This window comes from Zosterops lateralis (genome assembly GCF_965231275.1).
Source record: "Zosterops lateralis genome assembly, chromosome: 5".
Classification (NCBI taxonomy): domain Eukaryota; kingdom Metazoa; phylum Chordata; class Aves; order Passeriformes; family Zosteropidae; genus Zosterops; species Zosterops lateralis.
The window spans coordinates 18,468,247-18,612,425 of record NC_139766.1 but is presented as its reverse complement, the minus strand read 5'-3'; the positions used below and the strand labels follow the sequence as shown (position 1 = coordinate 18,612,425).

General features: G+C 39.9%; 4 protein-coding genes across 6 annotated transcripts in view; 3 read left to right on the top strand and 1 right to left on the bottom strand.

The window, feature by feature from the left end:
* Nucleotides 1-12,925, top strand: part of LGI2 (leucine rich repeat LGI family member 2) — a gene marked incomplete at its 5' end in the record, with an annotated part of 17,702 nt that extends 4,777 nt beyond the window's left edge. The window contains 5 exons of the mRNA XM_083862264.1: nucleotides 1,698-1,769; nucleotides 2,328-2,399; nucleotides 3,460-3,629; nucleotides 8,352-8,516; nucleotides 10,985-12,925. Of these exons, the coding sequence (XP_083718390.1) occupies nucleotides 1,698-1,769; nucleotides 2,328-2,399; nucleotides 3,460-3,629; nucleotides 8,352-8,516; nucleotides 10,985-11,802 (1,297 nt within the window). The 3' untranslated portion in view covers nucleotides 11,803-12,925. The remainder of the gene's footprint in view (nucleotides 1-1,697; nucleotides 1,770-2,327; nucleotides 2,400-3,459; nucleotides 3,630-8,351; nucleotides 8,517-10,984) is intronic.
* Nucleotides 12,926-42,556: 29,631 nt separating this feature from the next.
* On the top strand, nucleotides 42,557-94,494 carry CCDC149 (coiled-coil domain containing 149). 3 transcript variants are annotated; one of them, XM_083862402.1, is made up of 13 exons: nucleotides 42,557-42,639; nucleotides 50,899-51,060; nucleotides 51,564-51,602; nucleotides 62,441-62,548; nucleotides 67,957-68,073; nucleotides 69,426-69,598; nucleotides 71,059-71,131; nucleotides 72,439-72,523; nucleotides 73,771-73,915; nucleotides 80,750-80,826; nucleotides 85,815-85,922; nucleotides 90,419-90,997; nucleotides 91,625-94,494. In XM_083862402.1, the coding sequence occupies exons 1-12, from the start codon at nucleotides 42,592-42,594 to the stop codon at nucleotides 90,994-90,996; spliced, it is 1,713 nt and encodes a 570-aa protein (XP_083718528.1). In that variant the 5' UTR covers nucleotides 42,557-42,591; the 3' UTR covers nucleotide 90,997; nucleotides 91,625-94,494. The 3 variants fall into 3 exon arrangements, with proteins under 3 accessions (XP_083718528.1, XP_083718527.1, XP_083718529.1); XM_083862401.1 differs by having other exon boundaries at nucleotides 90,416-90,997; XM_083862403.1 differs by lacking the exon at nucleotides 42,557-42,639 and adding an exon at nucleotides 46,828-46,863 and having other exon boundaries at nucleotides 90,416-90,997.
* Nucleotides 94,495-95,190: 696 nt separating this feature from the next.
* On the bottom strand, nucleotides 95,191-96,731 carry SOD3 (superoxide dismutase 3). The gene is made up of 2 exons (XM_083861958.1): nucleotides 96,565-96,731; nucleotides 95,191-96,108 (listed from the first exon to the last, which is right to left on the bottom strand). Exon 2 carries the CDS (start codon nucleotides 96,090-96,092, stop codon nucleotides 95,367-95,369), a length of 726 nt encoding a protein of 241 aa, XP_083718084.1. The 5' UTR covers nucleotides 96,093-96,108; nucleotides 96,565-96,731; the 3' UTR covers nucleotides 95,191-95,366.
* Nucleotides 96,732-136,604: 39,873 nt separating this feature from the next.
* Nucleotides 136,605-144,179, top strand: part of DHX15 (DEAH-box helicase 15) — a 44,560-nt gene continuing 36,985 nt past the window's right edge. The window contains exons 1-2 of the mRNA XM_083860746.1: nucleotides 136,605-136,740; nucleotides 142,514-142,862. Coding sequence (XP_083716872.1) covers nucleotides 136,673-136,740; nucleotides 142,514-142,862 — 417 coding nt within the window. The 5' untranslated portion in view covers nucleotides 136,605-136,672. The remainder of the gene's footprint in view (nucleotides 136,741-142,513; nucleotides 142,863-144,179) is intronic.

Here is a 144,179-nt window from a genome sequence, read left to right as displayed (position 1 = left end):
TTTTTTGGCCATGCAGGCAGTAAAACGAGTACAGCTTCTATAACTCATGTCTCTTCATTACCAGGGATCAGACTTTGTAAAGAAGAAAACCTCACTGACAAACAGGAATGACAAGTGTCTGTGTGTACAAAGCCAAAGTCTCTGGCCGGGGAGCAGCTGGGGAGCACTTACAGCTGGTACCTATATAGAGATAATATATTTCCAGCTGTGTCCTGCTACACTTGCAAAACTCATAATGGCATTCAGTGCACCCTTAAACTGACCCTGTGTACAGAGTCTGGGTAAGGCAGGCCTGAAAAAGACAGGAGCTTTGCTGGTGAACAGACTGGAATTCCAGAGTAGTATCTCTTGGAGGCTAGGCTTGGTGATTCAAGAATCTGGCAAATTCTTAAGTTCCAGCTTGTTGCAGTGTGGCCTTGCTTATTTGCATAGACCACTGAGCTGGTGCTGTGCAGGGATGCCAGCTGCCAGTGAGGGTGTCACGAGGCAGGGTGGTGCTCTGCTCTTGTGGGTTGAATTTGTGGCTCCACACAGCCCTGAAAGGGCTGACCTACCTCTGACATCTCCCACACAGACACAAGACTTTCTCATCTGCACCCTTTGCCTGCAGACAGGGTCCTAGTCACTTCATGAAGGACTTTTCCTACACCTAAACTGCAGAACCAAGAGCACTTGTCATCTCTTGCATTCCCATCTTCATTCTCTTCAGAAGAGACCTTGTCTCCTAGCATTTTCCCTCTAACTCCTCTGGAGGGCAAACAGAGCTGCTTAGGAATAAGGGAGGCACTTTCATCTCATATGCCTTTTATAAAGTCAGCATACAGTTGTCTTCATCCAGGTTTAGCTGTTTCAGGCAATATCTTGATGGCCACCTGGCTGCAATCACTTTGCAGGGATGATGGCGTATTTCGGGATGCGTCCTCAAGTGCTCAGGGGTCAAGATGCTCAAATATCAGCTCTTTCTTTAAATGCTGATGTGCAGTCAGGAGGAACAGTGTGCTGCTGAAATCGATATGTGCCTGTCATTATTCCCCAGTGCACGGGGCTGTGACTTGGGTGCAGCTGGCACCCTGCAGAGGAGATGTCCCAGCTGAACACAGCTGAACTGTGGCAGCCAGAACTAAACCAAGGCAGTGGTCTTGCTGTCTGTGCAGATGTCAAATGTGCACAGTTCCAGTCAGGGCTGTGTGGGCACGGAGGTGGCACTGTGTGAGTGTGCAGCCAGGGGACCTCCCCATCACAGCAGGTCTGCAGCCTGGGCAGCCCTGGCACCGCTGTGCTGCCTGCTGGTTTGAAAGAGCTGGTGATTTGTGAGAGGGGAAGGTAGGAGTTTAGCTTTAAAGTCTGCCTCAGGAGGCTCTCCTATGCAGGTCTCTTGCCTCACATAACACATCCTGAGTGGATTACCAAGAGTGGAATAAGGTTTTTTTTTCCTTGATCACTTTGTTCCATTTCTGCTGGACATTTGTGTCATGTGCCATCCCTTGTGCTTCCAGGTACTTGCATTGTTCCTTGCAGTCTGCCTAAGGAAAGGGGAAAAGGGAACACGAGCCGCTCCACTGAGGCTTCCTTCCTTTCAGTCTCAAGGACCTGCCCAGAAATATGCTGCATCTGGCAACCATAGCTTAAAGCACTGTGATGCTAATAATAATGTTACTTAAAGTATTTTAAAATACTTTTTTTTTTTTTTTGCCTAGATTTATTGAAGGAAACAAAATTGAAACCATTTCAAGAAATGCATTTCGTGGCCTTCGTGACCTGACTCACCTGTAAGTTATTTAACACCTGAGAGTATTTTCTACTTGAACAAAAGTCTCCTGAGAGAGCACTGGTTTTCCTGCTACACAGAAAACTTGTCTTCCCTCTGTGTCAGCTTCCTCCTGCTGTCAACAACATGCCTTCCATAAATTAAGAACCAGCCTCAGAGCAATTCTTGCCTAGGCAGCACTGGCACACATTGGGCAGCCTGTGTGCAGGCACAGCTGGGTCTGGGATGCCACTGGTACCCCCAGTGCTGTGCTGGTACCACCACCACACTGCCCACTCATGATTAACATTCCTGCTTCTTTCCAGTGTGCACAGTGGTTGCTCTTTGGGTTACCTTTGCATCTGGGAAAAATAAAAGCTTTAAATATTTTACTTTTATGTGAACTTCAAGCAATCTCCATTCTTGAATGAGAATAATTAATGCCTGTTCCTGGTAACTTCTAACAGTGCCAGTGGCTGGACAGTACTGGATAATTAATAACCTGTAAGTGAGCTCACGCTTGGTGAGAATTGCAAGATAAGAGATAGCAATGATATTAAGCTCTAACTTTCTTTTCTAGTTCTTTGGCCAATAACCATCTCAAAGCTCTGCCAAGAGATGTCTTCAATGATTTAGATTCTTTAATTGAACTGTAAGTAATGAGAATCTTTCTACTGCTTCTGTCATTCTTGCTCTCAGTTTTAGGTTCTGGGTGTGTGGTGATGTATCTGGTATCTACACAGAAAAAAAAAAGTGTATTTTTTTTTGTTCTAGCTTTTTTTCATTTTATAATTGTTTGCTTGATAGACTTTTATAAACTAACTGCTATTTCTTAAATCACTGTTGCTTCTTGTGATGCTGTGCATAGCTTGTGTTATTGTACTTCTTTCTGATGTCTCATGCAAATTGTGCTTTAGTGAAAGGGAGACAATGAATTTTAAAACCACAGTTTCTCTGAACATATTTTCCTATTATTATTGCATATTCCCTGAGATTATTTTAGTACAAGGGATTAGGTAAAAAAAATAATTAAAAGCTTCTTTTCCTTGTTTCTGTGCAGTTGTAGCACATTGCTGACATTCTGTCAGTATCTCCCTGTGTAACTAGGTTTCCCCTATTTTTTGGCCTGGTTCTTCCAAACAGCAAAGTAAAATCATAAGTCACAGAAATTGCCAAAGGATCAAAGAACAAGTACACTGTTGAAATTGCACATACGTTAGCAGGAAGAAGTTAAATTGACTCTACATCAGCAGTGACTCAAAAAATACAAGCCTTACATCTGTTTTTTATGTCTGCAAAGCTGCTCTATCAACCAGCAGTACTGAACAGTTTAGTGAAGGAGGAGTTGTCTGTGTCAGTGGTAAATGGTGCAAAGGAGGCTTGCAGCAGACAACCTGAATGTCAGGATGTATTACATTACAGTCCTCATCCTAGGAAAACTTAAAAAATAACCTAACACATGAATAAGGTGCTCCATTACTATGATTAGATGTGACCATAGACTGCAACGGTTTTCCAAAAAATCTCAGGGAAAGAGAGCTCATAATAAAATAGTCCAAATAAAACTTAAGAAACTTCTCTGTTTTCAGTTCAGAGCAATTCAAGGATACTCAGATATTTTGAAATTCAGCATGCCAAGGTGATGACAGTTCTGTAGTACTCATATTGCTATCAACCTTTTCAAATATGTTTATTTCTGTGTGTTTTTTTAGAGATTTAAGGGGAAATAAATTTGAGTGTGACTGCAAAGCCAAGTGGTTGTTTTTGTGGTTAAAGATGACAAATTCCACTGTTTCTGATGTCCTGTGTATTGGTCCAGCAGAATATCAGGATAAGAAGTTAAATGATGTGACAAGTTTTGATTATGAATGCACCACTACAGGTATTCAGAATGTATATTTCTAAGCACACTACAAATGGTTAAATATCAGAAGTTTGGATAATACCCTTTTGCTTCTATGAGCATGACCTGGGGGGAGGAAAGGGTTACATACAAAGCACTTCCAAGCACTAGAACAAGTACAAAATGGGAAAATTACATTTAGAAGCCAAAGTAAGCACTTTTTATTTGGATTAAATGATAATGGGGGAAGAGCTCTGCCTATTCATATTCCAAAAGACTTGATTATGACTCAATTTGTGGCTTGATTTTCATCACAGAATGCTTTCTATTATCTGGAATAAAGCCATATAGTAATGGCAGATGAGTTTCCAAAAATCTCTGTATTTCAGAGAAAGCAATGAAAACAAGTTCAAAAATGTGGCTATAGCTGTTATCTTTATTTGCTAAATCATTATTTATTAGCATCAAAGATGGTGGTAATAATACCAGAAGTTCTCCATGGAACTCCATTAAGTTGAAGAGAAAAGTCCAATAATATTCTGACTACTGTCTTGTCTAGGATCTTGATTTTTTTATTTTTTAAGATAATGTAAAGCATGCTGAAAGGAGCAAAGAGAAATTTGCATGTGGTTATGCTTACATTTTATGCCCAAACTGCCACAGTTACCCATCTTTAAATGTAGTCACATCATATAACTGAAAATATCAGCTGTGGGTATTGTTTTTCATCTTTTTTGAATAGGATGTCAGCACTCTGCCTTTTTTCTAGACAGTAATATCAAAGGTGTGCAAGTTCTCATCTGTCATCAAGTCAGTCATTATTATTAAAAGACAAGAGAAAAGGTGATTACTAGTAATGTAAAATGAAATTTCAGGAAAAGGTATGAAAGGTGCTTTGATGGCAATATGTGAAGGAAAAGAGAATGAACTCAGAATTCAAAATTATGTCAGAAGAGCAGCAGAGGTAAAGTGCAAAAATCTGCTGCATAAAAGGATGTCAAACACAGGGGAGCAATGAAGTTTAGAACAGCACTGAAGTTACATTTCTACGTCTGCCAAATCACCGAGACACAGGAATGCAAAGTAAAAGCAGGCTTTGTTTCATTGCAATCTGCTTTAAGCAATTGTGTAGCATTAACAGTGCACAAGAGAAAGCCTTACCTGGTCCTCAAACCTATCCTGACCTACCAGCCCTCAGTCACCTTTTTATACCTAGACACTGTAAAGTTGCTCCAGGCAAAATTCACCTTTAACGTTGTCCCTTGGTCTGCTGTAAATGAAATTACACCAAGCATAAATCTAATTTCATGTGCTGCAGAGTTTTTGGGGACGGAAGGCATTCCATGGGGCAAGGATTGCCCAGCTGAATATTTGTTCAAATGCCCTCAGAGAAGCACTCTGACAGCACAGCATGTAGCTGTCATACTCTGTATGACCTTGGTGGTCTGTGGTGTCAGGCCACTGCTGCTTTCTTCTTCTCTGCCACTGCCTCCCTCAGATCCAAAGCGAGTGTAAATATGCCCCATATTCCTTCCTTGAGGATTGATCAGTCACAGGCTTAGAATACATACTGTATTCTAGGTAAAGCAATATACCCCATAGGTGTATTCTCTTTCCCAGTCAGTGGTGGGCAGGGCTCTGCAAGCCTCTTTCATTCATGTTAGTCTTTAGTACAGTATTTCCCTCCTTTGTCAGGTGAGATCAGACTTTCCATCATTTCTGGTCTCCAATACTCTGTGTCAAGCATGAATGGATGCAGGATGTGGTAACAAAGCAGTTTGCTTGGTAAAATGTGTGTCTCATTGGCCCAGTCAGGTCATTGCATCAGCTGGATTGCTACAATGGTAACAGGAGAGATGGAAAGAGGTGCTGTCAAATTTAAAATAAAAAGGCAAAGAACAAAATGGGCCTGTTGCTTCTTCACAGAGAAAGTGATTGACGGTATTGATGACCTGCATTTTAACTCTTTTTTGTGATAGCATCTGTCTTTTTCATTTCTCAATGCTTGCAACATGGAAACAGGTTAAGCCACTTCATTTCTTGTCTGTCTTCCTCAACAGTGTGTGAGGGGGCTGTGCTGTGGCTCTGAGCACCACAGGGGAACATGTAGCTCACTTTCAGGAGACTGGAAAACAGGCCTCGGGCTCCCACAGCCACTGGAAACAGGCCATGTGCATGCCTGGGACCTGCTTTGCCCAGAACGGCAGGCAGGGATCATCTCACTGAGCTTTGGAAGCTTGTTTTCCCCTTTCTTTACCTAGCTGGGATTGTCTTCTGGAGGTGGTCTTCTCTTTCCCTGCTGTCTGGAAGAGAGGTAGTTTGCAAATTAATAGGTACTGCTCCATTCTTGCTTCTGTGCTGGAGATGTCCTGTAGTGGGAGAAGGGACAGGATGGTTAACACTCCCTGCTGGCACACCCAGGTCCTGGGTAGCCTCACCTGGAGGAGAAGTATCCATTGCAGAAGGGATGTCAGGAGAGTGGGACTGAATTGCAGGATACAATTTTGGAGGAGCTGCCCAAACAAACCATCACTCACATTTTTCCGTAGTGTCCTCCAATGTTCCCTGCCCTCTCCTCCTCTCCTGTGCTGCTGGGATCAGCCCGAGCAAGGGCTGCCAAGAAAATCAGCCCAATAAAAGTGTTGGGTGCCTCACCCGTGACACCACAATGCCGGTTCAGCCACAGAGGGAGCACAGGTGGAATAAGTGACTGCAGGACAGGGGGACACCCCCACTCTCAGCCACAGAAAACAGCCTGAGAACCACATGTCTTGAGATGGGGAGAGCAAAACTGTGTATGGGGTGGGAGGGAGAGAGGGACAGCTCATGTAGCCAGCAGCAAAGGGGGGAAGCGTGGGCTGTGCCCTCTGCCCTCTCCCATTCAGGGGATCCAGCTTAAAAGAGAAAGATATTGGAAAAGGGCTCCTCTCCCAATCCTGTATTTACTGTATTAGCTTTTTCTAGCATTTACAGCAAGATATGTAAAAATACATCAAGGCCCCAAGGCCTAAATTTTTTGCAACCCTGATGTGGCAGCAACTTTCACTGTGAAACCCTGGTATTACAGTCTGGTATTCCCAGCTGGTGCTAAAGCCAACATTTATTGCATTGTACTGATTACAAATGATTTCCTTACCCATTTTCATTTACAGACTGGTTTGCTTCAATTCACAGATTACCCCAAAGTGTTTCACAACTGTTCAGATTTCAAGAGATGTCTTATCAGGATTAGTTTTTGGGATTTTTTCCTCAAGATTAAAGAAAAAAATAAATTATTTTCTGTGACTGTATCTGCTATTGCTCCATCCTTTAGCTACATTTTATAACTAGTCAGTCACTTTTACTTTTGGCATACTTTGGTGTCAGTTTTCCCCAGCCCTTTAATTTCCCAGTGAGAATGAAGATAACTTTCTTGTTTGCCTACCAGCATTTATAAACCAAGCCCAAGCTCTATATATAATAGTCCCTCGAAGAATGAAGACTGTCATTTCTTTCACAGCTGTGGAATCTGCTCTGTTTGTTTAATGGTAGTCATCTATCTTTATTCTCCACAAGTGTAACTCCTCAAGGGCAAGGCTTTCAAGCGTGCAGAAACAGAGGGTTCTTCATTCAGAAGCAATTATTTCATAATGCACCAAAATAAGGGACTCGAGTGAGGACTTAATTACCATTTCACCAAAATCCCTGGATGCTCAGGCCCTTCCAGCATTGGAGTGCCTGGTGAAGGCGTGTAGCAAATGGAGCTTAAAACGGAGCATTGTGTGGTTCTGCACAGAAATGCCATCATAGGGAAGATGCCTTTCCTTTTCTACATATCTATATCCATACATTACTTCAGTGCAGGCCTCCTACCACATTTTAGACCTGAGTGCTTTGTCAGCTCTGGGACACCGTGGTTTTTTTCCTGGTAATAGAGATCCTGCACAGCTGTTTGGTCAAATGTCAAATTCAGATCCAAGTCTCCTCACTTTGCCCCAGACTGGCTCTGTGGTGACTGCTGACATACCCCAGAGTGAATTTTCAAATTAAGTCTACAAAGGCACTTAATTTTTGAGAAAAAAAAAGTCTTTAATTCTGGAGTTACGCTCCTAATCTTTACAGGTTGCTCCAATTTCTCAGTCTTATTGTCTAGGATAGGTTTTCCATTGGATAGTAATTTTCAGGTTGGTTGTATTTTATGCCTAAACTATATTTTAATGCCCCATAAAACATTATGTTAACTGAGTTTTTGATTACACCATTTTGTCTGTGGTCTAGGCAAAATGGGGTTATCCCCAGGCAAACTTCAGATATCATTTCACTTTCTGCCTGGTTTAGCATAACACAAATTGCTAGTGATTAAATTTGCATGACTTAAGAAGTTATTGGACTTCAGCTGGTAGTTGCTGTCTCTCAGCTTGAATGTGATTCTATCAAGGCCATTTCACTTGATGGGAAAGCAACTTCCAGCTGTGGGGAAAGAGACTTCTCTCTCTATTTCACTGATAGTAGCCAGCCTAGCTGGAAAATCTGAATTATTTCACTATTTACATATTTGATCTCCTCAATAAATACATTTCCAGAGGACAGTTCATGATACCTAAAGCAGGAGACGCTTTCCCTGTTGCTGCATGCCTAACATGAGCACTGATATTTCCATGATAAGTAATACAAAATCCAGAATATTTCACTCATTTTTCAGTGTACATCATTCTAATCAGTGACCACTTACTCTGTTTCCAGCAAGGATGTATCCTAACTGTAGTAAATGTATGTTTCTAGATTTTGTTGTCCACCAGATTTTGCCCTACCAGTCTGTTTCGGTGGATACGTTCAACTCCAAGAATGATGTGTTTGTGGCTATTGCACAGCCCAGCATGGAGAACTGCATGGTGCTGGAGTGGGATCACATTGAAATGAATTTCAGGAGTTACGACAATATCACAGGTATATGAACACTGAGATTTCAGTCACTGATGAACTGCTGGCATTTCACAAGGATAAGATCTGTAGATGGGACAAGACTGTTGGGTTTTGTCCTGAATCTCTTTTGAATTTGACTGATTGAAGTGAGTGATGTTTGGACATGAGTGACTCCATGGAGTAATGCATCTTGTTAATACATGCACATTTAACCTTATTGTAGCACACAAACCAGGCCTTTTTTGTCCAATCTTGTAAATTTTTCTGAAGGTGCAAACACTTGCCATGAATGTCACACCATGGTCCAGCTTAGCACTCACTGCCTGAATCACATGGCAGGTTAGAGCAGAAGCCGAAGGAGCACTTGATCTTGCTTAAGTGCCTGCAAAACAGAATGTAAAAATAATCTATTGCATGTAGGAGGAAACAGGTCAGAAGGATGCTTTTAGGGTGAGCTGACCAGGAGCCCAGTTGAAAATGACAGAAATATTTAAGCTGTGATTGTCACCTCAAGAGATGTGCTGCAAAGTGTCAGCACTTACTTTCTATTTACAAACATGCTCAATTAACATCTTGGCCAGATTACTGATCAAACAAAAAGCCTGTGTGGATGCCAGGTGATGTTCTAATGCTGATTTTCTAACAACTGTTCTGTCCCTAACCAACACTTGTGGTGCTCAGTCACACCATGACAGCAGACAGAGTCTTCAAAACTGTTATGTGCTGTCTGATTTCCCAGATACTCCAAGCCTGAGGTTTTGAAGTCTCAGGAGCTAAATTATCCATAGAGCACTTTTCCCTCCTGTTCCTTGTCTGTGATCAATTATATTTTATGTTATATTTTGGAAGACATAGAGCACGCTGTGTCCTCCTCTGGTGTGGAATTCTACAAAGGCAGCAAGCTGTGTGTGTCACTGACAAAAGTTTACAAGAAGTTACCCTGTCAGGAAATTTTGGGAATGAAAAACATTGCTTTTTTAGGTTTCATTGTGTTTTGGTAGATTAGGGTAAAGTATGTACCAGAGATGTAAACTGAGAAGTCAACAGCCCAGAGAGAGCTAGCTGAGCCCTAGAAAAACTTAAAATTAAAAAGATAGCTGCTTTCCAGGTGTATTTCACCTTCCTCTGAATGACTTGATTAGGAGACATTTCTGCCAGGGACTTATGTCCTAGCTCCACACTGAGAGTTTGTTCCTGGAAGGTCTGAGCTTGAGCTCTGGACTCTGAAATGTACGCGAGGCTGAGATTATTGCCAGGGCACACAGGGACATAAAAAGCCTCCTGCAGAGCTTAAAGGATGTTTTGTAGAGCTCTGAAGCCAGCTCCACAGAGAATTTCACCACTTACCATTTGCTTAGCATTTGGATATCTAAATTTAGCTCTTTACAACATGGGCTTATGGAGCTGAGCTAGTTGCCAAGGTTGCCTTTACAGTGAACACGTGGAGAAAAGCATTGCTGTCCTTTGCAGAAGGAGACAGGTGAAAGCTCTTCTAAAGTTTGTGTTTTGACTAAGATGAGAAGGAGCCTGGATGACCAGCTGGACCATGCATGCCTGTACTGCAGATACCTTGCTGTGCTTGAGATGAAGGTACTCCCAGCTCTCCTGTACTGGGAGGGTGGCAGATCACCTCAGGACAGCTCTGAAAGCCATGGGTGGGGGCCAGCAGAGGAGCCAGGGTGAATCTCCTGTAATGACTGGGGGACTTGTGCAGCTATAGTTCTGCTTAAACTGTGTGCTCCACAGAGAAATTCCTCTCTGCTTCCAACAACACCTATCATAATAGTCTTGTTGTTACTTTTTTGATGTGGTTCTTGTTTACTGTAACTTGACATTCTCAAAACAGATCATAGCCTGATTGGATCTATCTAGCAACTGCAATATTCCTAAATATTTCTAGTTTAACAAAATCTCAAGAAAACCTAACACAAACAACAGAGTTAGATTTATCTTTTTTTATCCTGCTGTCAGGTGATATATCCACAAGATGCACCAATATTTCTATGTACAGTAGCAAAAAGCTGACTCTAACCCTTCTGGAGCAAGAAAAATATACCATATTTCATTCTTCTAGTTAAGATGGAACGATAGACATTACAAGAATAAGAGAATTTCAGATATCTGATGAGTGGCAAGATAAAAACTGTTGTCATTTTTAAATAATAAAATTTAACCTAAATAATTTTTTTTCATACTAGGGACCATGTGTCTGAACAAACAGAGAAATAAAAAGTATTTTGCATAAAAAGGAATTAGCATTTTATGGTACATCATACTTGCAAACATTGCAGGGTTGGACAAGTAATCTCTGAAGTTATTGGGAAGCAAAAAGCTTGAAAAGATGCTCTGATGGCAGGTAGCAGAAGACAAAATTATGAGATGGTGCAGGTTGAAAAAAAGGGGAGGGGTGGTTTGGTAATGTCTGTGGTGTAAAAGGTGGCTTGTACTGTGCTAATACATGTGTTGTTTTGTTTTCTTTCTTTGGGCAATAGGTCAGTCTATAGTGGGATGTAAAGCCATTCTTGTTGGTGACCAAGTCTTTGTGGTGGTGGCACAGCTCTTTGGTGGCTCACACATTTACAAGTTTGATGAAAGCTGGACGAAGTTTGTCAAATTCCAGGATATTGAAGTATCTCGCATTTCCAAGCCAAATGATATAGAGCTTTTTGAGATAGACAGTGAAATGTTTTTTGTCATAGCAGATAGCTCTAAAGCAGGTTTGTCAACAGTGTATAAGTGGAATAACAAAGGATTTTATTCATATCAGTCTCTTCATGAATGGTTCAGGGACACTGATGCTGAGTTTCTCGATATAGATGGGAAATCATATTTAATCCTCTCTAGCCGTTCCCAGGTGCCCATTATACTCCAGTGGAACAAAGCCTCCAAAAAATTTGTCCCACACAGTGAAATCCCCAACATGGAAGATGTCTTGGCTGTGAAGAGTTTCAGGATGCAAGATGACCTTTACATCACACTCACGAGATTCATTGGTGACTCCAGAGTTATGAAATGGAATAGCAAACAGTTTGTGGAGATACAGGCTCTTCCATCCCGAGGAGCCATGACACTGCAGCCTTTCTCCTTTAAGAACAATTATTACCTAGCCTTGGGAAGTGACTATACTTTCTCCCAGATTTATCAGTGGGATGGTGAAAAGAAGATATTCAGATTATTTAAAGAAATCTACGTGCAAGCACCACGGTCTTTCACAGCTGTGTCAACAGATCGAAGAGATTTTTTCTTTGCCTCTAGCTTTAAAGGAAACACTCAAATATTTGAACATATCATCATTGACTTGAGTTTATGAAAAGCTGCTGGAGTGAAATTTATGTAGAATGACATTTATATACAAACAAAACAAAAAGAGACCTTTCCGAAAACAGGGTGCACCTATGGAGTATGATGACATTTTCTGAACTTTTCAAACTTGCATATTAATCAGGGACTGCATTTACTTGGTTACTGCATGACATGTCCAATTTATCCTTTTTCAAAGAGACTTTGCAATCTGCAGTCATTCAAAGAGGAGTGCAGTGCATTAGAATTAATGTTGACATCTAAGAGAATGATCTAAATTTTATCCAGAAAACTACCTAGAGTTGGACATCTCATAAAGTGAAGAGTAAGCCATACAAAACATAAAAAAATATCTTGACTCCTAAACTAATGTTTTAGTAGTGTAAGTTTTAATATTAAAGCCAGTTCTTCATGGTTACTGATGAATTGTAAAAACAAACAGGAACGTTCCAGAATACACTGAGCTCTCTCTTCAAAATCTTTCTTTCTGGTTCACAGTGAATCCAAGACATCATTATCATTCATTGCAGACTGAAGGGAGAGTCAAAATCTATTGCCATTTTTCTTCCATTATTCACTTGTTTTCAGCAACAAATTGTGCATAAGAAGTAGCCCAGCCCACAGTAAATGGATAGCCAGGAGGAGTGTGTCTCTTCGGGACTGCGAGATCTTAAAAAGTTAACATAGACAGAAAATACCAGAGGTCTGCATGATGCCATGAACAAACCAACTACAAATCCTACCCACTCTGTGTTTTAATAGGTATCTCAGAAATCCATTCCACTTTGCCCTAATTCATACTTTTCCTGATGATTCCCAGTAGATTCTGGGTCTTTAACATGTTATTCTGTTGTGAACTCATTCCAGAAAGCAGAGCTTAGGGTTTGCCTGAAACACACATTGATGCACTCCGTGTTGTAGTTTCTCTGTACTCAATTAGGTGATTCATTGTCTAGTGTTCCCCCCCTCAGCACAGCTCATTAGCAATAAATTCAGGTTTGGGACATCAAAGTTGTATTTGGGAAATCCTCCTTCTGGCTAAAGTCTAACTGTGACTTCAGTATCACAAAGTCATCTGAAACCACACTGTTGGAGCTGTTTCAGACTACAGCTAATACTGCCTCCAAGAAGAATTTCCACTGGGTAAGTCCGGGCTTTTGCCAGGTTGCCAATCCATTGAAGGTTAATGTGGACAGACTGCACTTCATTGGTGTTTTGGGTGGTTATACAGCCCAAGGCATTCAGTCATTCTAAATAGGGCAATCTCGGCACACAGAGCCCCTCTCAGGATAGCAACAAGGGACTGTTTTCTTGGAAAGGCTCTTTGCCACCCTTACCCAACAAAATTGTGTATCAGAGCTCTTGTTTGTTCACTTACACAACACGTTTCTTTAAGTTTCCATACCACTTAGTCTGCTAGGTTGTTTGTGAACCATGGCCTATGATCACTGAGACATTCTCATAGGCTTTCTGATATCCAGGGTGTGAAGTGTGCTGCAGAAGAGGATTATGTGTAAGGACTCCCGTGAGGAGTTGTAACCTACCAGTGACCTGGGATATCACACTCCTCCCCAACTTTTGCCTCTCTGCTATGAAATGAAATTATTACTGGCCTGCCAGAGACATAAGTCATTCAGATTTTCAATTATGTGTTAGGGGTTTTTTTTCCTACGGAGTTGTTCAACCTGGTTTTGCTTTTAATTACACTGGCAACCTGGCCCATCCCACCCTCTGAAATGCAGAGTGCTGTCCTCCAAATCCCAGCGTGGTGTCAGTCCCAGTGGTTCAATCCAGACCAGTAGATACAAACCAATGCTCTGCAATGGGGTTTAGCAACACCTCTCCTAGGATTAAACTAACAAATCTGACAAAACAAAGAGATTCATGTCTGCCGGTGAATGCAACTTCTTACTACATTACCAGTTTTTTAAAGTGGATATGGCTGGCAAGCAACATTTATTTAGCCTATGTTGTGGGAAAGCATTTTGTATTGCTTTTCTGTCAAGCATGCAAGTTTCACTGAACTTAGGTATTCTGATGAGAGTGGCATTTCTCAGTGCACCAGCACTTTCTTTTAGGGCTCAACTGTGAGTTCCAGTCACTGAGGAAGGGGCATCAGTCAGAGTGAAAAGCTGGTTTATAGAAATTGGATCCTTCAAGGGAAGCAAGGGGATGCTGGAAAAAGGCTTGTGTATTGAATACCAGGAGATTGTACTGTTTCAAGAGCCAGGGGGATTTTGAGACTTGGCTATCAAGTTGGATTAAATTAAAATGGTCTCTGCAGAGACAGGCTTAATAAAGAGGATAAAGTGATCCACAGGAGTCTAGCTCATTCACATGGGACCAGAAGAAGAGAGTGAGGGAAATGAATTCTGCAGGCAGGCTGTTGCTTCTGCTGAGTAGCTGTGTTGGTTGGTCAGAAAGCCCAGCTCAGCATCCCCTCCCAGCTTCAGGAAGAGCCTGGAGTCAGACACTGGCCTGCCTGTTCTGCTGAGTTCATGCACAGGAGGTCAAAGCAGCTAAGAGGGAAGACAAAAAGCATCAGTTGAATTAAGAAAAGGATATTGTACTTTTCACAGGATTAAACAATGGCAAGATCTCGAAAAGAGCCTTATTGTGCTCTTTCTGCTCCCAAGGAAAAGCTTCAGGATGTAGGCATAAAAACAGAAATCACTAATCATTGAAAATATTTTCTGCCTTTCCAAATGCAACCACGGGTTTATCTCCATTGTCTATATTCTGTAATAGAAATTGTTTTGAATAGTAAATAAAATATGCATATCCATAACTCATTTAAATGTTTTGACCATCAGGACAGTGAAAAAGGATAACAGAACATGCCACTGATAAATTTTAATGTATTCTAAAATACATACATCTATGTAAAGATTATTAGTTTATATAAGCATTGATTTAATATGCACTAGCTACAGCAGGAGCATTTTAAGGTTGTTTATACATTGAGCTTTTTTTAGTAAAGAAGAGCTGATGCAATCTATGCTACTGACATGTGTATGTACTCTTTCAGTAAATGAATAAAATGTAGTTAATGTGACTAATAGTGGTGCGTCACACGTGTTAAAATATCCACGTTGTGAGAATCCACACTGCCACAGGAATGGACAAGGTGGGCAAACGGGTCCCTGTCTATTTATGATTGGGTTTGGCTTTTGACAAGATGGAGAAAGCCATGCTCAGATTACTTTTCTGCCGGATTAGATGTTTCTTCTGTGCTTGAGGTAGTTGGGACCTCCAAGGTTTTGCTGTTTCCTGATTTTCCCCTTCACTCTTTCCTTACACCCCATCTAGTGTTAGCAAGTAAGTAACGCAGCTATTGCTGTGAGGTTCGTTCATGAGCTGTTCTTTCTTAACACAAAGTAAAGAGATCTTGATTTTCAAAATAATTTAAACAAATGCTTATGATTCTTAAGTGGATTTCTTACATGCTGAGTAAATAGGAACCAAGCCCTAAAATTATTTCCAAGACTTTCAGATCTTTGCTCTGGGGTCTCTTAAAATTTGTTAAATTTGACTGAATCATTGACATTTACTCTGAAATTGAAAAAAATAACTCAGCAGTGAATACACTTTACTTAAAACAATCCTTGAGTGTTGTCCATTGATCCAGCTAGTCACTAAGACAGGGGATAATTCTTTTGTTTCCTCTTAGTTCTTCAGAAATAGCACAACTCTCTGTAATTAATTATAGGCTTGTGCAATCAAAGACATGTCTGACATACCATAATGGGATACAATTGCTGGGATCATTGCTTTCCTTCTGGGTATTCCACCTTTTTATGAGTCAGCAGCCCTTGTGGTGTGGTTCACTGAAACTCCATCATAGCTCAAACATTAGTTGCAAATCAGCACTGTTTCCCCACCTACCTACCCCTGCTTTCTCTCCCTTGCTGGATGAACATTTTTTTTCACCCATTACCACATTCTTCAGATCTTTTCTGGAAAGTATCTATTACTCCTTGAAAGTCATAGCAAGATGCTAAAAGAAGAGCATTCCTGAAGAGCAATGTAGGATGGTCACTCCTCTACAAATTTCTAGAGGAAGACAGAGCAGGGAGGTTTTGAAAGGTCAAGCTAAAGGCAGATGAGCAAGAACAGCTGTAAGAGACCCACTCAATCACTCAGTGCCACTCACTCTTGGCCCACAGAGATGAGCTACTACCACTGCTCTGTCTTAGCAGCACTGCTCACAGCCAGGAATTACTGAGATTTCTTTTTCACTCCCTACCTCAGTAGCAATGGAGCTGAGCTGCTAACACTGGTTGGGTTTCTGGTTTTTACTTCCTAGCAAGGCAGGCGCTTGACAACTCTTGCATTCCTCATACAGTCAGCCTCCTTTATGAGAAACTGCAGGCTTGACGATCTAATGGACTTCAAAACTGACCTTCAGAATCAACAAAACCAGCTGGCCACACAATGTTAGATCCCCCACAAAATAAGAGACTGATACTGTGAAAGCAGTTAAAATAGCAACCACAAAAACCTAATCTATCCCACAGTACCTATTCCCCCATGAGCCATTGCCATTCTTGCCCCAGAATTGTATGATGAGGAGTCTAACACGCCCACCCTTAGCAAGGACATCTTCAACTACATTCAAGTTGCTGAGAGCCCTGTCCAACCTGACCTTGAATGTTTCCAAGCATGGGGCATCCATCATATATCTCCAGGAAACCTGTTCCAGTGTTATACCACTCTTATCTTAAAAAATTTCTTCATCTACTCTGAATTTATTATCTGAACTCTTTGAACTGAACTCTTTTAGTTTAAGACAATTACTCCTTGTCCTTTTGCTACAGGCCCTACCAAAAAATCTGTCCCATCTGTCTTATAGGCCTCCTTTAAGTACTGAAAGGACACAGTGAGGTCTCCCCAGAGCCTCCTCCAGGCTGAGCAACACCAACTCTCTCCCTGTCTTCTTAGGAGGTGTGCTCCAGCCCTCTGACCATTTTTGTGGCCCTCCTTTGGATTTGCTCCAGCAGGCCAATGTCTTTCCTGTCCTAGGAACAGCACAGCTGGTAGGGTCTCACTGGAGCAGAGTGGAGGCTGGGAATCCCCTCCCTCAGCCTGCTGGCCACATTACTTTTGATGCAGCCCAGGACACAGTTTGCTTTCTGGGCTTCAAGCACACACTGTTGGCTCATGTCCAGCTTTTCAACCTCCAGTGACCCCAAGTCTTTCTCTGTGGGGCTGATCTCAATCCCTTCATCCCCCAGCCTGTATTGATTCTGGGTGCAGCTGCAGCATCTTGCACTTAGTCCTGAACCATATGGGATTTCCTTGAGCCTGTGTCTTGAGCTCGTCCAGGTCCCTCTGCATAACATTCCGTCCTTCAGTTTTGTCAACAGCACGACTCAGCTTGGTGTTGTTGGCAAATTTATCAAGGGTGCAGTTGATTGCTTTGCCTATGTCATTAATGAAGATACTAAACTGTACTTGCCCCAATATAGACTCCTGAGGGACACCACTTCTCACTGATCTCCATCCAGACGTTGTGCCATTGTCCACAACCCTCTGAATGTGATCATACAACATTCTTCATCCACCAGACTGTCTACTCATCAAATCCATTTCCCTCCTATTTAGAGAGAAGGATGTAGTGGAGAAGCATGTCAAAGCCTTTGCAGAATCCAGATAGAATGGCATCTGTAGCTCTTCCTTTGTCCATTGACACAATCACTCCATCAGAGAAGGCCACTAGGTTGGTCACGGAAAGACTGGATGAGAAATTTCTATAGGTGTCTCCTTATTCCAGTTTTGCCATGTCAGTGAAGTAGCCTATGCAGAATCTGGTGGAAAGCAAGGAAAGCAGGTGCCAAAAGTTTAATATAAGTAATATTGAAGTAGAGATTAGAAAACTAGAGATGGTGAGGCTGTAGACAAATGTTTAGTTACATCGAGGGAAACAAATCACATTTTCTAAGCACAGAGATAAATCAGTGTGAGATCAGGGAATCTGAGAGAATAAAAAATATCTTTCTAAATAAAGGAAAGGAATAGGAGTGACAGCATATGAAGCGTGAGTTTACTTGCCATGTTGAGAAAGTTATAAGTGCCTTTCCAAGGTCACTCAGAGAATGCAATCCACATCATTTTCCTTTCAAGAGTCACCCTAGTTTATGCTTAATTAAACTATGCAAGCTCTGCACACTCTAGAAAATGCCCTTTTTATTACATTGTAGGCAATTTGCATTTCTGAAGGGCATTTGGGAACCATGACATCACCAGAATGAAGGGCTTCTGGTAGCATTCCTCCCATTTTTATTCATTTGTAATTGTTGACTTCTATTCCAAAGTTCATTTCTATTTCCTGCTTGGACATTAGCACTGGATTGTACAAGAATGCTCATTTTCCAACTTCAGTGGCTGTTTCAGTTCTTCTGACTCAGCAGCCCCTTGGGGCTGACTCATCCTCCAGTTGCAGGTGTGCCCTGACAGTTAATTCTTCATTTTAGTCCCATGAATAAAAGGCTAAGGGATCAAGAAAATACTGAGCACCCAAAGCTGATGGGGTCAATGTGGATGGAGCCTGTTCTGGCACATGGATGGAGAGAGCTGCATGTATATTAATCTCTCTTCTGTTTCTTTCTTTTTGGTCTTACCAGTATGGAAAAAAGTTTTTCCAGAGTTTTACAGAAAACAATGAGGACAGGATGGTATAGGTTTACTTGGAATGCTTCTGAGAGCAAGCTAGAAACAGGCAGAGGAAACAGAAGTTAAATCAGCAACCCTGGTTAATGGCATCTGCCTACTATTTGTTTGGAAACTCTGAAGCCCAGGGGTCTCCTTGGATCCCCATCTTCTCCTGGTTCCTGCTGACAGCATTTTCTGACTCTGCTTTGTGTCATTAGCATCTGGGGAGAAAACTGCAGGCCTTTCATTTCAGAGGAAGGCTCATTACAATTATCTGTGCCTCTGTCACCTCAGGATCTGATTATGGTGCTTGGGTTGCACCTTGCAATCGTTACAATTAAGACTTAATGAAGTGAGTAACTACAGAGTCCTGCAGTTACTCCCCACAAACTTACTGCAGCTACCTCTTCCTAAGGAATATCTACCACCCAATTTTTATGATTTGTAATATTTGGAGTTTGTCCTATAAGCCCCCACACAGCTGGGACTGTGAAAGCCTATCCAGCTCTCCTTCTCTGTCACAAAAACAGATTGGATGAGCTTGGAGCATATTGCTGGCTGAAGATGGGTGCAGGTAGAATAAAAAAAAAAAAAAAACAACAAACAACAACATTCCACTGTTTTTTGAGCTGGAAAATTATAAAGAAATCCTGGATGACAACTGTGTGGGAAGGACTGTGCTCACATCCATGCTGAATTCCAGTCCCACCCCATACGATAGAGCAGGTACAGGGGTGCAGGCAGCTAGTGTGCCTGAGCCAAACCACTGCAGCATTGCAGGAGACACATGGCTCTCACATGGTTTGTTTCAATGTGCATGAAGGATGTACCTTACCTAAGCCAGGAGAATAAAGTGAAATACAGAACAAACTGACACTTTAATACCTTTCTGCTATCCTTGGCTTAAAACAGAATGTACGTATGTGCAGGTACACTTGCCAATCCTGTGCTGCCTTGCTAGTAACAAATAGTGATTGGTCCCTTTGCTTTTCTCAGACATGGTTGAAGACAGATTTAGGGGTAAAATGAAAGGTAATAGAGAGTTTATCTTCTTTCAATTTTCTTTCTTTGTCTCTGTTTTCATAATTGCTGGGAGATTATTATGTCTGAATCATCAGACTTGAAGAACCATATGCCATTTCCCTTTAAATGACAGCTGAGACGCTTATCTTTATTGTTGTAGGGTGTCTAGTAGCAACATCTGCAGGTCAGCTAAGGACAATATGTCTTTTGATATTTCTGACAGACTATCAATGAGGGCCAGCTGGAGCCAATCATGGCCCTTTGGTGTGGTGGGCAGAGGAGAACAAAGAGGTTCTTGTAGCTTGGCACCAGTTACTTGCTGATGTGCTAACAGCTGTAGGGGTAGAGGGGGTGAGAATTACCTTTTGAATTTGGGAGTTTATGAAGATGCCGAAACCTCAAGGCTGCCAAATGGAGCTGTATATGTCTTTGTCATCTGGCCATAGGCACTGGGCCTTTTCAGGAAGATTCAGTTCAGTGAGCACTGAGAGGGAAGGATCCATTTGCAATACGTGGACTGTAGAGAGAGCTATGCAAATAAAGAAGAGCTCTCTGCAGTGAGAAATGCTGCACGTTTGCTGCAGTCATCAGTAGAGGCACACTAGATTCCTAAGGAAAAAATGCAGGAATGTTCATATTTTCAGCTGCTATTCAATTCCTTATGGGTGCTGTCTTTAGTGTTTGCTTTACTAAGACTCCTCTCCAGGTTTTAGTTAGTGAACTGAATATTAATTTTGTCTTCTACCTTTGTTGTCCATGTTGGTCAGACCTGTGATAGGAAGGACCATCAGAGACAAGGCATTGTATAGATTGAATCAATTCCATGTCATTTACAGCACCAAAGTGTTCCTAAGTATAGACCTAGCTTAGTGACCTTAGTGAATGTCAGCAGTCAGTTAAGTCACCACTCAGCACTGACACTGGAGCTATTTAGGAAGTAATGAGTTGGCACAGCACACTAACTTCTGGAATAACTATGAGCTTGCAAAGGTCTGATGCATGCCCCACATAGAGGTATAATTTAGCAAAGAGGCTGAGTCACTTCTGCTCCCAAGTGCAGCCCAAGGCATGAAGTTTGTCTTCACTAAAAACATCTCAGGCTCATCTATGGGTACCCTGCTGTACTTCACCTTCACTTGTCCACACTGACAGCTAGCTCAGGATTTACCCTTTAAACTGAAGAGCACCAACTATCCATAGTTGTCCATGAACTGACACTGAGATAAACTCTGTAGAAATTGCCTAGAGTCATAACAACTGTGACAAAATGGTCTTTCACAAGCCTTTTGATCTGACGTTGCTGACAGTTGTCTCCCCATGGATGGCTAAGGAGAATGCTTATTGGGTCCTCTGTTATTTGTAACAGCTTGGATGATAGGAAAGCTCAACCCTTCCCAATCCCAAGGGGAGATAAGGTCTGGATCCCAGTCCTGGTGCTCGCCAGAGCCCACACTTGGAAATGAGAATAGATAAGCAACCCCCTTTCTTTCTTGGAAGCAATGGGTGGTTGTTTTACACAGGCAGCATCCGACACTGCCCAGGTCTTTGGGGAAAAGACAGAATGTTATAAGCAGTGGATTTAAACTCTTCCAAGCAACAGAAAATTGGAATGGGAGTTCCTTGGGGAGCAGCTTCTTCCACCTGGGAAGGCACCGGTACGTGGCAACTGCTCCTCTATCTTTTTATGTACAAAGCAAATTTCAGTCAGAAACACCTGATTTACATGAACAATTCAGCAAGATAAACTGGAAGGAAGATTGTTCCAGTTGGTGCAAAATACAAGAGATGGGATTTGGGCCTTCTCTTCCTTTACTTGGTTAAACCTGGCAATTGCTGTCACTGAGAAACCAAGGCACAGCACAGTTACAAACTATTTTGTGTGGGAAAGCAGATGCCCAGATGGTCACAGTGCCTTTCCACATTCCCTGCTTTTTGCAGCATGATCTTGAGTAGGTACTGAAATGTGACACCTCAGTGTGCCAGGCAACCCTCCAGTTACAGGCATGACCTCCAGTAGGAATCAATCCCAAATAATTCTGTCTTTTTGTTCGTGCCCTCAGATCAAAATACAGCTTCACTCTGATGTAGCTTCTGAGCAAGACAGACTACTTCTTTCACCGAGTTTGTTCTCTAGTATCAACAAATCAAATCTGAATTTGCTCGGTTTAAATGTATTTTCAGAAAAATTCACTGTTGGATACATCCTATTACACAAGTGTCTGAAAATCAAAGGAAAAACGATTGGGAAAGGATTCTATCTTCTGGTTTTTTACTGTTTCCTCTCTCTCTGCAATCTTTCACATGCAGATGTTGATGGTTTGTCAAGCACAAAAAAAACCAGCTTAGTTTCTGCAGATGCAAGGAAATAGAATATCTAAAGAAATTGCAAAGAGTAGAAGCAAATGAGAGATCTTTTTCAATAACGTGCAAGGTTACAGAAAACAAAGATATTCATGAACCCTCTAAAACTGAATGCAAAGCAGTTGAGATTGTATTTACTTGAACAAGAGAGCTTTCTTTTGTCTCTTTGTATTTAACCCCAAATTATTTACATTGTCTCCCATGGCAGCAAATTCAATCCTTTGGAAACATATTTGCCTTTTGCAAGTAATATCCATCACAATAAAACATGACATTTGTTGTCAAGACCTGTATGGGTGTTATAGATGAAAATTGAAGGTAAAAAAGAGCTGGTTTATTATACCATGAGTTCAGCACAGCAAGCTAGTCTCTAGTCTTTCACTCTTCAGGTCAGCACACATTTGAAGTGCAACTAAGATTACATACTCCTTTTGCATGGACTAGAGATTGCCCAGTAGTGACCTCTGTGCCCAGTTAAAGTCTGGACTAAAAAATGACTGCATGTTGCTAGGGATTTCTGCCTTGACCTGCTTGGCTGCCTACTGAGAAAGACAATGCAGGTAGAGATTACTAACAGGTTGTTAAATGCCTTTCAAGAAATACCATGAAAGAACAACTTCAACAGGTGCACACTCTGGTTGGTTTTATTCCAGGCCGATGGTTACGTAGGTAAGACAAACACCAAGAGCGACATGTTTGATCAGTGTGATTGCAGCATTGCTGAGGACCAAGAGGAATGGGAGATCAGGGAAATTTGCCCACCTGACAGGGGTTCATGGCTGAGGCAAAGCATTGTACCAACACAGCACTTCCAACTGTTAGATCCTCAGGTCTTCACACTGCACATGGGTTTTTTGGGCTGGGCATCATTATACTGCACACTGATGCAGGTGTGTCACTGTGCTTCAGTGAATGTAAATTTGGTGTCCTTGGCAGAAAATTCAGAAGTAAAGAAAAGGTCCTCCTTTTTGCTTTCTGACTCTTAGGAATGAAAAGATTATTTCAAAGATCCTTCCTCCCCTAGTTCTTGATTCCTTTGTTGACACCTGAGATTTATGATAAGCAAGATCAGAGCAGCTCAGGTGGTGGAAGAAGGGAGCCCTGTTGTGGAGACAGAGGTGGTTTCTGACCAGGCAAGCCACACATTGTGCTAAGCCATCTCTGCTCCTCTCTTGGTGTAGCCCAGGCCCAGAGAGAGGGTGGAGTAACCATGCAGACATGTACCCCTGCTGAGATGGTGCTGGCTGGGGAGGACAGCAGAGCTGGATTTCACTGAGTTCTCAGTTATTTAACTTCCTAATAAATTACATAATCGTGGTAGGTCAAGAAGTGACTTGGGCTGTTCACTGTTCAGGTGGGAAACAGACCTGCAAATCCCAAAGGACTTCTGCTGCAAACTGTGAGGAGGGGAGAGTGGATGGGAAGGGAGAGTGGCAAAAGAGCTATTGTCTATATGGATGGGAAGGAATCTAAACCACCTATCAGAGAGGGGAATGGATGTTTTGCTCTTTATTTGTACATGCTTTCCTGTTGTGTTCCAAGCTTCTGACTGCATTCCCTTCTGTCAGGCAAGATATTCCTCTTTGTAAACAGCTTCAGGGAATACAGTCAGATGTTTTGGACAAATGGGTTCATTCAGTCTTCTGGGGTTTCAGGATGCAGGTTTAGCCCATTCTATTACTCATTTGGTTGTCTAAGTACCCTGAACCATAACAGCCTGACAGCATGGCAACATAGTCAAATATTCCTAAAACAGTAGTGGAATACAGAGCATATGCTGTGAAAAACTTTCCAGAGTTCAGCCACTGCATATTTCCAGTTAAGACTTGCATCTTATCCCATAGTGTGGTTGAGGATAATGGAAACTTGAGACAATGTCTTCCAGCAGTTTTTCTTCTAGTACTGCTATGCAGTTCTGAGAGGGCTTTTCACTCTGAACTCTGCATAATCTATGCCCCCAGAACTGCAAGAAAAATACGCTTAAGAAAACCAAGAAACAGTAAACATTGGAATCACCCTCTTGTGATTTTTCACCCTATTGGTCTAGTCTATGCTTCCAAAGACCATCCATTTATTTCCTCCTGGCTGTTAAAGCTCTTTTTCTCTCTTATTCCCTCTTTCTACAGCTCTTTCACCCTACGACTGGTGTGGACAGCTAAGATTAAAGAAAGAAAAAACGAATAGAAAAAGATGGAAAACCTCTACCAGGAACCCATTGCAAAAGGAAATTTGAGGTATCTCTGTAGTAAGAAGGTAAGAAGGTGTTTTGAGAGGTCTTCCTGTCTTTGTCTTTATCGTTATTGTCTGTCAGAGAGACAACAGCAGAACTAAACTGTTTGTCTGAAATCCTTCCTGGGACTACATTCCTCAAGCCTTTATGGGGTGGTAGCATTTAAACAGGGCTGACTTTTCCCAGTCTCTACCAGCCCCATTCGGATGGGAACCTCTCCTCCCATTCCCAACAGCAGGCTGAGCCACGAGAGCAATTCTTCAGCAAAGTAAGCCCCAAGGGCACTTCTTGCCCCCTCTGTGTTGATTTGATTAATAGGCTGGGCTGAGCAACATTGTCTTCTCAGAGCAACCTGACATCAGTGGGAGGGTGCAGTGGGTGCTTTCCAAAGCCTGCAGCAGGGAGCACTAGGGCATAAGAGCTGACTTACAGAATTGTCCTCACACCCAGTGATAAAGGAAGCAGGGACATTGGCCACAAAGAGACCAGGGTTTTGACGGGGACAGTTGATGATCTACAGCAGCTGCATTTGGTTTGCAGTCAGTTCATGCTACGCTTCAGATGTTTATGTGTCTTTTTGGGATTTTTTTCTCTTTTATCATATCCACAGAATTATGCACATTGTTCCAGTTGCTGTGTATACTCCAGCCTGAAAAATTGTTCTCTTTCAAATCCCCGGTGGCCTGCTAAAGCCCCAAAACAAGCTGCAAGGATTAATTCCTCCCCAGATAAGATTCTCCTAAACCCTAACAGATAATTTGTTTGAAGTTTAATTTTAGTCTGTTATTACACACACGGGCCTTATCTCCATTCAGAGTAGTTAACAAAATTAAACAAGCCTCTGCAAACAGGAAAGGGAAGCATGAAAGAGCCCTGGCACATAAGTGACACTCAGAGTTAGAGGCACTAATGGTAGGCTTATGCAGTGCTGGCAAGTCTGAGCCCTTAAGGGACAGGTGATTTGTCATGCTCTTCATGACCCAAGAAGAAGGGGTGCATCCTCCCCTCTGGGATCTCATGATGCTCAGGCTGCCTCTGCCATGGTCCATGATAGGGTACCTAAGCCTTGCCCTTGTAGCTAACAGGAGGCCTCACTCCATGGTTTCCCAACTCTTGCCCTTCTCCCTACATTGCAGCAGCTCTGAGTTCACTCCTTAAGATGCTGAAGAAATTGCAGCAGCTGTGCTCAGTGGAATATAGAAGAAAAGCAAGGCCACATCACACCTTGTATAAGCCATTGAAATGTTCACTCAATCAGTGGTACCACTGATTGAAGCCTATCCTAACTGCATTGCAAGGTGGATCTATATCCCCACCAGTGGGCTGAACTCTTCCCTTTTATCCATCATGACACAGGAGCCAAGGGAGAAGATTGTGTCTCTATTGCACCACTCTGTAAAAATTGGATTTGGGCCCTCAGTCTCAAGGTATGAAAGGGCATCTGAACACTTTAGCAGTGCAGTGTACTTCTGATCAGGGTGACGTTTAAAGGAAGATCTAGACAGCTGCTACATTTGTGCTATTTCACCTCAATCACCAATGTCTGAGCCAGAGCTCAACTGAAAATGTTGTACTTCATATATAGTCTTGTCATTACAAAAACAAGACTCTTTTCAGGAAGTGCTCTGAAAGTGTCCCTTCTCCATCTGCAGTTGTATAAAAAATTCCAGATCTAGAAAAGAGACTACTATTACTAGTGACTTTAACCAGCCTGGAAAAGGAGCAATGCTGCTGGTCTCTGCCTTTAAATCAGTTTTCTTATTCAACACTGCTATGACCATCTAGGTCCCTCTAGACAGTACATAAGTAATTCTGCTGCACTGGAGCTGAAAGGGATATTTGGAGCTCTTCAACTTAGGCATATGATTAGGCCTCCGGACATGATGCTGAATGCCTGAGTTACATTTTCTCCTCTTCCCCAAGTCCACAGGTCCATGATCAAGTCACTTAGGGCTAGACTGAGAGAAATATCAGGAGGATGCCAATATGTCCCTTGAGCATACAGCCTAACAGTCTGAGGGCTGCCCTGACCTCTTGTACTGCTCTTAGGTAGAAGAAGACACCTCAGAAGAGATGAGAAATTGTGGTGGCCATTTTCATATTTCCTAATCATCCAGATGTATTATCAATGTAGTAATCTAATTTATTATTTTCCTATGGGTATACAAAATAATTATGAATAATGAAATTGTTCATTTTTAAAGAAAATATTATAATTCAGACTCTTTGTAAGTCAGTTGAACAAAAATTAAGCAAGCCAGTCTAGATAAGGTTGTACAGTAATCTCCCATCCACACACTATCTATATGTAATAATATAAATTCATTTATAATGGCTAACCTGCTATTTCAGTGGTTACAGGCCTGCCACATATGTTTTTAAGACAAAGTAAAAGAGAGTGAATATCACTAGTTCCTCATATTTCTCATAAATGTGAAAAATCTAGTGTGTTTCTAGCACAGAAATGAAGACTTGTTAATCCTTGTAAAGGCAGCCGTGTGGCATGGGAAATCCTGTATCTGAACACCAATATGATGCATCAATAAAAGCCATTGAATTCAGCCATTATTTTTGTTGATGGAGAATTGACTGTGTAATTTCATTTAGGGCAGCCTGCAAAAAGAAGTTTCAACAGCCAGCATATGTCTTCATTCTCCCTGCCTTGTAATATGGGTAAGTCTGTGTAGAGTTAGATGGAACTCAGAATTTTTCTCCTGATTAAGCATTACATAGCAAAAGAAAAAGAGACAACCGACACAAGTTGCTGTAATGGACATTCTGGCTAGATAAAAACACAGAACAGGTGAGGTTGGGAGGGAGCCCATCAGGTCATCACTTTCTTCTATCATCAGATAGCAGGAAATAAATTCATTCATTGTGGTGAAACAGTGCACTGTGTTGCCCAAGGAGGTTGTAGGATCTCTGTCCTTGGAGACACTCAGAACTAGACTTCACAAAGCCTTGCTAACCTGACCTAACTTTGAATTTCCCATGCTTTGAGCAAGGTGTTGGACCAAATGAGCTCCAGAGGTCATTTTTATAGTTCTATGATTTTATGATAAACACAAAAGGGCTTTTGATGCATTAGTTGACAAGGTTTTTTATATTACCAAGAGGGAGCAACATGTTTTAGTTCACATATATGAATACACACACTATGTTGGAGGACTAAAGGCAGGATAAAAAAATACCATATAGGCTTCAAATACCTACAATGCGATTTCACAACTTCAGAGAGCAGCCTCCTGCTCTGGGTCATGAGCGTGGCTGTTCCCTAGAGGTTAGACAACATCTTTTGTAGAGCATCTGACAGACCAAGTTCTATAAGTGAAATTGGAAGTAACTTGATCAGAATTATATTTTCAGACTTTCTCTTTGCACTAGATTTATGTGCTTTTCCCACCTTTCTTCCTTTTTTTCCTCTGGAAAGTATATACTCCCTCCAAACAGATTAGGTAGTATTATGTTTGTCTAAGAGGTCACTAAAAGAGAGCCACTTTTTAAGAGATTAATGGCAGCAGGTAACATTTCCAAATTATTTATTTCCATAATATTTGAGGGTTTTTTCTTTTCCTAACAAAATGAGCTATTTTAATAGCAAAACTATTAAAAATAGTATATATTCAAGTTTCTGTCAAAGCATTACAGCAGATCTACTACTGCATGTATGTTCCTCCTCAGCTTGCAGAATCATGCCAACCTATCTGCTGTAAACAGTAACAGCATGTTGTAACTTCACACTGGGAAAAGGAAAAAAGCATTTTTAACAGCAGTCTAAGATTGTAAACAACATAACAAGCTGTGGAAAGATTAAAGTGATGCTCTCTTGCTGAACAAAGACCTCTTAACACAGATAAGCAAGGTAAGGTACCTGGGTACCAATATGGCTAACACAGATGGGGGCTGAATCTGCATTTCTCTGCTATGAAACTACACATACACTGTGAGATGCAAACCATGCTTTTCATAGACTGAAAGCCATCCTGATTTAAACTAAACATTGTAACTCAATCTCATTGGAAGCAAGTTAGGTAATTTACATTAGTCTCAGATAATTTAAGTCTCCAAATGCAAAATTTAAGTGACGAAGGAAAAACCTTCCTCTATTTCAACAGCTTGCTTTCATATGCCTCTAAACACTTAAAAAATGTGAGCCAGTAGATGTTGCAGCAGCCCTCTTATTAGAGAGTAAAAATAAGCCAAGGCACAGACTTCTTGTTAAACACAGCATAAAAAGGGTCCTGGTTTATTCATGGCTTAGTCATCTTAACTCAAATTATTCCCTGACTCTGGTGCAGCAAGCTCCTACTGCAGGTTTCCCTTGCAGCCTCTGACTGCTGGTTATTTCCTGCTGAACTATGACTGCAGGGATTAGTCTGCAGACTCTGACTGCAGGCTTTTACCTGGCTAGACTGTGACTGCAGGTTCCAACAACAGGCTCTGACTGCAGACCCAGACTAACCTCACAGCAGTGATTCTCTCTCCCCAGGATCCTGCTTCACGATTCTCTCTTTCATGCTCTTTAAAGCTCCTCCATGATGATCCACCCCTTACCAGCTCACCCCCTCTTTTACCTCACTCATCCTTACTGGATATAGCTGTGACTCATCAGGGGCGAGGCTGTATTGGTTAATTAACACAGCTGTTACTTATCAGGAGTGAGGTCACCTGTATTCCTTTCTCCTACAAGTAGAAACTCGGGATTCAGAGACAAGAAGGCAGAAAACCTCTCAATGTTGTGACTCTGTTGAGCAGATGATAGGGTAGCAGGGAAATACCAGATATTTGGGTTGCCAGTGGTATTGATATCAAAACTGATTTCTCTTTACAGCAATCACTTTTTATAGATTATTTTTTTTTTAATTCTGTACTAGTTATTTAGAGTTATAGCTAAGCTATTAGTTTTTGTGGAGAATCTGGTGCTCATGGTGATACCACTGAAGCAAACTATGTTTTCCTGAAAGCACACTTCAATAAATCTTTATGCCAACAGAGCTCTGGGATCAATCAAACTTTCACATGCTGTCCAAATAAACCATATTTTCAGACTTTTTGGGCTTGATCCAAAAGAAAAACACTGCTTCAAACACCTCAGATGTTTTTGGAGGTAAATTCAAAACTCTCACTCTAACGTGGAGTCATCTTTAGCAACTTTATTTATGGGAGAAAAATTCTTTCTGATCAAGAGAATGGTCCTGAAATCTATAATGGGATCTGATTTGTGTGGTTTGTTTTCATCTGGGATTTTAAGACTGTTGGTTCTTATTTCTCCATGTGCTCTTTGTGTTCCCTGACAGAATAAGCACCAGATTCATTTACATGAATAACCCCTGGGCTTGAAATGCCCCAGTACTCTAACAGAACACCTAATTTTTATTTATTTTTTGTGGCAGTGTATTTTCCCCCACTGGTTACTGCTCTCTGCTCCCATCCTAACATTATGGCAGTATAAAACCTGGGAGCTGATTTAAATCACTGCCTTAAAAAGCAAAGACAAATGGTAGCTGAACTGGCAGGCATGAACCCAACAGGAGAGGCAACAGGGGGGTTCAGTCTCACATGGTTTCTGGTGTGGTGCTCACGGCCCAGGTCACACACACCAAAACACCTTGCTGCCCACAAGATGTCTGTGAGACATGTCAGGTGCAGCCTGCATGGAACAGGACAGCTCTTTGCCTCTTATGTAGATAAGCCACAGGGTAAATGCTATCCTGTGGACTGCTCAACTTCATGAAGCTTTTCTATCCTTTTCTCATAATTTGCTTTTTCCCCTATCTTCTTCTACCATGCTTAGTTTTTGTAAAATTCAGGAAAAGTATTATATATGTGGGATGGATCCTTGAGCAGGGCATGTTTAACAGAACTGGCAATACTGCTGCTGCTCACTTGGAGCCTAAAAATTATGAATCAGACCCTTGAAAAGTCATATCTTGCCATTTTTCACTTACATGTAGGATCACATAACACCTGATTCTGTGTGTAGTTTGCAGTCTGCAGCTTGCTCTTCCATGCCAGGACCGCTCCACATGGGCTGGGAGCTGAGTAGTTTTGTGTCCAGCATTCTCCTGAGAATCTGCCTCTCCTCAACTTTCTGGTACTGCTTTCTCCTGTTGCTTGGGAGGTGTTTAGTGCCTGCACTCAGACTTGCTTGCTGGCAGGTAATGCCCTAGTGCTTTGACTCTGCCACAGGAACACACTTTCAGCTCAGCTTGGTGTTGTCCAAGTTGCTTCTGCACCCTTTGTAAATTGTTAAGGGGCTGGTTCTTTTACCTGTCAGCCTCTGTTTGGCTGCATTTAGTCTCTAAAGGGTTAAAAGCACCATTACTCTCCCTCTTCCTCTGCATTGTGCCTGTCCTTCACGCCTTGTGCTTACTGCTTGGTGAGCAGGCATTCCCCACTGAGCCACTCTGTAGCTGCACACCAGCACCACTACCTGACCTGCTCCATGTGCTTGGACTGGCCATGCTTTGCATCACATGCTTGAACACATCTCTTGCTGCTGTGAGAAGAGGGCAGTCCAGATCCCACAACCAGAATTTAACACACCACCAATATGTTCATCCTGGTGTATGATGGAAAGAACCACCTCCTGGCTTTTTCCCAAGTAACAGCTTCCTTTTCTTTTTAGCCTTTTAATTTTAATTTTCCTTTAATTTGTCTCTTCCTTCTTTTTTTTTTTCTTTTTTTTTTTTTTTTTGGTGTATTGAGGTGGAGCCATATGTCTTCATATGTTCAACTGTTCCCATTGTATTCTCAGATGGATGTTCAATGCACTTGGCTTAGCTTAAGGCTATACCTTTTACATCCCCGGCTTTTTATGGTAGGTATTCATCTTGTTTGGTCAATTCTTGTGCTGGCATTAACTGACATTTTTTGAAGTCCTGCCTCATACACCTGACCCGCACTCACAGGGAGCAGAGTGAATTCTCTGTGAGAGTCATGGATTGATCTGCTGGACCCAGCTCTTGTGTATCTCTCCTGGGAAGGTGATGGTCCAACAGCACCCTGACAGACCCATGTTTGTCACACAGTGCCTGTGTTTACACCCAGGTGAGTGTGGGGCTCAGTGTGCTGCCAGTAGTTACTCTTGCAGTCTGACTTCATCCTTGGCTTGTGTTAATGGAAGCTCATTTAAGATGTGCTGTAGTGCCTCATAAGTGCTCTGCAGTGTCTTCTGATCCAGCTGCACATGTAGCTCATGCCCAAAAGTAACTGTCAGACTTACAGACCACAAGAGACAGTGGTCCTCACTGCCCTTGTTTGAAATTGGAACCATGGGTTGGCCAGTGACAGATCTGGGGATTCGGGCAAGGAAAGCCTCTCCAGTCTGGAGTTTTATAGTTATGAACTAGTTCCTGAGTCAGGCCCTGCTCAAAGGCAAGCAGGCACATAAAATAAAGTCAGATAGAAAAAGGGCCCATCTAGAGTCAAAGAGCAGAAAGAGAAAGAAATACAAAGAGGAGGAGAAAAATACAATGCAACAAAACCAGGGAGATTTAGAGTAAATTCATTGTAAAGAGGGAGAGGATGGGAAAGGGAAGCTGAAATCTAGAAAATTATTCAGTAGGCTAATAAAGAGCATGTTCTCAGATTTTAATTGTCCTTCAGTTAAACTCTTACGCTTTTATTTAGAGTTAAGATGAGGAAGGTGGACTTGCCAGCACATAACAAGCTATTTTGGGAGGCTTTTCTTTTAGATCTTGCAGATCTAGGGATATTTTCTGTATTACTTGTGGGCTATCTCTATAGCACTCAATTCTATGTAACCATGCCACAGAATGCAAAAACTTTATGACCTCCTGTCTCAAAAAGAAGAATTGAAACCTTGGCTTTTCTAAGGTCAATGAAAAACTCTATTTCACTTCAGTGAGAATTCAGGATTTCATCTCACACATGAAGGTTGTTCAATATTGAGAGTTCTGTGAACTTCAGGTCATCACCAAAGCCAAATCTTGGGATTCAGGTGGTTTTTCCCCTAGAAGCTAATGTAAGTTGGCAGGAGTTTCTCCCATTCCTCACAAAGCAGAGAGGCTGTTCCAGGGTTAGGAAAAAGTAAGCTGCAATTTTTCTTACTTTGAAGAAGAATTTCTCTGTGTGGTGTAGCAGGGGTAGGTTTCACAAAGATGATTAGAAAACAAGAATTTGTACACAGGACTTTCAATGAGGACGTTATCTCCTCTAATCCGAGAATTCTCTTTTTTCCTGGCTTGGGGGAGCAGTGCTTTACATAAAAACACAAAGGCAAAATAGCCATGTGCTCTGAATGAGTTACATTCAAATTAGATTGACAACATAATGAAAGCTGAATAATGTTATATTTGGAAGTTATTGATAAAAATCATCCTCAGCTCATATCTTGAAAGGATAGTAGGATGAGTGGTTATCTACGCCTCTGCTACTCCGCTTTTTCTTTCACAGTCATTTTCTTTTCTCATCTTGCCTGGCATTCTTCAAAAATAACCTCTTTAAGATATGAAATTTATCTTTATTCTGAAAAAAAAAATCCTCCTAACTTTCTGGATGGACCCTTATAATGCTCCGATAATGTTTTAGAGTTGGTGTACTCAAATCTTTGCTGATTTCCAGGATGGGTCTTAAATCACACATTATATACTGTTATCCACCAATACTCTGCTCTGGATTTACAGTTCCAGTTAAAGTTAGATCTGTGAAGGAAGATGACATCTTGCTGCTCCCTATCTTTTTAAAATACCAAATCGATTTAAGGGTTTAACTTATTGTTATAGTTTATCCTGAACCTTCTGAATCAGTTCATTGAATTTTAGCTGTACTGTATAAAATTCTATACACTGAAATAGTTTGGCCATACTGAGAATGTCTATGCCATGATCCATCACTGCCACTAACTGCCAGCAATAAAGAAATCCTCCTTTATTCTCCATTCATTTAAGCAAATCTCTAAAACTACTATTGAACACCAGGAGTACATGTTACTAGGTTTTAATTTTTTCTTCTTTTAAGGAGCACTTAATATTCACCTGAAATGCACTCATTGTTGAGTGTCTTCAGTAGCTGTCAAAAAGACACACTGTGAAGACCCAACAAAATACAGACTTGTAAGACTCACTGTAGTAGTGAGCAAGATAATGGAAACATTTATAAGGCAGATTGCAATTCATTTAGGAATGTGATTTAGTAAAGGGAAAGCTGCCTGGTTCTGCTGAAAGAGGATCATTTATGACAAATGTATTAGGGTCATTTCAAAGCATTGGTGAATTGATAAAGATGAAATCGTTGACATAATTCATCCAGATTTCAGGAAAGTATTTGTTACAGACTGTACAGGAGATCAATTTACAAGGTCAGAAAGCTGAGCACAGGGGGACAACTCTTGAAATGGAATACAAATTGGTTGAGGTGCAAGAAACAGATGGTGTCAGTAAAATGAAACAATTGAGGGTGCGATGAGGTAAGGACTTGCCTGAACGTGAATACCAAATACCACATGATCCAGGTCCCAAATCATTTGTTGCGCTAGGAATGTGGACATGGGCAGGTCTTCACTGCTTTAGAATGAAGAGACTTGCAAACCACTCTGGGGTGATTGATTGAAAACCATGAAAATGCAAATCATGGAGGAGAAACCCATGCAGTAAATGCACTTCTTAAGTCCTTTATGGACAGCAGAAAAATGCCTAAAATTCACAGGTGATTAACCACTTCTACCTGCTTTTTAACACCATCTGTGCACCTTGTTAAATACCAAATTGAAACAGATACATTTTCCTGGTGTGTCAGAATCTACCCAACCACTAAAGTTGAAAAAAATGACATTGTGCTGTTAGTGAAACCCATGCACAATGCAGAATTGGAAGTACAGAGCATGCTCTCCATCAACAAAATGTCCAAGCAAGTACCTTACTAACCAGGCTTTGACTTCTTATTGAGTGGATTTTTTTTCTCCTTGCTTTAGGAATAGACTGAGAAACAGCCTAGAATTGAGTACAAATATGACTGAGAAGAGTAAGCTCATAGGAGGGTCCTAAAAACTAGCAATGTTCCAATAAAGACTCATTCTCTGTGTACACAGATTGGCTCAAACATGACATGAGGGGGCCACATAACTCAATACACTGTTAGATGACGTTGTTGCTTCTTTTAAAGGAGAAAGGCCACACATCCTAAAGTTTTGATGGGAATAAGGCATCTCACAGCATTTAAAGTTCCACTGTGGTACTCAGCTTCTAACCCTGAAGTTGCTTGAACAGTGTGATGCTTTTGGACCACACCTCCAACAACGAAAGTGTTAATTAATTTTATTTATGTTACCTTTAAATGTATGTATTTCTAAAAACAAAGATACTTCTACTTAATGAGAATATTGATTCAAAGCTTAAAGTCTGTGGCAGAGAATACTCTTCATGAAGGGAATATTTTTGGAAAAATGTGTAGAGTTTGACCTATTCAGCTGAGATCTGAGTGTCTTTGTCTCCTCATTTTTGGATACCACGCCAAATTGCTAGTACGCACCCACAAAACTACTTGTGCTCTGCTGGCAGGTTTCAGGAATCTCACTTTGAAAAGACAGTACATGTAAACCAGACAGCTAAAGAAAATACCAGATATGCATGGTATGTACAAAGTAATTGAAATCCATTTTTTCGTTAATTTCAGTATGTTTGGCATAAATTGTGATTCAGAAGCTGTTTCATACTTTGTATTTGTCCCTACAAGCTGCCTCTGGAGAACAAGGCAAGGGCCAGGGAGGGACACTTTGGCATGTGATTTCTGCCTACTGCTGAATACAAGTCAGAGCCCTCAGCCACAACCTTATTTAGTTTTATGGAGTTCTTCTTGGTACTGACTGTTTGATGCCTCCACTGTTTGTCAGAGTGAATAAGTATACATACCATCCATATGTGACCTCTCAATAGGACCAGGTAATTATATTTTAAATTGATTCAGTGACCAACAAGCATGATGAAAAAAAAATCTCAGTGAAAGAGTTTATTTTTAAAATAAACAGTAACAAGCAAGAACAAAAAGGAAAAAGGTATGAAATTCAAAGGTAGATCAAACAGTAATAAATAAATTAAATTTATACATCTACTTTTACTGGAATAATAACTTGAGATCATAATCTAATCAGCTAAATGGATAAGCCAAGTGAAATTCTGGAGCAATGTTACAACTTTTCCATAATATCTACATCTTGTCCAGAGCAGTTAAAGGGGAAGCATGTACTTGCAAAATGTTCCTAAGCAAACTGGTATTACTAGGTATGAGAGCAATTATCTGACACTGAACAACTAGAATTCACACAGGAAAAGAAGCAGGTGGTGTCCCCCATACAGCAGGGGCAAAGCAAAGAGACAGTCACTCTAGAACAGCCTCTACTCCAATGGCTCTTGTGATACTTAGAAGGTTCTGTTTCTTTCCATTTGATTCAAACCTGTAGCATATAAAGAGACCCCTTAATTACGTCTGTTAAATCTGTTGTACTTTTATAACTAAGTATTTATGTGAAGCGAGATAAGTTATATTCTTTCTATTACAATCTCATTTGAGATGAGAAATAAAGCTTCAGCTCCTTGATTCAACTGCTTTTACTAACTGGACAAGTTTCTAGGGAGATAAGAGAATGCTCACCAAGCTTCACTTAAAAAAGGCTGAAGCTGAAATCCCAAAAGTCTGTGTAATTTGAATGTAAACGAAGCAAACTTAGCTCAGTGCTATTGCTATTCTAAAGCATGCAGTCAGGGTTTGATGGGTTCCTCAAGAACCCAAGAAACTGCACACCACAGCTGAGAGATTTTGGATTTTCTTTTCCAGACAGATATTTTCAAATGAAAAGTTATTTTGCTATGATATTCTCAGTAAGTTCTGTTTCAATTCCAGTTTTTGGTCTTTGCTAGTGGGCTTTCTTTATTCTCTCTAAATTGACTAGAAAGAACAGGATCAAGCTGGCTGTACTTTATGTATCCAATCTTGTTCTTTGCCTACAGTCTGCTGAGTATTGGCCACGTATGTAAAGTGACGGTCTTCGTTCTGAAGAGTCTGGTATGGTCACAGCAATAAATATCTCTACAATGGTCTGACAGTTTTCAGGGAATTGACATACCCCACCAGTTGAAAATTGAACCTACAAGTCTGAAAAATCACTCATATGTCAGATTTGATGGCAGTACTGGGTTACTCTTCAATTTCACAGTAGCAGAAAGTAGCGTGAATTTCCCACCTGGATTTTTAGTAAAATTAACTATTTTTTATATTTTTCTAGTGCACTCAGAGGAACATAAAATGCAGTACATGTTTGCTTAGTATCCATCAGTTGTGCCTGTCTGAGTCACTTGACAAAATATTTTCTCTGATCTTATACTCAATTTTTAGTTACACAAATAGCAAGGAAATTTTAAGGAAAATAATAATAATAATGCAGGAGGGCAGTGAGTGACTTTCAAGTCTCTCTTGAGAGAGTCTTGACAGGAAGAATTTGATGCCTCTGGGAAAACAGAATTCATTTACACTAACTCTATTCAACTGTAATGACAAGCCTTAAAACAGGCTCTGAGATATTGTACTTGTTTTCTTTACCGCTATCTTTTAGTTCTTATTTAGTTTTCCTTATTCTTATGGTGTGGGAAGAGCCACAAATTCTGCTGGTGAACATAACTTGTGATTAATCCCTACATGGTTATTTGCTATTACTAGGACAGACAACAGTGCCAAACTTTTCCAATACAGCCTAAATCAAACCAATTAATTTCACAGGTGCATTTAGAGAATTTAGAGACTTCTTGTCCAAGATGCCACCAGCATCTTGCATAGTCTCATCCACAGCCTGATGTTCCTGGAGGATTTCACTGAAGACCATACTTGGTATCAGGCTAAGTATGTCCACAAAAGAGAGTGTTTGAACTGAACAGTTCCATGTAATGGGTGTCTGCTAGCAATTTTTAGGGACTGGTTGCCTGCTCTAACACCTGTGCCCACTATCCAATCAATTTTTGAGCTTTTCTACCCTAGGCAAGCTACGAAGAACCCAATCAGCTGTTTTCCAATGAAGACTTTAGTATTTGGAGGCCAGAGGTTTCTCTAGACAGAAGTGTGCCGAAGAGTTAGATGCTGCAACATCACAGGGCTTTGGAAAAATCAGGCTTTAAAACAAAATTGTTCAAAGCACTTGCACATGAACTTACGCATAAAATGCTACCACTAGAAAATCTATACTACAGAACATTCTTGACTTTGGATTTTCAGTCACTCAGAAAATCTCAAAATTAGGACAGTTCTCTTGATTATATGTGTTTGTTCATTTCCCAAATCATTTTGTTTCCAAGTTTGCAGTCTCTCCTCTGCCCCACCATCTTACAGCTTTCCCCTCAATTCTTTCCATGAGCCTCCTACCCATTACCTGCACTCTCTCTTAACTGCAGCTTTACCTTGGTTTTCCCCTCTTCTTTGGCCAGACCTCACCACCAAGTTTCATCCTTGTCTTCGTTCGGAAAAGAGAGGTGTCTGCCAGGGAAAGCTTCCCTTGGAATGAAGAATGAAACCCGCCTCCCTCCAAATTATTATAATTTTGCAGTTAAGGGCCTCCAGGCAAAGATTTAGGAACGAGAATAACAGTTCTTTACCAGGAGTATTAAAAAAATACAAATGTAATAAAGCAAACAATCAAAAAATCCTAGAAACAGTGATAGAGTCAGAACACGACCTGACCACCGTGAGTCAGGGTGTTGGGAGCAGTTTAAATAAGTCCTCCTGGAGTAACAGATACGGTTCTGTTGGAGTAGAGGTGATCCTGTAGAAAGGTCCAGTGGTGGCAAGATGAGTCTGATCTTTCCTCTGGGAATCCAGTGGAAAACAGGCCAGCCTGCTGTGCTGAATTTCAGCTTTTATCGAGGTAGGAATGTTTGGCTCCTCCCACTGGGTGGAGCATCTCACAATGAGATTATGTAATGTGTCATGTCATTGGTAAGCCTTAATGGCCCCCTAATAGAAGATAGCCCCCTGGAAGAGATAAGGAACATTGCTCCACGTGGTTTTAACAGCTGGTCCATTAACAGAAGGCATCCAGAGTTAAAAGAAAAAACACCTCTTCAACTGGTTTCAACAGATTTGGAATAGAATACATGCTTTTGGTTATATATTGCAGTCCAAGACAATCCTAGAGTCAGTTTGTGCAGATCATAGTCTGTTCCCATCTCTTCCCCAAAATTCTTTTTTTTTTCACTCTCAGAGAGATACTCTACTCTGAATTCCAGTATTCAGTTGCACCAACTAACAGTAATAAGACAGCTTTAAAAAAGCAAAAAAGAAGAAAATAAAGACTACCTCCAATTTTAATGCTACAGGAAGCATCTAATGCACAAAGGAAAGTAATATATTGAAGGTCTGAAACCATTGAAGAGGAAAAGAGAAACACCATCATTTTAGTGATCTTTATTGTTTGCCTAAGATGTGGCCTTCACGGACTTGACTGGCCACAAAAGGATTCAACACAAATTAATAACTGCTAAACTGCTTCTGATCTGCAGATCATATTGTCCTGCTGACAGATCATGCATAGTGAAGTAGAAGAGCTGATACAGGAGAGTGAAACCAGCAATGAACCTGAGAAAATCGAGAAGGTGCAGCTGGAATCTAAATGGACAAAAAGCAGCCTCTAAAAAAAAAGAAAGGCAAAAGTAAAGTAAAGAAAACAAATACGGGAACAGACAAAAGCTATACATAATGGTAACCCTAACAAACACAGTGTACTTCCTCCAAAATGTGTGCACAAAGTTTTGAGTATGTGGTTAACATCAGATTAGCAAGAACAAGAAAAAGAATAATGCCAATATAAATTACCAAGAGTACTAAAATGAATGTTTTATCTTTGATAGGTTATATCCTCATTCAGAGGTATTTAAACCCTGATTAAATGGAACCCTGAAACATCCATGGAGAGTCAGATTGGATCATCCTTCAGGAGACAAGCACTACATGTTTTCATTACATTTCAATTATGTAGCCTGTCCAGATCTTAAGGATTTACACTGGGTTTTTACTCATATATTTCCTTACAGTTGGACATAGATATAATGCTGATATTAGTGCAGCAGACAAATGTTGACAAAAAGAGGCAGCAAAATTTGAAGCAATGCCTTTGTTGGCTTACCTGTGGATACAAATCCAGGCTATTTTCTTTTTTAATTTATGACAAAGATGCTGATTTCTGGAAGCCGTGCTTTAGAAATGTTGATTAAATCTCCTACAAATGAAAACTGTTGTTTAAATCTCTTACATATGTTTACTTGAGTACTTGCATCAATGAGCCACAGTAGCTTAGACCTGATTCTGAATGTGTAATTTGCCCAAGCCAAAAAGAAGTTTTTTAGAAAGTTTGGAGCTTTCTTAATGAAATGTACAAAATGCTTAGAGAAGTGGAGGGTAATCTGGTGAAAAGACAGATGAAATCAAGATACTAAGGGAAAGATTGATCACAAAGCAGAATTGCAGAGAAGGAAGATGAAACACTAGAAGCAGATAAGTTTATCTAGTGAATGTATAGAGGAAGAAAGCAGAGAAGATAACAGATCTAGAGACAAAGACAATGGGCTGGTAGTTGAAGAGGAAGGTTGAGAGATGATTTTTTTGTCTCCGGGATCCACTGTGTTCTTCTAATCCTGGCAAGGCAATGGTGCAAAAGCAGTTACTGCAGCAAGCAGGAAGAAAACCAAGACACCCTGTTAGTTTTGCAATTCAAACAGGAGATTAGTACTCCTGAAACCTGCAATTTTGCTTCCTGGTTTTGTTTGAAACTTCAGTTTTCTTGGGCAAGGCAATTACTACTCTTCAGTTTCCTATTTATAAACTAGGATGATAGTATTTCTTTTCTGTCATCTTCTCCTTAACTTGGTTGTCTGAGTTACAACAGGACCTGTATCTCAATCTGGTCCTGCCTAGAGGCTGATTCCAACTGGGACTGTTACATTGGGGTTTTGCAGTAACCATGGTGTAGTGGTTTTAGTTTGCTAATTTGAATTTTTTGGCTAATGTACTAATTAATGTGGTGGGTTTAATGTTAGCTAAATGCCAATGCACTTAGTAGAACTATTTACTTTTTTTCTGTTGTGAGATAGGATTAGGAGAAGAGCAAAGCAGGCTTAAAACTTTCAAGAATATAAAGAAAACTTTATTTAAACAGAACTAAATAAAAGGGGAAAAAAGAGAAATATCAGAATAAAATGTTCAGAACACTTTTTGGTTTTTTACAACTAATAAAAACTGCTAGTAGCTTTCCTTAGAAAATCAATTTTGTAGGTGGCTTCTTCCCTCCTTACTAAATGTCAGTCAATGCAAAACTAAAACACATCGGTAAGTAAGACAGAGAGGAACAGAAAAGTCAAAGAAACTGACAAAAGTCTTGCTATCAGGAACTAAAAGCAATTACTTAAAAATATGTATTTGGGTTCTTTGCTTTTCATTCTGATCCTGTCAAATGTACTTATGGCACATTTCATCTTATTTTTAATTTATTCCCTTGAATTTTACTTTTACTTCAAACGAAAGTGGTTATTCTCATACGAGAGCTTGGGCTCTCTGAAAAACACCAGCTCCCATCAGCCTTTTGATAAAAGTGTAAGAGCTGAAAACACTGAGAGTTCCTTTTGTTTTAATAACCTCTCTTTCTTGAATATTTACTTCTCATTTGAATACTTATCATCAATAAAAATTAAAACCTTATGTTTGTGAGGAGTGTGAGCATATTTGGGATTAAAATGAGTGACATCCTTCACAAAAGAGGGCTTTTGAAGGGTTATCTTTCTTAAAGCAGTGCTCTTTCTGCAAGAGTATTCTGAGTCCAGCATGCTACATAACCAAGAAAACAAAGGAGAGAAATTCTGTATATGAGAAGCAGAACTGGGAAAAAGATTCTGTTTGGTTCATCTGCACTAGCAGTTGTATAACTTTAACTATTAAGAACTAAGAAAATTATGAAGTTTCTAATATAATTAAAAGTTCTTTTAGGCAGTGGTTTAAATTATAGTTCTTGTTAATTTAGTTTTCATTATTTGCTATTTCACCTGTGCAAATAAGGTGTTGTTTTCAGAAACAATTTGCTGAGAAGCCTGCAAGGAGATGCAGGACTGGGATAGATCACACACATGACAACATAAACTACAGAAAAATATGGACAAATAGCAAAGACAAATATACCCTCCACAGCATCAAAGCTACAGAATGTAACAGTCAAAGCCTAGAGATAAGAAACAGCTAATGTAGGAAAAAATGGTTTATAATTTGGAGAAAATATCTAAGTTAATAATTTGCAGGTGACATGTATGAACTTTGTAACTATCCAACTAAAGTTCCATAATAAAGCTAGCTGGTCTCCTGGACCATTTTTAAATTATTTATTTTTTTAAATATGGAGATAACCACAGGCATTTATTAAAATTGATAATCTTCCATTCAAAGAGAGTTCCTGTGAGTCTAGATATGGCCTATGTTTCTTTCCATATAACCCATTAATTAAGCACCTGGAACAGCAATGTTCTCAGTGGAAAGGCCAAGGCATCACCTACTCAAAGGGACGTGAAATTGTCAAAGGGGGCTCTCTAAGCCATTTTAGAGAATAGAAGGACATTGTGCCTAGACACCAAACCACAAACAAATCTTAACAATGGGTAAACTGTGGTAAGGAACAAGGCACACATATTTTATCGTGTTGTCTTGTGTTATTTGTGATGTTATTTGAAACAAAGAGTACTTGTGGATTAAACTGCTCAAATACTCCATGCAATTATGCTTGGACTCCGCCTGGAAAACCCAAGTCCTGGGGACATTGTCCGTGTCAGGAGCACAATAGAGATCGCACCCGCTGTACCCCATGGCAGACCCGGCCCATGGATGTCTCACCCGGGGAGCGGCGGGGCACGGCTGGGGAGGCGGCGGGGAGCGGGGAGCGCTGTGCGTGTGTCAGCGCTGAGGGAGGAGCGCCGTGCCCACGGGGAGATAGAGAAACCAGATCGAGCCCCGGGTCCCTGGGTTATTTACACTCCCGCTAACCGAGCAACAACGGAGATCGGTGCCCGAAGTGGGCAGTGTTCCACTATCGTGTTTGGAGAAAGTGGTTGCCTTGTCCTCCCGCTGTGGCCTGCAGTACACACACAACACAACTGTGTACAAAATTGTGTTACACAGATATAAAGCCTCCCTGCTGCGGCTCCCCTCATCGACCTGGCTGTGCAGAGCCCGGGATGGCAGCAGTGCCAAGCTGTTAATACAGAAGGCACACGTATGGAGAGGAGGGCCCTCCCCTGGGACACGCACCCCAGACAGTCCGGCACGGCCCGGCCTCAGCAGGTGCGCCCGGCCCCGGCGGCAGCGGCTCTGCCCCGGCCCGTCCCCGGCGGCGGCTCTACCGTGGCCCGGCCTCGCAGCTCTGCCCCGGCCCGGCCCCGGCAGCAGCTCGGGGGGCAGGGCGGGCCGGCGGAGGTGGCCGCAGTCCCCGCCTCCCCGCGGGTTCTCGGCGGAGGCCGGGCCGGGAGGAGCCGCTCCCCGGCGCCGCGGGCCGCCGGAGCCATGAGCGCCCAGCGCAGCGAGAGCGACTGGCAGGGGCTGCTGAGCGAGGTGAGGCGGCGGGGCCGCGGGCCGGGGCGCCGATCAGCGAGGCGGAAGGGCGGGCGGGCCCGGCTGCTCCCCGCGCCTCCGGGACGTGCCGGGAAGAGGGGCACGGCCCCGGCAGGGGACCCGGCCCGCGGCAGAGCGGGAGGGAGCGGCTGGAGCGCCGGGCGGGGGGCGCCGGGCTGTGCCGGGCACGGCTGCGCTGTGCGGCCACGTCTGCGGCCGGCCCTGCCCTGCTCTGCTCTGCTCTGCCCTGCCCGGCCCTGCCCTGCCCGGCTGCCGAGTGCCGGCAGCGAGGGCCTGCGAACCTCCTCCCCGTATATCAGCCTCCCCGCGGCTGCAGGGAGCGGGCTGTGGGCGCTGCTGCTGCGGCTGTTTGAAGGCGCCGAGGATTCCCCGAGCTGCCGGGATGGCCGAGGCCTCGGGCCCGGAGCAGCAGCGGGCAGAGAGAGCAGCCCAGCTGCGGCACCGGCCTGGGTGACCTGTGCCCTGTGCCTTCTGTTCTTACTTAACATATGGAAGGGGTTTGAGTCCTATGGTGACATTTATACTGTGTGAGAAAAGAATGTGGTAGCACCGTGACCATGAGCCTCAACAGGTGGATGAATTTCCAGTTCATGAATAGAAACTTTATTGTCCACTGCATCCTCATTAGAACATCCACAGTGTTTACAGGTACACATTTTCACGTAGGGTAAGTTACCGAAATCAAACCAGCTTGAGGTCAGTAGCATTTAAAGGAGTGTTATTGAGGGCAAATCTGTTTATTAGCCAAACTCATGAAGTAGGCTGGCATGCTGTTTTTTACATTGCATTAGTGTAAAAATAGTGTTTTTATGCTTACAGCTAGCAGATAAAACTTCTGTGCAAATGGCATTGGCCTGGATAAACCTGAGTCTACTGTCCTACAGTATGAAGCACACAGATGAGTTCTCCTCTTTTCAGGACGACTTTGCTTCCATTATGTTCACTGAGTGTAAGGCCTAAGGCCCTGACCTGTCAGAGATATTTGAGTTCAAGGTGTTGAACCTGTCACTACTCCTGGTGATTTCAGTGGGGATTTGTATGGGCCCAAATCTGTGCTAGTATGGAACATCCAGAATTGGAGACTGTGAACACAGTACTTTCAAAGACACAGAATGAGCCAGGAAAAGTGGAAAGTGCACTTTCATTAATATCCTGGTTGTGCAGTGTTGAATAATCTGGCATCTCATTTCTCAAATGGAGTTTTATTTGGAGTGGGGGTGATCTCAGGTGGGAGAGAAATCACAAGATGTGTTCAGCAGAAATGTTGCTATTCCTTGCTTGGAGTACTTTGTAACTTTTTCACTTTTTATGTAGTTTAACCTAGAAACTCAGTCCTAAAATTGAACACTTAGTTCAGTTTAGGGGCTTCTTGATTGTAGTAAAGTTTAATGCCTGTGCTAAGCTATATTCTTGTAGATACTTAAACATACATATAATTTTTTTTCAGAAAAAATTAGAGGCATTGTGACTTAAATTCCACCTTTCCTTCCTTTCTCTCTGTTTCCCCAGCAGGCTTACAGCCTGTTTTTCTGGATGAAGTCTGTAGTATGTGCTGTCAAGATGCAGGTTTTCCTCTTTTGCCTTCCTCTTCCTTTGGCTGTTATAATTCACTCCATGTGTTTTACCTCTTAACTCCAGCATCCTAATGGCTCTGTGAGAAAGTGGTTCAGACTTCTGAAGTAACTTGTAATAAGTTTTTTGAATTTACCATATCCCTCAGCAGTATAGATTTTCTCAAGGCCTCCTAGCTTCAGTGTCTGCTGGGTAATTTTTTTTCCTCAGCACATTTCATAAAAATCTTGAAATGCTTTCAAAGTACAAGGTAGCATAGGCAAGCAAAGACATGGTAACTAAACAAACACTCCCATTGCAGGTGTTAGACAGTTAAAACATAAGATGGGGTTAAAAATCTTGGTGTAAAAGACCAGAAGGTGATGAGTTTAGACCTGTGGTGACATACTTTTTCATTTGCATGAAAAATCCTCCAGGTTTGAAAGGTAGGAGTAATTGAAATACTTGTCAAAGCAACTGTAGCTTCTAAAACTGTGGTGCTACAGGTGTTAAGAAAAGTGATAAGGATGCCTGTTTGGTCCTTATGCACAAACACTTGTACACACAGCATTTGTTTTTGTAGGTTGCCTTTCATTTTTCATTAGAAAAAAGAATTTTGTCTGTTTCAGTCTTTTTCTGTATTTACTCTTCTTTTTCCTTTTGACTTTGGTTCCACTTCAGTGCCTTTTGCTCTGTACCCTTTCACACATCTTTCTCTGTTTTTTATTATGCTCACCACTAACTTCTTGCTTGTTTTTTTTGCCTCCATATTCATGTATTTTTTCCACTTACTTTACAGCCACACGTATTTCAGGCCTAGTGTGCACCTGGTACTCTGAACAATCTGCACCATATGTACTTTAAGCATTCTTTAACTGAATAGGATGACGTAGGTAGGAATACTGGGACAAAGCCAACTTAGCAAACACTGAAGGAACATAAAAGAGTCACTGTTTCCATTGACAATCTCACAAACTAGATGCAGAAGAACTCACTTTAGGAGAAAGAATCCACGTAAATTTTATCTATTCTCTAGCTAAGTTAATATTTTGGTGATGGATGTATGGAGATATAGACAGACAGATAGATAGATGAAAGATTAATTACTCTGTTGGGTTACCATGTAATTTTTCTGCTTGGACTCTTGGTTTTCATCTAACGTTTATGTCACTCAGTGACCCATGTTTAGAGTATTTAGAAGCCAGTGTAAAGTTGTAGGGTGAAGGCCTGGTCAAAAACTGCTGGTTTGACACAGGAGACTGAGCTGTAGCAAGAACTTTCTTGCTGGTGGCCCAAGTCCTCCGTAAACCAATGGTCTTCATGAATCTCAAAATACTATTCCAAGAATACATTCCATTCCTCATCCCCATCCCTGGAGTTGCTTAAGGCCAGTTTGGATGATATAGTAAGCTGATTTAGTTGAAGGTAAGGGACACCTTGACAGCAGAGTTGGAACTAGATGATCTTCAAGCTCCCTTAGATTTGCCAATTACTAGAATTAAATCCAATATCAAAATGCTTCTCTTTGGTTTGTCACCTCCCACACATTAGAGTGTTTAGTGTATGCTGTTTACAGCTACTCATATGTGACTTTGCCTCCTGGAGTTAAGAGATGTAATTTCCATTTAATTTTTCATTCACAAGCGGCTATTTCTTGGTTATTGACTGTGCATGGTCTTCAGCAGCGCAAAGGGAGGTGATATCCTTGGCTCTTGAGCTCTCTTGCCTAGTAATTTTGGACTTACTAAAATGCAGAGCAGCAGTTCTAGTTGAAATAGCTAGATTTCATCATGGTTTCCAGACATGAGTTCTGAAGAGATACCTAGCCTGCTTGTAATTGGCAGAGCACACTTTTCCCATTGGTTGCACAATTTTTGTGTGGACAAGAGAGAAGAGGAAGGAAAACCTGGTGAGATTTTCATGTTTGTATTATCTCTAACATTCTGTCATGTTTCCTTCTCAAAGAAAATGTGAAATGAAATTTGCCAGACCTCTGTGAGGGGTCCTATAGGCTTTGGAGCCACCAGTCTTACAGCTTTTCTTATTGTGGTCAAATGCAGGGGCTGTAGGGAAGAACAAAGTGGAGCAGATACTCTGAGGTCTGTGGTTGGCTGGGTTGGCATTGTAAATGACTGACTTTTGGAAAATGAAATGAAAATCCTAAAAACTGGAATTGTGATTTACTGCACTCCAAAACTCTTTGGAACTGTGAGAGAGTGCTGTGAAGACCTGCATGCTGGATTTCTAGACAACAAAACAAGTGTTTGCTTTTCATGTTTCCATGTCTCAGGTCAGACTGAGACCCACAGGGATGTTGTGAAACAAACAGAGAGGAATTAATAATGTTATCTGATGCACAGCATACAAAACTTCTGAGGGCTGGGCCACACTGGATAGTAGTGTTAACCACTAAATTGTGGTATTCCTAAATGGCCAGCAAAGATGATGTGGTGTAGTATTGTCATCAAGACAAGACATGGTGTTCTGAGGAGCTGCTCATATCACTTACAGAATCAGTGAAAGATACCAGCCTGCTTTGTGTCTCAGCAGCCAGGAGGCAGCCAGTGAAGCAAGAGCCGGGCAGCAGGAAAAGCGGAGTTGATATGGTGTGATAAAACCAAGGTCACTGCATTATTTCAGGATTTATCAGAGGTAAATCACATCAGGAAGTGAGATGGCAAGCAAATGGCCAGTAATTGTGTATTTCTCTGGGTCTGAGTGCTTGACTCTTTCAGATAAGTTAACAGTTTAATCTGAAGTCAAGGGGAGGAACATTATAGAAACACAGTCAACAAACATCCCAAACAGTGAGATTGCAATGCATTTTGGGACCCTTCAGTTTCTACAACAAAATTGTCTCCAAGAGCTACAGTCAGGAGAAATTTGAGAAAACTTAAGGCAGTTTGGTAGCAGTTGGATCTCTTGGTAAAAGAGGGTGAATAGACTTCATGGTCTCTCAGAGAGCATGGTAGATGACTGGTTTCAAGGCCCAGTGTAATGTAATAGTCCTTCAGCATTGGAGGACCCTCAAGTGTCAAGAGGAGACAGAATATGATCCAAAGTTATTCCAAAGCACAGATTGGAGATAGTATCTCTGCTTCTATTCTCAGAAAAATTAGATGTTTTCCACAACATTAATTGTCACTAAATACCAAAATATAGACCAGTAATTCGTACAAATTAGAAAAAAAAAAGTCCAGTAGGAATTCAATGTGTTTGTTGGTTTAAAAAAAGAAAGTCTAAAACCTTTACCATGTCCCAGCTTCATCAGATTATTAGACCATGTCTACAGCATCATTAATGAGATCTGCCCAGATTTGTCACTCAAAATAGCAATGGACAAATAGTAAGTGTTCGATGTAGAGGGTGACCTTGGAGCAGTTACACTCTCCTGTAATGTCAGTCTCTTTTTACTCAATTTCACAAAAGTAGTCATCTGGCTGTAAAGCAGTTCAGGCAGTAATGTAGGATGTCATATATATTCCTTTAATTATGATCTTCCTTGTAGCAATTATAATTTACTTTATTGCAGATAACAGCACATTGGTAGATAAAAGTCACTAGACAGATAGGAAAAGTTGTACAATATAACTTTTAGATTGAATGTATGGCAGCTGGTTCTCATTTAACTTTGTTTTTTAAATTCATAGATTATTTTGTACCAATAATTAAAAAGAAACAAAGGACAATAAGAATATTTCATAGTTATAACAGAATTCACTTCTTTGTCTCACTGATAGACAGCACCCAAGATGTGGGCATTCCTTCTGTTGCAGGGGGAGAAGTCTCTACATGAGTGAATGCAAGAAGCATCTACTGAATACTTTTTCTCAGACTGTTTGAGAAAATTTGCCCTATTGCTTTTATTGCTCCAAAATGACTTGTCACACTCCTATGTTCTTTTTGACAGCATACCAATTTTGTTGCATTTATTTGTCCATATAAGGGAAATCACTGATAGGACTCAGTTATTTCCCTGACTAGAACCCATTTCTGGTATACAGTTGTTAGGTCATTTTATGGCCATTATTGCTACATTGTTTTTTAACATTCAGAAACAAATATATTGAATAACCTCTTTGAGGTCTGTCTTTGTGAAATTTGGTTTTCCTTCAGTAATGGTAATGGGAACTGTAAACATAGCCCTGTTGAATAATCAGATTCCACAGAAATGCTCTGGCTTTATTGTTTCTTGTACCATAAGCCCATGGAAACAAATTATTATGCTATTACTGGTTTTATTCTATTTATTTGGAAAAGTCAATATGTGTAAAAGGCAAAAATTACTTCAAAAAGTCTTTTATGTGGTCATTTTTATAGTAATACTCAAATAATACATTGAGGAAAGATGCCAACATCATCAGTATATAGTTCATCTACTTAAAACAGATTTTAAACACGGAGGCCATCATTATTCCTTTTTATTTAGGCCCTGAACGTTACTGTCCCCACAATCTGTTTGTGGTTCATTATCCTCAGGCTAATAGGTAGTGGAGAATCCCCCAGCCCCTGCCGGTGCTGCTGTGAAAGGTGAAGCCTTCTCGTCTGCTCTGAGTGTGTCCTTTGTAAGAGGGCTGTGACTCATGGCAGAAGCAAGATTTGTTTGCTTCTAGGTCTGTATTTCCTGCTGGGTAACTACTGGGTTTTACAGACTAATCCACATGCTCTGGTTCACTCCTGACTCTCATACATGGTTTCATCCAGCAGCACTTGAGGCAAGGCTTGGAGGCACCTGCAGGCCCTGTGGGTGTATAAGGCAAGATTTGGCTTCTTTCCACTTCCATTGTGTGTGTGGTATAGGCTGCTCTACTCCACGCAGCTGTTGGCTGGATGGGCCAGCTTCATTCTTCCTGGGATTCTTCCCGTTAAAAGAACAGGACAGACCACTTGGTTCAGGACTTTAGGCTATTGGGTTCTTGGTGGTTTTTTAAGTGATTGTGAAGTTTGCTTTTGCTCATTTTTGTTTGCAACTACTCTATCAGATTGTTAATGTTTAAAAACAATTTAGCAAAGGCTTATTTTAGGATTACTTAGAGGATGAAACATGGGGAAAAAAAGAAGAGAGATTGAAAAGTATTTCACTGTAAGGGAAGGAATTACTTTATCAAGTTTGAAGCAGTGTACTATAATCACTTACTGACAATATTAAAGTTTAGCTTCTCATACCTTTCTGTCCTTTATCAAGGGATTTGACATTTGTGTAAGGTATCAGTAAGGACGTAAGTACATAGGTACACTTGCCTTTGTTGATGCCAAGGCATCATAATCCAGTAAATTTATGGCAGGATTTCAACTTCAGTATTGCCAGAAATAAAATTAATCCAAGGTGGAAGTGTCCTTTTTGAGAGTTCAAATCCTTCTTGGAACTGCTTTTCTCATTTCCTTCCTACTTTTTTGCAACTAAGCATTTACCATTTTTGGAAAAGGTTGTCTGAACTAATATACCAAACTCACTTTTTCCTTTCTCATCGACTTGAAATTGAGGTTAACAAAGTTAATTTCAAGCAAGTAGTACATACAAAGAATGATTCTTGTCCCAAAGAACAGCACTGACTTGAACAGTATGGAAGTGCTGATGTTCTTGCTTTGTGCAAGAGCCCATAATGACAAAGTATTCTTGTCAGAGGGTATAATGAAACTATAAATTGTTTTCATGACTGCTGTGGTATTTGGTCTCTTGCAGATCACATTCAGAAAGTATTTAGAGCCATGTCTTATGTCAGTAACATCAGAAATAGAAATACATACTTTAGCATGAGCAGTGTCAAGTGATGGGTAATAAGAATCTGCTGATCAAACATCATGTTAAGTGAAAAAAGTTACCTGAAAGTTCTGATAGGTAACATTGAGGATGACATACACGTTACTCTTCCTTTCAATGGAGAAAGGCAATGAAGCAGATCAGACTAATGCAGAACAGCTAAGATTTGCACGTTCTGCTTTGCTTGGTGCATGAGCCCTTCACATGATAAGTGGTGGCTGCAGGGGAAGGCTCATCTCTGCCTTCCCTGCCCTTTTAGGTATTTGCGGCATTCCTGCATTATTTCCCATTTTTTCCCCTCAAACGAGCATGTGCCTGTAGTATCACAGCATAATTAACTTTCTTTTATGTGTAGTGTTAGGGCATCACACTGTAATTGTTTCATAGTGAAGGTAAATTTTGGTTATCATTCATGCAGCCCCTTCTGCTGTAACATGGTCCACTTGGGAGGCTGAGCCCAGAGGACATTGCTGGTGGTGGGGAGAAGGACGGCAGTGGGAGGGGAAACAGGAACGATTGAAGCAATGAAGCAGGAAGAAGCTACCTGGGAGCTGGGTATTGTGAACACATGTAGAAAAGGGATTTTGCAAATGCTTGTTCCTTCTAGCGGCCTTGTCAGGGCTGCTGGGTAAATTGCAAGGTTCCTCATGCTGTTGCATATAAGGAAAAGAATGAGAAACTCGAATTGGTACACTTTTCTAAGTCACAGTGGTCAGGTGAACACATGGCCTAACAGTTGGATTTCAAGCTTTCTATACAAGATATCTTCCCCATGGTTATTATTAGTAAGTTAAGACAACTTGTGGCAGACTTTGATCTTGTGCAGTCTTCCTCACACTTCTCTGAAAAGGACATGAGCCTCTTGTATCCACTGCTGGCTTGGGTAGAAATGGCTTGTTACATGTATGGGTTTTTCTCTTCTGCAGTATCTAGTGTGCAAAAGGAAACTCGAAAGTAAAAAGGAAGCATTGCTAATCCTTTCCAAAGAGCTGGACACCTGTCAACAAGAAAGAGACCAGTACAAACTTATGGCCAACCAGCTGCGGGAACGACACCAGTCTCTGAAAAAGAAGTATCGGGAGCTGATTGTAGGTTGTTCTTTATGACAACTGTATAACTGGGGGACAAAGGTGAACCTCAAAAAAAGACTGCTGTAAAAATGTTTGGGTACTTGTTTGCAGTAGTCCTGCAGTTGCACAGCCCTGATCATATTATTACTCCTTTGTTCTGCATTGATGAGGCGGTGCTTGTTATATAGAATACAGAAATGCAGTGCATGCTTTGAGGAAATTAGTGTCTGTGATAATTCCATTTAAAAACTGACTGTGGTATTATTATTCCACAGCAACTTAATGTACCAGTATGAAAATTAATGCAATGCAAATTTGTAATGAACTGCTGTTCTAGAAATGTAAACAAATCTTCAACTTTAGACATTTTTTAAGTTGAAGTTAGTATTATTTGATACAGTATTTTTTTAAAAATGATAACATTTTAGTTAAAAAACATTTTCTACAGTTAGATTCAAGAATTAATATAGTTTCTGGTTTCAGAAATAAGTTGCCAATAAAATATATCTCTTTATTTGTAGGATGGAGATCCATCACTTCCACCTGAAAAGAGGAAACAGGTAGGAATTTTTTCTTCAGCTGATGTTATTTATCTGCTACAAAAGTACTTTGCAAAAGAATAAAAATATTAATTAAGAAATCTGGTAAAAAAGCAAGCATTTCTGAATATTGCAAAGCTCAGTCTTTAAATTATGAAATTCTGCTTTTGTCTACACATTTCACTGTGAAATACCTGAACTATGGAATATATAGCTGTTGCTTTCATATTCACCTGAGACTGAAATTGGTCAGTGTACAGACACTTGAGATTGTTCTCCTTGTTGTTTATTCTTCTATATTGAGTCCTAAAATGGATTCGTGACAAGACTTCTCATACTTAAAGTAAGCTGGGAATGCATTGTCTGCTTTCTATAATTGTTAATTTATTGTTGTGAGTGCTGTTTTCCATTAAGTATTCTCCCAGGCCACTTGGACTCTGAGTTATAAATGGTAAAACAATGATAATTGCATTTTATGGTTCCCCTGAAAATATTTTTGCCTGCTCACATGAATTTTTGTTTCTGGATGTCCACACAGTATGTCCCTGTTGTGGAATGTTGGTTGTCACATCTTAAAATTATCTCAATTTTTAGAGAAAAATGGCACCCAAAACTCAATGTGTGGAGCGGGGAGATGAGGACAACCTAAAAGAATGAAAATGGTTGCTGTAATTGCTAGTTTTGGAAGTCTTTTAACTATGTTTAAAATATGGTTATTACATTCTGTTAATGGATCAGAAGTTTTACTCATCATCCTTTCCCTGAGAGTTTGCATGTAGTTCTTGCTATTTGCTTAAAATTTTACGGCTTAGGGTTTTGGTTGCTTTAAACTAAACTTCCAGAGGCAATATAATTACTCCTTCAGGCACTTAAACAAATAGCTGCCAAGAAGTCAGTGGCTCAGTGTAGAATCATTTAACTTCCTCATTATTTAGCATAATTTATTTGCAATTCTGTTATTTCAACAGAATTCTAATAAAACTTTATGACCAGATACAAGTTTGTGCATTCTGAGTGTTGCTGAGGAGTATCCAGTTGAAAGATAAAAACCAAAGCAGTGTATGGATCATTACAGAGATAAGTAGGAAGGGAGATTTGCCATCCCATAGCTCTTCTAATTAATCTTTCATCTTTCAAAACAAATAAAACTGACAGTTGTTTCTAAAATACTAGCCAAATTCAGTCTAAATTCAGAAGCTGTGATTGTATTACATTTTGGCAATTTGTCTTACCAGTGCAAGTGCCTGGAAAACCTTTAATAATCTACCTAGGAGTAATTTTTTTTTTCCTGAGGAAGTTATGTATTCATGCTAGGTAGCAGTGAAAGAAAGAAAATCTTGTCTTCAAACGGGGTCATTCATGGGTTCCCCCCTAGAATAGTATATATATGTTAGGTTGTACAGTAGTGGACTGTTAGTGTACTTCTTGAGTTTTCATTTTCCTGAGAAAGGTGTCTATAGCATACAAGGTGGATAACCTAGGGTAGTTAGTACAATCTTTCTGAAGAAAAGTAAAGTTTTGCTTTGAGAAATGTATCAGAGAATAATAAAAGAAAGTTATGAATATTTTTCCATTATTACCATACATGCATTTTTTAGCATGTTCTCACATAAGAAAGAGTGAAGTTCTCTCTCCCTTTTGTGCTTCTTTCATTCCCTTTTTTCCTGGAGCCCTAGATGCATGCTAGGCAAAGTTTGTGACCTCATTCACTTTATGAAAAGAGACCCTGATCCTTCAGTGGATTCTACATGACACAAAAGTGCATACTGTTTTCATGGTCAGAAATGAGATGAAAACACGATATGCTTGACAATTTACTAGCTGTTGCATTGGTTTGCCACAACTGAGAAATTATTGCTTAGTATATTGAAATCTCAGTCTAGAACCTTAAAAAAATAGATTGTTTGGAATTGCTACTGTCTTCTTCTTGTTGTCTTCATTTTCCCCTTTTATTATCAATTATGTTTGGTGACTGCTTAAAATGTCATGTTTTCCACCATGTCTTCTCATCCTGTTTTCCAGCACAGAATTTTCATGGTTTTTGTGGAAATAGATAACCAGGCATTTTCTGTCAGCAAGCAGCTAACTCAAAATCTGGTTTTGTAAAATTGTTCCTTAAAGATATCTTAATATGCAGTGCCTCTGTAGTGTTTTTCCTCTCAAAGCTGTGTTTGCATCTTGGATCTTTCCCAAACTAAACAATTCTATGGTGATTCTGTCCAAAGATTGCTTTGTGTGTATGCTTCTGCCAACCAGCAGAAGCAGAAAATGAGAAACGGTGCTACAGAAATCTGTATTTCTACTGTAGATATTCCACCATTAGTGTTGTTCCCAACTTGTGAGCTGTCGGTGCTTTCTTGGCCCCTCATGCCGAACACTGTCAGATGGTGTGGTTGAAGGTAGTCTTACCATGTCTTACAGTGTCAGGTGTAGAGTAAGTTTGGGACAAGTAATGGAGGGGCGAAATGTTTCAGGACAATAGGAATTAGGAAGAGGTATTTTATGTTAAAATTTATTCAGATATGGTTGTAGTGGTTTAATCCCGCCAGCAGCCAAGGCCCACACAGCCCCCTCACTCACTCCCTCACCAGGGCGATCAGAGAGAGAATCAGAAGGGTAAAAGCTATGGAACCTATGGGTCAAGATAAAAACAGTTTTATAGGAAAAGCAAAGGCTGCTCACACGAGTAAAGCAAAACAAAACAAGCAATTCATTCACAACTTCCATAGACAGGCATGGTATTCACCCATCCCTGGGAGAGCAGGGCATTTTCAAGGATAACGGTGACTTGAGAAGACAAATGCCATCACTTCGAACATGCCGTCCCCCCCACTTTCCTTTTTCTTCCCCCCACTTTATACACTGAGCATGATGTCACATGGTCTGGAATATCCCTTTGGTCAGTTTGGGTCACCTGTCCTGGCTGTGTCTCCTCCCAACCTCCCGTGCACCCCCAACTTCCTTGCCAATATGGTGGTCAAAAAGCAGAAGAGGCTTTGGCTCTCTGTAAGCCCTGCTCAGCAATAACAAAAACGTCTCCATATTGTCAGCCCTATTTTCAGCTCAAATCTAAAGCATAGCCCCATATCAGCCACTGTGAAGAAAATTAACTCTACCCTACCTGGAAACAGCACAGTGGTAAACAATAGACACTCTCCATTTTAAAAGACATGTTAAAATATTTCTCTATCTAGATAGCCTCTGCTGAACGTCCTATATAAATAGAAATTCCAACATTCTACAGTTCTGCAACGATATGTGTTTATATGCATTAGCTGTGATACAGGCCATTTTGTTGGAAGTTTACTAGGTGTCTGTTAGCCAGTGTTGCTGCACTGGGAAACTTAAAGAAAACCAATAGATTGGATTTCTAGCTTAATAGATATTGCCTATTATTTTCATCTACATTGCTTAAAATTTCAGTATAGTTTCAGTTTGGGAGAAGCTTTGCCATTAAAATAACAAATCAATGAATCCTTTGACCTTCTAAATTCTTTTAATACAAATGAGATCCTTTGAATAAACAAAGATGAAGTAAAATGCATAGTTAGTAAAATGACTGTGCTGGGCCACAGTCCTAAATATGCTTTCCTTAATTTGATCTCAGTGAGACCACTCAGTTGGAGATAATGGGTTTGCAATGGGGCTGTGTGTCAAGAATAAAGCTGCAATGCATATGTCACTGGGGAGGCCTTAGATTGATATTTTAAATGTATAAGGAATCAAATTAAATGGAACTGAATACCACAAGACCACAGAATAGTTGAGGTGGGAAGACAGTTCTTCAGGTGAACGAGTCCAGTCTTCTTGCTCAAACACGACCACCTAGAGCAGGTTGCCCATTTTCAGTATAGTTTTGATTCTTTGTGACTCCACAGCCTCTCTGGGCAACCTCTTCTAGTGTTTGAGTGCTCCCACAGAAAAAAGAGTGAAGGGGAAAGACCCTTCCTCACCTTCTTGCTGTCCTTTCTGAGGAGCCTGTATCCCTTCATCATAGCACTCCAGTTGTGTGAGCTATCCCACTGATTCTCCGTGATCCCAGAGTTTATAACCCTGTAACTGCACAGAGTCTTCAAACTCCTCCTCTTTGTTCCCCTTGCTGCACATTACAGACCTCAGAGGGGCATCTGAGTGTGCTGGTTCTGTGGTACAGGCTTAGAACTTTCCTACAAGGCTGTTCTATGATAATCTTCTCTACATTCCTGTGGTCAAAAGAATTACATTTCAGCTCAGTTACTTTGTGAATTGCTAGGTCCTTTCTCTTCCCATCATCCCAGCCTCTTGGCTTGCCTACCCTATCCTAAGATTCCTTATTCTCTCCCACATAATTTCAGGAGTAAACCTCTCCTTTTGAAGTTCTCCAGCCTGGCAGATACTTTTGCCTCATGTTGTCAAGTGGATCCTGTGTCTCCCAAGCAGCTGTTGAGCTTTAGAGAAGATCCCATGGCATATACTGAGTCCCATAATGTAATGATGACGTATTCCTAGTACAGAACACAGCTTGATGGTTTATCTTCCTCCCAGCCAAAAACTCCCACCAGAGGACTTGAAAATCATGGCCCTTAATGCTGTTACAGTTATCCTTAGGTATCCCGAGGTGATTCATTCAAACCAAGATTCTGACAAGGGCCATTGGTATCACAGCAGCATGGTAGCCATCACTGAGATGTTGGTCAGCCAGCTTGTCTTCTGCTAATGAATATGGCTGTGGGCATGACCTTTTGGGGCAGTCATAACATCAGAAAGACCAGAGGTTTCAGACAGGATGGTGCTGTGACATACCACAAAAGGACCCATTTTGATCCCTTTCACTTCCAGCTTCTACTCAATGTACTTGGCTATCACAATTCATTTCTGAAACAAACTTCAGGGATTACCTTATGACTACTCATGACATCATCATAAACAATTACTAATGTGGTTATTTCTTGTTAATTAATGAATTCACTAAGTTTTGCTAGCCTTGTGTTAAGGTGAAAAAGCTGCATTCAGAGTCCTATGAGAAAATCTGCAGATAAAATACACTACAGGATAAGGAATAATTTTGTATTTATCTCACAGTGGTGCTGTGAAGATTAATGTGATTTCCTCTTCTCTACAAGGGGTTTGAAGATGAGAAACATTATGCATGTGCTGAATGTGGACTGGTGCATTTTGCTTTGGCTTGTAGGTGCGTGTGTTTGACTCCCATAGCATGAGGTAGCAGTTGGAAAACAGTGACATTGTTTGTCTTTGCAACACATAGAAAGGAATATTCCCATGGATTTCAAAATGCCAGCTCCAAGAGAATAGCCAGTAGAGAGATTTTTGTTTCTGGACACTGAAACCTTCTGTTCCATTGGTCAGAGCAGGTGGTAGTATATAAAACCTAGAACTTGATAGCCACAATAGGAGTCATGCTTTGTGAAGTAACACCATTGTTTCTTAAACAAAAAGGTCTTGCACTAACACAGAATCATACAGAATCATTTAGATTGCAAAAGATATCTAACACCATCAAGTCCAACCATTAACCTAGTGCTGCCAAGTTCACCAGTGAAGTCTAGGAGAGAAGAAATGCTCGTTCTAATAGATGTGATAGTCCCTCAGGGCTGATGTGTACAACAGCTTCTTCTCTGGTTGCTGTGTCTTAATGGAATAGTGAGACACTTGTGCACACCTCTGCAGCTGAGTACTCTCAATAAATATTCCATCAATTAATTACAACACTCAAAATCTTTAAGAGATTTTTATTCTTTTTGTGCATTATCTCAAAGTTTAAGATGTCTTCAGGAGCTCAAAATATTTAGGAGAGGATTTTCTTCTTCTCTTGTTTTATATCAAGTGACTGCTTGGGAAATCTTTGATTTTTGGTGTTGTTTTTCTGCATGAAAATACGACCCAAATTAAGTTTGTTTTGTATACCTGGAATCTGTAACTTTAAGAGTCTTCTCTGGTTTTTCATCTTAAAGAGGAAAATATAATAATTTTGGGATTTTATTGCAAGGAAGCTAGTGCTAAGGGAGGTCATCAGTTCCTGTATCTTGGAGTGAACAGTGGTAGTTGGTAAGTAAAACATGTTTTTCTGTATTAATTCAGCCATTGCAATAATATGAATTCATTGGAGGAGAAATGGCACTTAAATTTGTGATCAATCACACCCATCAAGTGTGCTGAATGTTTCATCAAACCTTTTTCTGTCAGACCTATAATTCAGTGTTCTTCTGTATTTGAAGGTGTGGCTGGAACAAACATAAAAGACTGTAAATTGCAGTACAGGAATGTTTGTATTTAAACATACTTTTAAACTGTAAAGGTATGTTGGAAGTTTCTCCCTCTTCCCCCTTCCCATATTACTTTTTCAGGTAGTACCCTGAAGGCAAAAAGTTCTTTTTTATTTTTTTTTAAGTGTCGGATAAGATTTATGTGCAAGAGAATTGAGAGCTATATTAAAGACTGTTACTATCCATCATTTTTAAAGTGCTGTGAAGAAAAATAACACTGTGTGTATGCATAGCTAGATTTGCAAAATGGTTAAAGGAGCCAAACTCCAAGTGTAGTGCATAATGCCAGGTATGACTGTTTGGAGTTACTGTTTTTTCTCATCAGGCCACTGGTCACTAGTGAGCAAAGATCTGTTGCTGCCTGACAGGCATTTACTGGCTTATGTTAATAAGTATTTATAGATATTTTTGTCAGTATTTTTTGACACTCATTTGTAGCTAAAAGAGAAGTTCTTTTCCACCTTTTTTCCCAAAAAAATGTTCTTGCAAATTTTACCAAAGCCTAAGTGGAAGAGGTCTGTGATCCCATCCCATTGAATGTTTCACTCTCTGGTCTGTTCTGATCTATCATGCTTTTTTTCCTTTATGTAAAAAAGGTAGGCACTTCCCACATGGCAATCTCAGAGCCATCTTTTTCTCCTTTCTTCTTAGTTTCTGATGGGATTATTGACTGTGGTTTCACTTGCATTTGGTCAAAGAAAAAGGAATATGGGGACAGTGTCTTATGTCTAGCACTGCAGTGGGGGTTTAGACTGTGCTCAAATCAAGCTCCCCTGAGAAGGTGGTTGGTACTTGAACAGGCTTCCCAGGGAAGTGGCTGCAGCACCCAGCCTGCCAGAGTTCAGGCAGCATCTGGACAACACTCAGTATATGCCTTCATTTTTGGGGTAGTCCTGTGAGGTGGAGGGAGTTGGACTTGATGATCTTTATGAGTCCCTTCTAGCTATTCCTTGAGTCTATGGTAATGTAAGCTTCCCATAACAGATATAAAACAAATAGCTTGTCATGCTGCAAAGGCTCCAGAGAACCTGCCAGAAACGGAATATGGCTAGAGCTCTGGGGGCTTGTCTGATACTGGCCGGTTACAGAGACTGGGCTGAAGCAATACTTGTTATTTTGTATTAGAAACAGCTGCATTGAGAAGAGGGTAGAAGTAGTTTCCACTGCTGCAGATTGTTGCAGAGGGAATACCAGATGAGGCAGCAGAAAGGTACCTCTACATCTTTCCCTTCTTTATTCATGGCTCAGAAACCTCTCTTCATCAGAGAGGTTTAATTTTGTGTAGTGTGAGTGAAAGAAGTAAAGTCTTTCATAGTTTCATGAGCCTTTTTAAGGCTTCACCTAAAATCAAAAGAAACTGTCAAAGAATTTGGGTCTAGATAAGCTGAATTTGGCTAATTTTACAGGGAGTTGTTCTCAGTTGCATGGGTAAATGATAGGAGCTTTATTGTCTGTTGAAGTAACTAGTCTTGGATTTCTGAGCGAATTCTGTGTTTGTTCTATGAATATTGAAAAGAAGTTGCCAAATGGAAAAATGAATTGCCTTTTCCCTTGCACAGACTTCTCCCCTTTCCTCAAAAAATACGTGCTTGCAGGTTCACAAAGGCAGTCCTTCATTGTTAGTTTTATCTTCTTCCAAGCATGTGGTATGTTTTCTTATATATGCCAAAGAAGTGGTACCAAGTCCAGGTATCAATCAACATATCCTCTTGGCTGGCTGTCCTTAAGCCTAGTAGAGCACTTCAAAAAATCAAATATTTCTCCTTCTATCCACATTTAACCAAGAGCTTTAATAAGGTCTTGCCAAAACCTTTGAAACTTGTAACAGTCTAAATTATACATTGTATGGAACCTCTAAGCCAAGGAAATGAGTAATTGCTGGAGACTACTTCTGTGACATAGCTTGGTTGTTTCAGTTTAACAGAAGTACAATACAAATCTATACTTAGCTCATTGTAATGCTTGGCATGGTCAAAGAAGGCTGGTTTATTTTGGTGTCTAAAATTCTTTGTTTCAAGTTTCTTCCAAAGTATCTGTCATGAGTATAAAGGTTTTTGTCATGTTAAGTCATTTATATGACTGACAAATAAAATTCAGCATAGAATTGCAACCCCAGAGAAATGGTTTTAAAGGAAATAAATCTGAGCAGGAAGATTTAGTATAGGCATGGTAATGCCTTTCCTGCCATTACAGGGATCCTGGGTTTTAACTAGACTGCTGAAATCCTGGTGCTATGGTTGTAAACACTGATTAGTGAGATTGAGTTCTTTCCAGGTGTTGAAATTACATGTGCTATTGCAGTGTTAGGAGTTGTTCCAATTCATCATAAAAAGGAGCTTTATAAATAGAGGTGTTTCAGAGAGGTTTGTGCAAATCATATTCCTTTTAACTAATGCAGGCTTTATTGAAAGTCAACTTTGTTTAAAAAAAATTAAAAATTGCGTCTAAGCAGTAGCCATAGATACTTTAGTTTAAATACAATTTCCTGCAGACGTGGATTCTTTGTTTTCTTTCTTTAAATGGCCATTAAGAAGTAGTTTTCAAAGCCATTGATTGAATGTGTTCTGAAGCTCCTTGATTCATCCTGTGAATGACTATTGCGCTATTTGTTTAAGATGTAGGAAAAAAAAAAACCAGTCCACCAAAGCATACATGAGGAATCTTGTGAATTGCTTGAATGGTTGTTGTCTTGAAAATAAAATTAGAAGCAGCTTAATTTTAGTCCTGTGTTGCCTATAAATTGGCTATTTATAGGGGTTCTTTTGCTATTACACTCTTCCCCCAAATTACTTATTGCAGTCTTCATGTTTGTCAGTAGTTTAAAAAATGCTTTATCCTCTTCCAAATGGTGTGAAATTTACTTACTTTCTTTTGAACTTTTGGTTTCAAGCATCAGAAAGCATCAGAAGTAGAGAAGCTGTAGCAGTGATTGAGGCTTCTTGTTCATCAAGTAGGATGATTTAGGCTTGTTCATCAAATAGGATGTTGTCAGTTTCTCAAGTTATTTTTCCTGTTTAAAAGTTTGAAGCTATTGCTAATTAAGACCAATTGGAATTTGGAGTTATCTTCTTCAATAGTAATGTACAAAAGTTCTACCTGATGGTAGCTTAATAGTCTAATCCTGCAAATGGTCATAGGCATGCATAGCCATGTTCATGTTACTATTCACATGCATACATTCTTCTTAATAGTTCTCTTAAATTTAAAGTAGGACATGTAGAAATAGCAGTTGTTAGTGGACAGGGAGCAGGATTGCAGCAATGGCTATCAGATACCCTGTTGATTTGACAGTGTATGAGTTGTAAAGATAAAATTCATGAAAACATCCTATGAGACTCAAGTGGTAGTAGCATCACTGGGTAAAAGAGTCAGATTGAAAAAGAGAGATGTCAGGATAGAGAAATGGAGGAGTTGAAAGAGAAGCACAGCAAGTAGGGAATCTAAAACTTAACCTAAAATACCGAGAGAGAAATAGGAACAGTCACTTGATGAATTATAGTCAGTTAATGCATTGGCCTCAAATCCAGGGAGTATGTGTAAGGGTGGCTGAGAGATGCTGACTCATGGGGCTTTACTAAGCCATGCTTAGAAGATCCAAAAATTCTTTTTTCGTTTCTTTTCATATTCTTGAGATTTATGGCAATGGATGACACACCGAGCTGTCCATAGGCAATGTCTTTGAAAGGCTGCACCTTGGCCACTATGATTCTAACGCCCTTAGAAAAGCTGTCATTGGTAGGCTTTTCCTGTGTTGAGTCAATGTTTGTGTATTCATGAGACATTTTTAGGGTAAAAATGGAATAGATTTACTTGTAGTATTTGTGCATTTTCAGATAGCATATATAGGAAAAGAGGAGACTGCATTTATTTCTTGGTTAGTGATCAAGCTGATGGAATTTAATTGTAAGATCATAGACCAACCCTGCTAACTTAGTAGGTTAATGTGAATGACTACTTTTAACTTGGATTATGGGGTGGGGAAGGGAGTGGCTGGATTTTAAACTCCAGCTTTCACCTCTATTTTTCCAGAATCTAGGTGATACCTAACAACAAAAATCAGGTCATGTTTGAAGTTTTGCACTAGTAGATATTCATGGTATAGCTCCATACAGGGGCAGGGACTTTGGCTGACACCCTCTTTACTAGCTGGGAATCTGCCCTAAGCTATTAAGGACTTTAATTGTACCATAATTCTTTCTCAGCTCTGCCTTTTGTCTAATTATATGCAAGTTTGAAACTATTACTTTGGCAGCTTTTTATAAATATTGTCAAAGTATTCTGAATTTAATTCTTCCCACCAGCCACAATACTGGAACTAGTGTAGATGTTTTCACTTTGTCTTGTTTGGGACTTGTGTGCTGTTCTGGGAGTCTGTATGCATTCATGCTGTATGTATTTTCTACTATGAAAGATAAAGGAACCCAGGTGACTTTTCTTGTTAGCCCTCTAATAATGAAGGATGAAGTCTGGGTACCACCAACAATAAAAGTAAAGATTGTTGGCAGATAAGGAGTCATTCAAGGGTTTCTTTTCAAGCGCTACTTACACTTCTCTCCACAGACACTGACTCCTGACTGATACTTACTCCTTTTCTAGGCAAATCTTGCACAACTGCTGAGTGAGGCTCAAGATCGAAATAAACATCTTGGAGAAGAGATTGGAGAGCTTCAGCAGAGATTGGGAGAAGTACAAGGGGACAATAAGGTATTACAAACCAGCAGTAAATGGCATGGAATGTGTAAACTGGGCTGGAATTTTGCATTTACTTCTTCGGAAAACAAAATAATGGGTTACAGAACTTCCAGAATCCTTTAATTACAAAAGTGCTTAGAACGGTACAACTACAGAAACTGTAAAGGATACCAGTAAGTGCACCTTGTTATGTATTTTTGCATGCTGCTTTTGCTCTGTTGTCCTTAACTATGTATTTTGTATTTAGCCTTGCTTTAATGCTCTCAGACTTTCTATGTTCCTTTCTTTTTTAAAAAAAACCCTGATTTTATTATTGGTATTTTCTCTTACAAATAAGTACAGATAAGCATGTGTTCTTCGCGTGATAATTTTCAGGTTTTTATACTGAAATGCAAAATTTTAGCAGATGCCAGAGAAGCATAATTTTTCCCTTAAAAAATATGGAGTAGTTGATCAGAAACATGTATCGTGAGCTTTCTGTTAAGCCCTCATTCCATTACCCTTACATAACCAATTTATTTCATTGCTAAATTTAGCAAGTTATATGGAACATTGCTCAAAATCTGCCATTTGGTATTAATCAAACTCCTGTTGTCTCCATTAATTGAAATATTTAAACTCAAGCCAAATGTGTGTAACATTCACAGCTGGAGCTTTATGTGAAAGTACATTCAGAGATCAAACTAGTGAGAACTTGAATTAGAGAGTTGAGGTGGTTAACAAAGTAAAAAATTTAAACAAACAAAGATAGCTTCCCCCCCTCAACTACCGTTTTAAAATTATGGGATTTAAAAATTTGAATAAAATGACATGGTTTTAATTATTCAGATGGGGTTAGTTTCTTTTCATTTAAGTTTATTTTATTCATTTTATGTTAAGCATAAGTATATTGTGATAATGCAGGGTTTTTCACTGTTCCAAAAACCTCCCTTGAAGGTGTTCGTAGAGCTGGGAAAGGGTCAAGTGAAACTGGAATTTGTAGTATGCCTAGCATTCAGCATAACTTTTTCAACTCTTCAAAGACCAGGTTTCCCATTTTTTATTTTCATTTGCATGTTATTGTTTGAAATGTATTACAGTGTAGAAGTCAGTGCCTTTTCGTTCTCCAGTACCAATATTATGCCACACAGCCTTTCCCAAGCCAGTCCTGAACAGATAGAAAGGGTTTGGAAGTACAAACAGAAAACAAAGGTAAGAAAACTAAAACGCATTTAAGTATCAAGGTTATATACCTATTGTAGTTCCTTATGACAATATATGATCTTGGTAACACAGACCCTATTTCTTTGTGCCTCAACTAGAGGTGTTTAGGTTTTCACCTTTATGGGTTAACTTGGTATTAGCTAGTTATCTTCATAACATCTGTACTCTCAGCATGAATTTAAATTCACGATCCTCAAAATTAATGGAAAAGTACAAAAGGAGTTATTCTGCCCAGTGTGCCTTTCTCTGAAAGGTGCAAAATAGTGCATCACTAAATAAAGAGTGGGAGGAAAGAGCTGCATCAGACACAGATTAATTTAGACTAGGATTTTCATTTTTGGAACCCATTCTTCACTTTCCTAGTAAATGAGAAATAGAGCTTATTTTAGAGTCAGGTTGCTGGTTTTCAAAGTGCCTAAAAAAGCATTGCCATCTCTCTGAGGGATTTAACACTCTCCTCCTGTGTCAGATTTCTACCCTGCAAGCTTCAGTGATAAAATTCTAAGCTTGCTCACAAAGCCATTCTCTTCTGCTCATCAGTTCTTCTGTACTGGCAGCTGGGCTACCTCAGGCGCTGGAGTCCAGGTAATGCATGGTATATACAAAAACCAAAAAAAACTATAATAATTTGCTTGTTCTTACATTTTTCCCTGCATTCTTCTCACTGCTTTTTCCAAAGTGAGGGAGGGCATCCTGCCCAGCTGGTCTACGTCAGCCTTACTTCTGGCAAGAGATGAACAAACAGCTGCTTTTGCAGCAAGTGAAGCTGCTTATGGATGAACAATTCTGCCTGTGTCTGAGCAGGGGTGACTCATGCCGGCTTTGTCACTGAGTGGCAAGAGCTTTGCAGGACTAAAAAAGAAAAAAAAAACCCCTCTTTAAATAACACATTAGCTCTATTGATAAAGAAATGTTTTGATGGCTTGACTTGTTTTTCACCACTTAAATGTTTGTTACAAGTAGGATACAGTCATTTGGATTAGCAAGAAAACCGTGAACCAGAGATATTTTACTTGCTGAAATCATGTTAAACACGTCATCAGGCAATAAAAAATTACTTGCATTTGGTATAACTGGAATAATTTTTTCCTCTCATTTAAAGTAAAATTTTGTTGGCACAAATAATAAAACTTCTTCAGCCAGTCTCTGGAAGGATTTGTTGCTGCAGTTTGAAAAATACAGCAGTAGTTAGACTGCAGCATTTCAGCAACAGATATCTAAGGCTGTTTATTTTTATGACTGATCACAATCTCACAAGTTCTGACATATGAAAACTCTTCTATCTTTGTGGTAGTTATTTGTAATTTTTTTTTTCCTTCCTAATGTTTTGGCAGCAATGGTTGGAAAGAATTACTAAAACATAGAAAGAGATAGTTAAAAAATATAATTCTCTTGTGTGAAAGAGCAAAACCAGAAAGCTTAAGAGAAACTGGAGACTTCTGCAAGACAAGATGATTCAGTTGCCTTTACCTGAGCCCCTACCCACGCAAAGAATTGCTTTTGTAAGGTGCCAAGAGCAGTGCTGAGTGAGAGGAAGGTGCATGGGGAACAATGGCTGTGGTCTTGCTGTCAGTTCCTTATTGCCAGGCAGACAGTCATTCATGCAGCAGCAGGGAGGAGTGTTAAATGGGGCATGTGTGTTTTGGCAGAACTGGGACTTCAGGTAGTATATTTGCAAGTTCTCGTCTGCATTTTAAGATTTTATAAGATAACATGGTAAAGGCAATTGCTGTGACTGTAGCTAAACATGATGGTTTCTGTTTTCCATGAAGGATTGGTTATGCTTGTTTCCCTTCTGTATATTTTGTTGATAATCAGGAGCATCCAGCTTTGGTGCAGGCATCATCTATGGAATCCTAGCCTGCACAGCAGCTATACCAGTGCTGCAGGTTTTATGTGAGGCTCATACAGTGTTGCTACTTTGTAAAAAATTATCTTAGCTGAAAATTATGTAAGAAAAAGCTGTGATGTTAAAATAAAAAGACAGTGCTTACAGCAGTGGATTGTTTTGGTTCACAATTTATGGGTTCTTGACAAACGGGTTTTCTCTGGTAAGGGGCCGTTAATTTAAATCTGTTCAGTTGTGAATCCTGAGGGGTAGTGTTAACCTAAATGAAGTTGAGTGGTCTTTTCCTCAGTGATTTCTGAATGACAGAAACAAAAATACAGCAGCTAGAGGGCAAGTGTATAAAGTTTATAACAAAGCACTAATATATAAAATAAACCCTTAAACCTCTGGCATAACTATGTCTCTTTGGGTCACAGCATTTTCAGAGAAGAATTTTATAGCAGGTGGTGCTGCCTCATGAGACATTCGCAATGCAGAATTAAACGACCTGGCTTGTTCTGCCCTGTCAACTCTCTGATTGGCCAACTGTCTGGAAGAAGCACTCTGTTGTTTTATGGATTGATATTTTACTGTATTTTGTGTATGTTAATAATGCTGCTTTTACTGGATGGATTTGGGTTTCTGAAGCATTCTTTTCATAAGACTTCATGGTTTTGGGTTTTTTTTGCCCCAAAAGTAGTAGTAAATAGAGTTCTCCTTTTATTGACAGACTGTTTGACCTTGCAAGTTATAACTGCTTGCAGTTATATCTTATGCCTCACCCCCTCCTGGGCTGGAGGAGAGTTGGTCATAGTGCATGAGTGACAGCTTTGGTCCAGTTCCCAGCCTGGTGCTAAAGCGTTACACAGAAGTTTTGCTCTGTTGAAGGCATTGGAGGCACTAATAATGTGTGATTCCTCTTTCCATTTCCAGGTTTTTTTTAACAAGATTGAAACCTGAAAATGTTATTACATTTGGTTTGTGCGGTCTTTGTTACTAGAGAGAGATTCTAGAAATTAAATTAATCTATCTGAATTAAATGACATGATACGACCATACCTTTTGTTCATCAGCGCTTTAGCGTTTTAAAAAAATCCAATAGCTATGAAGCTAGTTGCTTTTTTGACTTACTTGTTTTGATAAAGAAATTATTAGGAGTTATATCTCTTAGTATCCACTCAGCCTTACTAACTGTGCAGTGGTTTGCACTTTACCTGTGGGGATAATGAAATGTAGTTTGCCAAAACCAGTTACCTTTGCAGCCACAGCTTCCCCTGAACAAGTGAACTTCTTATCAGCACACATTGTACTAGCTTCAGTGACTTGCACTGAACTGGAGCTGAAATAAGCAGGGAGGATGATTTTGGTAGTCTGTCTTGCATCAGCAGGATTTTAATTGGCACATTGTAGCTATGGTGACTGGCATCCCATAAATACCAAAGATAGATTTTAATGTACAATCTTGTGCTTCAGAAGATTGATTCTTTTCCTAACTCTGCAATATAATGATGTGCAGTAATTCCTTGGTGCAGTCAAAGATACAGGGAAAGTCAGGCTGGTTTTTGTGGTGGGTTTCCCTGGTCTCTGTGGACTCCTAAAGATGAGGCCTAGTTGTACTGAGTATAAACAACTGTATATGCTGAGTGCCTTATAGATTGGTATTTAATACTCCATGGTCCTTGAAAGGTCGTTGCTTTTTGCTTTGGATATTGAATGTAAATGTGTATTAATTCAAGTCAGACTGTTTTCAGCAGTCACAAGCTCAGGACTTCATTATCTGCCTGAGCATTTTAGCCGAGTCTTTTTGTTGTTGACTCTTTTTTTTTTGGTTTTGACATGAGTTAGCTTTTGTGAGTCTAAAAAAATAATGCATAATCAAATGTATTAGCAGCTGTTAATACAAATTCTGCACTGATGTAGCACAGGGGAGTTTTATGTAGTGTCAGTAAAATGAAGCTGGACAAGCCACTTTGTTCCTTTTTATTAACTAGGAAGACTTCTCTGTTGCAGAGAATTTTAATATTTTCAATTTTACTAAAAGGCTTTCTGATAATTCTCTAGTTTTAATCTGAGTGGAATTAGTTCCTGTCATTCCTAAAAACATTGGCCATATGTCTGCGTTTTCTTGGTCTTTCATAATTTGTGTACTCGGATGACTTGTTGCGGGGTCTGATTCAATTTCTGTGGATGCTTTGACTGTTCAACTGGATTTTTTCAATAAAAACTGGATTTTACCCTCAGCTCAGAACCCTCCCTCTGATTTAAATAATACCAGCTGCTTGGCCTGGAAGAGCTGAAATCTATGACAACTTTACTCTTTCTAATACAGATATACTCTGCTGCTACAGCCTATGCTCTCTTGCTTACCAAACTGTTTTTGTTATGGCAGCTCCTTCGAATGACCATAGCAAAGCAAAGACTGGGAGATGATGAGGTTGGGGCTCGCCACTTTGCAGCACATGAACGGGAGGACCTTGTTCAACAGTTGGAGAAGGCTCGAGAACAGGTAATAGTTAAATGGGCATATAGTGTCATGTTTTACAGAGCTATTGTAGCAGCAAGTAAATAATTTCCTATTCTGTTTGAAGGGCTGGTACCTGATTGATGTTGGAAGTGGTGGTTAGAGTGAATTCCTAATCTCAGGAATTTTTTCTGTAGGTTATTGATTCTCCTTTTCTTTTTAATGTCCGGCAACAACTTGTAATAATTGAATATTGTCAATGAATGTCAGTGAAAGGTGCCCTTTAGTGTTACAAGTATTCAACACAGTGTCAGGTGGCTGATGTACCTCCTAAAGATACCCACTGAATCAAATTTTCTGTAGAAGTGTTGTTAGTATCTTCTTCCTCTACCTCCAAGCTATTTCTTCTCCTCTTCTGAAAAATTCTCACATTAGATCTATTTCCCCTTCCTCAAGCCTGTATGAATGCTCTTTACCATGCAGCATCAGACTTCTTCCCTAACACTGATACATAAATTTCTGGACAGATTTGCTGGTCTGTGTTCTCAGTTTTTCCTATAGTTATTCCTACCAATGTCAGTTCCAACCTGAACGAGCCATTCTGTGATCCAGGAATTTCTAGTTTTTCAGCCTTCCCTCAATTGCAGCACCACTGTACCTTACTGGAAAGGCTGTTGGTCTTCTTCCAGTGTGATCCCCCCTGCTAACTCTGTTACCAAGCTTGTGTTCTTTCTGTTCATCACCCAGCCTCTTTTAAATGGTCTCTTGTCCTTCCTGACTTACCCATGTTTTCTAGGGTGTGGATGGAGACTTCTATCAATGTAGATTTTTCTCACATTCAGTTTTATCTTCTTGGAAGTTTGAAGCTCTTTGTTCTTGAGTATCTTTCACACTATACTTCTTCACTCTTTGGCTTAATAGCAAAGCTCATCCTGTTGCCTCCGTGTTGGCTATTTTGTACTTTCTCAGTTCTTATTCTGTGGAACCTCATTGTTCAAGTCCCTGTTCATGATTAGTGTAAATTCCTATTTACAAGATTTTTGACAAGTTCTTACTCAGTTGACTTAATTCTTGGAGTCCTAGAAATTATATGATAAAGCCACCTTAATAATGTTCGTAGAGCAGAATTATATTAGGGATTGAGGTTTCTTCTGCTGTTACATTTTAATTATTTCCTACAAATTTTGTTAAAAAAATATAACTGGTAAAGTTATTTAACTCAAAATTAATGAAATATTACTGAAATTGAGTATAAATACCTGGGATTATGAGCTTTGAAAAGACTTTTGACTGTCCAAAATCAGTACTGTTCAAACATGTGCTTGTTGCTGTTTTCAGGCTGAGTCATGTTAGGTATTGTTTAAACTTACACTGATACAACTCTCCTTTCTTCTCAGATTGAGACGCTGAGATATGATCTTCAGGCTGCACTGGATGAGTTACAGGATGTGAAAGAGGAACGCTCTGTTTACCAAGACAAGTCTGACAGACTAAACCAAGAGTTGAATCATGTCTTAGGAGGGCATGAAAACCGCATCATTGACATAGATGCTCTATGTATGGAGAACAGGTGAGTGCATCACTGTTTCCTTAGAAGAATAGTCTGTTGTTGTAGTAGGAGTATCAGGAAGTCAGTCACAACAAAACTTTAAAGAAAATATATCCAAGAATGAAAGCTAAGAGGTTTTTGGTAATTTGTTTTGCCTGTTTTGTTTATACTGTAACTAAGCATTAAATAATATTGAGAAATCTAGGAAATTACCAATGTTGTATTTGGCTACAGAGATGCCAGGGATGTTCCCAAATAAAGCTAAGGAAAAGGAAAAAAGTGAAGACCTTTTTATTCCCATCACTATATGGCACCAAAAGTAATAATATTAAAAATTCGTGTATTCAGAAACTCCCAGTGTGCTGTAATGGACTAATACTGAATTGGAATCAGGGACTTTGAGTACCCTGAGTTAATATTACAGACATAATTTTCTCCACAGGGAGAGCTTGTCAGCATGGAGTGATTTGCCAACAAAAAGTTGCTGGTGAAATCACCCGTGTAGATATTCTTGCTGGTTTCTTGGGAAAATAATGTGTTTTATGGTCTCTACTAAGGATGACAGAGAGGAGTCACTGACAGAGCCATAGCAGGTATCTCCCTTAATGTCAACAATTACCTTAAAGTGAAATAGAACTTGTAAGACAGTTTCCATTCACAAAAATTTATGCTTTAGGCAAGAAAATGTACTACCAAAGGCATTACTTCTTCCCAGCAACTTCAGGGAGTTTTTTCTGTTTTATGTGGCCCACAGAGTTCTGTATCAATTAAAGCCCCCTGCTCCCCTGACAGTGATGTGAATTTTTTCTGTGAAATAATTCAGTTGTCACAAACCCTAATACAGCTGCAGTGTTACTACATGAAAGAAGATATCCTATAAACCCTTCATACATAAAAAAGGTATTTTCCTATTTGGAATTAACTGTCTCATCCAAGTGCATAAACTCTATTAGGAAGAACTGTACTGTTTCATTTAACTGTGTACCATTTTTCAACTATAGTGTTAAATTTTCTACTTTGTGATTGCTAATGAGAAGTGCCAAGTAAGTGATGGATATTGCAGTGCAAAAGTTCTGCATAGCTGAGTCTTGTGTTGACATATATACAAATCTTCATGTGTCCATCTCACAGACTTTCAAGTACAGAGGGCACACATAAACGTTCCTGACTATTTCCTCTAGACATAAATATATTCTTTTAACTTTCTTCCCCAGAAACCTGACAACCAATACAAAATAGTTGTGCAGCATGCTTGACAAATCTAACAGGAGGGCAGCCTCCTGTTCTGATGCAATTTGTTTCCCTGCTTAAAATTTTATGGGGTCAAGAACAGTAAGATTTTGTTATTTCATCCCTCACAGAACTGCAGAGGGAAAAGAACTCTCAGTAGTTCAAAGAGAGGACATGCCGAATAGTAAAGAAGACTGCTTGAGGCAGTATTTGAAGGTAACATGAAGTAAAGGATTACATTACTTTTTCAGGTATCTTCAAGAGAGATTAAAACAACTTCAAGAGGAAGTCAACCTTCTGAAGTCTAGTATTACTAAATATAAGGTAAGATCTTCTCAGTGTATCATCTAAACTGTGCTTCTTTGTTCATGGAAGCTACTGTTCATTTTCATGTTAAATGTGTTTGAAGAACAAATTTGTTCTTGCAAGAAAAATCCACCATTGACATTCTGACAATATTAGTATGTATACATATTACTTGCTCATTTTTCCTTGTAGGCTTCTTTGCTGAGGGTAGTACAAAGGAATACCTGTTAAGACTATTTTGAAAAATTAATGAAATACCTTTTTTAAGTTCTGTTGGGGAACTATTGCTCTGCTGGGGGCAGGTGATCAGCCTTCCAGCCAGCTGGTAGGTGAAAAGTAGCGGATCATGCAGTGGTGAATGACTGCAGCTGTGTTGCCATCAGAAAAAGATCTTGTCTCCCTGTTCCCTAGTGGCTGTGCTATTTCTTCATGTAGCTTCTTAATGGTCACTAAGCTTTCATTGTTCTTTTCCTGAGTTAAGGTATATGCTGTTTTACATAAAACCTTCAGGACCAATTTTTGCCCTTCCCAGAAGCTATGCACTTCTATTTCCTTCTGCAAGTGATTTTGGGGAGTGTGAGGGGAGGGCTGCTTGTCAGGCCATGAGAAGGCTAATCTTAGGATTGGCAATAGGACTTCTTCATTTAGGTCACTATAAAGTAGTCACAGCCCTGATTGTTTTTTGTGCATAAGCAAAGCTCCTCAAAGTACCAACTTCATTTCAGTGTCATTCCTGCTTGCAGCTTGGGTGTCTTGGAGTGTGAGTTAGTTTATTGGTGAGAACTGAGCATCTTGGTGGTCCAGTGGGTTTCACAGAACTGTAATTGAAAGAGCTGGACTTCTGCTGCAGGATCATTCTGTTTCTAATTCCTGAAAGTCAGTATTTGGTACTAAAAGGGCTTCTAGAAACTGTGGTAGAGGAGTTGGAACTTTCCGTTTGAAAACTATCCAAAGAAATGCTGAGAAAAGTCTGGTTTTGTTTCCAATTGGAGTTGTCTACAGGATGCTGCAGTATTTTCACTGGCAATCAGCAAATTATAAAAAAATAGGCAAGCCTTAAATATACATTGGGGGGGAGTGGGTGGGAGAGACTGCAGTAAAGTGATTATGATGAGACAGATGAGTCTTTGTACCATTACAAAGACTTTATGCTGGAGAATAATAATCTTTGAGAGTTACATCCCCATAGTTTACTATGGGTGTGTAAGGTCCAGGCCTTGCAGAGTTGCTCTGAGACGAAAATCCAAAGTTCCAGATTCTTTCCTCCTAATGACAGGATTTGTTGGCTACTGTTTTTCTAAATAAGTTATTTGTTGTTTCCCTAGAATGCACTAGAGAGACGAAAAAATTCAAAGACTCATAGTAGATCCAGCAGCAGTGCTCTGACTGGAGTCCTTTCTGCAAAGCAAGGTATTGCATAAATGCAGCATGGTGTTGCATATCTCACTGAATTCCTTTCGTCTAACCTCTTAATTTCAGTAACCCTTTCTTTACCAACCAAACCAAAAGCTCTCTTCTCATTCCCTGTTTATAACTATGTGCTAATTCCGTCCTCTTCTCAATTCACTTGACAATATAAAATTTGCCTCTGGATTACTGCTGCTTCTTTTGTTAATTCTTTTGCCATTCATTCTCTCCCCCATTAGTTTTATCAAATATTTCTTTACTCTCTAGACCCTGACAAATCACTTCTTTATTCATCTCTTTGCTCTGCTAACAATGGCAGTCACAATTCACATTCCAATGAAAAATAGACTTGGTGGTGGAGGAGGGGCACTAAGTCAGATTTTCTGCTACTGTTTGTGGAAGCTTTTACATTCAGATGTTTTACAAAAAAATCTTTATGTCCCATGTTTCTTCATGGGTAGCAAAATAGAATAATCTCTTTTCCGTGTTTCAAAGAAAATATCAAGATTAGGAAAGAAAGGGAATGAGAAAAATTTTAGGAGCAAACAGTATACCTTGCCACTCTACTGTTTAATTGTAGGTATATTTATACACAAGCACGAGACCAGTAGTAAGTGTCGTGGTAAGCTGAAACTCATTTTTCTGGTTTTGACTTGTCTTTTCTCTTCTTCTCCATGTACTTGCATACATGTACATATATATACACATATATTTATGTAAAGAAGCAGAGCCAGATTCTAGTTAAGAGATTTTAATGATACTAGTGAGCTTCCTGATTTGGCTCGAAGGTACAGACTTTGTGATGCAAAGGAAGAGTTCATGGGTAACTGTATTTTCACACCAGTCTTAAATAACCTGAAGGATATAATGGTTCTAAAAATTAATATAAAATATTCCTTCGAGGATTCGGTTTTAATGACCAGTTTTTACCAATTTGTAGGCCTGTAGAAGAAAGATTTTGTATCTTTCTGAACACAAAGGAATTTCCAAAAGCAGAGCCAAGTTAATGTAAGATTTGTCTGCCTATACTTGTTCTGGCTATTGCTGTGAATAACAATCAACTTGGAAAGCCACCATATTTATGCCAGCCAGAAATTACCGTTCTGATCTTTTGGCTTTTTTTTTTAATTGAAGGAAAAATACATGTATTCATTTAAGTGATTGGAATAGTTCCTTAATGCTAAGTAAATGTTTGTGCTGCATCTCTATGCATGAGAAGCCAAAACTCATTTGTGTTTTTAACATTATAGTCCAGGAGTTGTTGTCGGAGGATCATGGATGTAGCCTACCAGCCACACCACAATCCATTTCAGATCTCAAATCACTGGCCACTGCATTACTGGAAACCATCCATGAAAAAAACATGGTCATACAACACCAAAGGCAAACCAACAAGTAGGTGGCATGACTTCTAAGTAAAATATCAAGCTATGGGAAAGTTAGTTTGGGGAAATATTAAGGGAGATGGGGAAGGAAGATTCATTTTCACAGAAAATTCATCATTGTGGTTGAGTGGTGGATTCTTTAGTTTTAAAGACCAGATTTGTGATTCGAGAAAAAGTACATTTTCATCTTAAATTTTGGGGTTGCAGAGACCTGTCTGCCTCTGCTAGGCAAGGATTGGTTTGCTGCTCAGGTTATTACAAATTGTAATACCACAAAGCAGACTTATAGAGATCTGTAGGGACAGCTAAAGAGAAGCTTCTGGGAGGAAGGACACCCTTGAACTGGAGAGAAGATATGTGGTAATTGGTTGTCAATGTAGGAATTTTCTAATAAACACTGGTGGGGTTAGTAAGTGTTGCTCCAAGAAAAGAGTCTGAAAGGGTTAATGTAACATTTGACACATGTTCAGTGGCCTGTGTCATACACATGATACCTGTTGCTCCCATAGTTACTTTGCTAAAAGTTGAAGGAGATAAACACAGTTGGATTGCTACTATATGGGTTTTTTAAAAATCTGAACTGAACTTTGAAGGAGAATTTGTTTACTCTTAGCTGTTCTGCTCATCAGTAAAATTCTTTGTGGCTTGTACAGTTTCTATCATGTCAGAATATAAAAATTCTTGACACATTTTGTGACATTCTGATAGTATTGTCCTTATACAGTGTATAAAAATCAGAACTAGGAAGTGTTCCTTGATTTTGTGCTCAATTTCATCCCATCTCTTTTTTTTTTTGGTGGTGGTGGTGGTGGTTTTTTGTTCTTCGTTTTGTTTGGTGGTGGTTTGTTTTTTGTTTTTTTTTTTTTAAACCCTGAATCACTATTGGTAATCAGAAGTTATTCAGGCTTCTCAAAAGCACATCAGGATCAGCTGCCAGCAACAGCCAGACATCTTTCCTGAAAAGAAGTAGTACTGAAGTAAACTGTATCATACTAGAATGGATGTTTCACTTTGAAAATTGATAACTTAGATACTAGGCAGACTCCATTGCATAATTCTGAGTGATGTGGCAACAGAAGTAGATGAGCAGTTAATAGCCACTTTTAATACTTTTGAGACAACAAATGCCTAATCAGCTAAAGGGAGACTAAAGTGGTGAAAATATAGCTCAGATCTAACTGATCAGTCAATTCTAGTCCTGTGATGCAAGGGGAGTTGCTGCACAGAGCAGTGCTAAGGAAGGGCTAACACCTGCTTACTCCCTTCTTACTCCTAATGTAACATCAGAAGGAAAACATCCAGAAAACAGCTTTTGTTGTTCCAGGTATAACCACCAATCTTTGCTTTTTACATCCTGATACTATATCACTACCCAGTGTTTTATTTTGCATAATTTTTTCTTTTTTGCAAAGTTCTTAGTTTTGTATTTCTCTTTGGTGATATGCAGTCTCTTGCATCTCTCAAACATCATTGCAATGATTATTTTCTCATACTACTCTTCCTGCTTTCAGCTACTGAGTATGGGCTGTCTTGAGATAACCCACATGAGGAGATACAATTCTTATGTGTGCATGCCCAACTGGTCACATATAGCCGTCAGAGTAGAGATTGGATATATGCAAAAACTACTATTCTGTGGCCAACAGAATATCAGGTCTTAGAGGGAAGTGGCAGTCCATATCAGTCCAGAGTCAGGAATGTTCTCAGAACTGTAGTGTTATATTCAGTTCAGGATGGTTCAGGGGAAAATAAAAGAAAGCCTGATCAAGTTGAGTGAAGAGCCTCAAAGACATCCTCATTCTTTTTGTCACTTTTGGCTTTAGGTGGATAAAGAAGCTATTAAGGAGCTAGGAGGAATGGAAACCACTACAAGTGGAAACACCTAAGACATAAAAATTTAATGTGCAAAGGGGAGATGCAGGTAGGGCATCAAAGGAAAGCATTCTTTATTTGAGATGCAAATAAATAATGGCACTTATTTGCCATGTAAAAAGTTAGAAGTCTGCTGAAAAGTGAAAATGGGATACTGTCCACCTGTTGGAGAAGGTTAGATGTAAGAATACTGTCAGTGTACAAGTTAAACAGACAGGTTTATAAACTGGTATTAGTAGAAGAAGCATTCTTTCATTGAAGACATTTCTTCATTTAAAGTAGGAAGTTGAGAAGGATGTGAGGCTAGAGAGAATTGTAGTGACAAAAAGTTTTGCATAAATCACTAGGTAGCAGTCTTTCCCTGTGCAAAAGCCTATTTAGAGGACTGTCGTGGTTTAGGACAAATCTGGGAGAAAACCCCCAAATGGGGTCCCTCTGGGAAGCAAACCCAAACAGCCCCGCCCCCAACTGGTCAGGGAAAGAACTTCCTCGGAGAAAAGTGGAAAAAAGCTATTTATTTAGCAAACAAGGTGCCCACAAGCATAAAGAATGAATAATATGAAATAACATCTCTTGCCACTCTGAAGAGAGATGGCAAATTGAGAAAGTCCTTGCTGTGGGTGTAGCTTGGCTCACTCAGTCTCTTATCAGTTCCTCTGGTGCTGGAAAATGCCATCCTGGGCCCCAGTGGGCTGCAGGTGTGAGATCCAGGTGTCTCTCTGGGTTTTCAGTCCACAGCAGGTTTAAACAGTCCCAAGAAAAGAGAAAAAAAAGAAAAAAAAACAGTCCAGGGAACTTCTCTGCCTCAGCTAGCTAGAACTCACTGAAAGTACAGGAGATCTGTCCTGCTGTCTGTCCGTGCTGCAGACAGCACAGTTCAGGAGTGGAATGCGGAGCAGGGAGAGCTGTTCCTGCAAACAAACTGCACACTGCTGCTTCTCCCCCCTTCACTCTCAGAACCAGTCTTAAAGGTGCAGAACTTAATATAAAGCATAAGCAGAACAGACAGCTGGGGATACAAGCATCAAAAAGTAACCCCAGAACATTTATTCTTTCATTTATTCTTTCAGATTGCTGTTTGAAGAAAGTGAGATTTATTGGGTAAAGAACATGAGATTTTTGGGGTGGTTGTTTCATTTCATGGAGGAAATTCTGGATTTGATATTTGATGGGTGAATGACCTAGTAGTGATTCTCTCACTATCAGTAAATGAGATTTTTCAGACCATAAGAACTTACTTCCCCCATACAGTTAACCTGCTCTAAGGTCTAGACCTCTTTGGTAGCTTGCAGATTGAGAGTTGGCTGTATAAGTTTACAATAGCAGAATGGTGGGTTCACGTTCTGAATAACTGAAGCAATGACAAGACAATGGATTTTTTTTTAGCATGGATTGGGATTTGGATGTTCTGTTGAAGTTTACTTTCTGTTCTTACACTGTTGTTAAAAAAATCCATGTCCACTTGTTCTTGGAAAAGACACACTACTATTATTGCCACAGATAGAAGGAACTGTGGGAGTATGTGCCTAGGAACAAGTAGGCTAAATCTAGCCTTTATTTTTTATCCCCAGTTTTCAGAAAAAAAAAAAAAAAAAGTTGTTGAGGGAAAAAACAGATCATTTTTCCAACGTGGTTGGTAGCTACTAATGTTAAGTTCAAGTAAAGTCCTGTGTTTTTCTTCACAAGCCCATTAGCTTAATTTGAAAAGGCAGTTGTAAATTAATTCTCTAAGCAGTAACGTGTTGCAAAATTAAACAGTTACATAAATGCAAAAGCAAATGGTCCTAACTCTGCTTAGCAAATGGATAAACATCCCTTTTTATTCTACCAGTACTAAACCATTTATTAGATGTTCTTTTTGTGCAATTTGTTCCTGAAATTGCCAAGACTTGTGCAAGCTGGATCAGTGTAAAAGCTGCTTTGGTGGTTAGATATATTGCACTAATTTTAACATTTCTAACTTGGGCAAGTTCAGTCATGTCCAAAATTACAAAAAGGATTGTGTCAGTCTGTAACTTGAGTGCATGTTTCCATGCGATGTGTAGAGGCAGATACGGGATTGTGACAGACCCATTTACAGGCATTTAGGTGATGGTATCTCTAGGAGGGTGCATGACTTCTGTAGCAAGATCTAAATTATAATGATGTGTAGGGAGCTCAATGGCTGTAAGTCACCACAACTCCCTTCAGGAATAGCCATGTATGTTGGAAAGAATGAGAGAGCCAGAAAGAGGCTTCTGAAGTCAGGTGGGAGCATTGCTGCTGTTGCACAAACAACAGATTTCTGTAAAACCTTATCCTGGAGGGAGATTTAAACTAACTCCCCTGTTGTAGTAGGCACAGGACCAGAGAACAACAGAAATAGCTGTGATGTGATCCTTCTGTTTTAATTGAAGGATCTGGTTCACTGTGTCTAGAGATAAAAAAAGAGATTACTGACTTGGGTGCTACCAACCCATGCAGCCCCTTTAAAAATACCCAGCCAGGTAGGCAACCCAGGCCACCACAGCTCAGTCTTCCCACAGCATGTATGGAGGTGGCAAATCATCTGGAAGTCTCAGGGTAAAGAAGGAAATGTGAAAGACCCCATTGTGTTCAGAATAGCTGATGCATTTATCTGTCAAAAATTTATTGCTATAAGAACTGGCAGCTTTGTTTAGGGTTTATTTCTCCCATACCTGTCTTGGGATAATGTGGTTTTCTAAGCAAACTAGAATGATACTCATCACTGAATGTGTTTTGCTCTCTTCCTGAACGAAAGGAGTGGGGTTAAATATTGTCCTCTGTTGTTGCTAAGCATTCTGAGACACAAAATGACCTTTCTATATGAGAACCTGCAACAAAGGTTGAAAAAAACCCTCAGTGCTTCTTCTGAGGATTCAGTAGGTATTATCAGGATATATTCTCTCCAAAACCATTAGAAATAGTGTGGTACAACTGATAAATAAATTATAAAATTTAAGAGAAGCAAGAGAAAAGCAACTTTGTTGTTGTTACCTGAATAACAGGAGGAGTAGCAATAACTTACTACAGAGAGTTGAGTTTCCTTCTGTGGTAGGCTAGCTGGCAAAGGAGGACAACATCCTTCCCCTGTTTTCTGCCCTGTAACTACTGGTGAACTACTTACGAAAATAATAAGGATTAGAAGTGCTAAACTTCTGACTCCTTTGTGGTGACAATCATTAGCCAAATCAACATTGTTTTGTCAGTTCCCTGCCAGAACTACCATGATGTGGAAGAAGTCTTACCTCATGTCTCTCTGTTCCCCTCTAAGCCGGGGGAATTCCATGTTCTTTAGCTGACCCTTGGTGAGGCCTCAGGCGGGAAGGTGGGAATGAGCTCCCAGTGTGCAAGGTGGAGTTTCCTGAAAGCTGCTCTGTGCCTTTTGCTGTCAGCTGTTGTGTTGTACTGCAGAGCCTAATTGCTGGATGTCAGGGTTATGAAAATAGTGTTATTAAGGCTGAGTTTCTCATACCAGATGGAAGCATTCTGAAAGTGCAATCTAGAATTGAATAATTTTGCTTTTAATTGGAGAAGACAGTAATAGATCCATCATAACCTTTTTAACCAACTGAAATACTGAGTTTCAATGGAGGAACAAACATAACTGCTTTGTCTTTTCTCCTCTGCTTTTGAATGTGATGGACTGTTCTTTTTAGTTGACACACACTCCTTTACCTCTCAGTGCTTTCTTTCATGTTTATTATAAGCTTTCTCTTTCTGTTTTACATTCTGTCTCTCATCTTGATATTTTTGTAATCTGTAAAATACTTATAGGCTTTTATTGTGTCATTGCAAAGCCCTCACAATAGAGATTTTGAAAATGCTTAGTCCTTGTTAATCAATTTTTCTAGCCCCTTTGATATTTGCTGGGTGTGCTATTCTTCATGTCCTTCCCAGAACCTGCCATCTTGTCAGTAATGACATTCCCAGTGTGCTCAAATGTCTGCACATAAAGCCCTTGCTGAGGAGCTCTCAGTGCAGTATTACACAGCTCTGCTATGCATGGGAAGATACTATTGCCTTGCTGGGGTGGGATATGCTGCTTCTCAGCATTCAGTTCAAATTTAACTGACTTATCCTGTTGCTGTAATTTGATGAGTAAAACTTGCTGTCCATAATCTCTGCTGTCATGTTTAGAATTGCTGCCTTGTCTAGGTTTATCGGTCTAGTGAGTATTGTTTGGGATTTATTTAAAGATTTTGACTCTAGCAGACTTGCTGTGCCAGTGAAACACTTGCAAAAATTCATTGGAGAAATGAGCCTTCTTTGCAAGATAGAAATCTCTCATTTGATCTGGGGGGAGAGAATTAAGACTAAAAGTTAAATCCTGCAGGAGAGCTAACTGCAAATAGTACTTGTGTATGGAGTCAGATACAAAAGAAGACATGACCTGAGAAATACAGTGAGTGCTGAGTGGGTGATAAAGGCACTAAAGAGCTTGAAGCTTTTTAGTAAAGTAGAAAGCAGTTCAATGCTAAAAAAAAAGTGTAATAGAAAAAATATTCCTAGCCATTTTAAGCAATCTTGGTGACAGAGAAAACTCCCTGAATAAAGGACTAGCAAAAATTGTATCTTGGAACTTTAAAGTGAATCTAGATGCTGTCTTGAGTTTTCCATATTTTGTCTGTGTAGCTTTTACCTTCTGGTTTTAGCCATAAAGAAAATAAAGTGACATTTGCAGGCAAGAAGATAGAAATATTGTGAGTTGCTTTTCTTTTTCTTTACTGCAAAGATTGAATGTCCAGTATATCCTAGGCCTTTTCCTTTTTTAAAAGCATGGTATACATTAGATGAATATATTTAATTTTTCTATTAACTCTGGGAGAGGTTGTCCATTACCTTTAGTGAAAAGAGATGACTGTATACAGGTTTACTGCACTAGATAAGTAGCAATTTAAAAATTCAACTGTAGTCATATAAGTAATTGGGCTTTAGTTACCTTGATATAACAACTATTCTTTTCCCATAGAATTCTAGGTAATCGAGTGGCAGAACTAGAAAAGAAATTAAGAACTTTGGAAATCGCTGGCTTGTGGAGTCTTCCAGGTTAGTAAAATTTCAAGTGAACAGCTTGCATTGCTTCATTTTCAAGGGTATGTTTGCATTTAAGAGAAGTTGGGCCATAATTTTTTAAAGTTACAGTTATTTTGTGAATGTTCTATTCAGCGCATTTGCAAAATTAAAAATGTCTATTAATGATAATGATAAGCAAAAATCACTAGACTTTGTAAACTCTTAAGTCAAATATGTATTGAAAATAACATGAAAAGTGCTTAAAAAAAGTTTAAATATTGAAGAAATCAAATTATTTCCATAGACAGCAGGCAAAAGAAAAGTGATCTATTTTATTTAAGCATTGCATAAAATGATACACAGGTTATTAGTCATTATGTTTGTCAATCAATTTTATTTATTAATTTTGTACTTCTTATAACCATTTTTAACTGGTTTTTACTTTATTTTTACCGTTTTTAAATGCTTTTCTGTAGAATCATAAACTTCTAGAAAATGGAAATGTAAATTGTCCTAAATTTTCTAGTCTATCTCTCCAGAACAGGCTTATTCCCTATAGAGCCTTAAGATTGTATTTGGTTTTAAATTACTCAAGTAATGGGAGATTAATCTGCTTCCTAATAGACATCATTGTTAGGAAAATGTGCAATATTTAATTTACATTTACTTTTTTGCTTCTTTTCTTCCCATTGCACCTAATTGTGTCTTCTGTAACCACTGTAAATTATGCTACTTTGTTCGTGGTGTTTGCACCATTAGGCTTTGTTGTTTACAGATTCCTATCAGTGCTAGTAAGAGTGGGAAAGTGGTTTGGGCTTCTGGTGTTTTGGCTCTGTTTTTTCTATCTAACCTGTATGTCTAGAAGAAAACATTTGACAGAGCTGAAGAGCCCTTGTAACAAACCTATGCTGATGTGGTGTGTCTCTGCTTCAGCTTGCCTGTTTGGGCTTTCTCAGTCCTGCTTGACTCTTTCCAGAACTAGAGGTCTAAATCTGCTCCCCTGTATTTGTCCACAGTTAGTCACTAACACATGTAGTGTACTTAGTGCATTTGTGCCTCCCCACATTCTCCAAGAGATGAAGGTGAAATGTTTGTTTAAGACCTTGCTAATGCAGTTTAGTACATTACTACAAACATGTCTCTCAAACTCACCAGTTCAAGGTACTGTAGGGTTTGTTTTGGTTTGCTTTTTAAAACTAGTGTTCCATAAAGTTTTTACACTAATAAATTTAGCACTTCTCATGTTTGCAAAACATATTTTAAAAAATGGAAGTGGGAACTTCTTGCACCGTATTGACCTGTACAATAACAACTGTCTCTTTCCTTCCTTTCCTTTGCTGCCTGAAGGCCTGAGCTACAATGTCTCAGTGGGATTTGGGAGTAGGTTCTGCTTAAAGTATTTTTTTAGTAACTGATCCTAGCAGTATGTTAAATATTGTCATTGCATGTAAATAAATGGAAATGTTATCTGAACATTTTTATTTCCAGCAGATTAAGATGTTCAGTCAAATAAGTTAGATGACCACAGGAGAAATAGAAGCTGCTCTGCATGAAAACACATTTGTGTTAAGGAAAATAGTAAGAAGGGATGATTTTAAATATTTTAAAGGAATTTTACACTGGATTGTGAGTTTTGTTGAGCCCTTAGGTTTTGTTGATTTTTTGCTTGCCTTTTAAATAAGGAGTGCACTTTTGTTTCCAAGTGCACTCAAATCCTGAAGTGGTCAAAAAGAGCATTGCAACACCTGATGGGTCACCAGTTTTCAGAGCGTGTAAAGCTTCCACTCCATAAAACAGCAGTGTGTAACAATTAGTGTGGGAATATCACAATGGATTCTGCAGCTGAATGTTGGCTTGGGTGAGGAGCAGAACATGGAGAGTATCTCATCTAGTCAGTCTTAAATCCAGACTAAAAAATTATTATTTGGTCATGAGTGGAATTTTTTGTCATTGGAAAAAAAATGCCGATAAAAGCTGATGTTCATTCTTGCACTGAAAGAAATGCACATTACAAATTGCAGGATTTTAATCTGAACGTAATGTTCTTACTTAGTCATCGTTGTTTATATAACATTTATAACATACACTGTCACCATAATAATATCTTCCAAATGCTGTTAATATGCTTGATCCTATTAAAAAAGATCTTGAATGCCTCTGGTTTTTTGCTGGGTGACATATTTGTCATCTGCTTTTTGAGAAAGCTGTGAATGAACTAGGGGAAGCTAATCAACAGGAGGTGCATATTTAATTTCTGAGAAGGTAAAATTTTATTCCATGTGGAAGTTCTGCCAACCAGACTTTATATTGCCCTGCTTAGAAAATGGGCTTTTGTTAAAGGAATCTCTTGTGAGGTTTATTTTCATTGCTGAAAAGAAAGTAAGTTTAGGCATAGACTTGGCTTTGATTTTTGTTTTATGATTCTGCTTCCCTTGAGAAGGAAGCAGAGAATGTAATGTTTGCAGAAGCATTTAATTCTTTGCTTTGTCTTGGCTACATTGTGGTTGAAATATGCAAGCAAATAAGTTAAATGTATTAAATAACAGCACATAATAAACACCATCTTATTCTTTCTCAATCTGATGTCACTAGACATTCAGATAGATAATTCTGTATTTTTTTCAGTCTATCATTTCCTGAAATTCCAGATTTCCAGATGAAAAAAAAAAAAGTCTAAGAAAGAGCCAACCATGACTCAGCCTTTTTCTGTGTGGGATGATAAGGGAGTTTCAGTGCTGCCTCTTGCCCTGCAGTAATCAGCACGGAGCAGAGGCAGGGTAGAATTAAAGGGCTCTGCAGCTGCTGTGGCTGTAGCCAGTTACAGTGGCATAGGGTGCAGCAGAGGTTATAATAAAATACCCAACCCTTGAGAAGAAAATGAAAACTTTACTACTAGTGAAAACTTATATGTATTTTGAGATCTGTATACTTTTCACTATAGTCCTTGAAAAATTCTTTAGAGGAACATGAAGCTATAGAAGTTATGAAATTGAGCTTACACAGCAGCTAGTTGAAATTCTTTGTGTGTAATCCAACTTCAGATCATGATTCACAGAAGGTAGTGCAGCAGTACCCCTATGTGCCTCCTTCATGAATGGCTGTGAATCGCTGTTAATAAATAAATATTCATCAGCCTCTTTGGGCCTCATCTATTGTTAAGATGTGTGGATACTGAGCTTAGCTTTATTTTCTATAACCAGGCTGGTTTTCAGAGAAAACCGTGAAAGTAGATGTGTTTACTGTGTAAATGCTGGCTGGAAGTCAAGAAGTATCTTTTGTGAAGCTTGTCTTGCAATCTTCAGGGACTTCAGCTCAGGCTTTACTTTTTTTATTAAATAAATTAAAAAGCCTCTGCTTTCTATTTTCGTATTAAAACCTCTACACATTTTTTTTAAAATTCATCATGTTTTTACTTCCTCCATTGGATTCTTTTGTATCTTTTTGGATATGTGTCTGCTTCTGACTGTGTGTGAATATCTGTTGGGTATTTTCATACCACAAGTTCCCTGTATGATTTGGTTCTTCCAACACAAAATTCCTTCACTATTACAGGAAAGTACATTCATGTAGGAGCTCTTGCATTTTGAAATATTGATTGGATTTGTTTTGCCTTTTTTTATGTTTATAATTAATTTTGTCTTACAGTGGAAGAGTTGTCCTCTTTGCTGTTAGTTGATGCTGTTTTTTATTACTGAGTCTGGTGAAGGCAGAATTCTGATGCATTCTTGACAGGGGGATCAAATTTTTAAAAGATCCATGCTTCAAAAGCATTAATTGCATTCATATTGCTACAGTTTATTGCATGGCAAGGATAAAAAGATCATTGCTGCCTTCACAATCAAGGTATTTGTAACCAGTGCCCTTAAAAGGAATTAGGGATTGGAGTTGTCCAGTTGGACTCCATGGGAACAGCATGACTTTCATTATTCCTTAGTATGCACCAGAACTTTCTCAGAGGTGGATTTATTCCAGGTATCTCCTGAGCTGGTGTTCTCTTGAAAGTCTTTGTCTTGGATGGGTGATTAGATTTAGGATGTTGCCTTAAGGTGAAACGTACAAACAGATTTAGAGGGGCGAAGTGGTTGTTACATAAATGTCGGTTCTCATGGAGATAAATAGAGCAGTATCTTGCTGCCTCCCCAGCCATTACTTATCAGTTGGCACTTCTTCTGGAGGCCACACAAACACCACGCTTAGCTGATCTTGCACATTTCCTGCCGTTTCCCCTCTAGGTTTAAGGTAGTGTCAGTCACTAAAAACATGAGCATCCTAAATAGTGGAGGACTTCCTAAAGGATCTGCAGGTGTTGCTTTCTGCATTGCTAATATATGTAAAGACTAAGCATCTACAGCAGAGTCCTCACATGAAAGGTTTCTTGCACTATTTTGTCTGCAAAAGAGCTGGAAAATTGCCTTTTTCCATTTGGTTTAAAATGAAAATGCTCGGAAATGTTTTGGGAATTTTCAGACTAAAATTCCTCCTGTTCCCCTAGTAATGTGTACTTGTTTGCTCCCTCAGTTCTTAATTATGTGACATTTTTAGAGTTTTTTAAAGGAAGCATTGTTGGATAATATGTAAATCTGAAGTGTAAAGCTCCATAATGATGAACCTGCTTGTATCACATGCGACAGAATAATAGAGAGTAAAGAGTTAGTGCTGAATTCTTGCTGGTAATAGCATGCAAGTGATCCATTAGTTTGGTATGATCTGATTATTACTTTTTTTAAATTAAATCCTAATTGCTAATTCAGTTTGCTGCATACAGCACCTGGTCTTTCAAAATCTGGCCTTTACTGAGTACTGCAGATAAAAACATACAGCTTTTCTGCCTCTGCCTTGCATATTGTGGCTCCAGTACAGCATATTTTCCTTCCATGCTGTGAAAGGATCATTTCAGATACTTTTCCTGTTCTGTACTTTTGAATAACATTGTTAAAAATTTGTAGGGTATATTTGAATATCACTGATGCACAGTGGCTGTAATTGGTGAAGCAGCAGTTGTAACACTGTGATTGTTGCAGGTGGGAAGGATACGATAACATTCAGTGACCCAACTCTGCCCGTGATACAGCGGTCCAGGTCACCGTTGTTAACGTTCGCTGATAAGCCACAGAGAACCGAAGTACAAGGTGAGCACCTACAACATAAGAACATGATGAAAGCTGAGCACTCATTTCTTTCCAAATAAAATGTAATAAGTTTTCATGCTAGGATAGCAGAAGGCAAAGTTTCAGTGATCACAGAGATTGAATACATCATCCAGAAGTAAAACAGATAGATGGTCCCAGTATAAATAGCAAAGAAACGACTGAAAAGTTACTATTGAATGGATTGCATAAGGCTAGGGATCAGGTCTTACACCTCAAAGAATTTTCCTGCCAGATAATGTGACACTGTGTGAAGTTATTCATGCCATCTCTGTTACAGTTAACTGATTCCTGCACTTTTCCCCTCAGATAAAATGCACAGTAGGAAGCAGTCTGTGGAACTGGTTTAGCACTTTCCTGCATTATAGGTGCTGTCTAGATGAATGGCTTCCTGATTGCACATGGTAAATTGAAATACCCAACTCATTTTCCCAGGGAAATTGACTGCTTTTTTCATAGTCTTACATGTGTTTTGTTAAAAATCCTTCTCCAACAGCAAGCTTTAACGCTTCTTCAAAGTCAAGCTTAACTTTATTTGACAGTTGCTGATAACCTTGATTTGTTTTTCCTTAGTTTTTCATAATGGATGGGAGATGGATTATTATATTTGCTTATTGGCATTTGGATAAAGTCTTTAATGGGCATAACATTATGATATGCCCAGATCTTTCTCAGCTGACCATGAAGCATCATAAACAATTTATTTGTTAGTCCTGTAACTAAATAGATTGTGGCTTAATTTTGACTTTATAGTCCATGTCATTATCTGATAAAATGTGACAGCGAGGCTGATCTTTTTTTATAATCTTGATCAGCTGATATTTTTGCTAAAAATAAGAAGTGAAACTGTAATGAATAGTTCTCTGGTGAGTAATAATAACTGATAAATATTCATTCTTGTACCTACTTTATTGTTGCTTTTTAATTAAATCTGCAGTAACTGAAAGTATTTACTTGGTGGCATTATGCTCTTTTCTTTCCTTATTTGTCCTAGGTGAGGGTGGTATTACAGTTGTGATTACAGGCTGATCAGACAGGCAGTCTGATCTGCCTGTCACATTTCATCAAACCCTCTTGCTGTTGCTTTGTAACACTGCCAAATCTTAGCTCTGGGCTGAAGCTTTCCATGCTGTGTTTTCTACGTCAGCTGATTTTTTTTTTTTTTTTTTAAGACAGCCAAATAAGTCTTTTGTGTTAAATACTGATGACCACGTGGGGTTTTTGATGGGCTTCTTTTGTCTTTTGTATGTTTGAATTTGGTTTGGTTTTTGTTGTTTGGTTTTTTTTCAAATATGCAACCATTTATTGTATCTACAGTTACAGGAATTTGAAATCTAGGGAAAAGGTTTCCAGCCTGAGGAAGCAGTCTGGAGTTTCCCCATCATTCTATATGATTCACTTACAAATCTCATCTGCTAAAACCAGATTATTCTGTTGAGCTCACCTTGTGCCACCAGTGCTGCTAAAACTCTGTCTGCATCATTCCTTTGAGATAAAGTAAACTTAGAGGGGAAAAAGCCTGGAGCAGAGAGGGAAGAAAGGCCATGGTCAGGACTCTCAAGTGGTGGGAAGACTAGAGGAGATGGGGTTTGACAGAGCCAGTGGAAGTCTGAGTGAGGAGGGACCTGCATGTAGCTAAGCAGAGGTCAGAGCACAGGAGTGAGGAATCAGAACACTGGCACTGAAAGCAAGATATGATTAAAAATATTGAAACGTGCATGAGAAATGGGCACAGTGATTGTAGGGACTGGATAAACAAAGGGATAAGGAGCAGGACCAGAAAGATAGATAGGGAAAGAGAAGAGCAGAAGAAAACAGCCTTGGATAGGAAAGGACAGACAAGGATTAGACCCGTGGCAGTCATAGGAAGAATTGGCTCCCAGTAGGTCATCTCCTTTTCTCCTCTCCATCCCATGACCATAATGAGAACCAAAGTTAATCACAGAAATTCTGTCATTAAACTGGAGCAGGTTAAGAAATTACTGTTCAGCCTACACAAACAGCTTGGATTTTCCCTTGCCTGTGTCCCAATATGTCTGATAACCTGCAGTGAGAACTGAGACAAAAGTTACCTCTGTGATAATTAAACTGGGTTAATTTTTTGGTGACATAGATGAGCACTTATCTATGACCAGCTGTGCAGGAGACACCATGGTTTCTAGCAGTAGGTGATGCAACAATAACCTGTTCGGCTGCTCCAGATGCTTTTTCTGAAGGATGTTTGGGGCTGCCATTTTCCCTTCAAAGCCTGAAAAGGAAGGAGTGTGTTTTCAGCTGTGGGGCATATCCCTGTGCTTGGAGCCACACAACTCCTCTGCAGTCAGCATCTGTATGGGAATGATACACGGGTACCTTTTGTACCACTCTGCATAGACAATGACTGCTGTTGAGGTTTAGAAACTTGGTGCATATTGCAATTTTTCTTCTGTACCATGTACCTCCAAAATCTGGGGGACCTTGGAAACTGGGTAGAACACAGGAGTGTGCTCATCTGCCATCATTCACCAAACAAGTATGCTCTTGGTTAAAGTATTACTGAAATAAAAACAAAACCACTCTTATTTTCCTATTCATTGAATGACCAGTTGAGTGAAAACAGTTGATAACCAGAATAGCAATGAAATTCTTACTTATTGTTATATATTAGACTTCATATCACATTGGTCAGTTGTGGTCTTTTAAAGAGTAGCACAGATATTTGGTGTCTGTTTGACCCAAGAAATCTTCTTAGCTTTTGAACAAACATTTATTCTTCATCAGAACTTTTTCTAATGCATCAAGTGTTGCTCTAGCTAGATCTGTAGATAATCAGAGGGCTTTTTCAGGCTTTTTTTATCCAGTCTATCTTCTTACCCTGGTCTCACCAAAGCCTCCTTTAATCTGCAGTTGTTATCATTGTTTCAGTTAAGCTGGATGGTGGATGGCTGTAGGATCTACTGTGTGGTTCCTGTGTGAACCTGCTTAATGACAGAGTACAATGAATTAAATGCTTTGTGCCACAAAGTCTCACTTTATCCAATGCACAGGATGGATAGTGTCATGGGATGGATTGTACTTGAGCATAACAGCTGCTAATGAACAGCTACTCAGGGTTTTTCCACATCATTGTTGAATGCTTTGTCCCTGCTGTACTGCCTGGATGCTATTTCAGGCATTCCCTGAAGAAAACAGTGCTATTCTTCTATGAACTTTTCTCTGGTCATTTAGTACTTTGAGACAATTTATCTTCATGAGATTGCAGCAAGATGATAGGTTGGTGTTATTCTACTGTAAAGGGAGGAAACTGAGGCATGCAAAGAGGAAGGTAGAGTCCCTGCTAATTTTGAGTGCTAGTTTGAGGTACATACATTTTGGCTCATTTGGAGCACTTTGATGTACAGCACAAGCAGAGCAGTACCGCACATCAAGCTCCTAGTTTTCCAGCTGACTTCTCAGATAATGAGGCTTAGATCCAGTGGGTAATCACCTTTTGAAAGTTAATTTATCCCTGCCTTTTCCACAGATTTGAATTCCAGCTCTTCAGAGTTGCATTCCTAGCTTTGTTGATGGCAGTAAGAGTGTCTGTTCCCTTCATGGCAACCCTGGTCTCATTCACTCAGTAGCTCCCAAATTCTAAATGAGGCAGATATGATAGAGACAGTAGGCTGGTCCTCTGCAGCCAGGCAGTCCCATCCTTGTGTGAGGCAGGATTTCTGTGAGAGAAATGGAGTAAGTTCTTATATACTAAAAGGTAATGCATCTGCATAACAAGAGTAATTTTAAGCTCTCAAGGCAGACTTATTTTTGGCATTTCCTAATTGTTCTTACTTTACTTTGCAAGCTTATTTTCAATGAGGCTTCCTGTTCTTTAATGGACACATTTTCATAAGGGTGTTTGCACATTAATTTTTTCTCTATTTTGACACTTTTTCCAGTGTTTGCCTTTTAGTGTAATGTTATACTTAAAATTCTTGTACTGTTGCTTTGTTTTACACTGTTACCCTAATCAAAATAATCTTTTATGTTTGGAGAAATGCTGCAGGACCAATAACAAAACTTCATTATTGGATGAAAGCCTATGAAAAGCTCCAAATAAATGGAGCTCATGTTAACCCCTGAAACCAGTAGTGATGCGGGGATTAATGATAAGCTGTGCCAAAAATTTCCATAGCTAAGTGCCTTGCTTGGAGTTGATATTCCTCTGGAAAAGTTTTCCTGACCTTGCTGTTCTACAGTATAGTAGTGTCTGACTCTTAAAATTGTTGGTATTTGGGAAAGACAGGATCCAAAACAGAACCAGATCCAGCAAGAAACTTGGTGTTGTTTGTTTATTGACTAAGAAATAGGCCTGGGTGGGAAAGGGAAGCACTCTTAAAAATACCTTACTGAGATAAACATCTCTGTGGTCCAGCAATGGTAGTAATATTCTTCAGATCAGATATATAACAAATGCCTCCAACTGACTTGAGTATCTTGCTGTTCCATTTCTCTTTCAGCAGAACAGAAGGGAGAATGTGATGAAACTTATGCTGTTGTAAGTGAGTCCCTGGCTCCAGAGGGAACAAACTTAAATAACAGAATCCAAAATAAACATTTTTATCCTTCATTACCCCAGCTGCCTTCTGAAGAAGAAGACATAAACAAGCTTGGAAGTCAGATAATTAAACTGACAGTTGCAGAACTGGAAGGGAAAAGAGGAGGCGCTCCTGTGGGGGAGCAGAATGTGGGAGTTGAAGCAGAGCTTAATGATTCATCAGAGGCAGAGTTCCCACTTTCCAGCCCTGATCCATCTGACCCCACAGATCCCTCAAACTCTGAGAATGAACGAACAGGTGAAATTGAGGCCCTGAAAGACAATGACAAAACCTTAGAGAGAGATTGTGAAATTCCAAATGAAAGAGGGGATCAAAATAGCACCATGGATGTGGTGCATACTGAGGATGCTGGAAGGCATGGAGGGCTCAGTGTTAAAACTGCAGACACAAATAACAGCTTTGAGGAGCTCTCTGAATCTGAAAACAAGAAACCATCTGATGCTGCTGAAAACCGTGAATATTTGGATAACAGTTTGGCTTGAGGTATGAAATCCAGGCCCTTAAGCATCTCACTGTAATCCTTGTGCAGTTTCTGTGCTGTTGCAGATATGATCAGTAAAATATTGTGCTGTAGAGTTGATTATTTTATATTGAACTGTTAGTAATTCTTTAAAAAAGATGTTTTTCTGTTAGTTCTGGCTGTAGTGTACCAAAACTGTAAATTACTTAAGGTAAAGAATTAGTGATGAGGTTTAGTCATGTTGGCTTTTTGTAATCATTTGAAGTTTCTATATAGATTGATGTAATTTACATAAGTGTAGTAAAGAGGCCAGTGATAATGATTTATCTTGTTATCATTAGGCTCCTGAAACATGTATGGTCCTAGTGTTGGACTGTATTTTAATGTTGAGAAATGTCTCTCAAGGATGAAAAATTTGGAGCGATAACTTGAGAAGCGTCTTAAGGCTGCGAGCTTTTGCTTCTTTCTCAGACCGTGTTCTGTTTCTCTTTACATACAGTGACTGTCAGTACATCCTTAGAATAAGATCACTGTTCCCTTACAGGAAGTTTCTGAAAACCATCCCTGCACGTATATAGTTCTCTCATTGCAAATCTTTATACCTTTGTATTTTGCCTACTGTACAATTTTTTTTTCCTTTCCTCTCCCAGCTCATCTCATGAAAATGAAGCAAGATATTTCACCAGATACTGAGAGCCCAGTTTAATGAAGCTCTGAAAGAAACATCATCAGAGAAGCCAGAAGTCTTACTGTGAGAAACAGCAATGCTGTTCTAAAGCAAAGAAAAACTGCAAGAGGAGAACCAGTGATGTCCTGTCCAGCTACTTGGCTGTCAGTTTCTGGAATTGCATTCCTCTACTTACAGGAGCTGGAAGGGGTCCTTGGGCTTAGTTAATGGGTGATAGGTTTCAGCCTACTCTATCTGTGCTCTCCTTTCTAAAGGAATTTTATGTCTTTTTTATTTTCTTAGTACTTGGAATTAAGGATAACTCTTCCTTTCCTCCTCATTTCACCAGTCTATGGTATGATGGAAGGATTATTTGCATTGTTGCCACTTTTTTAAACTTCTTCTCTTGAAGAGGTTTAGTCATAGAAAAACATTCCTATAATAACTGGGGGAAAGGGAGCTGCTGTGTCGTTCCCTAGCTTGGTCCTGATGCTGGAGCTGTGCCACTCTGCTTCTAGGAAGGCAGCAACGAGGGAATACTTAAGGTTGAAGTTAGCAGCTGTTGAGGAAGGGGAGGCAGGTCTTTCCTCTCCTGTTTGTAGCATAAGGAATAGTCTTGCAGCTGTGGAGCTTCTATGGGCCAGCAGCCGTCAAGGCAATTTTTCTGCTGGCTTGGGACCTAATTGTCTGTAAATGTTCATTTCTCACTCCTAGAACTTGAAACCAATCAGAGAAAATTAAAGCAAATTTAATAAAATACTACTAATAAAAAGGAGAATCCCTCCCAGATTGAGTACTTCTTTGACAAATAGCTGCCAGCTGCAAGTTTTTACAGCCCACTTGTCAGCTACTGAATAAAGAGAGTTTATATTAGCGGTACTGACAAACTCTTCTGTATGTGTAAGATGAGCTAGCAGGTGCTGCCATAATCAAGGTGTCAGAGCCCATGAACGGTTTGTATTCAGCAGAAGAAAGGCTGTATGTAAATTATTCCATATAAATATAAGGAGTGATGGTTGGAGGGTGAAAAATGTCGCTTGTCTCTGTTCTTATGTGTTTTCCCTAGCAGGTGCATTTGTGTAACCCTTTCAGTATCTGTCTGCAGGATATAGAGCCATACTTACAGTGCTCCTCAAATATGTGTACTTTGTCTTTAAGGGTAATTGGACATTGTAACATTCCACTGATGTTATGCAGCAGTCCTTAGAAACAAAAGTTATATAAATAGTTAAGGGTATTAGGGACATGAAACAGTAAAAAGTTTTTATTTTGTTATCTTGTTCACCATTAAAATTCCTTATTACCTGTAAAAAACCAAGAGTTTAAGTGTTTGAAAGAGTGTTAAGCTGTTCCCAGTAATTGTAACTGACTGCATTACTGACTCGTTTTTGTGACAGTCAGAAGAAAAATAGCTGTAGAGACTAAAATCTCCAGGAAAATGTGGAGGATTTTTTTTCCTCTAATGCCTGAATGTCACATGAAGTAGCATTTTGTTTGAGATGTATTTCTTCCATTTTTCACAGACTGATCCTGCACAGAGCTAAATATCAGTGCAGTCAGAACTGAGGCAAACAAGTAAGAAGGTCAAGATATTTCATGTGTTGAGCTTGGAAATGTTAAGGGTCTTTTCCTGTTTCCCTGTCCTGTGTCTTTCCTGATGCAGAGATGTGAGAATGAGAATTTTGCTCGCAGTCCCTTAACAGTCCTAGTTAATGCTATTAGTTAATGAAGAGCTTGCTGTAAAGTTGAAGCAGTGCTGGATCAACAGCATTTGAGTGCTTCATTTGTTGATTCTTTTCAGTATCTTTTCTGTGAGAGCATACTGATGTACAACCCAACAATTAGGGCACCTTGGTAATTGTCCTCACACCATTCTCCCTCTTCCATGCCATTTTTAAATCTTTGCAATCACTAAATTTCAGTAAGATACATAGATCTCTGAAAATCCTCATTTCCAATGTGATACCACTGCTGCATATTGGTCCTCTCCTTTCTCTTCTAGCAAATGTGTATTCTAGCTACATTTTTAGCTTTCCCCCAGGAACACAAGACTTCAAAGCAAGGAGACTTGTAAAAGTAAGACATTGTTGCTGCACTAGGTGATAAGTAATTAAATATTCTTGTCAGTATCTTCCTTGGATATTGCTTTAATTGATACTGTGCTAATACAATGATTCTTCTTTTCCCCAGTAAATTTAACTAGTGTTTTTTTATGGACTCAACTCTACCTTAGATTTGGAGGGGTGGTTTTGTTTTTTTGTTTTGTTTTTTAAGACCTGTGTTCCGTTTTTTACTAGTTTAGAAGTGCAGAAATCACAGCCAGACATTTGAGCCTTTTTGGTGTTGGGCTTTGGGGAAAGGAATTTTGTGGCAGGAGTATGGAGAAGCTGCATTTCACAAACTGATTTTAAGGAGGTTGTACCTAAAGGTGAAGTCATGCATTATCTGTGAGGAGGATTTCATTTGAAAGTATGATGATGTGGTTATTGGAAAAATGATGTTCACTGAATTTGTAAAATAAGTGTGTGAAAATGACAGATTAAGAAGCATCTTTTAGAATGCTGCTGCTTTTCTAAGTGAGACTATTTTTAAGCATATGGGAATTTGTATAATAAAGACAGTGGAATTTCTTTAATCCCTGTGAGCTCAGGAATGTATTTCAAAATCTTAACTGAGATTAAGCTGAAAATCTGCTACATTTCTAAAAGATAGCATTTTGTTTACAAGCTTCTGTTTTGTAGTTTGCTTTCTAAATTATGCAGTTTAATTTATTTGCAAACCAGTCTTTTGTTGCTGCCTGGATTAACAGCACAATGTGCTTAAACTCTATTAATAAATTTTGTCATCTTTAATGAAAACATTTCCTGATATACTTGTTCTACCTGTGTCCTTTTCTCTTCTTAGTATTAGATAATGATAGCCATGGGGTGGTGCTTTAATATTCTGAGTTGTGTTAAATTTAAAAAGTAAAGCCTTATTAAGTGGGAGTTGTAAGTCTGAAAATTATCTTACTTAAATCTTTTCACTGTCACTTCTCCCAGACCAAACTGACTTTGTTCCTACAATTTTGTATGAAGTAACACACTCAGTATTTTTTTGCTTTGAAAATATTTCTCTCTGTTCTGCTAACTTTATCATCATTGTCTAAGCAGCATTATAACTTTTGTATATAACCTTGTTAGTGACAGGCACAGACTAGAGACTTATACAAGTAGAATAGCATAATGGATCTGAAGTTCACAGAAATTTCTGTACTTTCCCTTATTTCTAGGGGAAGTCCACTACCAAGGTCTTGCAACACAACACCCAACACTGTTTACAGCATAGAGACCTTTCTGCTTTTCAAGTTGGCACCTAACTACAGAATAGTGTCTAATGAGAGGCACAATCTTATTTTTTCCTTTAGTATCTAATGAGTCCTTAAAAGACCCTTGCAGTGCACAGATTCTTTAGCCTGTGCACCCTGTCCATCTTCTCTCTTGTTTACATGCATTCAACTCCCAAACTGCACAAAAGGAATCTTATTTCTTCAAGGAAACACTCACAAAGTTGAGTTGATGCTGGTTTTATTGATGGGCTTACATAAAGGAAGCTCTACAAAAGTGATATGCATTTCATAGAGGAGCAAGCAAATGGGAATCCTCTAGCCTTATATTTTAGTGGGCAACAGCACAGCCTGAGTTATGTTGTTCTGCCCAGGATGTAGCTGGCATTTTGGACTTCACCTAAGCCTGGTTGTACATTCTTTTGTTGAGCCCTCTCTTCTTCTTGTCTGTAACCTCAGGCAGTTTCTCTTCCCACAAGTTCTTGTTGCTTATCCCAATCACACAGCAAGCCAGACGTTTCCCAGCATTTCCATTTTCCAAGCTGGCCTTGTTATTGCCCTTGCCCATGTCATCTTCCTGCTCATGGATCACAACAGATCTGCCCATGATGGAATGTGGACCAAAGACTGTGGCAAAGAGGTTTGTTTTGTATTTTCTGATTTTGCCCTCTTTAGGAAGAAAGTTGCCAAAATCTCCTGGGTGACGAGGGTGATTCACTCTGAAAGGGTTATAATGCCCCCCTGTAGAATCACAGCCATTGCTGAGGTCTCCAAGCTCATGGATGTGTATCGCTCTGCTAGATTGATTGTTATCCAATGGAAACCCATCCAAGTAAAAAATGGCTTCCAGTTTTCCGTATGAGTAATACTGCCTGAATAAGACTTGTCCAGTCACCTGTGGCTTGTCAGCATCTATGTTGGAGCTGGGTTTCATTTCACAAGTGGTGTAAATCACCCCATCAGTTTCATTACCACCTGTTACTGGGTAGAGCAAATGCTGCCAGAGGTCGTTCACTTGTTTCCGTATTTCATGCAGTGATTCCTGGCGTGGGTCAGTTTCCTTGTCTGTCGTGACACCAGAGGCAGACAGGGCGAGCCCAATGACCAGAGAAAGAGTCAGAAACATCTTCGCAATTTCAAGCCTGCAAAAAATACAGGAAGGTACAAAGAATTCAGGGCATTTTGCAACAGTATGGTCGGAGAAAAAGACACAGCCGGTGGGGAGCTGAGTGAAACAGCTGGAACATGGTCCTGGTGGACTGCTGCTTGCTAAACCTGTCTAATGTGGTGAACTGAGACTCAATCAGAATCATATGTGTGTTTAAACACATACAACTGGCACCCATGACTAAAAGAAATTCTAGAAATTATATATTTTAAATTAGATCTTGATCTCAAAAACTACCTCTGTTTCCCTGCAGGAAGCAAGCAAGCCAAAATCTATTTCTGAGTTTCTGTTTTTGTATTGTAGAAAAGTAGGCTTTTCTACTTCAACAAATTCCAGCAAGACAGTTTGCCAGGAGTTTTTTCTTGGTCTATCTACTTAACCACTAGTTAGACGTTACAAACAAAAAGTAAAAATCCAATAAGTTGATTACCTTGCAGAACCCCTCAGCAGTAGCTCTTCGCCTCTGCTCCCCTAAAGCACAGATGTGGTCGGACAGAAGGCCAGAGGTGCTCGAAGGTGATGCTGATAGAAACTGCGTGTTTGTGTAGGAATTAGGTAACGCCGCTCAGGGGAGGCGGCAGAACTGTGGGAGGGAAGGGAGGCGGGGACGGAGGGAAGAAGGAAGGGAGGGGAGAAAGTTCTAGGCATTTTTGTTTTGGGCAGGGTGAATACTTTATCCTTTCCTGGTGAGTTTATTAGTCGGGCTTTCGGTCCTCACCGGCATTTCAAAAGAAAAAAAAAAGGGGGGGGGGGGCACGAAACTTAGAGATTATTTTGTCTTCTGGTGATTTCATGCACTCCTCTAAAACAAGTGAACTGCAGCAGGCAGGGAGGGGAGAGGAAGGAGCTTTATTAAGCAGAATTTGGCACTTGTGTGCTGGTTGTCTGGAGCTAGCTTGCATTTTTATTTCTTCATTAATCAAAATGCAAACTGGTGCTTGAGCAACATAACCTATGAGGAGGTGAGGATGTATACAAAAGTTTTTGTGGATTTAGAAACAGTTTAAACTCATTGTTGAGGTACATGTCAGTGATGCCTCTCTGAAGTTTTAGGGTTAGTTAACATCTGCTCTGCTGTTTTGCTTGCCAAGATATTTACTCCACTGCAGCCCTTCTGCTTTTTTGTTGTTGTCGATTTTTTTAACTAGCAGTGATTTCTTTCCTAAGAGAGAAGTAAGCACCACTGAGGCAGTGCAACATCAGATATTCCTCAGAAGCTGGCTGGAGCATGGAGAGTTCACTTGTGTTTCATCATCCCATGAACTGAGAAATGCTCTCCTCTCAGGGGCATTACTCTGCCCACAGCACTTCCCACTGATGTAGCTGAAATGTGGATTTGTCTGTCACAAGATCAATTTAACAGGGTGAGATTTCTGTGGAGAGAAAAGAGTAGCTCTTATTACTCTGGAACAATTCTCAATACAAGAAAACTGCAAAGAAAATCTCTTTTCCCAGTTCACGTCTTCTGCCAGCTGGGTAAGGAATGGGACTGTCAGCTTCTGCAATGGTAAAATTGTGTGTCTAATCTTACCAGCATCATATACTACATCAGATCCAAGATGCTCAGTTATGTGAGAGAGAGAATTTTTTTTCTTTATGTATGAGGGAGAGTAGAGTTAAAGGAATGTCAACTACTCGGATCATTAGCCAGGGAAATACAGAATTAACTAACTTCATTTTTGAATGTTGGGATATTGAATGTTTTACTTTAGCTCCAGGCTTCAGTTCCTAATCTGTGAAACAGGACAACTGGTATTTCTTCAGGATATTTACAAGTTTTTCACATCACTGTGCTCCTGGGCTCCATGCCGTGTTCAGTGGGAACTGAACTCTCAGAGAAGCTGAGCACCAGGATTGTCCATCACCCCAATCCTCTTTTGCAGCTCTTCCCAACTTCATTCACTGGCAGTCTCTGAGCTGGGAAAACCCATACTTGCAGTGTAGTAATACTGTGAAATTGACTGGGTTTAAAACATTTGCAAGTTTTATAATCAAGTTTTATAAATAGACACAAAAAATGTTCAGCTAATACTAGCCAAATGCAAAGGTTTAAGTTTGTAAAATACAGGAAGCAAGCATCCAGTCTAGGTACTATTAGAAAAATTGCTTCTTAGCAGCATAAACCCTTTTTAAGGGGTCAAAACAAATGGAAGGAAGAAAGGAGCATCATTCATTGTTTACTCTTTGAGTTACAAAGTAGTGAACTGCAATTGAGCTTAATACTTTACAAGGAAATTCCTGAGCCAGCAGTCAGTACTCCAAGAAATGAATTGTAAAGCTTTAATTGAATTATAAGGCATTTTGAAATACCTACTAGGGACAGAATTTTAGCTGGCTTAAATACAGCAATGTTTCTGACTTGAGTGACATTTGTGCTGTCTACACCAGCTGGGATTCTGTCCCTGGAAAAACCCTACTTGCTGCTCTTTTTTGATGTACTGCACATGAGGGAGTGAAGCAGAAATGCAGAAGGTGTAAAGGAGATGATCAAAGGGACAGAAAGGACTGCAGCAAAGCGAAGTGATGTATTTGTAGTGCTCTGCACTTCGGAGAATGAAAAGGAAATAGTAGCTGTGGGCTACTGTCAGAAAGACGTATTTTTAAAAGGGTGATAACTACAAGGAATGCAATTGCCAGGGTGATTTGGCATTCATTTTAAGTCTGAAAGATGGTCACTAAGTACTAACCAGGTGTATCATTAAAGTCTGTTGTTACCCACTGCCTGTGTTTTAATTTTCTAGTTACAAAGAGGTGCGAATAATGGGCTTGACAGCCTTTAAAGCAGACAGCAGTTGCCGGGAAGAAAGCCCACAGTGACCTGACCGTGCACTTGTGTTAGAATCGCTGCTCTAAAAGAATTGTGTTAGAATCACTGCTCTAAAAGAATTGACCTCTGCTTTTGTTCCAGTTCTACGAGATCTTTTGTTTCCTGAGTTTCGAGCAATGTCCTAAAATTTCCTGGGCTTCACAAAACAACTTCTGCAAGGCTTTCTAGACGTCATAGGAAGAATTTTGTTTTACAGTCAGCTTTATATGAGACCCTGCTCACAAGCTCCTAGTCCATGCTGTGACCATCAGGGTTGATTGATTGGTGGGTTTGTTTTGCAATGACACTATTCCTTCTGCATTACTCTGCTGTTTGACTTATGTTATTTGATTTGTCCAGCACAGTGTTAAACATGATGAGAAGAACACTGCATAGGAGAGAATCCTTTTATAGCAAGCTGTAGCCTTTTCTGTGTCTCCAGCAGTTGGATCTGCTCTCAGTGGGTTTTTAATAGAATGGTTCTCCATAAAAACAACACCCAGAGAAGGAAACTTATGTTCTTGGGAGTGAGTGATGGAGCTGACTGCTTTTCTCCACATATGGCAGAGGCTGTAGCAGCTGAAAGAAAGGGGACATTTGTAGTCTGAGGGAAACAGTCAAAACCCTTGGGCACCTGATCTGCTCCTTTGGTTTTGGTCACTTTCTGCCATTTCTGAGGCATGGGAGCCAGTTGTGCCAGTGGGTCATCAGGCAGCAGCAGGAGCATGCAGCGCTTGTTGGTGTGTGGAGTTAGAGACTGCAAGGCAGCAAAACTTCCATGAATTGAGTTTGGAGAGGCATCCTATGTGCCGTGTGCCCCAGCCCCATGTGACGTCTGGCACATCCTGGTACCTGTGCCAGGGTCTGCAGCCAAAGCCTGCAGTGTTGGCTTTCTTCTGTAGCACTACGGGCAGTGTGGGCAGGGGGAGCAGGACAGGGAAAGGAGCAGTGCAGCCAGGAGGCCAGGACAGGGAAAGCAGCAGTGCAGCCAGGGGGGCAGGACTCTAAAAGCAACAATGCAGCCAGGAGGGACAGGACACAGAAAGCAGCAGTGCAGCCAGGGGGGCTGTGAAGGCGCCATGAGTTTGGCTGTTCGCTGCCTGTCGTGTTGTCCGACACGTGTGAACCTCTCGAGCTCTGGTGCTTACGAGGGGAAGCTCTGCCCTGGGCTGAGCTGTTTTAGCCTTTTCACCTGTGTGGGGAAGACAGGGCTGGCACTGGGCTGTGGCAGCACCACATCCCCACAGGAATTATGATGGAGCAACTGGTTTGCAATTCCTATGGAGGGAAAAAAAAAGAAAATGAAACATTTTGCTGTAGCAAATGGAAAATCTGTTGCTGGTAATGAGTTATTCTTCCTGTTTAATCCTGTTCCTTGACTTGGTATTTCTATTTAAAGAAATAAAAATATTTACTGCCTGAGATAAGCATCCATTTATAATATTCTTACAAAAGAGCTATAAGCATTTCCAACTTTTCAGGGCATTATCCATAACAAAACTCAAATAAATAAACAAAAGGGAAATAACAGTGTTCTCTCTGGGGAATAATTTCTCTTGTAAATAGAAGCTCATGCAACTGTCAAACTACTCTGTGTCAGCCAATTTGAAAAATTCTTGAAATTCTTCCTCTTTAATAGCTTGTGAAGAAATCATTTTATGAGAGTGAGGGAGAGATGATCTGTGAGTAAGCTTTCAGAACAAGCTGCATTCAGAAACTCATTCTAAGTCTGTCAGCCTAATTTAACAGAATTTCATCTTCACATGTGAATATAAAATATAAATATGTAATGTTAAAAGTAGGGATGGAGCCCAGCTATTAGATAATTTAGGTTATTATTTGTGTTTGCATTTATTCCCTGATCTTTTTATAAAATGTTTATCCTTTTCTCTTTGGAGCATTAATCTGATAAGGGGTTTGCTGTTCGAGACAAGACAAGAAATAAACACGAGACTTTTTTTCAAGCTCAGTGCCCAATGGCCACAAATGGAAATGTCTTGGGGTTTTTTTTAATTTCAAAGTGCACATTGCACACATTGTGCATATTTGCACAACTTCAGTCTGTGCATAGGTTCCAGTTGCAGCTCAGGAGCCATAGGAAAGCTGGACCATGAGCAATGGTTACCTACAAATAACTAAATACAAATAGATTTCTCTTTTTATGGCACTTAATAGCAGCTCTCTCAGTAGTCTCATGATCATCACAGATTAACTGAATATGATTTTCAGATATTTCTATCCTTACAGTACAAAAAGGACACAGCCATTGATAACAGGCCACACCCTACCTTCTGTTTGTGTGTGTCATCAGCCCTTGGTTTGTATCTGTGCCATGGTCTGAAAGGGATTTAGAGACACCAAACCTGACCAAAACATATTTAGTAAATCAAAACTTAGGCTTCTCTATCCTGTTTTTAAAACTGCTGAAGAATCTGCCATCAGCTGTGGCTTGACTGTCCTTTTTCTTACAGGTTTTCCAACTCTGTAGCCTGGTTGTCACTGCAGATTGGAACCCCTATTTTGATTGTACCCATTACAAACAGAGGGAACAGATTATTCTGTTCTTTGCAACAGCCTCAGTCAGACTTGAGAGTTTAATTTTGTACCAATGGCTCTCCCAGCTTTAAGCTAAACATTTCCAGTTCTTTTAAGCTTTCCTCCTAAATTTTGTAGGCTCTTGTATTAAGTAGATAATTTTTTCCTATGTGCAACTTTTCCTGGAAGAGAAGTCACAAACACCCCAGTGTGCCAGGCAAACACTACCACCATGCTTGTCATGCAGAGTATATTATTCTCTGCATCCTGATATGATCTTTGCCTGACCCTTTCCTGCAGAACTGCTGCTTATGCAATTATTTCCATTCTATATTTCAGTAGCTGCTATTTCTGCCATATATGGGATTTTACGATTGTCTTAATAGAGTTACCTCCTTTATTTTCCCCACCTCTTATTTCTCCAGCTTGTCACGAACATTTTGAATTCTAATCCTTCCTCACAGTGTATTTACAGCTCCTCCAGATTGGTGTCAGCTGTGAATTTGATCAGTTTACTTTTTGTTCTGTCATTCACGTCATTAACAGGAAGGCTGAATAAAGCTGAATGAAAAAACTTCTGCACCCAAAGCAGGTTGCTCTCCCTGTTAGGAACTGACTGGTTTCCAAACTGGTACAGATTTCCTGCCATCTCCATACCTGCTTTTTAAGAGTGTGATCAAGACTGGTATTTTCCCCAGCTTGTGTGTAAGAATGTCATGTGGGATAGTAGCTAAGATATTGAGCAAAGTTTGTTCAGATAATCCACCTACTTCTTCTCTGTATGCAAGACTGATTATTCTGCTGTAGAAAGGAAATAAAAAGTTCCTCATGTCTTTTATCCATTTCCCTTTCTGACATTCTATCCATTCCATTTCAGGTGAATGCAAGAAGTTTCCCTCTTTAAAAGGTTTTTCTGTGGCTGTGACTCTTGGATTAAGCCACACTTGTCATTACAGAATTTTCAGACCTCATAGGAACCAAAATCATTTACTGGCCCTATCTCAAACAATCTTCATTACTGTTACTACCCTGGAACAAGCAAAATGTTTGAAGAACTGCCTGGCAATAAGTGATGTCTGAAACCTTAAACATACAAAAACTAACAAAAAAACACCATTTAAGTGCACATCCCCACATTGCTTTCTCCCTTCTGCCAAAAGAGCCAATAGAAGCAAGGATTAGGTTAAGTCATGCTAGCTGGACTAAATAAATTTCCAGAGGTTCCCATTTCTGGCCCTCTTGTTTCTTGCAAGCAGCACCTGTGTGTGAAAGTCTCCCAGTTCACCCATTACAACTGCCAATACTGAAGGCACTCCTTGCCAAAACCAGGAAAATTAAATTAATTCTTAAATTTGCATTTAAATGTAGAATCATAGGTGTTTTTCAAGTCACTAAATAAAGTGAAATACCTTTCTGCTTTATTTACAAACTCAGGAGGATCTTGGTGCTTTCATGCCCCGTGTAAGAGACCCCGTTAGTGCTTAAATCCTTGGTGGCACCTGCAGGCACTGTGGGCTCTGCTCTGCACTAGAGCTTAGCAGAAGCTGAGGGTAATTGTGTTCCAGGAGTACAAAGCCCACCTGGCTTTAACATCAGGAAAAGCTCCTGCTCTGGTGAGAGCCCAGCAAAGGGCACTGTGTGATGGAGACAGCCCTGGGCTCTTGCTGGAGTCAACACTCAGCGCCACTGGGGAGGATCCTCATCCTTGAGCACAGTGAAGTGCAGGAGAGCCCTTGAACTGCTGAAGGCTTTCTCAAAGCAGTTATTTCACTTTAGATGATGTGGTATGCTACTACAGAATAAAACAATTATAAAAAGGTATGGCTTATCTATGTTGGATACCCACCTCCACTGAAAATTGCGTGTAGTTCAGGACCTGAGCTTCTGAGTACTTTTCAAAGCAGTTTGTTGTAAAACCTTTGAATTTGTTTCTTTCAGAACAGCAAAAATTATACAATTTGAAAAATGCAACCTTTTGCAGAGTAAAAATAGTTTTTATGTTAAAGTGGCTCCCCACCTTTTTAGCCATATTTATCCCAGTGGTTGACTTTTGTAGGAATAACTGAAACCCTGAGAGACTGATGAAGTTTAACAGTGTGTGTTCATCATACCCAATTTTGTTCTCTCGGTGAAAACACAGACTCCTAAATCCTTTTTACACTCTGAAATTTCAGAGGTTCCAGACCTCATCTGACCTTAACACCTCTTAGTTTTGCGCAGCTTTTGTAAGCTTGTGCACATGTTTAAATTCTCTCATGGCAAATGGTTTTGGAGATCAGATGTTCAGGATTAAGAACATTACCAGTTTTTGCCTTGTTTAAAATCATTTTGACGTTTTAGTGGAAGTCATTAAGATTGTTTTGTACTCTCAAATGGGCCACAGTATGAGTGAGCCATTTTTAGGAAAATTACATAAAAAGATTTGAATTGCTAAATTACTCACCTTGAGAATGTTAACACAAATATTTTGAAAACTCTGAAGGTTTTATCTGAGGTAAATATTTGCACCTGAATTCCTCTCCTGGGAAGATTAATTCACAAATAAATAAAAGATTAAAGTCAGGGGCCATTCTGAGTAAAAGCATGTAGGAATACTCACTTCTAGCTGTAGATGCTCTTAGTATTGTTTATATTTACCTTAATTTTTTTTCTTTAACTGTGGAGCAGAAAAAAATCTCCCCAAATGGTGCCAGGTTTGAGGATCTCCACAGAGGTGCAGCATGGTTCTTTGGGTTCTGATTTCCAACTAGGAGAATCTCACTAGTTCCAGCCCAGCAGCACAAAGGATTTGAGCATCTCTGAAACTGGATGTTTGGCTCTAGAAAAACAGAGGATAGATAGGAGGCAAACCCATGAAGGCACTCTGTTTTTATCAGCTCCAATGTCTGCATTAATAGGCAAGACTGAGAATGCCACCTGCTTACAGAAAGGCTTTCAACTCATAGGGCATGGAGTTCCTAATAGTATTCCATTAGATATAATGAGGTACGCTGGTGCAGATTTCCCCCCTGAAGTTTGCACGCATTTGTACAAAATAAGGCTCCTGCTGGGGTGTTTTATGAATGTGGAGTCTTTCAGTTCCAGTTAAATAGGATAACCAGCTGTTTTCCAGGGCACATGAAGAAATCCTGGGATTGGTTGTTGTTGCTACTCTCAGTATTAGCATGCCTGCAAAAAAAAAAAAAAAAAAAAAACCAAACAAAAAACCACAAAAATATTTTACTGTAACGTTTTTGAAGGGAAGGCAATCCTTTGAATGCATCAGAAAACGTTCTAATAGATGCAGGAGGAAAGAAAGGATAAAAATCCATTTTCTTTGTCCTTTGATTTTGTTACAAACCTTCTTTCCATCTTCAGCTCCCAGGTCTCCATCCCATAAGTTGTCATCTGTGTTGTCACTTGCAAGACTTTATTCCCCAAACCTGCAGAAGTTATTAAATTTGAGGATTATAAGGTTATGTAGGACGTGGTAGAAGCCAGATATGGATTGGATATTTTTATTAGAGGATTACCAAATTTTGTTAACAGGAGTACGCTTGAGTAATTCTACTGGAAGCTCTGCTGTGCTTGTTATGAAACATCTGATCCTGAAGCAGATACAGAGCTGCACTGTGGCAAGGCCCAGGTCTCTTACCACGCCAAGGACAGATCATGTTCATGATGTGTAAAGCTGGATCGCTGCAAATGATGTATAATGGCTTCACTGGAAAAAGTGTAATGGTCATGGCAGAGGTATCTCACCATACAATCCCAACATTCCAATGACTTGTTCGCTTCAGAACCCTTTTCCACTGCTGGTATACGTTATAGGCAACAAAATAAGATCAATATATAAGGTGTGTACTTCAATGTTAGTTTCAAATACAGTGAAAACATCTAGTGCATTTTGTAGTTTCTTATAACTTGCGTATTCCTAATATATGACACCAAGATCTTAAGCAAACTTGTTGCTCCTAAGGCATGAGATTATGATGGCATTAACTCTGTAAATATCACTATACTGATGTGTTTGTGAGTGAGGGGCTAACTCAAGCTAGTGAGCATAAAGCAAGAAAATCAGATGAGAATGTTGATGACGAATAAATAAATAATCTGACCCTGGAGACACTGTTTTCTCACAGTAATGAACCTGCCCCACTAAGGTCACCCAAAAGCTCCTGCGGAGGAAACTTTTACTCTTCTTCCAAGAGGAAGGTGAGTCAGGAAATTTCCAGAAGCTACAGTTTGCATAACAACTTGTACCCTGCTGTGGAGTGTACCCTGGTGGGAAGCTCACACTCATGCAGTCATTTGCTCCCCTCCAATACAAGGGCAGAAATAATTGGAAGAGCAAAAGCAAGAAAACCCATAGGATGAGATAGAGACAGTTTAAGCAGAGGTGGGAAATAGGGGCAAAGACAACCTGAGATGAAACAGCAGTCACTGCTCACCAGCAGACCATTGCCCTGCACTGCCTGCAACAGCATCTTTGGAAAGGCTTTGGTCCCTCCATTTATTGCTGAGTACGATGCCAGAGGGTATGAAATATCCCTTGGGTCAGTTGGGATCAGGGGTGCTGGCTGTGTCCCCTCCAGCTCCTTGTGCACCTCCAGCCTCCTTTTGCTGGTAGGGTGGGATGAGGCAGAAAACATCTTAACTCTATGGTAAGCCCTGCTGAGCAGTGGCTAAAACATCTCTGTGTTATCAACAGTGTTTTGTCCATAAATCCAAACATAAGCACCATACAGGCTACTTTGAGAAAAATTAGCTCCATTAGCCAGACCCAATACTCCTGCAAGGCTGGATGTGGCCATAGCCCTGTACAGGGAGGAAAAAGAAAAAACAAGGATTTGAGTCACAGCTAATGTGATTTGCAGTTCCAAAAGAAAAGTGAAGAGTATTGAGTAAGGAATTTGTGTTGTACTTCCAGGTACACATTTCCTTCTGCTGCAGGGCTGAATTACTGCTACTGTGATAATAAAGTCCACTTGATTTATATGAGCAGACTCCTAATCACTTAATAAACCACTCAAAAAGTTATTTGGTAGAGTGGAAAATTATTAACTGGCTGAAGATCCAGCAAGCAGCAGCTGTTTCATAGTAAAAATTTGACTGGGAGAACTGGCCCAAGAATGCCCACGTTCAGTGCCAGAAAAAATTATTTTTTCTAGTTATAAAGTTATTCTCCACTTGGATCTACAAGGAAAGGGAAAAATTGGGTCCATGTATCTAATTTGAAATTGTAATTAGTAGCATAAATGAACATTTGCTGTTTATACTATATTTCTGTATTTCCTAGCTGTGAATTAGTCATAATCCTGTTCTGCTCTGAATCCCATCATCAGTTTGAGCTCTTCATAGACTCATAGAATAGCCTGTGTTGGAAGGGAGTCACAAGGATTGCTGAAGTCCAGTTCCTGGCCCTGCACAGGACACTCCAAGAATCCCACCATGTGTCCCAAAGCATTGTCCAAATGGTTCTGGAACCCTGTCAGACCTGGTGCTGTGATCACTTCCCTGGGGAGCCTGTTCCAGTGCCCAGCCATCCTCAGGGTGAAGAACCTTTTCCTGATATCCACCCTTAACCTCCCATGAGATGACTATGAAGTCTCCCCTGAGTGTGGCTATTCAGTTTATTAAAATCCACTTGTCTGTTTCTGCAGGAAGGATGAGTATCTTTTGCCTTGCCTATGGTTATTTACTGGTTTTGACTGGATCTAAGATGGCACAGTAGGATTCTCAGGGTTTTTTTTATTATTATTATTTAATGGGTAATTGTTAACATCAAGATTGCTCTCACAATATCCAGCTGGCTGAGGATTTTAAAATCAGCTTTGGGAGAGTTCAACTAGAATTCCACTATGAAATTTAGATTTTAAGAAACTTCACATCAAAAGGTAAATCTTTCTATAAAGTGGAAGAGAGCATGCACACTGTATGTAATCACATAGTTACATATTTCCTCCTTACAGCCCTATAGTCTCATTTTTCAGACAGTGGAAGAGAATCTCTGAATCTCTGTGTTCTGAACACTTCTGATGTGGTGTGACTACATAGTTTGATAATTGCTGTATGTAGCTTCATCAAAGAATATTGTCAGATCACAAAAGGAAATATGGTCCTAAGATTAAAAGACAGATTCAGATTCTGGAAGCATTTTATTCTCTTTCTCTTGACACAGAATAAGGAGTCTAGCCTCCTCTTTACCTCCAATTTGCCCTTCTTCAAAATGTTGATAACGATGACTCACTTCCTCATGGGGGTACTTTGAAGCTTAGCTGAAGTCTGAGTTGTTTCTGACACTGAGAAAATTGATGTCAGAAACTGCAATATTGAAATACTAATCTTTCAAGGCTAAGATAAATAATTGTCCCCAGATGAAAAGTTATTTTCTCTGCAAATTTTTTTTCCCTCTCTATAATATTCTTTGAGTTAGTAGAGTCCAAACTTAATACAGACAACAGAGGAGACAGTGGACACTGCTTGCTTAAGTAAACAGCAGCCAGAGCCCAAATTATTAGTAAATACCAAGGCTTCATTTAGGTTGAATAACGCTGCAATCCAACAAATAAATGAGCCATCAAGTTTGAATTTATGTAGCATACAAAACACATTAAAGCCATCTGACCATGACAGAGGGCTTTTCTGCTGTGAATAATGAGGCCAACATATTAGAATATCCTTTAGATGAGACATTAAACCCAAGGTCCTTTCTGTTTGTCTTTGGTGGCTCTTCAGGTTGAAGTTAAAGACTTGATGGCATTTCACTAAAACCATAGAAAATCTCTGGCCCACAGTGGTATTGCTTTCCTAGTAAAGAAATAAATTAAATTTAAAAATTAGAATAGCCAAGGCTGTGTGTGAGTTGAATGTCATCAAGGAAAATGCCAGTTTTCCTCTTCATGAGGGCAGTGAGGAAAGTTCTCTTGTTTCACGGAGAGGAAGGGGAGTGTGCCTGGTATAAATATAGGTCTTTAAAAGTCCTTTGGGATTTTGGGAGTGTAAAGCACAGAAGAATGATTTGTACTCATGATTAACAATAGCTGTGGTAAAGGAGAACAAATCCAAGTCATATATGATATGTTTGCATGTGTCTATGCTTACATGACTAGACATGCACTTTTCCATATGTAATTTCCAAGAAGTGGCTTGGAGACAAACAGAAAATATGCCAGGAAAAATTCCTTACCTCAGCCTGTACATGTGTGATTCACTTTAGGAAGTGAATCCATCTCAATTTTCAGCTTCTTTTGTGTAATACCAATAATTTTTTATCACTTGAGATAGTTTCACTATGCCTTTAGTCTGAGTCTCAGTGAATGATTATCTACTTAATGAAAAGCAGGTTTTTGTTCCCTGTGCCTGCATCTTAGTTGTGTAGTTTTGCACCAGTTTCTGCACATTAGACACTCATAAGTAAGAGGCACAAGAGGTCACATGAAAGGTAAATTTCACCTCCTCTCATAGATGTACTATTTTATTGTTATCAAGCTGATTGGACTCACCCATTTGAATTTAAAAGAATTACAGAGAGAATGATCCTCTTCAAAGAAACACAAGAATTCGATTAAAGCTGAACCCCCTTAGCAGCAGAGATAATAAAGCCTTTCATGAAGAACTGACTGATGAATCTGGGCATCATTCAATATTCTGAATAATGAGCCACTTCTTCTGTCTTGCTGAGAAACATATGGGATGTGAGGAAACCAGCTATAAACCCAGCCGTGTCTGTCCCATCCGGCATCCTCTCCGCTGGAGGCAGGAACGTGCTGCCTTATGAGGAAAGATGGTTTAAGGGAAACCTTGGTATTCAGTAGAAGCAAGCTCAGTCTTTGTGAGTCTTACATGGCTTGAAGTCCCTGTTTCATCAACAGGAATGCCACAGAGAGCTGTGGTACTTGTCCAACCAGGATTGATGCTGGCTGGTTTAGGGAATCCATTGGGTTTCCTGTTTTTAGTGTGTATCTACTTGAAACTTCTGACACAATGGAAATGTCCCACATGTTGTACTTTACAGGAGAAGACAGAGTGGCAACAGGAGAGCATTGCAAACATCTAACAGCGACAATCAATTCTTCACATTGATTTCACTGACTTTCATTTCATTCATCCCCACATTAGGGATAGGAAATCTAGTAATGAGGACTGAAAGCACATGCTGCCTTTTCTGACCAGTCTGACATAGAGGGGATGCATGTACCCTATGAATATATCAAATGGACTTTTAAGCCATGCCATTTCTTTCATGACAATAATTAAAGAGGCCATTTTAACCTAAGGGGCCAGATCCAGCCTGTGCTTTGTGACAGCCACTTTGCACGAGGTAACTACAAATCTTGTAAGTAGCTTGTGTGGTGTTCAAAGCAACAAGTGGAGATTTCTTTTTTTGAGGATTTCTTCTAGACCTAGATGAACACAGAAAAGAATTTGTCTCTTCAAATTTAGCTCACTAACTTCTAAAAATAATTATTTCAGTGAGCTGAAAATTTTGTCTTGCCTTCCATTTTATCTGACTTGTGATTATGGACCCTTCCAGGCATTATCTATAGAGCTTTACTCTATGCCTTAAAGTATTTAATATTTTCAACATGCAGCATTCAACTCAAAAGGTTTATTTTAAAAGCTACTGCTTCCTAACCTTCCTTTTCTTTGTCCCTTTAACTGCTGTCCAAAAAAACTGGAGGCAAGGTGCTCCCAACATAGGGTCTGTGATATATGAGTGGATGGTTTGGACTTCATTCAGAGGAAGGTGGTGATAGACATCTGTCCAAAAAGCAATTAACTGCAATGTATTTAGAGACAAAATAATTCAGGGGTGATTTGCCACCTCCAGAAAGGGTTTGTCTTAGAAACAGTGTTGTTATTTGTTGTGGATTTTTTTCAGACGTTTTACTCCTTATTTTTAAGAATTAAGAAAAAGAAAAGTCACAAATAATTTTACCATATAACACAGATAACAATATGTAGAAGTAATTAATAGGGACATTTGAAGGGAAAACGGGTCGCACCATTAGCCCCTAATAAAATGCATCAGAGTTGATGAATTATTTTAATGGGACAGAATGACAAAAAAGGGACTGTTTCACCTAAGCAGGGACAGCTGGTCCCTCTGACAAGGATACATTGCTGTCTTGTGGAGTCTGCCAGCCAGCAAGGCTGAAATAATAGCACTGAGAGAGGTGTGAATGCTCCTCGTTCACCTAAATTGAGAGGTAATATTAAGTCTAATTATGAACACTTGGTATTAACTGCTTCATGTCTGAAGGCAGACAGCAGATCAGCTGCCCTCCATCATGTCCAGGGAGGGTCTGCTTTGATTTTACAGATGGTTGCACATCCCGGTCCACCGTGCCAGCTGTGCCAAACAACATCCAGCTAACAACTGTCCCCAACAGAGGGTTTTGATCCCTATTTCTGTTCCTAGGCAGTGGGAGCTTGGGACAAAATTTCCATCTGGGGACCAAACTGCACGTTTCTCAAAATCTGAACTGCTCCCTTCCCATAGCCAGTGGTGCTAGGCAACAGCTGTGGGGGGCCTTAACAGGCTGTACCTGCACAGGAGATTTCTATCCTGCACAGGAGATTTCTATCCTGCACAGAAATCCGCCCTTGCTGCAGAGCCCCTGGTGCAGGGCAGCCCTGGGAGTGGAGTGTGGCTCATCCTGCTGCCCTCCCACTGCTGCCAGGGACAGGCACCCGCTGGGGCTGGAGGTGCAGCACAGACCGCCACGGCTGAACCATCTGCCAGGATTCACAGCGTGACAGGTGCGATTACAGGATTTAGGTGACTAATTGCAGAATTTACTTTCATACAACGTGTTTGTGTGAGGGGGAGAGGGGTGGATTAACTTAACTGACAGACATTTCTCCAATTATTTGAAAGGTGGTTGTGAAATGGCTATTTTATCTTGCATCTCACCTGCTTCTGAGAACAGAAGTGCTTAGATTTGAAAACATCTAGATGGAGATGGGATGGAGCAGGGGACTGAGATTAAGGCTGCTGAGGCTTCATTTGCAAGTCACACAACCAAGGCTAGTGAGGAATGCAAGGCACTGACCCTTTGCTGGCTTTTGTGAACTGGAAACCAGAGTTCAATTCCAAAAGAATGAAGGACCTGATCCACCTTTCACTTTAACAGTGGTCCAAGCATGAGTCTTAAACACCATGTTGCAAATCCTCAGTGCTACTTTTAGCGCCCGTCCTGGCACCCAGGAGATGAAGGCAGACAGGATTGGAGAGGCAGTGTCTGGTGCTGCCTGCAGAGCCAGGCAGAACTGCACTGTCACAGCAGCACTAGTTCATCCTGATGCTCAGTTTTAAAAGGAAAAAGCAGGGAGCATCTCCTATGTAAAACAGTAAGGAAAAAAACCCCTAAAACCAAAACAAAAAAAGCATGCAGGAGGGAGGGGAAGGAAAAGAAGGATGGAAAGCAAGCTAAGGAAAACCTAAAGAACAAACATAAATAGAAAATCCAAAGCCTTTGGTCCCCTTATCAAAATTACTTCCATCAATGTATCTATTCTCAGAAGTGCCCTATTTCAAAAAGCAGCCAGCTTTCTAACAAATAAAGAATTGCTCTGTGGTTTCTTTCCAAAGCTTAAATTCAGCTTTCTAGAGTAAGATGAAAAGCTAATTTTCTAGAAGTTTAACGTGTTTGTGTAAGCATGTCAGGTGAAATAAATGACATTGATATTCAGTGTGTATATAGGTGGCACCAGCTCCCAGAACTCTCTCTCTTTTTCATCTTACTGGAACATTAACTTATGCTCCTGAGGGCTATGTAGAATGCAGAGTGAGAGTGTGAACTTAAAGATAATTTATCATAGCTTTCTCCTTGTATCATTCTCTTTTCCTAAACTTTTCCATATCAGAATACAGAGCAGAGGGAGTTTACTTTTGCCTTAGCTGCTTCTAACTGCACACATGCAGGCTCTTACTCAAATCAAACCTTTGCATCCTGTGGATTGACTTCTCAGCATATTCCCTTGGTAAGTAGAGGAGAGGATGTTTTACCATTATAACTGGGTCACAGGAACCTTAAAAATTGATCTTTTGAATAACTATAGTAACTGCAAAACATATCAAGATCTATAGTAAGAGCAGAGAAGGGGTTTCATAGGGAAGTATCTCATCCCATCCAGCAAGAGCTGGTGACAAAGAGGACCAAGGAACACCATTCTTTACTCCTTGCTCTAAACAAGTGTGAGCAACAGCTCTGGAAAAGCTTAGACTCTTTCTATTATGCATTTATATACTACTAAGTGTAACAGAGGTGTTCTACTAAATGTGCTGCAAAACTGAAATGTAATGTTAGTGACAATGTAGATTAAGTAGTGCTGGCACCTGGTTTCCCTCTTCTATATTAATATCCATAAATTAATATGCATGAATTACTTAAACTTTTAATTTGATTTTCTAGTAGAGCTCAGTTTTTAAATTCACATTTTGCAGAAGGGAAAACTGAGGTGAACATAGGTCACATAACTTCTTTCTTCCTGATCTACTGTTGAGTTAAAAAAATAATAAACTGCTGATTTACTGCACCACAATACTGAGCTGCTTTTCCTTTTTTTTTTTTTTTTTTTTGGTTGATGATTTTTTGTTTGGTTTTTATTTGTTTGTTTGCTTGTTTGTTTTGGGTGGGTTTTTTGTTGTTGTTGGTTTGGTTGGTTTGGGGTTTGGTTTGAGTTTTTTGTTTGTTTTTATTATAGGAATAGCAATGTTTTAATGTCTAATGTTGCTGATAGGCATGAGCATTGGAGACATCTGGAGATGGTGGATTACATAGCTTTATTTTAAAAAAATTCTTAAGTGTGATGTATCTTCCTGTATTTTAGTTTTCTGTTCTTTATTTGTACATGATGTTAAAGGTAGAAGTAGGAGTAGCTGCAGAACAGGTAACATTTAATGAGCAGGAGGATGCCTGGCCTTTCAAGGGATGTGATTCTGGGTGCTGCAATGCCCCTGAAGTACTGAAATCCAGAGTTACTGTGTATTTGTCTTTAGCTCTTTTTATAAGAAACGTGGCAGAACTTAGCATAGGAGCACACCTTGCAAATTTGCTTTTAAGGCCTTTACTTCTGTCCATCAGAGAGCCAAACCATGGAAATAGTCTTATTGCACAGTCTTGAACCCATATAAACCCATATAAACATGCAACATGTGGGCAAAACCAAGCACAACAAAGAGAAGTCTTTGAAACATAAGCTGATTATGCAAGGGGCTGAATGATAATGTGCAGACCGAGAGCACCCACAGTGCTAAGCACTGCTCTTTCACCCATAGCTACACCTGTAAGAAAAAAGCCATTTCACAAAAGCTTGCTGTTGAAGGGACTGAAACAGTAGCAAGACAAACCAGCATGGCCTGGGGAGTGTGTGCTGCACAGAGGTGACTATGCCAGCTATGTGAGATTGTATCACATTGTGTTGTGAACAAAGATGTGTGATAAAATAAAATGCAGATAATGCAAGCTCTGTGGTTCTCTCAGAAACAGGCTGCTGACTGCAGAAGGCTTTCAGAATATTTTCAGGTATGTTTGATGATATATTTGTTCTTTTCTTGCCATTTCTCCTTACATGCTACTGGCCATCATCAGACTTGCAATCCAAATAGTTAATCTCTGCCAGGATGTTGTACAAAGAACACCTTGGTTTTGGTACACACAACTAAGGAAGGAACTGGTCATCTTTGTATCTCCCTCTTCCAAAGGGAAAGGACTGTGTGACACTGATATTCTCAGCCTGTGAGCCAGTTTGCCTAGTCTTTTCATTGTTTTCAGCCTGTCCTTATAAAGATGACATGCTTTGCCATGACCTTCAGATCCTGGGAAGTTTATGATAATAGAGCACAAAAATATCACTCCATGAAGGTTTATGAGGCAGGAGGATGGAGAAGGGGAGGATTTTAGACCATCCATCAGATTGTGCACCTTTCTGTGGGGGTAGAGTTAAATTTTCTTTTTTGTAGGTGATGTGGGACTGTGCTTTGGATTTGTACTGAGGACAGTGTTGATGATATGGAGATGTTTTAGTTATTGCTGAGCAGTGCTTACACAGTGTCAAAGGACCTTCCTGTTTCCTACCCCAGTGAGCAGGCTGGAGGTACACAAGATACTGGAAGGAAACATGGCTGTGACAGCTGACAACTGCCCAAAAGGATATTCCATGCCAGATGGCATCATGCTTAGCATATAAAAATGGGAGAGGAGGAAGTTTGGTGGGTGGGCTGCTGCTGCTCAGGGTTTGGCTAGGTACCAGTGGGTTGGTGATGAGTGATTGTTTTCATTTGCATCATTAGTCTTTCTGGGGTTTTATCTTTCTCTGTCTTTGTTATATTTATCCCATCTTTTCATTACTTTTCACAGATTTTTATTATTATATCATTTTGATTATTAAACTGTTCTTATCTCAACCCACAAGTTTCTTTTTTACTTTTACCCCTTCTTATTCCCTCCCCATCCCACTAGTGGATGGAGTGTGTGAGTGGCTGTGTGGTTCTTAGTTAAACCATGACACATGGACAATGGTTTTCATATAATTTCATTTGCCATAAACAAAGGATGCTTGTTTATATCCAAGGATCTGAATTGACTAGATCCTTCATAATGTAATCACTTTAGTGTGCCTTAACCATCTTATGTACAAGTTGATTTCCAAGGCAAGGCCGGTGTCCACAAGCAAGGAGAGCCTAAGAAAGAAAGAGGCCTCACACCATGTTCCCACCCAAATCTTCAACTGTTTTTTTCAGCCCTAATTGTCTGGATTACCAGGAATCATTATGCTGGCCTAACTAAGAAACAACGGGAATTATAACAGGAATATTCATGCATCCACTTTTTTTTTTGACTTCTTTGTTCCCCACTATATTTCTTACAGCATCAACACCTTGTTAACAAGAATGAGGTTGGGGCTTTTATAGATTGATCTCTGAGGAACAGTATGCTCAATGCTGTGAAAATATGCCAGAATAATAACCAGCAACCTTAGAAAGTAAAGTCCAAGGCTTGGAATCTGAATGTGTTCATCAGTACACTCTCTTGTGTTAGAGGTAACAAGTGATTTATATACTTATGTATATAAAAGCTTGATTTGAGAACTGTCTTGGGACATGTTAAGTACTCATCAGCCACTGCCTAAATATAGTGCCCAATCTATTATCAAGGATAATAGATTGGGCAAGATCCTTGTACCAAGGATAGCCTTGCATGTGATGTATGCATGTAGCTTTAAAATATCCTTACTATAGATGCTCCTCTGTTCCAGGTATTTCACCTCCAGGGCGACAACAATCCACAGCATTTGAAATCTGACTTAGATTTTCTAAGTGCTGGTGGCAGTTCAAAACTCTGTGGAGGTTGCTTAGACGAAGATGGCATTGGATACCACAGCCAGCTGTCTCCAGAGACAGCTTCTATGCAAAGGAAGAGATCAAGTGCAATCTTTTGTTCTTTCAAAACAATGCAGTTTTTCTCTGAGGCTTCCAACCTCTATGGTTATCACACTAAAACTGAAAACATTCCACCCTTGCCTGTATGTAGCATGAAACCTTGTGGGCTTTAGCTAAGTTGCTTCCTGACTGGAAGGTACATAAAAATGTGCAAGGAGACAGCCTGAACCCAGTGGTGAGCTGACCAAAAAGGCACTCACTCATTGCCTCTTATGTCCAAGGGTTCCTCTCCCCCAGTCCTTCTCAGTTTTCCTGTGGAAGTTGGAAGATTATAATCACTGTAGGCAATGCCTTCTAGTGCACGGATATGACAGAATAGGTGGTGCATTCCCTCCTTAGCTCCCATAGCATGAACTAAAGCAGCAGCTTATGGACTGATGTATTAATTTCAGCCACCACTGCACACATCCAAGGGAAGGATGCCAGATATTTTCCATAGACCACAAAGTGCAGCTGATATTTTGTCACTCTCTTGAGCTCACTGGCACCTCGAGAGAGGATAGAAGCACAGCTACCACTAGAAGAGGTCCTTGTCTCTGGTAGAGGACAGTGAGATAGTTCCTCCAAAATATCCTCCAGAGTGACACTGTATTTGGGTCTCGGTAACCTTCTTGGATTTTCAGTGTTTCAGAAACTTGCCTCCGTGCACCTCTTTTCCCTCTTCAGGACTTCCACCCGCAGGTCAGCCTGGATACTGCAGCTGAAGTGTGACCTGCACTTTGTGGCAAAACTAGCAGAGTAGCAGGTAAATCCTGCATTTCCAGCAGAAGGCAAGGAGAGCTCTGGCTTTACTTTGGCAAGGTCCCCAGAGTCAGAGACAGCTGGCGAGAGGGCCCATGTCTGAGACAGCCATTTCAGCACAGGAGAAAAGTGCAGCTCCTGGCTCTGTATCCCTCACATCTAGATTCACCTTCTCATGGGCATAACATGAAGTGCTCATGGTTATTTTAGCCAGGTGGGTTTAAGAAGACAGCAAAAAGCTGGAGGAGCTCACCATTTACAGATGTGGAAACCATTTCTATAAGTGACAATGTGCTTTGGCCATTTCCTATTAATGTCTTCTGATAATGTCCTTCAGAAATGAAATGGACTGTGTAAGGTAAGCAATTGCGTAGACAAGGAACATATTTGTAGCAACATTCACACTGTGCTCCTTCTTAGGCTTCAGAGAGGTTTACTCATTATTTTTGAGAGGGTAGGAGAGTCTCTCTTTGCTGACCTATACTGTATAAAACAAAACGTAGTTAATAAAGTGGGATGGCTAACTTCACTGTAAAGGTCCAAGTTTCTCTTTCCCCTTGTTTGATAAATGGCCGTCATCAGAATTACTGTGCTCCCCTAAAGCAATTAGTCATTATTGGATGATGAAAATATTTATCAACACTTCAGGTGCAGTGCAATTGATCTTCATTTGGGTTGGAAGGGTTTCCTTGCTGGAATTTGGGGAAGGGATCCATCAGTGGCACAGCCATCCACAGAAGGCAGCAGGTATATCCTTGTCAGAGAGATATATGACTATGCAGAAATTCCAAAAGATGCCAAGAAGTGCAGAGGTAGCTACTGTCACCTGACAGAGCTGTTGGGTTTTAGGAGATAGAACATTTAACCCACCCACCTACATCAAGACTGCCATAGCCTACCTTAAAGGAATTTTAATTCAAGGATTTATACAGCTGTGTAATCCTGAAATCCTCTGAGTAATGTGCAGTGATCTGAGACACTCCTGGTAACAAATGGTGCTCCAGTATCTGCCACATTAAAATCTACAGAGGAGTTATTCCAACATGATAAGTCTGATCCACCTTTTACAGAAAACTTAGCTTTAAGATAAGCAAACCTGGATCAAAAGTAATCTAAAATGTCATTGTAGCTGTCACAGCATTGTGTTTGTGAGCAATAGATGCACTTGAGAAGACTTCTATAGGCAGCTCTTGATCTTATAAAATGCCTTTAGCACTAGAGAAAGTTTATTGAGCTTTAAAATATTTAATTTCAAGGTTTTCTGGTGACCTGAATGCTTTGTGACTAGATATAGTGTAGAAACCCTCTTTATATGTTAACCACTTTTTCCATATGTGAAAGAAGTAAATGCTCTCAGGAAAGGCTACTTTGCTCCTCAAGACACCAGTTTCCTCTTGGTATCCAGTAATTCAAGTAAAAATAAATTAAATCCCCATCTGAAATGGAAATACTATAAGAAGGAATTGCTTTTGCAATTGCCTTCCTTCCTTCCTGGGGCAAATATTGCAGTCAAAGCACCACTCATTTTGACCATTCAATGAGCAGGCAATTTTTTTTCTAATTAATCTGTTTAGTTTCCTTCGAATTTTTTTTCCCCTACCCACTATTTATTTAAGTTAAAAGGGGCCAGATTTGGAACATTTTTTTAAAAAACGGGTACAAATTCAGACTAATCTACTGAATACAGTTGAGTTACTCTGGACTAACAGTAGTATAAATAACAGCAGAACTTGTCGTGGTGTTTCCAAATTAATAAACCTAAATGTTTTCCAACTAATGAAATGGCTTGAATATGATCAAACGGATTTTGCCTTTAATCTGTGAAAGAAAAATGTGTTTGCTTGACCTGTAAAGCAAGTTATGCCAAATTTGATCATGAAACAGTATTTATGACTAATTTTTAATGCACTGAAAACAACTGAAGTGGGAAAAGCTGATACACCAGTGTAACTATGACTGTGGAAATTGAACTAATGTAATAAGTAAAACGAATGGGTGTAATGAAAGAATAAACCCATGGAGGCTGGTAATGCCGTAAAATGTTGTGATTTTGAGACTAATGTTTATGGAGCAAATGAAGAAAAAAGTTAGCAGCTACAGCATGTGGCAGGACTCTTGGCTGACATTTGCAGAGCATCATGTGGTGCCAGCACTGTTATGAGGAGTGTCTAAGAGCAAAAACATCACAGAGTAATGAACTCTAAAGCAAAGTGAAAAACAATTATGTATGCGGACATAAAACCAAGTATATTTCTATTGAAATTGGAGCCACAGCTGATTTAAAAAATAGGCTCAGAATTTTTTCTTGGTGACACACCATATCTTCCCATTTTCTATATTTTAAAAATAACAAAATTCAGTTGGGGACATATATTTTTGACAGACAGGACAAGTGATGGAGTGCTGACTCTGCATATCTCTGAAAATGGAAGTAATTGTACTGCAAAGTGACACCGGATAAAGGCAGAGAAATTACTTCCACTGAGAGCAGTATTTTGTTCTGGTTTGAAAGTATCCTTTGAACGTTAATATATCTTCTTAAAAACAAATATTTAAGGAGGCTTATCTTTAAAATATTACTAGACTTATGATTAGAAAACATATGAATCATTCCTATTCTGTAGCACAATTAATTTTCATTGCTGTGTTTGTGACCTACTTACAGAGATCACAAACACTAACCTCACTGGATAATAAAGAGTGTAAATATCATTTGTCCAGTCCCCAATGACTGGTCTTAGAAATCCAATGAGCTCTCTACATTAAACTTTCAGATAAGAAATCCTCAGTTACATATAGACTTTAATTATCACATACCACTTATGATTCTTAATAGTTGGGTTCATATTTTACACTTAGAACAATACAAACTGTATTTAATATGCAATTAAATATTTTCACCCATAAATTTATTTCTCACCCATAAATATATTTTAGATGTAGCATTCTGATGGAACAGGATGTAGATACATTGTACAAATCAGGAAAATACATTTTTCTTCTATTTATATCTTTCCCTGCACTTCTGCTCATCCCATTCACTTTTTGTGTTTTCACTTGCTCGCCAAATTTTTCCTTTTCCATTTCCAGCTGGCACGTCCTCCCATTCTTTTCCTCTCCCTTCTTCATTGACATTTCTGGCCTGATTGCAGCATTGCAATTGCACTACTTTGGGCAAGTCTTGCTCCTTTTCACTGCCCCTCATTTCATCTCCCTCCCTTTGCTTGCAGTCACTCCACTCATAAACTTTCTTGGTGGTTTTTTTCAATCGCACTGTTTTTCCTCGGATGGAATTTTTGTAACATTTTTGTTTGCATAAATGAGGTTTTCTTTAAAACTTACTGCTGGCCTTCTAAATATAGATGTATATTTCAGGATTAGACCAAAGAAATTACTTTCACAATCAAGAAAATATTTGGCTAAAAGCCATCCTGATTGAGTGGTAAAATAAATGTAGCAATTAAAAATCACACATATTAGTTGCATGTATAAAAAATTACATTGGGAGCCATAACAAAAGGGAAGTGGTGATACAAACAGACTGAATGTTAGAAGCACACAAATTAACAAGAGAAGCAGGAGACAAGGGAAAAATCCATTACAGTGATTGATAATTTTATGAAGTAGAATAGGAATAGAAGTCCCAGCAATGATATAAGCTTATAACTACCTAAAGATAGTAAAATTGTGAATAATTATGGGGAAAGACAAAGCATTTAATTTTGAGGGGCTTCTGTTGGAAAGAAATTGGATGACATACTTGTTTAGGTTTAATTGCTTTCATATTTACCAGCAAACTGTGAATACTGTAGCCATGCATACTTAATATACTTGTCTATATTACATGGATAGGTAAATATGCCTTCTGTCCTTAAAAATACCTCCTAGAAGTATTCCAAACACAGACCTTGACTCCTGCTGCATGTTGGTTATTAAATTATTTAAATAAATGATAACTCAATCTTTGTTACATATGTCATAGATAGTCCCAAAGATCAAAGGTCCATAACAGTAGTGCTAAAATTGTAGGAACACCAGTAAATTCCAGTGAATATAAAGTTAGGGGTGAATCATGCAACAGCTTTCAGTACAAGACCTCAACAGGAGGTGTCAAGGCAGTTGTTTTTGTGGTATCTTACTGTGCTGTTACCAGAACCATTTGCTTCCTTTATCTACCTGTAATTAGAGTCTGGGTACCAAGCAATCACCATGTGAGTAACTTAAATTTTTCACATTTTTTTTAAAATTCAAGTATCTGGAATCCAGAACACATGAGTTTCAAGACCAACTTTATAATTTTTTTCAGTTGAAAAACATGTAAACCTTCAGTAGCGAAACGGCTGAGAGCTGCAGCTTGCACCTCCTTCTCCACTGTATAACATTTGCTCCCTCAATTTATCCCAGATTTCTGGTCCTCCCTACTCTCTTTACCCCTGGACTAACTATGCATGTTTGAAAGCAATGCCAGCCAGGCAGGTCTAGTGTCATGACTATGCTGAGACAAGTGTGACATTTTGGACATGAATTTTTCCACCTATAAGGTCACCAGCTAAGACCAGCTCAACTGAACAATGATTAAAAATTAATCTCTAAGTGCTTCTTTGTGAATGGACCAATACAGGTATTGTTACACTAAAGCATTTTAGACTAAGAATTGGAAGAGGAATTGCTTCAGCCACAGGGAATGTTTTTACACTAGGAATCATTGTATAAGAACTGTTCTTTATTTAAGCTTGTGCCTTACTTTGTCCGAAGTAATGTTTATGTCTACATAAGCCATTAGACTCATCCATGAAACCTTTATTTGAAATATTCCTGCCCCTAAATCATGCTATTATTATACTATGGAATAATTTGCAAGCTCATCAAGAAGGCTGCATATTGCATCAGTCCTGGAGACCAATCAGTTGTCCTCAGGAGACAGTTAAGGATCCTTCTTAGACTGGGGAGGAGCAATATAGACATAGTTGTATCTGTGGAAAATATTTCTTATAGATAAACAAAGGATTTAATTCAAAGGAGCTATTAGCTAATACTTATAATTGATACTAATTTATTTTTAAATTGATGTATATAATTATATATGCAAAACAGTCTATTTGCATAACATACACACAGAGCTACACAAAACATAGCAGCCTGAGGTTTTACATCTTCTTTCCCTGACCCACTTGGTTATTTTTAATATTTCTTTTGATTCTTTTTAGCTTCTCCATTCTCTTTTTTTTCCTTGATACAAACATCCTTATCCTTAATCATGCTTTCCTTACTCTTCTTTTTTTTTTTCTTTCCTTAGCTTTTTAACTCTTTTTTTTGATCTTCATCTACCCTTTATTTCTTCATTTTTCCAAACCCCATCCTCTTCCATGAGGTACAGATATTGAGCAGTTGTCTTATAATCTGGCTGGCCAATGCACTAGCGGTCCCTTGCTTTCATAGAGAGTGAATGAAACTGCTCCTGCACCTGATCCCACAGAAGAGTGTTTCTCCTGCAATGATTGTACACGAGTCCCCAGACACTCAGTACTGTGATAAGGAACAACATTTTAGAAGTAAATAAGTCCTGCCATAGTAGGCTTTTCAGGCCCTAGGTTTTTGTTTTGTAAGACTGATGAAAACAGCCTAGAAACTATTAATAACAATTGCAGATAAAAATATGGTAAGTGATGGCTAGGTTTTATCTTGACTCCGCAGTGCCTCACCCTCAGGGCTCTTTGTCTTCAGGACATCTGTTACCAGACACCCCACTCCTATAAATTTCCCTGTCATTCTTGGCATTTGGTCCATCAGTAGAGGTGCTGTTTAGGCTCGTGGGCACAGCCCTATCCTGTTCAAACCATCAGGAGCTACTGCTCCGTGTCCTCCATCTGCCTTTTAGTCCTTCACCCCAAGTGTCCAGCTAGCCACACTGTAGTGGTGTGCTTTTGGTTTTGTCAGTTGCATATGTGTATTTGTTCCTTGCTTTTATGCTGTTCTATATAAGTCGTAATAGTTTGTTCCATGTACCCCCCTGAGCTTGCTCCCTATGGCTTCCCCTAAGTTACCCTTAACACAGTGTCAATCACTGTGTTATGTAACCCCCAGGTCCTGCCTGTCACTTCGAGGCCTCACCCTGGGTCTAGAAAGTTCCAGTGAGGTCATCGAGTGACTGGACAGGCTCCCAGCTGTTCCCTCCTTCCCCTCCCGAGCTGGTTCCGTTGTGTGTCTATCTTTTACAGAGCACCCCCATATCTGTTGCTATTGGTCCCTTGTTCTACCCCTCCCATGTTTCCACCCCAGTATAAAATTTGCTGGGGCAGACACCCTGGGCTGAGGTTGTCCCCATTGCAGGAGCCAATAAACTCAGTGGTTAAACCTCCGCAGAGTCCTCGCTTCTTCACATCTTGCCTGTGCCTAGCCAAGACTCACAGGATTGGGAAGGTGTGTCACTACACTGGACTGTACCTCCTTTGCCACTGGTGCCAGGGCTGGCTGAGGCAGGGAGTGGACACTGACACTGCAACACCACACCTTGTGGCACGGCAGGATCACTTTCTTCCCAGTCCCGTTTTCCCTTCTCGTTTGCTGTCTTTGGAGGCAATAGTGTTACTACTGGCTAAATGCACAAACCTGTACTGACACGTGCCAGTAAAATGCTATAAAAAGGCCGTGAACGCTTTATTTTACTTGATCAGTAGTAATAGTCAAAGCATGGTTATGTGCATTACTAGTTTCCTGCATGTCTGTCTTGATCTAGCTTCTAAAAGGGAGTTTACTAAGCACTGAAATATCATCTTTCTCTACTTATGTGAGCTTTCTAATAAGAACAAACAGGCTGACCCTGCAAAGATATTGACATTTTTCCACACTCTAAGCTGAAGTGAATGTTATTCACAGTAAGAATGCTATTTGCCCAGCACTTGCTGTTCTCATAGCTCTAGCAAACGTAAGTTGCAAACACTAACTTGAGACAGAAAGAGCAAACGTAGAAATTACCATCAGAGACTGTTCTGAGAGAGAAAACTGACTGCAAGCAACACAGGGAAATCTGAAAAAGGGTTGCATGAAATGAGATTATTCTTCAGCATGTGGCATGCCTAAAGTGAAAAAAAAAAATAAAATTCTACAATTTCCTCCTGCATTTGAAGAATTATTTTAGCAACAAGAAAATACTTCTTTACCACGTAGATGACTTAACATTTGGTAAACAGGTTTTCTTCTAAACTGCCTAATTAAATTTGTCTTGGGTATAATGCAAGCATAATAAATTTCAGCTCTAAAGGTCACATTTTGGAAACTTTATAAGCCACTTAACATCAGAAGCTTGGAAGGAGAATGCTTTCTCAGCCTTTATGACTGCTTTGCAATGCTGTAATAGCACTGGGACAGCAGTATTGCTGTAATTAAATACCCTTCACAGCAGCCTGGAGAAGCGGAAACACTCTGGTCATCCAAGATGTGTAGCTGAGTAGCACCCCTGGGACAGAGATGTTTATAAGGGTTAACTCTTTCTTCTTGTAATGTGACAGCACCAGCTCCCACACATAGAGCTCAGCAATAAGCTTGTATTGATACCACGACTGAATTTATACATTTTATTGGTCCAAATTTTTGTATTTATGGAGGATGGAATTCTTAAAGCTGTCTGGTAAGGGGTTCAGGATACCTAGCTTTAGTCACTTGAGACTGTTCCCCTCTTGATGCTGCTGTAGTTACACTCCAAGGGCAGAGACAGTAGGATACGATGTGCCACAGTCAAAACAGCAGCTACAGTACACCTGAGGCAGAGGGGTCGCAGAGACATACAGAGGATTCCCATGGGATATAAGCAGCCTCCTAGACAGGCTGGAAAAGTTGGCAGATCAGGAAAATCCAAAATTGTCCCAAATGAATCCTCTTGAGCCCATCTGTCAGGATCTCACCACTACAGGCACTTTGCATTAGAGAAATCTGCTACTCAGCTGCTCCTCTCTGTCTTATTAGCTACAGGTTTTTAAGCACAAATTTGAGAACAACAGGTACATATCCATATGCAATATGAGCTTCTGTGCTCTTTAAGAATTCCTTGGTGACTAAAGGACAGGACAAACTTTGGGAACTGCTCACTCTGGTAACTGACATTCTATACTATGGGAATAAACTTGCATGCAGTCACAAAATCATTATAATTAGAAATATAGTGATAACATGGTTTCTACAGTGTAAAAAAAATAGCTTTGTCAAACCTGTTATATACCTTTGTCAAACAGCCATCATTTTGGCTGAAAGCAGCTGGTCCTTATCCAAAACTAGAAAAAACTACCTAGCCTGCACAGCAAACTATGAAAGTAAAATGTATGAGAATAGTATGCTCTCAGGAGTGACAATGTAGAAACACATTTAGAAAAGTGGCTTTCATATTTCCTTCCTGTATGTTCATTCTACATATCTCTATCCCACAGCAGCTTGAATCTACCAGTAATATTTTCTTCTCTGGTGTCTCCTTGACCCACACTGAAGGTTTTCACTGTTGCAAGTAGAATTTTTAAAATCTGAGCTTATAAGTGAAGCTAAGAGGTTTAGCTGAGAGCTACAACAATCATACTCTGGTTTGGGCATGGATGACATTGTACAGTTCATACTGACCACTGAGTAATACTTGTACTGAATTGCTTCATTGCACTTCATAGCTTGTGTTATATTCTGACTCCAAATACAAGGTACAAAGAATGGGATTATACTACTGGTAGTAAGTTTGTTTCTAAATGTTTTAAAAATTAGGATTTGTTGGATTGTTTACAGCTTACAGTCTAATGTATTGAACATAAGTTGCAAGCCCCAATACAGTATTTCTACATGCTACTGAAATGCAGAAGATTTCCTCATGCCCTCCCCCCACTATATATTCATAGTTCTCATGTCTGCCAGATGGTGTGGAGCAAATTATTCTAGAACTCAGACCATGTGAATTTTAAGCAGATGAATATAGCAGTCTGTGAAGCACTTTGCCTTCTTTTATCACTGACTGTGGTGCTGGCCTGTTTGATCATACTCCACAACAAACAAATATCATTAATCAGTGTTCTCCTTTTTATTTTTTTTTCCTCCCTTGGCTGCTTTTTCCTTTCTGTTCACTTATGGAGAATTTCTTTGGAAATTCTTGTTTTTAGAGGGAGATAAATTTTTCAATCTGCTTGGTGCTTTTATTTAAATTTAGCTTTAAGGAACAGTGCTGGCCTGATAAAACTGATCAAGAATGCAGTTCCTATATAAATGAAACTTGGCCTGGACATCTCTGATGTAAGTTATCCACTGGTACTCCTTAGTAATTTACATCTCTAGAGTTGAAAGGGTAATGTGATTTAAAATCCATGTACTTTACATTACTAGAACTCTTACTGAAACTGCCATTGAAGATTCTGAATTATGCAATTCAAATATAGTTATTTCACCACAAATGTCAGCTACGCCAGCCAAGCAATAATTCGATGATGTTGCTTAATTTACTTTGCCATGACTGAACTGATCTTGAAACACTCCTGACTTTTTGTTTTATTTTTAGTTCACGGAGTCATAAAATTATTGGTCAGAAGGGACCTTTGGAGATCATCTGGTCTAGCCTCCTGAGTGACTTGGGACTCTTGCCAGTGCTAGATTAGGTTAGCTGTGGCTTTATCTGTGTAAGTCTTGAAAAGCCCCGAGGATGGACATTTCACTGTCTCCCTGGGGAAATAATGCCATGAACCTGCTCCAGTGCTGTAGTGTCCTCCTAGCCAAGACCAAACCTCCCTAACTGAGATCCTTGTTATACTATCTGTTAATACGGAGGAGAGTTTTGCTTCATCCCCTTTGTGACTCCCCTTCAAGAGTTGTAGGTTGCTAATAGATTACTTCTTAGCTCTTCCCTGGCAGAGTGAACAAGCCCACCTCCCTCATTCCTAATGGCTGACCACTCCTCCTTGATGCCACAACTGTCTTAGTGACACTCAGATGGATCCTCTCCACTTTGTCCACTTCCCTTTCAAAGCAGGACACAGACTGCAGGTATACCCTGGGCAGTGTACTTCACTGACAGTGTCTGAATGAACCACTTTTCACTTTTCACACCTGGCTTATGAAAACTGGTACTATTTAATATTGTTAGCTAATGAATTCCTGCAGTAGTTTTCTTACATTAGGACTTTGAAACATAAAAACTTTCATTCTTAGACAACTATTGTGGAATGCATAACTTTTAGTACTGTGTTGATTTTGCTTCTTGACTGTACTGGGGCTTCTTACACTTTCAGAAATATCATTCTTGTAGGAAGTTTATCTGGTAGCATGAATATATTTTCCATAATTCTCCTCCAAGCTAAGAAAAGAATGTAACAAAGTCAATTTGCAGGCCAAGGCACTACCAGTTGAGCATATTTCAAATAAATATCGAGCAAATATTTGTCTGTTTTTGTTTTCCATAATAACTTCTTTAATGGGGATGGGAAAAAGCTGAAGGTTTGGGTAATTTTTTTGTGGAAAGGGTAGTTCAATGTTGGTTGCAAGACCTAAATTTAATTCTGTGGCAATTTTTAAAACATATTTCTCTCACTGAAGACTAATCCAGAAATACAGAATGCATGCTGTGAGAGAGCCTTAATCTCAAAGGTACAAAACCAGTGTAATAACTGATAAAGAAACCCCTACTTATATCCTCTTCATAATTAAAAGTACTGGTAATATTCCAGCACAGACCTGGTTTATGGAGTTGCTGACAACAGCAGCAGCTTTATTTGAATTGAGATGAAAGCTGATAGAAGAAATAAAAAATACAGGGCAGCAGCTCATTGCGACACACCACACTGAGAAATGGGCAGGAAGGAAGAAGCCCCAAGAGCAGCATTGCTGCAGACTGGGATCTATCATCACGGGCATCTCCAAAGAAAATATGATGAAACTCAGAAAGCTGCATTCACTGAACAACAGCAAGGCCAGAGTTAAGGCTAATGCTTTCTGATCTTGCCTCAGTTTAGGGTAATTAGATTTAAGTGGCATTTAAGACTAGGAATCTTTCTTTTCCTGTTTCATCTTTCTTTCTTATTCTCACTTGCCTCAATGACAAAGTCAGAGCTGCATTCCACGCAGCATCTGGGCTCATCTCCTGGGAGATCTGTGGTATTGTACCTAGAACATATGGCTGCTCTGCTCTTTCCCTGACCAAAGTTTCATCTGCAACCTTCTTTCTAAATTTGTTCTGTATTCTTCTTTTCCCCCCAATGAAATATTAACTCTGCTCCTCCCTCCTTTGTCATTTAGAGTTGGTAGCTTGCAAATTACTTGTAATTAAATATAGGTTTGTGGGTGTACCTACACAGCCTGTGTGAGCCTGCACATGTGCACAGCAGAGAAGAGGACTGCTGAGGATAGGCACAACCACCAGCCATATGATTTTAGAACACTAGGATAACAGAGGAACAGTGGAAAAGAAATGGGTCTGAGGTCTGCAATTTCATACCAGTATGCTGGTGAAGACACACAAGCTTCCACATTAAATGCTTGATGGGGAGCTTTAAGCCAAAAAAAAAGGTGATAGTTTTCCTTTTCCTTAGGTGATTTGTCTTTCAGTCTTACTCCCTGTGACTCTTTGTCTTCACTTTAAATCTTTATCCCTATATCTTTATGTGAGAAGAGGCTTTGTTCAGAAGGCTGGACTTTTCTTCTTTTTCCTGTTTCTGCTTCCCTTTCTCTTGTCCCTGTCAACTCTTATGTTCTTCTCTCTCTTTGCCACTACTGTTTTTTCCTTTGGCATTCTCATCTTTTATACACTCAGCTCTTTCTCCTGTCCCCTGGGGGAACACAATGTTGGAACTGAGATAGACCTAGAGAAGTAGTGTGTGTCCAGGGAGCATCCAGATGATAGCCATGAGCAGAACTGGATGATTTTGTGAATGCAAGTGTGCATAGGACAAACTACAACTTCCTGCTGAAATAAATTAGGATTTTGCATACTAACCCTATGAAATAGCACAATTTTTGGATCAAGTCAGCAGAAGTTTTTGAGAGCAGTGATACCAATCTCAGTCTTAACTACGGTGGAATTAGCACAGGAATGTGATTTGCTTTTAAGATATGACAAAGCAGATTATGAACATGTCTCAGCTATTTCTTAGTATTAGCTACTGAGAATATTTTAATTCAAAAGTATTAATCACCATGGCATTAAACCAGGGTGACATTTACTCTCAATCACAAGAGACAGTAAATGCTGTGGTTACAAATAGAGCTACACCAGACCACCTGCAGAACCCATACTGGTTGTTGTGCAGTGGTATTCATAAATTACAAAGCAGCAGACCTCTCCTGGATCCATCCTGGGTATCAGAAGACATTATTACCATCATCTTCGTAGCAATGTCTCTCTGCTGGACTGTTAATACTTTCCTGCTCCCATAATCTTCCAAGAAAGCAATTTATCTAAGTGTTCCCTAAGTAATTTCTGTCCAGATTAGAAAGGTTAACTTACACCAATGCAAAAATCAGATCCTTGTTAATGCAGTTTATTTGACAACAGTAAATCGAAAAGCTTATAAAAACTACACCTATGAGAGAACTTTAGAGTTAAAGGATGTGTAGGAGGGATATTAGAGCTTTCTTCTGTATGAATATCTATCAATGGACAGTCTTGTTCTTGTTTTGTTTAAGGGGTTTTTTGAGTGTCCACATAGATACACTGTTAAAAAGATGAGTACATATAGTCTCATTTGTTTTTAAATCCTCTAAAAGGTCCACAGTGTTTTACCTATGTCTTGGAGGATTTGCAATGTTTTTTCCTACTTTACTGTTCCCAGATCAACATGCTTCACTGTAGGATACTGCATGCTTTTCATAGAATATGAACGCTTTTTAGAGGATATTTGTACTGAAGATTCAGTCCTTACCCCATCACTCTCCCACACAAGGTGCTAAGCAGCACTGCCTTCTTTTAAAGGAAATTAAATTCTCTAGGATTCTGCTGCATAAATTTGCTTCCATTTATTAATTAGTTTCCACTGGAATCTATGAAAAATTAAGCTAATGTCAAATATCTGACTATTTCTGCAAAAAATGCTGAGTAAGTGGAGCTAATCTGATTCATGGAAATGTATCCAAATCAATCAAGATATCACTTTAATGTAGGATCAGTCATGTGGGATGTAAAAATGCATATTAAAAAACTGCTTCTACAAAAAAATTGTAAATACAATTCTTTGGTCCTGATTCTCCAAAGACATATTCAAGTACTGAACTTTATTCACTATGAGCAGTGTCAGACTGCAGACTGCTATGTCATGGACTTTTTCAGGTGATCTGGGATTTGACAGTGTCCTGTCTCCAGTTGCTTTTCTGTGTCCCCATGCTACTCCATCTGTTGTTCTTGTTGAGAAACCAAACAGGCTAAGAAACACTCTTTATGTTGTTGTTGCTAGGTTGTTTTTTTTAGCCATGTCTGTTTCACAGCCTGATGCATTGCATGATTATCCAAACATCATCAGGAAGGTCAGGGACTGCTTAGGTCATGCTACAGCACAATCTTGAAAAGCCTCATTTACTCAGGGAACTACTTGCTGCATGTTAAATATAACACAAGAATGGTCTCTGTGTTAGATATTGCATGTACCGTTGCATAGACAAAAGGTACTTTAAAGAAAATGTTTACGTTGCAGAAGAAATCACTTCTTTACCTGTGATACCTCCCTTCTGATTACAGAAGGATTACAGTAATAGTAAAGTGCTGCTATCATAGTGAAATTTCACATTCATATAGTACATTAAAATACTATACATGATGCTATATGAGACTATACACAACAGAGTGGTATTACACATTCACAGAATGCAAAACCAAGTTTGAGTCAGCATTGCTTTATCTTGGCCATGTTGTCTGAATAACATCCAAGAAGCACAGATGAGTCCCAGCCATTCTCTTTTCTGGAGGAATCTCCTACAATATGGAAATGTTCACTGATGATAAAAATGGGACCCAAGAAAATGAAGTCTAGAAGCAAGGTGCTGCCTTCAGAAAAATTATCTGCTTTGCAGTCCAGGCCCAAATTGTCTGAGCAAGACTTTGGCAACAGCATGTACCCCACCATCCTCTTTCCCGGTACCTTCCAGATCTGGGCAGGAAGCAGCACCTACATAATAAATCCAACCTGCATATGCGTAGATCAGCTGTCCTGTGTGCCTATGGCAGGCCCAGTTAAAAGACAAGAAAGAGGCCATACATATAGCTCACCTTTGCAAAGGCAGAATATATAGAAGACAAGGTCACCACTACTCTAATTACAAAAATTAGCCTAAGGGCACATAAGACAATTCTTGTTTCAACTTAGATATGACTGTTATAATTTTAATAAATGCTGCAGGTATAGCATTCTCTATTTTTTCAGCTGAGAGACCAAGTTGCTCTATCTACAAAGATCACTCACCAGACCATTGTGTTGGTTCTTTCATGTTTACAAGAAGAAGCTCTAGCAGCACCTTCTGCTTTACCTTTGGGAACAGTCTTGCTCATTAGAGAAGACATCATTACTTTCACAGGGCAATAGTTTATTAATCCCCACGTTCCTCCCAAAACCTCAGTGTCTTCTTTCAGCTTCTTTAGGAGACTTACACTGGTTTTCAGATGATACTAAGGTTGTTACTCCCAGATGGGAGCTGCAGTAGAAAAATGATGCACACTAATAAAATAACCTTGCTTCTGCAAGGTTGAGGGTTAATGATAAGAAGCTGTAAAGAGGAAGGTTACACAACTGCAGAAGTTTAAGTGTGCTTTCAGTGTTTTCATCCACTGCTGAGGATTTTTCTGCAAGGGGACTTTTAATACAGCTGGAAGAAAAAGACTTCATCACATGGGGAAAGAATAAATAAGGCCATTTGTAAAAAATTGCACCCAGCTGGCTTAAGGTATGACTGTTAATATTTAGGGTTTGTTATAGACCAGTTCCAGGATATGGTGGATTTTTAGTGTGCATAATTTTCTATGGCTATTATTTTGTAATTTAGTCTGGAACTAATTTTGAAAATAAAGATTAGTATATTACCACTTGAGATGTTAGTAGCCCATGAGGTACAGGCTATTAGATCACCTGTCTCACTGCTCATTAGCTTTTTTGTAATCTTAGCTTGTTGAAACTGTGAATGCTGTATATAGACAGCAGAAACTAAGCATACAAATTTCCTAACAATTTAGCACATACTCGGTTAACAGGTACACTGGTAGTTCCAGCATGGCTAATCTTAGGGATGAATATGAATGTTTTACAGATTGTATTAAAGATATAGCTTTTTTAAAAATAGTCTTAAGGAGCTAATGCAATAGTGAATAAGAAAGAGATCATTCCCCTCAACGCAAAAAGAATGAAAAATTCATACAAATGTCATTTTCCCTTCTGCTGATGTGAAAAATTTGTAAAGAAAATTCAAGAAAGAATCAGACCTTTGCGAAAGAAGTGCCAACTGAAAAACTTACATTGGCTCTTCTTTTAATATTCTAGCACAAGATCAAACAGCATGCTTGAAATTGTGATCTTCTCTGGCTTTAAATAGTTCATTGTGAAATAGCTACCACTTCCTAAAAAACATATTTAGGGAGCTTCTCAAAAGATTTCAGACTTGGCATAGAAAGCAGTTAGATTTTAAGGAATTTAGAAGATAAACTGCCTTTACATGCAACATACTAGCTTTTGGTTTCAGATGTTTCTGAATGCAGAAGGCATTAAACAATGCCACTTTAACCATGAAGTCCTGGAAGTTATGAGAACAATGCGTGAATTCTGTGTAACTCATGTAAATTAGACATATAATTTAATTTACTTGGAGGTGATGGTTTGCTTTTACACTATCTCTTTGATTTCTATTCAAAGCACATAATGAATACCTGCTCTTGCATGGTTTCTCTGAGGGGATTAAAGGTGATCATAAGGCTTAACAGGTGACTGAGGGGCTCAGAATAGCAGCTGGTTGTCTACAATATGTTTCCTTCTACAGAATGGGGTTTGGTTTGAAAAGTTACTTTTTACTCTGGTTAATGTTCTAGTAGATACAAAAGCAGCAATCTTTGTCTTCTCTCTCATCCTCTCTCTCTTTTTCTTCTTTATGAAACTTTACTGAAGTTATTCAGACCTCTCTGACCTGCAGATTCAGCCACAGTGGTGTGTTCTATATTGGATAACATTTATTAACCATTCACAAAATTCAGATGTGTGGCAGTATGGCTGATAAAGTTTGCTGTCATGGCAATAGCGCTGTTGCCATGCTGTCTTCCTACAGCATCCTTCCCAGAGCAATTCAAAGGCCTGATTTATATATACTTGAAGTGCTGCAAAGTTTAGCTTCTGTAATTGCAGAGAAGCTGCCTCTTTTCTTCACTGCAGAAATTGAGATCAGTTCATGTATTCATCTTCATATTTTTAATTTGAATGATGTGGAAGTCTGACTTTTTAAACATGCTCTGATTGTAGGTTCTTGTCTCAAGGATTCTTTCCTTGATGATATGACAGAACATGAGAATAATATCCATTTATTCACATGGTCTTGGTGGGGGAGGATCTAATGAGAACTTGTCTGTGATAAACGTGCATTTAAGAGTCCTGGATAATTTTCTAAGGGTATTACCCATTTTTATATACATACACACAATTTTTAAATAGTGATTGCAATTATAATTATTGTAAGTATTTTAATATTTTAATTCATTTGCAGGAAATTTTTCATATAATGTTTTGTATATTTATTAAAAAATAGAAGTTACACTTGTTTTTAGAAAGGAAGCTATTAAAAAAAGAAAGTGGCAGCACAAGTGTGTCCATGGCATCGGGAGCATATACAAGCTGTAGGTTAGGGTCTTCTGCAAGCCAGCCAGCCATAAAAGAAATACATAGTACACAGGTTTTAGGGCTCTAGCACACAACTTTTAGAAGATTTAACCTTTCTTAGCTAACACTCTGCCCAGTGTTATGGCTTCCATTGCAACAGAGGTTTGTGGTTTCACTTCACTATCCCCCATTTCAGCTTAAGCCAGTGAAGAAGGTGAGTTTTGACAAAGAAGCTAGACTGGATAGATCTCATGTACTTTACAGACTCAGTAATCTCTAGAAAGGGGTGAAGCAATTAGCCTCAGGCAATAGTAACTTAAACTGTCTCACTATGACACTAGACTTCTCTGTCAGAAACCTCACACCACCCAGGTGAGGGTTCCAGGGTCTCTGAATTACAGCTTGTCTGAGACTCAGGCTTATTCTTTAAGAGAGAAGGCAACGCACAATCAGGAAAAAAACCAGACACGATGTTATTTCCCTAAGCCATTGTTTCAGTTTTAAGCGTTAATGCTCCTTTCAACCCAAATAGCATAATAAATATGTCAAACGTAAAGAAATATTCACTGGGAGTTGGCTAAGAGGATTTTGATACCAGTGATTTTAAAATTAGGGTAAGAAATAGAGAGTAGAAGCCTAGATAGTCAAGTGGAAGCTCATACAGATGTGTCCTGTTTCAGTGACCTAAGATTTTTACTTTTAGCAATGCATATAAAAGGCCTTGGGAGGGGGGGAATAAAAACCTCTTTTTTAACAAATGCCTTTGAGAAGGCAGAAAATATGCTTAAATGTGCCCTATTTTACATATTCCTTTCATCCTTTTGGCTTTTTACGTAATGCTTATCGCTCTGCCATTATGCCAATTTGTGCTTACTCGTCTTTTTTTCTTGTCTCGTCTTATATTTAGGCTGTGATCCTGCAAACATACCTACCTACATACTTAGTTTTGCTACTCCTTCCGTGTTAATCCCTTTGAAGTTTAAAAGGATTATTTGCATTAGCAAAATAAGGCATGTGTGTGCTTTCAGGAGGAAGTTCTTATGTTGTAAACCCTTTGGGGCGGGACTAGATCAGTTATTATGCAGTCCGATAGCTCAAAGCACGGTTGGATGGAAGATGAGTTCAAAAGTTTGTGAAGTTAACAATTGCTAACAGAGTGAACTGGTTTGTGGGATATGCCTGGGGCAGAGCACATGAGCAGTTGTTCACGCCAACTAGTACAGTCTTCTTCCTCTCTTTTCTGCATTGGTTGCTGAACTGTAGCCTCAGATTTCATATCAGCTGAGATACCTGCTTTTTTCTTACCTCCTAAAGCAGAAAAGTCCCTGATATTTGCCATAGGGTAATCTAGACAAGACCTAGATCTAATCTAGATTTATGCTGTGGATTTATGGGGAGGAGAAATAAAGATCTGAGACAGAGCTGCAGAGTTCTCCACGCTCCTATTGTTGCACCCTGCAGCCTTCTCAGAACCTACCAGTACTAGCTTTTCATCCCAACTAATGCATGTAATACTTTTATATTCTTACCATTCTTCCCACTTTCCAGAGAGACCTAGGCCCTATTTTTTCCCTCCTAAATTATTTCATTAAACACTTGCTTTTGTTTAAGATAGACATAATTTAAAACTCACTTGGAAAGATGTGCAGAAACTCTTCCCTTAGCTGCATTCAGCCAATGCAGGTCTGTGTACACAACCATAGCATAACATGTAAGCTTGATATCTGGGATAGAGAGAATTACTCTGTAGTGTTTATCCTCTGGAAACCGCCCACAAAGATATTCCAGTAGCTTTTGTAGTATAATTTAAAAATTACTTCCGGCTTCACAGGAAAAGTTCAAACTCCAGTTTCCAGGAATATTTATTTTGGTTGATAACTCTAAACAGAAAACTCTTATTTTTATTACACTATCATCTAGAACTCCAGTAGAGCTCTGTGTGTAATTTTGTTATATTATCTAAAACTAGGGACGGAAATGTTCTTCTATTAAAGAAATTAACCTATGGATTTATCTACATTAAATATTTTAATAGCTATATTAAAGTAATCCCAGCAAATCTTTGGAATGTGAATCTATGAACAAAGCCCCACTTGCTGAGCTGGCTGTACTTGTGGAACAGATCCCTGCTGCTAGGTGGTATTTCCTGACTCCTTTCATGTGTGTCAGCCGAGCCATTTATGTGAATGTGCCCTTGCTCCAGCGGTCAGGAACCAGGAGCGAGTGCTCATTCCAGTAGCAAAAGTTGCAATCTCGAGCAGGACTGTGAACAGGGACAGGGAGAAAACATTGGCTGCACCTCAGGTGCTGTGTGAGGTGCTGGAGTGTGATCAAAGGTCTAGAAAACACGTCTTATGAGGAAGGGCTCAGGAGCTGGGCTGTTCTGGGGGAGAAGGGAAGGCTCAGGGGACCCTCATGGCTCCCTGCAGGGCCCTGACAGGAGGCTGTGGCCAGGTGGGTCTCGCCTCTTCTGCTGTGCCTGCAGCGACTGGCCAGAGGAAATCGGCTCAAGCTGAGACAAGGGAGATTCAGATTAAGTATTATAAAAACATCTTTCTGTGTTGGGGTGCTCAGGCACTTGAGTAAGTTGCCCAGGGAGGTGGTGGGGTCACCATTCCCGGAGGTGCTCAGGAGGTGTTTGGATCTGGCACCGGGTGATGTGATTTAGCGGTGACAGTGGCAGTGCTGTGCGGACGGCTGCCCTGGGCGGTCCGAAGGGTCTCTCCACCCCGGCTCCTGTGACCCCCGGCTCCCGTGACCCCCGGCTCCCGTGACCCCCGGCCCCTGTGACCCCCGGCCCCTGTGACCCCCGGCTCCCGTGACCCCCGGCCCCCGTGACCCCCGGCTCCCGTGACCCCCGGCCCCTGTGACCCCCGGCTCCCGTGACCCCCGGCTCCCGTGACCCCCGGCCCCTGTGACCCCCGGCTCCCGTGACCCCCGGCCCCTGTGACCCCCGGCCCCTGTGACCCCCGGCTCCTGTCCGGCTTTCCCCGCAGCCCCGGCCGCTCGCTGGCGCCGCCGGGAGCGCGCGGGGGGCGGGGCCCGGGGGAGGCCTCGCCCAACGGGCCCGCGCGCCAGCGCCTCGCGCGCTCCCGGCGCTTCCTTCCGGCCGCCATTTTGTCGGCCGAGCCTCGCCGCGCCGCCGCTCGGGGAGGGAGCGGAGAGCGCCCGCCCGCCCGCCGCACCCGGATCGACCGACCGCCCGACCGCCAGGCAGAGCGAGCCACCCGCCATCGCCATGTCCAAGCGCCACCGCCTCGATCTGGGCGACGATTACAGCTCCAGCAAGAAGCGCACCACCGACGGGTGAGGGGAGGCGCGGCCCGCGGCGGGGCGGGCGGGGGGACCGCGGCGCCTCCCGCGCCATCCACGGCCCATCCCCGGTTCCGGCCGCCCCTCCGGGCCCGGAGCTCCCCGGGGCGCGGCGGGGCCGCCGTGCGGGGCGGGGAGAGGCCGCAGCGACGCCGCGTCGGCCGAGCAGGCCCCGGAGCCTCCCCGGAGCGGCGGGCCCGGCTCGGTGTGGCGGCCCCGGCGGGCGGGCCCCTCGGGGGGCGGATGGCGGCGGGGGCGGGCGGCCCCCCGGGGGGCGGATGGCGGCGGGGGCGGGCGGGACGGCCCCGTGCGGCGCCCCGGGGGGGAAGGGAGGAAGGCCCGGCCCGGGTAAGCGGGCTGGGCTGGGCTGGGCCCCCGCGGCGGGGGTGGCGCGCTGCTGGGCCCGCGCCCCCGCACCGCGCTTTGTTTGCAGTTCCTCGCCTTTATATTTGTATTTACCTTTCCCACCCCTTCTCTACACTTCCTTTGTATTTGTTTACTTATTCTCTGGCTTGAAAGGTCTGACAGACATGGGCCTAGAGGTGAGCACGAGGTTTGTGCGGCCCTCGTTATTGGCGCCTGCACTGTGGGAGCGGCGTTCCTTTGTTAACGTCTTTCTCCCAGCCACCCTCGGTGATGTGCTTGGCTTGACGTAAGAACCCGTGGTGAGGGGGGTTTTGAGATAGGGGGTAAGGACTGTTTATTTTTTTCTTTAGTTTTGCGAAGGTTGACATTTTAGGGCTGTACTGCACACGCTTCAGCATATTTTTGTTGAGGTTAATGTAATTGCAGGAACACAGACAATGTACTGGTGCTCTCCTAAAATTCAGCGTTGCTTTAGAGCTTTCTGTAAGTAATATTTTTCTCCTCTAATTGGACAGGAGATGGGGAGAGGAGGGGAAGGCAAGGGGCTCTTTAAATTTCTGAAGCCTCAAGGAGTACAAAGAAATGCAGTGTTTATCTAGTCTGGCCTTCTTTATATGGAGCACAGGAGGCTTCCGTGAATTAAACAATTACTAAAGTCCATCTGCATTGTTTTGGACTGTTTATCTCAGAAAAATCCTTCAGTTTGTTCTCAAAGGTTACAATAACTCTAAGTCTAATGTGGCAGTTACTATTCACTGATAAACAGTCTTTGCAAGACTTCCCTTTTTTAAGGTAAGCTTATACAGTTTTTTGCCCCTAGAGTTTGATGCATTTTTCTCAGCTAAACAAAATAAACATTTTTTATTCAATTCTTATTCCTGTCTGTAGGATCATTATAGTCACATTGTTTAAAATATTTTGAACTGTTTGTCTCAGTTAATGCGTTTTTGTAGGATTCCCCAGAGATCAGAATAGTTCCTACGAGTCTACAGAAAAGTTGTACGTATGCAGCTTTTCTGTATGTAGTGGTTTGTGAAATTATCAAGTAGTTATGTCAGAACTGGGCGTTATTTAACGTGGTACGACTGTTACAGCTGGTTGTAAAGATAATTGCAGGTCAGTATTTCCTTGTTTGTATGTTGATGGGTTTTATTGTGGCTTTGTCATTGTTTTTACTGATCGCGTAATGTCATTCTGAACCCTTAGTCTTACCATTCTGTATGTACTGCCATGAGTTCCCACTAGTGTTAAATTAGAGGACATTGACCTTTATGGCACCTAAAAGCTGTGGCAGTGCTGCTCTTGTGCTCCTTCTTTGTGCCCTCCTTTGCTGGTAAACGCATTAAATGGTGTAGGACTGAGAAGAACGCACTATAATCACAGTTACTGAACATGATTTTTTCTTAGATGACCTGAAATCTTAATTTGTGTAGCACAAGTCGTGCTAATGTTGCGTGGTTGGTTTATTTTAGGGTAGTTTGGTTTTGCAGCTTATGCAAGGCCGTAAGGAAGATGTGTGGTGTCTTGTTAAAAGCGTGTCTGTGCCTGTTTTCCTCTGTGCTGAGAGTGCATGTCTGCAATTTAGGTGGTTTTGGAGCTGGATTAGGCTGGATGAGCTCCTTGCATAGTTACCACTTCACATTCAGAACAGTAGTGTGTCTTGCATCCAAACTGGACTACCTGACAAAATATGGAAGTTACTTCAAGTGAATGTGTATTTTTTAGTTCCTCTTTAATGGAGGCCTTTGTTGGTGTGGGTGGCTCTGCAGGGCAGCAGTGCCACATGGGCTCTACTTGGCCAACAGGTTTGTAGTTGTTGGTGTAACCTTAAACATCTGCATGACATCTGTTTCTTCCAGACTTGAAATAATGTCTGTGAAGTAAAAAATATTTTGGAAAAATAGAAATTGTATGGAAGGTTTTTGGTTACCGTGTTTCTGTGAATTACAAACATACTATTTTAAAATATATTAATTTCTTTTCAAATATGTTTGAGTTGTGTAACATCAGAGATAGTAATCTAATGGGATGTATCCTTCAGGCTAATTGTATTTGATTGATTTCTGTATAGAGCAGAATTTCTTCAGCTGCATTGCCTTTTTTGCATCAACTGTTGCTGTATTTGGTAATGGGGAAAAATAATGATCTGTTAGATGGGCTCAAACTTTCACTGTGATGATCAGTGAAACTGATCAGGACCTTGAGTCCTTTGTTTCTGTTTTTATTTTTATATGTTTTTTTTACCCCACAAAGCACTCTTATTTAATGATTGCTATAGTGCTTCTTCAGTGTTCATATATATGATATGTGTGTGAATGTAAGGAAGTGAAAGCAAATAGCAGACCAGACTCTTTAGCTTAAAAGCAGAGCAAAAAATCCCAACCCCCGTCTGATCGTGGGGGCTGTTATGGGTTTCAGGCACAAGACAAATGCGATTAAATTATTATTTTACTGTTAATTTTTGTGTTTGAGTTCTGTTTTCTCTGTGCAATAATGAAAAATCAATTAAAAATGTGACTGTAAGTGAAGAACTGCCAAGCCACATTTTGTAAAAGTTAAGGAAATGAATATGGCAGCATAACTGTCATTCTTTTTTGCTTATTGACCAAGGGAGTGTGTGTCTGCTAAGCTTCAGTGATAGTGGGAGACTGGTAGACAGTTTTAGGGAAAGAAAGTGCTGCTTTGTAATTGTAAGTGTTAGTAACTTTGAAGGCATGTTGTAAGTTGTGTCGTTTCTAGGGTAGGATCTAGTTGCCCCCTGCTTCTCTTCTGCTTTTTGAAAACAAAAAAAGGCTCAACTCTTTTTATTAAAATGTAAATAATTTTTAACTTTTGAAATGTACATAGAGCTTGATTGATTTCCTTTCTGTTTGTACAATTAAAAAGCTGTAAGAGTTCAGTGAAGAAACTGAGACGTGGGAGATTAATGACACTTCCCATGATAGATTATATTTGTTGTCCATTTAATTCACTTTTTATTCATGAGGTTGTATTTTTAAGACCACACAAGTAGCTACCAACACAGAAAAAAAGTGCTACAAGGAAGCATTTAGGAGGCCAGGCCAGAGATAGTGATCCAAGTTAAAATTAAAGCCGGTGGGAAGGCTGGTTCTTCACCAGGCTGGTGAAATGCTGGTACTGAGGCATGGGAAGGGCGGGCAGCACTGGGGATCAGTTCACTGTAGTGCCGGGGCTGCTGATGGGGCTGAAGGGTATGAGTTGATGGTCTGTGGTGCAGAAGCTGCTGACATGATACTGTTTATGGTTGTGGAATAGATGTTGTTGGTTTAACGGGATGCCAGTGAGGGATACACACCTACACAAAAGAATGCACAAAACCCCAAACCAAACCTGCACATGAGTAATGTGACTGACTTTACCTTTAGTGAAGTGTATTATTGCATTTTACCCTGACTGTACCATTCTTGAATTGCCTTTGTAGCTTTATTTCTTTTTCCTGCCAGTGCTGTTACTGTCTGACCATGCACTTGTATGTCCTGGTACCTGCAGCTGTTTAGAAGGTGAAGAGCTCATCAGCCAAGTCCAAAGCTTTGTTGCTGCCTGATAAATGCTGTTAGGCTCTTACACCTTTCTGAGTAATGGAACCTGGTTCTTAGGGGTAACTTCCATTGGCTTCTGCCATATCTGTCTGGCATTTTACAGAAGAAGGGATTTCTAGCTTGTACAATATTTGACTGTACTAGAAGTAATGTTAAAGTATCTCAGATTCAAACAAACGCCCTGGAAACGGTCTTAATTTTTAAATTACTCAAGAGTCCAAATCTTTAGGAAAATTTGTATACAACTGAGTTAAGTAAGTGAGAGTAAACAGTATGTTTTGTAATCCTTTATTTTCAGTGAGTATGTTAAAAGAAGTCATGTTAAAAAAAATCTTAATATGACCTCTGTTGTCATCATATGTTGAAGTACTGCGGGCAGGGAAAAGAGGCTGCATACGTTACATTCATTTATACAAGAAGAATAGTGGTGGTTGTTTCCAAAGCACAGCACATTTTGAATTAAAATGTATAGAATCAGTACTAATTAAATTACAGGTTGGAATTTGGTATTATTTCAGTAGTTACATTTGAATACCAAATGCATGTTTAAACAAGCTGTGGAGAGGAGTGTTGGCAGGAGTTTTCTGTGGACATGGTCTCTAGACATCCTGAGTGTTGGTGAAGATGGAGGCGAGATTTTTTTTTTTTGCCTAATATTCCTAGAAATTTTTGTGTGTGCTTACTTTAAAGCTGGTGTTGACTTAGTTTGTTGTTTTGCCTTTTTGATGGGATTTCAATTAATGCACAAATAGAGACAAAGCTGAGGATATCCTCAGTTTTGCAGGTAAAGATACCACTTAGAGTTTTAACTTGATCTAGTTTAAAATAAGGTGGATTGTTTTTGTAAAGCAGGGCTTGTTTCAAAGTCCTGAATTGAGAGTTTTTATTAAATGTGTGCAGCTGTAGTTTCTGGGTCAAACAAAGGATTCTTTTGTGAGTGTGTTTGTAGGAAGATTGTGAGTGAAGATTTGTGAATGGGATTATGTGCAAGAACAAGTACATGGACTTGCAGAATCTGAAAAAGACTGAGGTCAGAGTTTGAGAATACTGTTTTTCTTTTGCATATGCAGTGAGTTTTTCTACTTAGTATTTGGAACAAATGCAAATACATAAATGCTGTTTAAGTGTGTGGTAGAAGGTAGTACTGGAGAAGATACTGCACAGCTTGGCAGTGTTAACAGTTGAGCTCCATGATTGTAAGGGTCATTTCCAACCTTAATTATTCTAATCCTGTGACTGTAGCGGCTGATTTTAACTTCCAGACTCAGAAATCTGTATATCAAAGTTGATGGGGTCAGAATTGTAAGACTTGGAAAAATAAAAACAACAAAAAACCAAACATAGTAATTGTGGAAGGATAAAATCAGACTCTTTCTGTGGCTCACTTAATATCTTGAGATTTTTTTTTTGGATAAGTATAATTCCTTTTGTAGGTAGGCAGAAAGGCTATTTAGTGTTCTCTTATTTTTCTGCAGCAGCAAGTAGGGATGGGGAGAACTGTGAGACATCTACACTGCACAGCTGATTATAATCATTAGATGAAGAGAGTTAAAACGTTCATCTCTCCATGTGACAGCTTTATTCAGTCTTGCCTGTAATGAGAGGAACTGCTGTAGTGTTTAGGAACAATGAGTGTAGCTCTGAATATCTAATGGTATGAATCATAGGTACTCTTGTTATTCCTTGGTGCTTATCCTTCCAGGGAGTTGCCTGCAAGCCTTTAAAGATTTCGTTGGTATCCACTTGACACTGGGCCCCTTTCAGGTTTGTGTTGTGTTAAAATTTAAACATTTAAATATTGAAGTGTCTCATTTTCTGCTGTGTCTCTTGACTCCTTTTAGGAAGGATCGGGACCGGGACAGGGACCGAGATGACCGTTCCAAAGATCGTGACCGGGATCGCGACAGAGACAGAGACCGTGACAGAGAACGGGACAAGGAAAAGGATCTGCGACCCACGTCTAACTCCACGTATTATGCAGCTGCTGGGTTACCAGCTATCAAACCAGCAATGATTCCACACAGTATTAACCCTTTCACCAATCTACCACATACCCCACGATATTATGATATCCTGAAAAAAAGGCTACAGCTTCCTGTCTGGGAATATAAAGAAAGATTTACAGATATTTTGGTTAGGCATCAGTCATTTGTGCTGGTTGGAGAGACTGGGTCTGGTAAAACAACACAGGTGAGTCCTTATCTGTATGATACTACATTTGTTTTAAGGTTGTGGCTGTTGCTAGGTGTGTGTGAGAAGTTAATTGTGTAAGAATACTTCACAAACTGTGAGCAAGACTGATTTGATGAATGTTATATTTGCTTAATGAGTGCAAAAGGTGAGGAGAATCTTACAGCATTTTCCACTTCAGTACTGGTTCCAGGCTCCTGGTTCCACTGGGCTTTATAATTGGTGGGTTTCTGGTAGAGGAAGATGAGCTTGTGACAGAAGTGTACTAACCCACAACTGAAGTGGTGGTTCCAAATAATTTATTTAGCTGTCTCTGTAGATGCCAGCTACGAAGTATGAACTTGTTAATGTTTTATGAAACTTACTGCTACAGATAAAAGGAATTGAAATGTCAGATATGATTCTGACATCTGATTAGCTTTTGGTCTTTTGGTGGTATTCAAACTTGAGAGGTAGAGTCTTGTGTTTCTTTGGTGTTGAAACTTCTCAGAGGTTGTAGAGCTTTTTAGTGCTGCAGTTAAAAATCCCTTGGTTTTTTGGTAGACTGATGGCTTTAAAAGTCTTCCTCAGCACCAAAAGTAGTGGTAACAGATGTGCAGTGTCTTAAGAGTTACGAAAATTTTGAGGAACAGTAAACAGAATATCTAAGATACAAGGAACACCTGGGTATTAATAGTAGGACAACTTGTTCAAAACTGTCCTCTAGTGTGCTGTTTAAAGTCTGTGTTGAAAAGTAATGTTAAAAAGTTTTTTGTTCTGTAATCTGATAAAATCCTTTTATCTAAGCAGAAAATAAAAACAGAAGAATATTTTAGTCTTTGTAAAATGGATTGTAGCTGACTTTTAAGTCTTACAGGCAGTAAATTTTTGGTCATACAATTGTGGATGTTGAGAAAATGTGAATGACATAGTATATTGGAAATCTTTTCTAGCTATGCTTGAAATATCTAAAGTTACAGGACCTTGCTGCACGTTCTAGGAACCAGTGTTATGTTAGTCGGCAGTGTTATGACATTGTCTGTATTTTTTTTAAACTGTATAAGCCAAGACCAGGGCTGTATAGAATTCTTCAGAAAGGTTTGATTATGTAATTATTGAAAGATGCAGCATCCTGTATTATGTTATAAAATGGTACTTACCTATATGGAAACAAGATTACTTGTGTAATCTGAAAATTTGAAGATCTAAGGGTTGTGTCAGTGGCATTGCTCAGGCATAAAACTTTTCCTGAGTTATCTCACTACTTTAACCCTTGTTTTCTGAAAAAATTTAAGTAATTTAACACGTCTTTCCTAAAAATGGGATTTAAGCTACCAG

What these genes read in the sequence shown, in the direction of transcription:
- CCDC149 (XM_083862401.1), top strand. Translation starts at nt 42,592, where the DNA reads ATGAGCGCCCAGCGCAGCGAGAGCGACTGGCAGGGGCTGCTGAGCGAG. An exon ending in GCTCTATGTATGGAGAACAG is followed by an intron (nt 69,599 to 71,058) that starts GTGAGTGCATCA and finishes TTACTTTTTCAG; the next exon opens with GTATCTTCAAGAGAGATTAA. An exon ending in TGGCTTGTGGAGTCTTCCAG is followed by an intron (nt 80,827 to 85,814) that starts GTTAGTAAAATT and finishes TGATTGTTGCAG; the next exon opens with GTGGGAAGGATACGATAACA.
- SOD3 (XM_083861958.1), bottom strand. Translation starts at nt 96,092, where the DNA reads ATGTTTCTGACTCTTTCTCTGGTCATTGGGCTCGCCCTGTCTGCCTCT.